Consider the following 144,179-nt stretch of genomic DNA (forward strand, 5'->3'; position numbering starts at 1 on the left):
TGTAAGTAGGGTTTTAATTTTAGCCCCACTGGATGCCATTGCTTTATAAGTGTTTCTTGCCCAACAATCAAGTGTTTGTTGTTTTTATATTTATTTTTATTCATTGTATTAAACTGCTATCTTATTTTGCATACCTTATCAGTGATCTTTTGTTTTTAGTTGCACTATGATCTTTTTCTCTTTTTTTCTTCTATGTTGTCGTCTTTTATGTTTGTTTGTTTGAGACTACATTGAAGATACTTCCTTGGAACTCATCCCAGCTTTTTTTGGACTATATTCGGTCAGACTATTATTTAATTCTTTGAGGCGCCGGTTTACAGTATGTGTTTTTACTGTGTATATTGGTTTGTGTGACCTATTTTTTTCCTGGCTGCCTCCACTTCAACATTTGAAGGTGTATTCCTAATATGTTAGTTGCTTAATTGTCACTAATTTTTTTATATTAATTGTATTAGCGCTGTTCCCACTGCCCTTCCCCTTTATCTAAGTGACTGTGCTTGTCACAGACTCCCTGTTTGGCCTGCTAGGCCTCCTTGTGCCTGGTATCCTGCTTCCAGTCCCCTGCTTCACAAGGCCTTCTTGCTTAGCAGCCCCGGCCCTGCTTCCCTTGTTCCTGGCAGACTTCGCCGCCGCGCTGAAGCGGCTATGCTGGTGTCCTCAGTGTTTCCTGTGGCATGTCTGCACCCCTGGTTCCTGTGGCCTTCCTGTTGGCAGTTCCTGTTCCCATGGTCTCCACCACTCTCGGCTGTACCCGGCTAGGGGGTGCCGTTCTGTGCTGTAGCACTGGATTCTGCAGTTCCTGTTCCCAGTGGTTTCCACCAATCTCGGCTGTACCCGGCTAGGGGGTGCCATTCTGTGCTGTACCACTGGATTCTGCAGTTCCTGTTCCCAGTGGTCTCCACCACTCTCGTCTGTACCCGGCTAGGGGGTGCCGGTCTGTGCTGTAGCACTGGATTTCCAGTTCCTGTTCCTATCCCTGAAGTACCTTCACCCAAGATTTCCTGTTGATGACCTCGGCTTGTTTCCTCGACCACCGCTCCTGTGCCTCCTGCCTTGACCCCTGCCTGGATAACGTTAACCCTACTTTCTCCAATCCTGACCTGGCTATGTCTGATTACGGAATCCGCACTCCGGACCTGACTCCGTGGCTTAAGGTCGGTGCTTATACATCCCCACCTCAGCCCCGCGGTCCGGTACCAGTTTGAGGCAAGCACGTACGTTACATCGTGGGAGTGATTGTGATGCTGTTGCCAAACGGAGGACTCCCTCTGCCAGAACCCTACCTGCGAGTGATACCTGATCGGTGTGGACGGGTGGGACTCCCACAGATACCACTCTTAGTCCCCGTACTTTCACTAAGCCGTGTAAGTATTGTGGACTTCATTTTATATATCCCCATTCACCCTATTCCCTTTAGGAGGCTTCATCCTCCTTTTGGAAGCCCAATTCTTTTTAGAGTTTGGGATTTGATTGTGTTAACCCCTTGCTCCCCGTTTCCTGTTATTAACAAGGAATACCACAATATATTCCACCATATATGTAACAGGTTTTAATAATTATTCAATAATTTGGGTGATAAGTAATCTTACAGATTGTTGCTAACAGCAGTCCCTTTCTAGGTTTTCCATTGGCAAACCGAGGAAGGTGAGCGACTTGACCTCTGTGGCGGTAGAGAAAAGGATTGTCAGGAATAGCCCTAACATAGTTTCCTAAGTCTCCACCTCTCGCATTTCATTTATGTGTCCATCGGGAGTTCTGCTGCTTCTGTCTGCTCTGGGTTTTCCTCTGTCTGTCTCCTCTTGGTTCTCCTGTGTTTCCCTGTCTTCTGTCCTTGCCTGACTTTATAGTTTCCTGTCTTCTGTCCCTCCTTGCCTTTGTTTTGTGTTCCCAGAACTTATCTGCCACCGTCTATTCCTGATCCCTGATCCTGTACTTGTCCAATCCTTTTTAATAAACATCCTTAAACAATTGTAAAGAAGAAGACCCCCAAATACATAGCACTCTATCACTGAGATGGATGATAAATGTAAAAATTAAAATACATTTTACTAGAACCAACCTGTTAAAATACAGGGTTTAAAAACAATTAAATAGTGCATTAACCCTGGGGTTCCAATACTCCAATTGGATATTTAATGCGCTATTTAATTGTTTTTTTAAAGCCCTGTATTTTAACAGTTGGTTCTAATAAAATTTATTTTAATTTGTACATTTATCATCCATCTCAGTGATAGAGTGCTATATATTTGGGGTTCTTCTTCTTTACAGTTTTTTCCAGTATCTACCTCCCCAAACAGCACCATCACCTCTGTACTACTACTATTAAGCTGAAGCGGGGATCTCTCTCTAGTGTATCCTAATAAACATCCTTGCCTGCAATTATGCTTGCCCCAGTCTGTTCCTTGCCTACTACAGTACCTTCTCCAAGTTTTACTCCCTTGTCCCAGTCCTGCCCCCTTGCCCCAGTCCTGTTCCTGCCTCCTCACTGCCGAGGACCCTGTGACCCCGACTACACTACACAACCGCCTGCCTCTGACTTCTACCTGTGACCCCGACTATGAGTATTGCCACCTGCCCTGGACCCCTGCCTGTGACCCCGATGAGCCTTGCCAGCCTCCTGCTTTTCCGTCCACTCAGGTCCAACCTGCACTTGAAGTTCCTGACAAGGATACTTGTCGTGGTTAAGAGCCTTCAGGGGATTTCTCCCCAACGTAGAATGTTGATAAGTGTCCTGATCAATATGTCTGAAAGGACCAGGGATCAGGGTTGGGAAATGAATAGGGCAGATAGGGGTTTTGGGCTTTGACAGAAAATGGGCAATGAGGACAGCACTAGTACATCCTTGACACAACCTATAACCTTAAAACACATATGTATTCACAATTCCCTTAATGGAATAATGTAAACCAGACATTGAGAACAGTAACAGGTAGTTTACTGGATAAAAGGGTAAGGAAAAAATACACAAACAATATATTGAACCCCACTACCCCCCAAAATACCTTTTCCCAACATAGTCCATTCCGTTGGAGCTCATAGTGGTTTAGTGCACAGGTGTTGCTTGATTAGTACCACGTGGAGAGGGTCCACCTAGCTATCCCTGACTAATAAGAACAGTGGTACTCACAAACTGCATCCAGACTGGTCAGAAAGGTACTGGGTGGGTGGGTGACTGACTGACTGCCTGGGTGGGTGGCTCACTGACAACCTAGGTGGGTGACTGACTGCGTGGGTCGGCGACTGACTGCCTGGGGGGGGTGACTGAGTGACCTTGGGTGAGTGACTGGGTTGGTTGGTGACTGAGTGGGTGGGTGGGTGACTGAGTGTGTGGGTGGGTGACTGAGTGGGTGACTGAGTGGGTGACTGGGTGGGTGGGTGGGTGAGTGGCTGGGTGACTGAGTAACTGAATGACTGGGTGAGTGGGTGACTAAGTGACTGGGCTTGACAGAGTGACTGGGCGGGTGACTGGGTGGATGAGTGACTTGAGTAAGTGCATGACTTGGTGGGTGGGTGAGTGTCTGGGTGGGTGAGTGAGTGACTGGGTGGTTGAGTGAGTGACTGGGTGGGTAAGTGACTGGGTGGGTAAGTGACTGGGTGGGTAAGTGACTGGGTGTGTGAGTGACAGGGTGGGTGAGTAGGTGACTGGGTGGGTGAGTGACTGGATGACTGGGTGGGTAAGTGACTGGGTGAGTGAGTGACTGGGTGGGTGAGTGACAGGGTGGGTGAGTGAGTGACTGGGTGAGTGACAGGGTGGGTGAGTGAGTGACTGGGTGGGTGAGTGAGTGACTGTGTGAGTGACACTTGAGTAAGTGACTGGGTGAGTGAGTGACTTGGTGGGTGAGTGAGTGACTGAGTGCGTGACTGGGTGAGTGAGTGACTGGGTGGGTGAGTGAGTGACTGGGTGAGTGAGTGGGTGAGTGACAGGGTGGGTGAGTGAGTGACTGGGTGGGTGAGTGGGTGAGTGACAGGGTGGGTGAGTGAGTGACTGGGTGGGTGAGTGAGTGACTGTGTGAGTGACACTTGAGTAAGTGACTGGGTGAGTGAGTGACTTGGTGGGTGAGTGAGTGACTGAGTGCGTGACTGGGTGAGTGAGTGACTGGGTGGGTGAGTGACAGGGTGTGTGAGTGACTGGGTGGGTGGGTGAGTGACTGTGTGAGTGATACTTGAGTAAGTGACTGGGTGAGTGAGTGACTTGGTGGGTGAGTGAGTGACTGAGTGGGTGACTGGGTGAGTGAGTGACTGGGTGGGTGAGTGACAGGGTGTGTGAGTGAGTGGGTGGGTGGGTGAGTGGGTGACTGGGTGGGTGAGTGACTGGATGACTGGGTGGGTAAGTGACTGGGTGAGTGAGTGAGTGATTGGGTGGGTGAGTGACAGGGTGGGTGAGTGAGTGACTGGGTGGGTGAGTGGGTGAGTGAGTGAGTGGGTGAGTGAGTGGGTGGGTGAGAGTGACTGGGTGGGTGAGTGAGTGACTGGTGGGTGAGTGACTGGATGACTGGGTGGGTAAGTGACTGGGTGGGTGAGTGACTGCTTCCTTGCCCGCCAGACGTAAGGTAGGCTCGGGGGCGTGGGCGGGATGAGAGGTAGGCGTCTGGGGGGAGTGGGTGAGACTGGCAGGCTAATTCCGCTGCTGGAAGGTGGGCACGAGGGAAGCTGGGTTTGCACTCGCGGGGGAAGCTGTGTTGGCAGGCGCGCGGGGGATGCTGGGTTAGCGCTCACAGGATAGTGTGCTCCTCCCCAGCCGTTCTCCTGAGATGAGGAGGAGAGGTGTGAGCTGAGGAGGAGGGGGTGAGATGATGAGGACTGGGGTGAAAGAGAATGAGGGGGGGTGAGATATAGAGGATGAGGAGGGTGGATGAGAGAGAAAAAAATTGCAGTCCGTATTATCTTATACTACTACACTGATTCATTTTAAAAACCCATAAAACATGTGTTATGTGCTGCTGATTTAAAAATGTAGAAAAATTGAAGTATTTTTACGTATTTGTATTAACATTTATATTGTATACCGATTAATAAAGTTTTTTTCATGTAATTAGGATTACTTCGGGCGGGGGGGGGGGCGACTACAGTAGTATCATGTCTATGAATATGTGATTACATTTCTTAAAATTGAATTATAAAAAGTCTCTGTGTTAGCATTCAACAGAAGGTGACAACCCTGACCCCATTACATTAACACACCAGAGGGGACAATGAAGCTGTATAGCGGTGTTTTTACAAATTAATATTGATGAATTTTATATAAATCTATATTATTTTAATTTACAGTGCACAATCTCTATTAAAAAGAAAGAAATACACAATAATATCTATACATAGAAAACTTTTATTTGGTACATAGACTTTATAATTATACTGAAGTTTCATGAATGAAAAACATTTTTTATTAAATTGAATATGTAACACACATGTCATAGTCGCCAGGATTCAGAGTAAGGATGACTGAAACATCTCATTAAATAGTGGAAAATATAATTTAAAGGTTAAAAAGCCATTACTCTCCTTTCAGAGAAACAGCATATGATTTAAACATGGATTACGAGCATGGATTCACTGCCTGCTGATAAATTGTTCTTGTAAGAGGTCTTCTCGTGAGTAGTTTTTTCTGCAAAGAAAAGTAAGAGAAAACATTAGGACAGAAAATTGTGTGTATGTATGTGTATATATTGATATATGTGGCATACTTAGCAACAACTGTATGTAATGTATTTTTAATTGCATTAAAGTACACTGCAATAGAGCATGCATCTACCTGCCGTGAATACAGATAATCTATGGGATTCTATGTTTAGTTTAAAATGATGAAAGTATAATGTTAAAGCAGCAGCCCTCTTGAAACCTTTGTGTGTCTGTACCTGAAGTGGGAATGCCCCAGAGTAGGACAATACCACTCAGAAAGCCCTAGTTCAGCAATATAGCGCCATATTCACTAACCAGTCTTCTGACACATTCTGATACTGCAATGCTGGTTAGAGCCTATTCAGGTCAATGGGCTGTAAGGAGCCTTCCAGTGTCAGAATTAGACATGGGGGAAATGTTTGCCAAAATTTGAATCCGCCATGGATCGCTTAGTTTCTTTCGGCTGCAGATTTCCATGGATCAGTCTCAAAAAGGCAGATTTGTTTGTTTATTTATTTCTATCACTGAAAAGCCACACAACGGAGTCCAGATTTGTAAATCTGGAATTCTCCAGGCGGATTCACGAATTCTCTCAAATATGGCTTTTGCTGGAGTACAGTAGAGTGAGACATATCCTAATAGAGTCTGAAGCTCACACATATCCCCTTAAACCTCCCTACAAATAACATAGGGAGAGACACCTTTGCTAAATAAGGAACACACCTTGGATACCTGGGATATATGCACAGTATATTTACAGTAAATGACCCGCAGCACACACTTCCTAAAAAGATTTCCATAAGAACTATATTGAGTTGACAAGTCTAAGGCACCTTGTGAAGAATGGGGTACTGGTGTCAGGACCAACAGCATTAGAACCCACAACCTCTGCTATTCTGGACAGCAACTCTAAAAGTATGAGATAAACCAGCTGCAGTGTCGCACCACAGCATACTTTGTGCTGCTCACTGCTCACTCCTGTAGTGTGATAATCAGATGTGTATCTGCTGTACTGGGGGCCTTCTGGCGACAAGACCAGTGGTTTAATTAGATTGAAAAACATATATATATTTAAAGCCTATTGTTGTCTTCTCTGTGATTCCTTTACTTTGTAAAGCCTGGTGCTGTACTATGCAATGAATCGCCTCCATTGAATCCTTATTTGATGTGCATGGCTCCTGTCCTTTGCCTACGTTTTTCAGTCAGGAGACTTTGATCAATATTACCCTTATAGGAACATCCCTTCCTAGAGTCACTTTTTTGCTCCAAAAATGGTTATGAAGCAGGGGGTCCCCAAGAGGCACTCGGAGTCCAGGAGGCAGCCGCGGCTTTTACTGTACTCTGCGTCCCGGAGGCAGCCGCGGCTTTTACTGTACTCTGCGTCCAGGAGGCAGCCGCGGCTTTTACTGTACTCAGGGTCCAGGAGGCAGCCGCGGCTTTTACTGTACTCAGGGTCCAGGAGGCATCAGCGGCTTTTACTGTACTCAGGGTCCAGGAGGCAGCCGCGGCTTTTACTGTACTCAGAGTCCCGGAGGCAGCCGCGGCTTTTACTGTACTCAGGGTCCCGGAGGCAGCCGCAGCTTTTACTGTACTCAGGGTCCAGGAGGCAGCCGCGGCTTTTACTGTACTCAGGGTCCAGGAGGCAGCCGCGGCTTTTACTGTACTCAGGGTCCAGGAGGAAGCCGCGGCTTTTACTGTACTCAGGGTCCAGGAGGAAGCCGCGGCTTTTACTGTACTCTGCGTCCAGGAGGCAGCCGCGGCTTTTACTGTACTCAGAGTCCAGGAGGAAGCCGCGGCTTTTACTGTACTCAGGGTCCAGGAGGCAGCCGCGGCTTTTACTGTACTCAGGGTCCAGGAGGAAGCCGCGGCTTTTACTGTACTCAGGGTCCAGGAGGCAGCCGCGGCTTTTACTGTACTCTGCGTCCAGGAGGCAGCCACGGCTTTTACTGTACTCAGAGTCCAGGAGGAAGCCGCGGCTTTTACTGTACTCAGGGTCCAGGAGGCAGCCGCGGCTTTTACTGTACTCAGGGTCCAGGAGGAAGCCGCGGCTTTTACTGTACTCAGGGTCCCGGAGGCAGCCGCAGCTTTTACTGTACTCAGGGTCCAGGAGGCAGCCGCGGCTTTTACTGTACTCAGGGTCCAGGAGGAAGCCGCGGCTTTTACTGTACTCAGGGTCCCGGAGGCAGCCGCAGCTTTTACTGTACTCAGGGTCCAGGAGGCAGCCGCGGCTTTTACTGTACTCAGGGTCCAGGAGGCAGCCGCGGCTTTTACTGTACTCAGTGTCCAGGAGGCAGCCGCGGCTTTTACTGTACTCAGGGTCCCGGAGGCAGCCGCGGCTTTTACTGTACTCAGGGTCCAGGAGGCAGCAGCGGCTTTTACTGTACTCAGAGTCCAGGAGGCAGCCGCGGCTTTTACTGTACTCAGGGTCCAGGAGGCAGCCGCGGCTTTTACTGTACTCAGAGGCCAGGAGGCAGCCGCGGCTTTTACTGTACTCAGGGTCCAGGAGACAGCCGCGGCTTTTACTGTACTCAGGGTCCAGGAGGAAGCCGCGGCTTTTACTGTACTCAGGGTCCAGGAGGAAGCCGCGGCTTTTACTGTACTCTGCGTCCAGGAGGCAGCCGCGGCTTTTACTGTACTCTGCGTCCCGGAGGCAGCCGCGGCTTTTACTGTACTCAGGGTCCAGGAGGAAGCCGCGGCTTTTACTGTACTCAGGGTCCAGGAGGCAGCCTCGGCTTTTACTGTACTCTGCGTCCAGGAGGCAGCCGCGGCTTTTACTGTACTCAGGGTCCAGGAGACAGCCGCGGCTTTTACTGTACTCTGCGTCCAGGAGGAAGCCGCGGCTTTTACTGTACTCAGGGTCCAGGAGGAAGCCGCGGCTTTTACTGTACTCAGGGTCCAGGAGGAAGCCGCAGCTTTTACTGTACTCAGGGTCCAGGAGGCAGCCGCGGCTTTTACTGTACTCAGAGTCCAGGAGGCAGCCGCGGCTTTTACTGTACTCTGCGTCCAGGAGGCAGCCGTGGCTTTTACTGTACTCAGGGTCCAGGAGACAGCCGCGGCTTTTACTGTACTCAGGGTCCAGGAGGCAGCCGCGGCTTTTACTGTACAAAGAGTCCAGGAGGCAGCCGCGGCTTTTACTGTACTCAGGGTCCAGGAGGAAGCCGCGGCTTTTACTGTACTCAGGGTCCAGGAGGCAGCCGCGGCTTTTACTGTACTCAGAGTCCAGGAGGCAGCCGCGGCTTTTACTGTACTCAGGGTCCAGGAGGCAGCCGCGGCTTTTACTGTACTCAGAGTCCAGGAGGCAGCCGCGGCTTTTACTGTACTCAGGGTCCAGGAGACAGCCGCGGCTTTTACTGTACTCAGGGTCCAGGAGGAAGCCGCGGCTTTTACTGTACTCAGGGCCCAGGAGGCAGCCGCGGCTTTTACTGTACTCAGGGTCCAGGAGGAAGCCGCGGCTTTTACTGTACTCAGGGTCCAGGAGGAAGCCGCGGCTTTTACTGTACTCAGGGTCCAGGAGGAAGCCGCGGCTTTTACTGTACTCTGCGTCCAGGAGGCAGCCGCGGCTTTTACTGTACTCTGCGTCCCGGAGGCAGCCGCGGCTTTTACTGTACTCAGGGTCCAGGAGGAAGCCGCGGCTTTTACTGTACTCAGGGTCCAGGAGGCAGCCGCGGCTTTTACTGTACTCAGGGTCCAGGAGGCATCAGCGGCTTTTACTGTACTCAGGGTCTAGGAGGCAGCCGCGGCTTTTACTGTACTCAGAGTCCCGGAGGCAGCCGCGGCTTTTACTGTACTCTGCGTCCAGGAGGCAGCCGCGGCTTTTACTGTACTCTGCGTCCCGGAGGCAGCCGCGGCTTTTACTGTACTCAGGGTCCAGGAGGCAGCCGCGGCTTTTACTGTACTCAGGGTCCAGGAGGCAGCCGCGGCTTTTACTGTACTCAGGGTCCAGGAGGCATCAGCGGCTTTTACTGTACTCAGGGTCCAGGAGGCAGCCGCGGCTTTTACTGTACTCAGAGTCCCGGAGGCAGCCGCGGCTTTTACTGTACTCAGGGTCCCGGAGGCAGCCGCAGCTTTTACTGTACTCAGGGTCCAGGAGGCAGCCGCGGCTTTTACTGTACTCAGGGTCCAGGAGGCAGCCGCGGCTTTTACTGTACTCAGGGTCCAGGAGGAAGCCGCGGCTTTTACTGTACTCAGGGTCCAGGAGGAAGCCGCGGCTTTTACTGTACTCAGAGTCCAGGAGGCAGCCGCGGCTTTTACTGTACTCTGCGTCCAGGAGGCAGCCGCGGCTTTTACTGTACTCAGAGTCCAGGAGGAAGCCGCGGCTTTTACTGTACTCAGGGTCCCGGAGGAAGCCGCAGCTTTTACTGTACTCAGGGTCCAGGAGGCAGCCGCAGCTTTTACTGTACTCAGGGTCCAGGAGGCAGCCGCGGCTTTTACTGTACTCAGGGTCCAGGAGGAAGCCGCGGCTTTTACTGTACTCAGGGTCCCGGAGGCAGCCGCAGCTTTTACTGTACTCAGGGTCCAGGAGGCAGCCGCAGCTTTTACTGTACTCAGGGTCCCGGAGGCAGCCGCAGCTTTTACTGTACTCAGGGTCCAGGAGGCAGCCGCGGCTTTTACTGTACTCAGGGTCCAGGAGGAAGCCGCGGCTTTTACTGTACTCAGGGTCCCGGAGGCAGCCGCAGCTTTTACTGTACTCAGGGTCCAGGAGGCAGCCGCGGCTTTTACTGTACTCAGGGTCCAGGAGGCAGCCGCGGCTTTTACTGTACTCAGTGTCCAGGAGGCAGCCGCGGCTTTTACTGTACTCAGGGTCCAGGAGGCAGCCGCGGCTTTTACTGTACTCAGGGTCCAGGAGGCAGCCGCGGCTTTTACTGTACTCAGGGTCCAGGAGGCAGCAGCGGCTTTTACTGTACTCAGAGTCCAGGAGGCAGCCGCGGCTTTTACTGTACTCAGAGTCCAGGAGGCAGCCGCGGCTTTTACTGTACTCAGGGTCCAGGAGGCAGCCGCGGCTTTTACTGTACTCAGAGTCCAGGAGGAAGCCGCAGCTTTTACTGTACTCAGGGTCCCGGAGGCAGCCGCAGCTTTTACTGTACTCAGGGTCCAGGAGGCAGCCGCAGCTTTTACTGTACTCAGGGTCCAGGAGGCAGCCGCGGCTTTTACTGTACTCAGGGTCCAGGAGACAGCCGCGGCTTTTACTGTACTCAGGGTCCAGGAGGAAGCCGCGGCTTTTACTGTACTCAGGGTCCAGGAGGAAGCCGCGGCTTTTACTGTACTCTGCGTCCAGGAGGCAGCCGCGGCTTTTACTGTACTCTGCGTCCCGGAGGCAGCCGCGGCTTTTACTGTACTCAGGGTCCAGGAGGAAGCCGCGGCTTTTACTGTACTCAGGGTCCAGGAGGCAGCCGCGGCTTTTACTGTACTCTGCGTCCAGGAGGCAGCCGCGGCTTTTACTGTACTCAGGGTCCAGGAGACAGCCGCGGCTTTTACTGTACTCTGCGTCCAGGAGGAAGCCGCGGCTTTTACTGTACTCAGGGTCCAGGAGGAAGCCGCGGCTTTTACTGTACTCAGGGTCCAGGAGGAAGCCGCGGCTTTTACTGTACTCAGGGTCCAGGAGGCAGCCGCGGCTTTTACTGTACTCAGAGTCCAGGAGGCAGCCGCGGCTTTTACTGTACTCTGCGTCCAGGAGGCAGCCGCGGCTTTTACTGTACTCAGGGTCCAGGATACAGCCGCGGCTTTTACTGTACTCTGCGTCCAGGAGGAAGCCGCGGCTTTTACTGTACTCAGGGTCCAGGAGGCAGCCGCGGCTTTTACTGTACTCAGGGTCCAGGAGGCAGCCGCGGCTTTTACTGTACTCAGGGTCCAGGAGGCAGCCGCGGCTTTTACTGTACTCGGAGTCCAGGAGGCAGCCGCGGCTTTTACTGTACTCAGAGTCCAGGAGACAGCCGCGGCTTTTACTGTACTCAGAGTCCAGGAGGCAGCCGCGGCTTTTACTGTACTCAGGGTCCAGGAGGCAGCTGCGGCGTTTACTGTACTCAGGGTCCAGGAGGCAGCCGCGGCTTTTACTGTACTCGGAGTCCAGGAGGCAGCCGCGGCTTTTACTGTTCTCAGGGTCCAGGAGGCAGCCGCGGCTTTTACTGTACTCAGAGTCCAGGAGGCAGCCGCGGCTTTTACTGTACTCAGGGTCCAGGAGACAGCCGCGGCTTTTACTGTACTCTGCGTCCAGGAGGCAGCCGCGGCTTTTACTGTACTCAGGGCCCAGGAGGCAGTCGCGGCTTTTACTGTACTCGGGGTCCAGGAGGAAGCCGCGGCTTTTACAGTACTCTGCGTCCAGGAGACAGCCGCGGCTTTTACTGTACTCAGAGTCCAGAAGGCAGCCGCGGCTTTTACTGTACTCAGGGTCCAGGAGACAGCCGCGGCTTTTACTGTACTCAGGGTCCAGGAGGAAGCCGCGGCTTTTACTGTACTCAGGGTCCAGGAGGAAGCCGCGGCTTTTACTGTACTCTGCGTCCAGGAGGCAGCCGCGGCTTTTACTGTACTCTGCGTCCCGGAGGCAGCCGCGGCTTTTACTGTACTCAGGGTCCAGGAGGAAGCCGCGGCTTTTACTGTACTCAGGGTCCAGGAGACAGCCGCGGCTTTTACTGTACTCTGCGTCCAGGAGGAAGTCGCGGCTTTTACTGTACTCAGGGTCCAGGAGGAAGCCGCGGCTTTTACTGTACTCAGGGTCCAGGAGGCAGCCGCGGCTTTTACTGTACTCTGCGTCCAGGAGGCAGCCTCGGCTTTTACGGTACTCTGCGTCCAGGAGGCAGCCGCGGCTTTTACTGTACTCTGCGTCCTGGAGGCAGCCGCGGCTTTTACTGTACTCAGGGTCCAGGAGGCAGCCGCGGCTTTTACTGTACTCAGGGTCCAGGAGGCAGCCGCGGCTTTTACTGTACTCAGGGTCCAGGAGGCATCAGCGGCTTTTACTGTACTCAGGGTCCAGGAGGTAGCCGCGGCTTTTACTGTACTCAGAGTCCAGGAGGAAGCCGCGGCTTTAACTGTACTCAGGGTCCCGGAGGCAGCCGCAGCTTTTACTGTACTCAGGGTCCAGGAGGCAGCCGCGGCTTTTACTGTACTCAGAGTCCAGGAGGCAGCCGTGGCTTTTACTGTACTCAGGGTCCAGGAGGAAGCCGCGGCTTTTACTGTACTCAGGGTCCAGGAGGCAGCCGCGGCTTTTACTGTACTCAGAGTCCAGGAGGCAGCCGCGGCTTTTACTGTACTCAGGGTCCCGGAGGCAGCCGCAGCTTTTACTGTACTCAGAGTCCAGGAGGCAGCCGCGGCTTTTACTGTACTCAGGGTCCAGGAGGCAGCCGCGGCTTTTACTGTACTCAGGGTCCAGGAGGAAGCCGCGGCTTTTACTGTACTCAGAGTCCAGGAGGCAGCCGCGGCTTTTACTGTACTCAGAGTCCAGGAGGCAGCCGCGGCTTTTACTGTACTCAGGGTCCAGGAGACAGCCGCGGCTTTTACTGTACTCTGCGTCCAGGAGGCAGCCGCGGCTTTTACTGTACTCAGGGCCCAGGAGGCAGCCGCGGCTTTTACTGTACTCAGGGTCCAGGAGGAAGCCGCGGCTTTTACTGTACTCTGCGTCCAGGAGACAGCCGCGGCTTTTACTGTACTCAGAGTCCAGGAGGCAGCCGCGGCTTTTACTGTACTCAGGGTCTAGGAGACAGCCGCGGCTTTTACTGTACTCAGGGTCCAGGAGGAAGCCGCGGCTTTTACTGTACTCAGGGTCCAGGAGGAAGCCGCGGCTTTTACTGTACTCAGGGTCCCGGAGGCAGCCGCGGCTTTTACTGTACTCAGGGTCCCGGAGGCAGCTGCGGCTTTTACTGTACTCAGGGTCCAGGAGGAAGCCGCGGCTTTTACTGTACTCAGGGTCCAGGAGACAGCCGCGGCTTTTACTGTACTCTGCGTCCAGGAGGAAGCCGCGGCTTTTACTGTACTCAGGGTCCAGGAGGAAGCCGCGGCTTTTACTGTACTCTGCGTCCAGGAGGAAGCCGCGGCTTTTACTGTACTCAGGGTCCAGGAGGAAGCCGCGGCTTTTACTGTACTCAGGGTCCAGGAGGCAGCCGCGGCTTTTACTGTACTCTGCGTCCAGGAGGCAGCCGCGGCTTTTACGGTACTCTGCGTCCAGGAGGCAGCCGCGGCTTTTACTGTACTCTGCGTCCTGGAGGAAGCCGCGGCTTTTACTGTACTCAGGGTCCAGGAGGCAGCCGCGGCTTTTACTGTACTCAGGGTCCAGGAGGCAGCCGTGGCTTTTACTGTACTCAGGGTCCAGGAGGCAGCCGCGGCTTTTACTGTACTCAGAGTCCAGGAGGAAGCCGCGGCTTTAACTGTACTCAGGGTCCCGGAGGCAGCCGCAGCTTTTACTGTACTCAGGGTCCAGGAGGCAGCCGCGGCTTTTACTGTACTCAGGGTCCAGGAGGAAGCCGCGGCTTTTACTGTACTCTGCGTCCAGGAGGCAGCCGCGGCTTTTACTGTACTCTGCGTCCAGGAGGCAGCCGCGGCTTTTACTGTACTCTGCGTCCCGGAGGCAGCCGCGGCTTTTACTGTACTCAGGGTCCAGGAGGAAGCCGCGGCTTTTACTGTACTCAGGGTCCAGGAGGCAGCCGCGGCTTTTACTGTACTCTGCGTCCAGGAGGCAGCCGCGGCTTTTACTGTACTCAGGGTCCAGGAGACAGCCGCGGCTTTTACTGTACTCTGCGTCCAGGAGGAAGCCGCGGCTTTTACTGTACTCAGGGTCCAGGAGGAAGCCGCGGCTTTTACTGTACTCAGGGTCCAGGAGGAAGCCGCGGCTTTTACTGTACTCAGGGTCCAGGAGGCAGCCGCGGCTTTTACTGTACTCAGAGTCCAGGAGGCAGCCGCGGCTTTTACTGTACTCTGCGTCCAGGAGGCAGCCGCGGCTTTTACTGTACTCAGGGTCCAGGATACAGCCGCGGCTTTTACTGTACTCTGCGTCCAGGAGGAAGCCGCGGCTTTTACTGTACTCAGGGTCCAGGAGGCAGCCGCGGCTTTTACTGTACTCAGGGTCCAGGAGGCAGCCGCGGCTTTTACTGTACTCAGGGTCCAGGAGGCAGCCGCGGCTTTTACTGTACTCGGAGTCCAGGAGGCAGCCGCGGCTTTTACTGTACTCAGAGTCCAGGAGACAGCCGCGGCTTTTACTGTACTCAGAGTCCAGGAGGCAGCCGCGGCTTTTACTGTACTCAGGGTCCAGGAGGCAGCTGCGGCGTTTACTGTACTCAGGGTCCAGGAGGCAGCCGCGGCTTTTACTGTACTCGGAGTCCAGGAGGCAGCCGCGGCTTTTACTGTACTCAGGGTCCAGGAGGCAGCCGCGGCTTTTACTGTACTCAGAGTCCAGGAGGCAGCCGCGGCTTTTACTGTACTCAGGGTCCAGGAGACAGCCGCGGCTTTTACTGTACTCTGCGTCCAGGAGGGAGCCGCGGCTTTTACTGTACTCAGGGCCCAGGAGGCAGTCGCGGCTTTTACTGTACTCGGGGTCCAGGAGGAAGCCGCGGCTTTTACAGTACTCTGCGTCCAGGAGACAGCCGCGGCTTTTACTGTACTCAGAGTCCAGGAGGCAGCCGCGGCTTTTACTGTACTCAGGGTCCAGGAGACAGCCGCGGCTTTTACTGTACTCAGGGTCCAGGAGGAAGCCGCGGCTTTTACTGTACTCAGGGTCCAGGAGGAAGCCGCGGCTTTTACTGTACTCTGCGTCCAGGAGGCAGCCGCGGCTTTTACTGTACTCTGCGTCCCGGAGGCAGCCGCGGCTTTTACTGTACTCAGGGTCCAGGAGGAAGCCGCGGCTTTTACTGTACTCAGGGTCCAGGAGACAGCCGCGGCTTTTACTGTACTCTGCGTCCAGGAGGAAGTCGCGGCTTTTACTGTACTCAGGGTCCAGGAGGAAGCCGCGGCTTTTACTGTACTCAGGGTCCAGGAGGCAGCCGCGGCTTTTACTGTACTCTGCGTCCAGGAGGCAGCCTCGGCTTTTACGGTACTCTGCGTCCAGGAGGCAGCCGCGGCTTTTACTGTACTCTGCGTCCTGGAGGCAGCCGCGGCTTTTACTGTACTCAGGGTCCAGGAGGCAGCCGCGGCTTTTACTGTACTCAGGGTCCAGGAGGCAGCCGCGGCTTTTACTGTACTCAGGGTCCAGGAGGCATCAGCGGCTTTTACTGTACTCAGGGTCCAGGAGGCAGCCGCGGCTTTTACTGTACTCAGAGTCCAGGAGGAAGCCGCGGCTTTAACTGTACTCAGGGTCCCGGAGGCAGCCGCAGCTTTTACTGTACTCAGGGTCCAGGAGGCAGCCGCGGCTTTTACTGTACTCAGAGTCCAGGAGGCAGCCGCGGCTTTTACTGTACTCAGAGTCCAGGAGGCAGCCGTGGCTTTTACTGTACTCAGGGTCCAGGAGGAAGCCGCGGCTTTTACTGTACTCAGGGTCCAGGAGGCAGCCGCGGCTTTTACTGTACTCAGAGTCCAGGAGGCAGCCGCGGCTTTTACTGTACTCAGGGTCCAGGAGGCAGCCGCGGCTTTTACTGTACTCAGAGTCCAGGAGGCAGCCGCGGCTTTTACTGTACTCAGGGTCCAGGAGACAGCCGCGGCTTTTACTGTACTCTGCGTCCAGGAGGAAGCCGCGGCTTTTACTGTACTCAGGGCCCAGGAGGCAGCCGCGGCTTTTACTGTACTCAGGGTCCAGGAGGAAGCCGCGGCTTTTACTGTACTCTGCGTCCAGGAGGCAGCCGCGGCTTTTACTGTACTCAGGGTCCAGGAGACAGCCGCGGCTTTTACTGTACTCAGGGTCCAGGAGGAAGCCGCGGCTTTTACTGTACTCAGGGTCCAGGAGGAAGCCGCGGCTTTTACTGTACTCAGGGTCCCGGAGGCAGCCGCGACTTTTACTGTACTCTGCGTCCCGGAGGCAGCCGCGGCTTTTACTGTACTCAGGGTCCAGGAGGAAGCCGCGGCTTTTACTGTACTCAGGGTCCAGGAGACAGCCGCGGCTTTTACTGTACTCTGCGTCCAGGAGGAAGCCGCGGCTTTTACTGTACTCAGGGTCCAGGAGGAAGCCGCGGCTTTTACTGTACTCAGGGTCCAGGAGGAAGCCGCGGCTTTTACTGTACTCAGGGTCCAGGAGGCAGCCGCGGCTTTTACTGTACTCTGCGTCCAGGAGGCAGCCGCGGCTTTTACGGTACTCTGCGTCCAGGAGGCAGCCGCGGCTTTTACTGTACTCTGCGTCCTGGAGGCAGCCGCGGCTTTTACTGTACTCAGGGTCCAGGAGGCAGCCGCGGCTTTTACTGTACTCAGGGTCCAGGAGGCAGCCGTGGCTTTTACTGTACTCAGGGTCCAGGAGGCATCAGCGGCTTTTACTGTACTCAGGGTCCAGGAGGCAGCCGCGGCTTTTACTGTACTCAGAGTCCAGGAGGAAGCCGCGGCTTTAACTGTACTCAGGGTCCCGGAGGCAGCCGCAGCTTTTACTGTACTCAGGGTCCAGGAGGCAGCCGCGGCTTTTACTGTACTCAGGGTCCAGGAGGAAGCCGCGGCTTTTACTGTACTCTGCGTCCAGGAGGCAGCCGCGGCTTTTACTGTACTCAGAGTCCAGGAGGCAGCCGCGGCTTTTACTGTACTCAGGGTCCAGGAGACAGCCGCGGCTTTTACTGTACTCAGGGTCCAGGAGGCAGCCGCGGCTTTTACTGTACTCAGGGTCCAGGAGGAAGCCGCGGCTTTTACTGTACTCTGCGTCCAGGAGGCAGCCGCGGCTTTTACTGTACTCTGCGTCCCGGAGGCAGCCGCGGCTTTTACTGTACTCAGGGTCCAGGAGGAAGCCGCGGCTTTTACTGTACTCAGGGTCCAGGAGGCAGCCGCGGCTTTTACTGTACTCTGCGTCCAGGAGGCAGCCGCGGCTTTTACTGTACTCAGGGTCCAGGAGAAAGCCGCGGCTTTTACTGTACTCTGCGTCCAGGAGGAAGCCGCGGCTTTTACTGTACTCAGGGTCCAGGAGGAAGCCGCGGCTTTTACTGTACTCTGCGTCCAGGAGGAAGCCGCGGCTTTTACTGTACTCAGGGTCCAGGAGGCAGCCGCGGCTTTTACTGTACTCTGCGTCCAGGAGGCAGCCGCGGCTTTTACTGTACTCAGGGTCCAGGAGGCAGCCGCGGCTTTTACTGTACTCAGAGTCCAGGAGGCAGCCGCGGCTTTTACTGTAATCAGAGTCCAGGAGGCAGCCGCGGCTTTTACTGTACTCAGAGTCCAGGAGACAGCCGCGGCTTTTACTGTACTCAGAGTCCAGGAGGCAGCCGCGGCTTTTACTGTACTCAGGGTCCAGGAGACAGCCGCGGCTTTTACTGTACTCTGCGTCCAGGAGGAAGCCGCGGCTTTTACTGTACTCAGGGCCCAGGAGGCAGCCGCGGCTTTTACTGTACTCTGCGTCCAGGAGGAAGTCGCGGCTTTTACTGTACTCAGGGTCCAGGAGGAAGCCGCGGCTTTTACTGTACTCAGGGTCCAGGAGGCAGCCGCGGCTTTTACTGTACTCTGCGTCCAGGAGGCAGCCTCGGCTTTTACGGTACTCTGCGTCCAGGAGGCAGCCGCGGCTTTTACTGTACTCTGCGTCCTGGAGGCAGCCGCGGCTTTTACTGTACTCAGGGTCCAGGAGGCAGCCGCGGCTTTTACTGTACTCAGGGTCCAGGAGGCAGCCGCGGCTTTTACTGTACTCAGGGTCCAGGAGGCATCAGCGGCTTTTACTGTACTCAGGGTCCAGGAGGCAGCCGCGGCTTTTACTGTACTCAGAGTCCAGGAGGAAGCCGCGGCTTTAACTGTACTCAGGGTCCCGGAGGCAGCCGCAGCTTTTACTGTACTCAGGGTCCAGGAGGCAGCCGCGGCTTTTACTGTACTCAGAGTCCAGGAGGCAGCCGTGGCTTTTACTGTACTCAGGGTCCAGGAGGAAGCCGCGGCTTTTACTGTACTCAGGGTCCAGGAGGCAGCCGCGGCTTTTACTGTACTCAGAGTCCAGGAGGCAGCCGCGGCTTTTACTGTACTCAGGGTCCAGGAGGCAGCCGCGGCTTTTACTGTACTCAGAGTCCAGGAGGCAGCCGCGGCTTTTACTGTACTCAGGGTCCAGGAGACAGCCGCGGCTTTTACTGTACTCTGCGTCCAGGAGGAAGCCGCGGCTTTTACTGTACTCAGGGCCCAGGAGGCAGCCGCGGCTTTTACTGTACTCAGGGTCCAGGAGGAAGCCGCGGCTTTTACTGTACTCTGCGTCCAGGAGACAGCCGCGGCTTTTACTGTACTCAGAGTCCAGGAGGCAGCCGCGGCTTTTACTGTACTCAGGGTCCAGGAGACAGCCGCGGCTTTTACTGTACTCAGGGTCCAGGAGGAAGCCGCGGCTTTTACTGTACTCAGGGTCCAGGAGGAAGCCGCGGCTTTTACTGTACTCAGGGTCCCGGAGGCAGCCGCGGCTTTTACTGTACTCTGCGTCCCGGAGGCAGCCGCGGCTTTTACTGTACTCAGGGTCCAGGAGGAAGCCGCGGCTTTTACTGTACTCAGGGTCCAGGAGACAGCCGCGGCTTTTACTGTACTCTGCGTCCAGGAGGAAGCCGCGGCTTTTACTGTACTCAGGGTCCAGGAGGAAGCCGCGGCTTTTACTGTACTCAGGGTCCAGGAGGAAGCCGCGGCTTTTACTGTACTCAGGGTCCAGGAGGCAGCCGCGGCTTTTACTGTACTCTGCGTCCAGGAGGCAGCCGCGGCTTTTACGGTACTCTGCGTCCAGGAGGCAGCCGCGGCTTTTACTGTACTCTGCGTCCTGGAGGCAGCCGCGGCTTTTACTGTACTCAGGGTCCAGGAGGCAGCCGCGGCTTTTACTGTACTCAGGGTCCAGGAGGCAGCCGTGGCTTTTACTGTACTCAGGGTCCAGGAGGCATCAGCGGCTTTTACTGTACTCAGGGTCCAGGAGGCAGCCGCGGCTTTTACTGTACTCAGAGTCCAGGAGGAAGCCGCGGCTTTAACTGTACTCAGGGTCCCGGAGGCAGCCGCAGATTTTACTGTACTCAGGGTCCAGGAGGCAGCCGCGGCTTTTACTGTACTCAGGGTCCAGGAGGAAGCCGCGGCTTTTACTGTACTCTGCGTCCAGGAGGCAGCCGCGGCTTTTACTGTACTCAGAGTCCAGGAGGCAGCCGCGGCTTTTACTGTACTCAGGGTCCAGGAGACAGCCGCGGCTTTTACTGTACTCAGGGTCCAGGAGGAAGCCGCGGCTTTTACTGTTCTCAGGGTCCAGGAGACAGCCGCGGCTTTTACTGTACTCAGGGTCCAGGAGGCAGCCGCGGCTTTTACTGTACTCAGGGTCCAGGAGGCAGCCGCGGCTTTTACTGTACTCAGAGTCCAGGAGGCAGCCGCGGCTTTTACTGTACTCAGAGTCCAGGAGGAAACCGCGGCTTTTACTTTACTCAGGGTCCAGGAGGCAGCCGCGGCTTTTACTGTACTCAGTGTCCAGGAGGCAGCCGCGGCTTTAACTGTACTCAGGGTCCAGGAGGCAGCCGCGGCTTTTACTGTACTCAGGGTCCAGGAGGCAGCCGCGGCTTTTACTGTACTCAGGGTCCAGGAGGCAGCCGCGGCTTTTACTGTACTCAGGGTCCAGGAGGAAGCCGCGGCTTTTACTGTACTCAGGGTCCAGGAGGCAGCCGCGGCTTTTACTGTACTCAGGGTCCAGGAGGCAGCCGCGGCTTTTACTGTACTCAGGGTCCAGGAGACAGCCGCGGCTTTTACTGTACTCAGGGTCCAGGAGGCAGCCGCGGCTTTTACTGTACTCAGAGTCCAGGAGGCAGCCGCGGCTTTTACTGTACTCAGGGTCCAGGAGGCAGCCGCGGCTTTTACTGTACTCAGGGTCCAGGAGACAGCAGCGGCTTTTACTGTACTCAGGGTCCAGGAGGCAGCCGCGGCTTTTACTGTACTCAGGGTCCAGGAGGCAGCCGCGGCTTTTACTGTACTGAGAGTCCAGGAGGCAGCCGCGGCTTTTACTGTACTCAGGGTCCAGGAGGCAGCCGCGGCTTTTACTGTACTCAGGGTCCCGGAGGCAGCCGCGGCTTTTACTGTACTCAGAGTCCAGGAGGTAGCCGCGGCTTTTACTGTACTCAGAGTCCAGGAGGCAGCCGCGGCTTTTACTGTACTCGGAGTCCAGGAGGCAGCCGCGGCTTTTACTGTACTCAGGGTCCAGGAGGCAGCCGCGGCTTTTACTGTACTCAGGGTCCAGGAGGCAGCCGCGGCTTTTACTGTACTCAGGGTCCAGGAGGCAGCCGCGGCTTTTACTGTACTCTGCGTCCAGGAGGCAGCCGCGGCTTTTACTGTACTCTGCGTCCCGGAGGCAGCCGCAGCTTTTACTGTACTCTGCGTCCAGGAGGCAGCCGCGGCTTTTACTGTACTCAGGGTCCAGGAGGCAGCCGCGGCTTTTACTGTACTCGGAGTCCAGGAGGCAGCCGCGGCTTTTACTGTACTCAGGGTCCAGGAGGAAGCCGCGGCTCTTACTGTACTCAGGGTCCAGGAGGCAGCCGCGGCTTTTACTGTACTCAGGGTCCAGGAGACAGCCGCGGCTTTTACTGTACTCAGGGTCCAGGAGGCAGCCGCGGCTTTTACTGTACTCAGGGTCCAGGAGGCAGCCGCGGCTTTTACTGTACTCAGGGTCCAGGAGGCAGCCGCGGCTTTTACTGTACTCAGAGTCCAGGAGGCAGCCACGGCTTTTACTGTACTCAGAGTCCAGGAGGCAGCCGCGGCTTTTACTGTACTCAGAGTCCAGGAGGCAGCCGCGGCTTTTACTTTACTCAGGGTCCAGGAGGCAGCCGCGGCTTTTACTGTACTCAGGGTCCAGGAGGCAGCCGCGGCTTTTACTGTACTCAGGGTCCAGGAGGAAGCCGCGGCTTTTACTGTACTCAGGGTCCAGGAGGCAGCCGCGGCTTTTACTGTACTCAGGGTCCAGGAGGCAGCCGCGGCTTTTACTGTACTCAGGGTCCCGGAGGCAGCCGCAGCTTTTACTGTACTCAGAGTCCAGGAGGCAGCCGCGGCTTTTACTGTACTCAGAGTCGCTGCGTTTTGCTTTTTTTCCCATGGCTCTGGGGACAGTAAGTCTGTACTTGTACTTTACTTGTAAAGATGGGGCAAAATTGGTATTGTACAATAAAACACCATATTTGTAAAAATGAGCATGCGTTACACCACAACATGTCTGTTGCATCAAAAATGTAGCTCTAGTGAAAGTGCTGAGCTGAGTTAAGCGGATTTTACAAGCCCAAAGAACAGAACATTCTCACTTCAATCAAAAAGATTTTTAAAAAATCACTTAATACTGTACATTTATATTGGGAAAATTACTTGTTCTTGTTTTTATCACAGTGTAATCTTTTATGCATCCAATCTTCTTATCAGTACATACAGTACAATAATCCTTGCTTTGGTCAGCAATTTTTCAGCTTAGTTTTATCTGTTTGTTGCAGAATTTTTTCCTTAAAAGAATCAGGCCCTGACAGTCACATTTGTCATATTTTGCAATCATAATTTATTTGAATAGGAATTCAAGCTTCTCTGACATGGAGAACACATCTTCACAGCACACTGAATAACTGGCACAGCTACCAAGATTGTTTTAACCATCTGCTTATCTAGTACTGAAAGTACTAATGTACTAGGAGAAAGGGAAGAACAAGGGAAAGAAGCACTGTGCATGTTGAAGGTCTTTCTCAATTGACCATGAGATCAAAGAAAGGGAGAAGATAAACTCACATGCTTACACTACATATAGTATGCCAGGTTAAAATGCATTAACCTTTAGTGTCCGGGTCCCAGAAGTGATCATTTTGTGGGTGGGTGTGTATATATATATATATATATATATATATATATATATATATATATATATATATATATATATATATATATATATATATATATATATATATATATATATATATATATATATATATATATATATATATATATATATATATATATATATATATATATATATATATATATATATATATATATATATATATATATATATATATATATTCCCTGCACTTCTCTCTTTGGGATAGCAATAATTGGGGAATATATATATAGTGTAAAAATCTATATGATAAAGGAGACTTTTGGTTTACATCCTTTGATCAAATAATGCCAGGCCTGCTAACCACGTCAAAGTAAGTCTCTATAGCAGGTCCCTACGCTAAATGCATTCTAATGTTATGTGAAATAAACCCAGAAGGGGTTAATATATCCAAGCATATGATTATACAGTATAACATAGTGCAGTTAAAAACTGGTATATACCAGTGAAGATACTCATATGTCTGCAAGTAAAGTGAATAGTGAAATACAGGGAACATGCTGGGAGATTATCACCTAGAAGAAGGAAGGGCTGGCCTCCCACAAGCTGCCCAATAAGCAGTTGCAGGTGATTGGCTAAAGGGAGAAGCGCAGGGATTCACTGTCTGTTTTTCACATTTGTATGGCCAAACCCTTCGTCAGCTGCATGCTCCTTACATGGAGAAGTGTGGCGATTTATATATTTGATATATATGTATAGCAAATATATATTGGTACCAATACATTAGCTTCATAAGGTCGCAAATGCATATTCAGTACAGCGCAGTGTATATTGACCTGACATATATTAGCAAGGATATATGTTACACTGTAACCTAATTTTGTAAGCTTATTTTGTAAGGTGTTTTTCTAGCTTAAGCTACCAGAGGTGAGAAGCCACAAAGTACTTACTGCTGCGGCACAGTTTATTCGAGCATTTGCCCGTTCTGTGCCGCAGCAGTAGCCTGGCGCGCGCCCGAGTGTGACGGGCGCGCGCCGAAGCAGCGGAAGAGCGCCCTCCGATCGGGGCGCTCTCCCTACCGCTGCCGGGTCCGCCGGGTCCCCCGGAACCCCCTGCCGCTGTCCCATGATCGCGGGACACCAGGGCTCCCTCGGGGAGCCCCTGGACACGCGTGCAGGGGGCGCACGCTCCCGATGACTCGTGACCGCGCGTCTATGACGCGCGGCACGCCGAGGGGCGGCCACTAGCAAGCCGGGAGATTTCCCGGCTTGCGGTACCGACCACACTTCAATAAAGTGTGTCGGTAGTGTATTAGCTGAGTTTGTAGGTAAGCAGGAATAGCTCTGAGCTACAGGATGCATGCGGCTTACTCACAATATCCACACGGAATGTACAGAGGTAATATGCAGGCCAAGGTTTTTTGTCTAACAGAACAGGAAATATAGATATTCTGCTTGGCAACAGATGACATGTACAGACAAAATGTAAGTCAGTGTATAAGAAATGACAGGCAGAAGAGAACAAACACAGAGAGATACGTTAGCGAGACTGGCCTTGGTAACCAATTTTGGTGGTATGTATAAGCAAGCATATAACTGATAATTTTACTCAGCATATTATGTATTTGTTATTATCGATTATCGATATTATTCGTTTATTATTCTTTTGTTACTGATTATTGGTGTATGCAATAAATCAGAGATATTACTTTATATTATTCTCGGACTTCCTTATTATTATTGTACTTACTAAATCCTAATAAAGATGTAAGGCCTTTTTACTACAGAAACGAATTTGTAACAGGATGCTTTTTATTTAGCGTAAGGATATAATCCTGCTACAAGACGGTATTCTGGGCCAAAAGGTGTACCCCCATTACAATCACATGACACAACTGGCGCCCAGATGCTGGAAATGGAGGAGAAGTACCCTCCACATCAATTTCCAGCATCCGGGCGCCAGTTGTGTCATGTGGAAGTGGAGGTGCTCCTCTTCCATTTCAATGGGTTTGGTAAGGCAATCCCTACCTAGAATTAAGCAAGTACTGTACCTGGTCTTCCATAAGGGCTTCCAGTGTGCCATGCCCCATGCAGTACCGGGTACTGTATAAGGGTACTGTAAACGTTAATCAGAATATTTAACCACATAGACATGTCACGGTTATTGGTTTACATACTTCTGTGAGGAGGAAGTGCGCCTTTTTATAACGCAAGAGAAATATTAAAATACCCTCTGGTGGTGCTAAATCTACAGAAATTTGGATAGGGTGAATAACCACATACATGTCATTTAATTGTCTGTGGCTGGTTTCTGCTACTCAATATTGTCATCTCTTAGAAGTGCTTTTCAATGTATCACTTTCATTTATTGCGTACTTATAAAATCATTAGCGCAGTTACCACTGATAAAAATATTAGTTACTGTGAACTGTAGATTAGGACAGTTTTAAATGACACTCCTCAATAATAGTCTTTATGTGTATGAACCATCAGAGTAGCCGTATATTCTAATTTAATGCTGCTCTTAATTCATAAATAACCACCTACGCTATATCAGCTTCTGTCATTAGTTTGTATATATAAATGTTAAGAAAACACATAGTTTTATAATTGTGAATCAGGGCCATTTGATCAAACTAGTTGCGCGTGTATGTTTATATGTCTATTTCTATTTATGTATTCTAAATCATGTACACGTCACTTTACAGAATAAGTATTAAAATATATATCATAAAACAGGATTGCTGTCCTATTGTGGTAAACCCTCAGCCAGACCAAGTTTTAATCACATGTGTATGCACACATTTAGCATCTATTAGTGTGCGTGTGCGTGTGCGTGTGATCCAAAACATGAGAGGCGCCTTCACACATAAGTATGGAACATGGGGGTCTATCAGTAAACTTCGATAAGTGACTTACAGTGGCGGCCGCTTTCATTCTCCTGCGGCCGCCACCGCAATGTGCGGGCAGACGCGGCTGATTTTTTTTTTTTCGACGCGTGCCGCGCGTCACGCGTGCCAGGGTGCGTGCGTGCGTGCCAGGAACCCGGAGAAGGGGTGGCGGGGTTGAAGGTGTGGCGGGGTAAGGGGGGATGCGTGTTTGCGCCCCCGGAACCCGGAGAAGCAGAGGCGGAGCAGCCAGGGGGTCGCGAGGGGAGGGGAAGATGCGGGGAAGATGCGGCTGGCGCGCGGCCAAGTTCAGCGCCAGCCGAAAAAAGCCACGGGAAGACACGGGTAAGTCTTAGAATGAAGCTGGCCGCAGCTGTAACACTTGTTAAAGCTGCAGTTCAGGCAATATCCTGCATGTGGGTTTTTTTAATAAATCAGTTCTGTAGTAAGAAAAAATACTTTTAGCATTTTCTGTTTTAAAAAAACAACTTTGAAAGACCAATTTTCTTGTATTCTATTTTAACACGCATGTTTGTTTCTATAGCAACGATTTACATTCCCCAGATCTAAAGATGTTGGCAAACTTCGCCGATCAATAGATGGAGAACGAATTGACCGGCAGCTATACAGTTCTTTAGGTAAGTAGAGATTGCCCACATGAAACTACTGAAGTAAAAAAAAAAACTAAAAAAAAAAATGGGAGCTTGAACTGAAGCTTTAAGTGCACTTCACAAGTGATTTTGCATGTGTAGCTATACACAAAACTTCAATAACATGGCACAATCTGCCTTTTTACCCAGCGTTAGCACTCTTGCTATTACAAGCTATGCAGTAGCTCAAAAACTGCCCCAACTCAAATTTTTTGGCAGCAACTGCTATTCTCAAAGCTCCGATATACAAATCACAGGCTAAATACTCAGATTTTTTTCTCTTTCGCTAGCTAAAGGGTGGCGAGATCGGAATCGCGATGTGCATATGACGGAGTATAAATTATTTTTACTAACTAGGATGGAATTCGGGGGTCTCCAGAGCTGACGCACTTTCATTTCTGCTTCGGAGAACCCCTGCATCAATTCTGGGTAATAAAAATAAAATTACAGTCAAGCTTCATTACCTTAGTGGCTAATCGCTAAGGTAATTAAGGGGTTAAATAGCAGGAAATGCTGTGTTGGGGGTAGAGGAGGTGGGTGAAGCTACTAGTTGCCCCAGGGTGGGTGGTTAGGCCTCCAGAGAGGGTTGCAGGAGGAGTTAATCCCTTCATTACCTTAGCAGTTACTATCGGTAAGTTAATGAACCCTCCCTCTTTACTACCAACAAACAGGATAAAGCTAATTAACACCTTTATTACCTCGATGGTTCTTCCACATCACGTGACAGGACATTGAAACTTACCAGATATACCGGCATCCCATATTGGGGAATGTACCTCAGGAAGCAGGGGGTTCCCAGACCTGAAATTAATGCGGTTCAGCTCTGGAGACTCCCTGATTCAATACTGTGTTATTAAAATTAAAATAAAAACTGCGCGGTCGCCTGTAAGTGCTGTGCAGGGAGATGCAGCTTATATCTATGCAGTTCTCTCTGTGCAGTTCTTCCAGTCAGCTGGAGCCAAATGGAACTTTGTGTTTATTTTGCTCATTAAGCAAATACAAACTAGTGAGGTATGGCATTTTTTTTACCAAACGCTACAAAAATTGCGATTTTTCTTAGTGAATACCGTTTTTACACAAATTTCATAGTGCCCGGTAGGAACATGCCAACCTAATCGATGTTGCAATGAATTTATCGAAGTTTAGTGAATAGACCCCGTAGTTTGTTCTTTGACACATAGCGTCATGTTGAATACCTCACTGATACATATGGAATTTTAAAACTGAATGATGAATATTTTTGTTTTTATAACTAGTATTAGTTAATAACAATTAGTAGTATCATATTATTTATAATAGCCATACAGTGAAAATAATACATTTTGTTAACATACTGTATTGTAATCAAACATCCATGCCGGATCAAATACATTTTTTGTTAATACATACCAACTTAATTCAGCGCTAACCGTATAAATAGATATTTTAATATTTACACCAGATCCGACTTAGAGGATAATTTTGATGCAGGTTCAACTATATTTTTGGGGAATCTGTTCATTCTGAAGCAATTTACAGCTGTCATGTGCTTTTGATCACCACACAATGTTTTTTTTCTATGTTTTTTGGAGCACAGATACAGTTTTTTTTAGTACATACCCTTTACATCTGTGCTTCATATGCATCCAATTTCTGTGCGCCAATGTACTTGACTAAAAACATTTTTGATGCCTAAGGCACAAATTGAGAAAAAAAAATGGTTAGTACATAGGCGCACACAAGCACAGTACAATATTTTATTTATGTGCGTCAAATGTACGTCAAAAATGCAATTTGTGAAGCTTAGTACGTAGGTCCCATGGTCTGGCTGGGGGAACCAAGGATTGGTTTGTGAACCTGCCATAGCCCTTTACCTATATATTTATTACCTTTATACACTATATGATCATTGGTTTATCCCCACACTATTTTCTATTATTAAATCAGTGTCAGTTGGAGTATAGCAGAAGAAAGTCAGATTGGAAAAGTTTCCATTTAATAAAAAGTTAGGCCTTGAAGGTGCCATCCAACACACAGTAGTCAGGCATTTAATTTTTTTAGGGGCTTCTGAATAGGGAAGTGTTTGTCAATCATGTGTTTTCTTTACCCTTATCGCACCCTGTCCTTACCAGAGAGTCAACAAAGTGAAGGGGTAGTGTAGAAGGGGGACAGTAATGTCACACAAAAGGGAGTTGCCAGAAGTGATAAAAACCCATCCAAATTCTAATTTAAGAAAATAAATTACAATTGTCTGATTTGGGTAAAAAGGATATCCATTACCCAGATGAGACCCCTTAATAATGTCTCTGGACGGATTGCCCCTTCTACTAAAGCCTTAAGCATACTGAATGTTATCTGTTTTGTTAAGCGAGTGAGGTCTCAGAGAATCAGAAGCAGTGCTGAGTTCTGTGTGTGACGTTAGTGTAATGCTGAGAAGAAGTAGGTGTGAGAGGTAAACCCTGATGGATGTGTGAATGTTATTTCAGGAGTTCATCTGAGTAGATCTGAGTGAGTTTAGAGAAGCCTGTGAAGCTATTCAGCTCAACAGCAGCCAGGTATTTAGGAGAGTGTTTCATCTGTACGTAATTCTGCATTTGATCAGCTTTTTAAAAAGACAAAGAAAAACATCTGAAACTAGGCACTATACTGTATTTCAAACTGTTGAGTCGTTACATCAGATTCCTTACAACCAATGCAAACCAACCAAAAAGTGACATAAAGATAAAAGGAGCAGGTTAGTTGTAAAATCAAAGCCTTTGAAGAGGGTTCATCCAGTTCGAATCCCAGTGTCTGGTCTTTGTCATCTGAAGCACCACACTTTATCCCTCTGTGTGTCAGCCACCAACAATCACTCTATGGAATTGGGAGTTGTGCCTGAAAAAACCCATATGTATTCTGATGCGTGCACTGTGTAGCTCTATGTATAAGCATATAAATTGTAGAGAGGATTAGTTAAAATGCAGATTCCCTTATGTCTATCCTAAAATGTTTGAATCCTTCTCTATGAAGGTATTCATACATGTTTAGCTGTTTTGTCACATGCCCATCCTGTCATTTGGAGAATGATGTATAGTCTGGAGGACCAACACAATGGCCTACAGTCATCAAAGTCCGTTAGGCAAAAGATGTGGTTTTATAGGCAAAAAAAGCATTATATTTATGGTGTAAGTCCTCAACTTGGTACTGCTAAAAATAGCATATTGTGTACAGTGTAAAATATCAGGACCGGCAGCAAGATTTTGGTGCTAGTCACCAAGTCCCGATGTTTATCATAACTGGACAAATGAAAAAAAAAAAAAAACACACATTTTTCATTCACCTACTCCAGACAGGGGTTTAATCTTACCTTGCCTATATATATATATATATATATATATATATATATATATATATATATATATATATATATATATATATATATATATATATATATATATATATATATATATATATATATATATATATATATATATATATATATATATATATATATATATATATATATATATATATATATATATATATAAAATTAATAAACACACAGATACCCAGGAAGCTCTAAAAAAATAAATTAAAAAAAATTACCACATAATGTGTGTGTATATATATATATATATATATATATATATATAGTCAGTTGGAGTGCTATTGGGCGTGGCTAAATGTATATAACAAAAAACAAAAAAGCCCAAAGCTACATCCAATATGACAAAAATATACAGTGAAATACCTATATATCACTTGAAAAAAGGGGTAATTTAGTTAAACCCTTTGGCCAAAGCATTAAAATGCAATGTATATCCTTGCCATTACATGCAGTACATAGGTAGGACAAGCTAAACCATCATGAATAGGTAATAACACATAACATACAACGCATTTTACTACACATTCACTCCTATGTAGGCCAAGTGATCAGCTAGTCATGGTTTCCATGACTAGCTGACCACTAAGGGCTATAAAGGGGTTAATACAAAAGTTAAACTACACTAACTACCCCCCTTGGCTAACGGGAGCCAAACCAACCTGCCCAGGGCAACTACCCCCAACACCCACCCCCTCGCTGTTGAGTAATGGCCAAAACCAGTATTAGACAAATGTGACTAAAATGATTTTTACCACTAAAAATAGAACACATTACCATTAAAAATGTAAATTTACAAAATTATTATAAAATACATTTAAACATAAATGTTTGCTTGTTACTGCAGCTATCTAGGCCCTCTCAGTAGGTGTCTATATAGCCGCAATGGCAAGCTGTAACAAAATTGAGTAATTTACCCCAAGCTGGATGAAGATTGTCCTAATCTTCAGGGATGTAACCAATTCCAAAAAGGGCCACTGCTAAACCATACAAAAAAAACATAAAAAACAATCCAAGGCCCGATGGCCCCAAAAAAGAGAAAAAATCATAATCCCACACAAAATCAATCCAAGCCCACTGGCCTATTTGTAATCCAGGTCAATGACTCATTTGTAATCCATGGACATCCAATGGCCCGTGGCAGACCTGATCATGAGTTGATTGTAGAATCTTCTTTCTTTTCTTCTTTAAATATATCTATCTTCTTATGTATTCTTCTGCCACCGGATGTGGCCTCCACAATGAGTTCCATTCTTCTACAAGGGCCCTGGCTTTTTATAGTGGAAAACATGTCAAGCAGATTACTTGATGTAAAATGTGCTTCCCTCCATTTAGGTTTTATTTCACTGATTTTGCCAACCAGGGGGAGCTTAGTTGGTCCTCGCAGATCACTGGAAGTCATTGTGAAGGCCACATCCGAGGGCAGAAGTAATACAGAAGATAGAAGATGTGTTTTAAGAAAAAAAGAGAGAGGAAATACTTACAGATGAAGATTCATCAATAAACTGAGGATCCAGGGTTTCATATTAAATTGAGGAGTACTGTCGCAGGCCCATTAATGACCTTGGATTACAAATAGGCCATTGGGCCTGGATTGATTTTTTTAATGGAATTTAGATATTTTTTAATTTTTGGGCCATCGGGCCTTGGATTGCTTTGTTATGGTTGGGCATCTGCCCTTTTAGGGATTGGTTCCAAAATTATTAAATAAACCTATGATAGAAATATGACCTTACCACTCCCATGTGATTGTGATGGTGTAATTAAAGCATAATTATGGGTTGGGTTAATTACCACATCGCGACTAGTCTAAAAATTTCGCATCCAGTGACGGGTCATAAAATTGCGGTTTTGCCACCTGGTATTTTTTTTCTCTGGGTGAGATATTAACTCAGTTTTAACGGTGTTTGATGACTCCCGGTCAATGTACACATTGGGAGATGTATCCAATTACATTTTATGCCTCTTTATCCATTGTTTTTCGTTTTGGTATTAACTCATCTGACTAATAGTTTGTATCAAACATAAGAAACAGAGGATTCTATTTATCAAAGTCTCTCAGCAACAAAACTGTGACAAAACCAGTGGGGGGAATAAAACTTCACTAGATTTTTCAAACAAATACAATTGCCTTCAATGTTTTCCCTTTTTTGGATAAATGTTTGGTGAGCTTTTCCTCTACTCTTAAATCTTTTGCAGCTGGGAGAATTTGTTAAATAAACCCCTACACTCAGGGGCAGATTGGGCAGCTGGGGCACCGGCCGTCTCGCCACAACCAAGTCCTCGCCTACGCTTTGCCGCAGTGGGACCGTCCACCCTCTCCGCTCCACCGCTGGACCCTCCGCCGCCAGCTGCTTCGATGAGAAGGTAAGTTTTAGGGTAGGGAGTTTACTTTAAGGGATTTAGCCGTTAGGGCAAGGGCTTAGGATAAGGGGTTTTAGGGTAACAGGTAAATGTTTTTAGGGTAGGGGTAGCGTTAGTATTAGTGGTTAACATTAGGGGTATTTTGGGTAAGGGATGTTAGGGACTTACCTTGGCTGTGAAGCTGCCGGCGGCTGAGTGTCCCTAACCTAAAATCTGGCAACCATTCTTTACTAGATTGGATTCTATCCTCTTGTCCCAACAGAATCCAACCCTCTGGTATCTTACTTGACATCATCAATGGAAACTTTGTGGGGTGTGCTACTTCCCTACTATCAAGGTGCAGCCATTACTACAATCAAGAAGCTCAACCTGTGATTAACTCTATAGCTCCACCCTCTCCCAACAATGTTTACAATTTTCAATTTGTCCCAGTATCTGAAGAGGAGATTACACAGGCACTCTTAACATAAAACCAACCAGCAAATGTGGACCTGACCTACAGCAACCAAAGTTACTACAACTTTGTGCCCCAGCCATTGCCATACTGCTTACCTCCCTAATCAACTCTATTTTGTCTTCAGACCATATACCACAGACCGGGAAAACTGACAGAGTTGTCTACAAATGTGAGGACAAAAACAGTGTCTCCAACAACAGACCAATCTCCATTCTCCCAATACTATCCAAAGTCTTGGGGAAATGTGTCAACTCCCAATGAAGTGATTACTATGCCAAGACAAATTTCCTTAGCCAACTCCAATCTGGCTTTCGTCCAAACCACTCCACGGTAACTACCCTCTTAAAAGTTTGCAATGACATTCAGTGTGGAATGGAACTGGGACAACTCACTGGTCCAATATTCCTACATTTTGCAATAGTTTTTGATACTGTGGATCATGTTATCTTGTTAAACAAGCTTCAGTGCTCTGGAATAGGGGAACATGTTTAAAATTGGATTCACTCATTCCTATCGGGTAGATCCCAATTTGTGTCTATCTTGGATACCTTCAACCCCTTGGATATCACCTGTGGGGTCCCGCAAGGCTCTGTTATGGGGCTCCTACTCTTCTCAGTCTTTATTAATGATCTATCTACAGCTTGTAAGGCAGCTTCAATTCACATGTAGTTGGATGACACAATCTTATATGCACACAGCCCTAGGCTCACTGACCTTAGGCATATACTTCAATCTAAATTTTCAAGACTTGAATACTGCATTTCCCAAAACAAATTGTTTTTAAATTGTATTGATGGTATTTGGGACTAGGGCTACATTTCTAAAGCTTCCAAAGACAGAGCTACAGATCAAAATCAACTCTAACCAGATGAGAATCAACTAACCCTTTCACTAGTTTTTAGTATCTGGGAATTTGACTTGACTCTCACTTAACATTCAGGCTGCATATTGATACTCTGACATCCAAAACCTATGCCAAACTAGATGTACTTTATAGAAATAAATCTTTCCTAAGCCCACTGGTTATAAAGTGCATCGCCCAGCAGATGCTAATGCCAATTATAGACTATGGGGACACAGTATATGGCACAGCACCCTAAACTCACTTTAACAAACTAGAAACCCTTTATAACTCAAATAATGCTTTGTACTACAATGTAATTCCAACACACATCACTGTAAAATCCTCCAAGAACTAGAACAGCTATCCCTTGAGTCCAGATGAAAAATCAATTTTTCCTGTCTTGCCGTCAAGCTCCTCAGTCCTACTACACAGAGCACTTATCTCATTAGATCAGATTCCAAAAGATTGTTCACGGTCCCAAGGTTCAAAAAGTAATCCAGTTGCTCCTTCTCTTACCGTGCACCTCATGACTGGAACAACCTACCAGTCTCTCAAAACCGCCTCCATTATAAGTCATTTAAAGACTACAGCGGACTCTCATTTTAATCTGGTCTGTAACTGTTATATACTGTACACCCATAATCATATTATCTCTAACTGTCCATGAGATATCTGTAACTGTTACATGCTGTACACCCATAATCATATTATTTCTAACTGTCCATGAGATGTCTGTGAATTGAATGTATAACCTCTGTTAATTTAATGTAACCACGTACAGTCACCATAACTCTGTGCCCAGGACATACTTGAAAACAAGAGGTAACTTTCAATGTATTACTTCCTGGTAAATGATAAAAGGAACACAGGGCACAACGGATTTAGAATATCTAAACTCATTTATTGAGCCAACACAACGTTTCGACCATAGTGGTCTTTATCAAGTGACATAGTGGCATAGTAACATAGTGACATAGTGACATAGTGGCACTTGATAAAGACCACTATGGTCGAAACGTTGTGTTGGCTCAATAAATGAGTTTGGATATTCTAAATCCGTTGTGCCCTGTGTTCCTTTTATCATTTACCCAGGACTGATTACAGGCTTTCGTTCAAGCGCTGGAGCACCGGTGATTGTATCACTTTTTGTTCATATTTTGAGGTGTGCAGCATTTATCTCATTTGTCTGGATTACTTCCTGGTAAAACATTTTTATAAATAAACCCCGGTGGTCACTTGGTCACGGCGGCACAGCCACGGCCGAATGTCCTGGACCGATGGGTATGTGCCGCCTTGGCTATTAAATTTGCTGCCCATAATAACGAAGAATCATAAAATTGTTGTAAACACAACCAAAAATAACCGAACTGTCTATAATTAATGTTAGAATGGGTTTAATGTTTAATAAATATAAGCATTCATGTATATTAATTAATATAAATAATTAATATATGCATGCAGTACATACTGTTTCTTTTGAAACATATAGGGGGCTATGCACTAAGCTCTGTGCTATTGCGCTGGCCTGAAAAAAAATAACACGTCCGCTAAAAAATGAAGCCGGAGGCGCAATTCACTAAGGAGATCAGCCCATTTTGTATCGTACGTGCTCAAATTTGCCATATGTGTAGCGGGCACGTCGCGTCTTGGACGCTATAAAGATGGCAGCAACACTGGCCTCTGATGCCCCATACCACGGGGCCTGTAACTCGGGAAGAAGGGGGTCTCTGAGGCAGAAATCAATGCGGTTCAGCTCAGGGGACCCCCTGCTCCCGCACACTATTATTAAAATTTACATTAATGCAGCTTCATTACCATAGCGGATAGCTGCTACGGTAATGAATTATTGGTTATTGTTGTGTGTGTTTTGACAGTAGTGTAGATGTGTAGGGGGTCTCCTGAGCTGAACCGCATTGGTTTCAGCCTCGGGGACCTCCTACTTAGGAGATACAGGCCCCGTTATGGGGTGCCGGTATCCCCTGCAGAATTTAAATGTCCCGGTCACGTGACGCGGAAGCTTTAAAAGTGTAGGGGATACTGGCACCCCATAACGGGGCCTGTATCTCCTGAAGTAGGGGGTCCCCGGACCTGAAACCAATGCGGTTCAGCTCCGGAGGCCGCCTGCTCGAGTACACTATTACTAAAATGAATATTGTTAATGCACGATCGCCTGTAACAGCCGTGCATGGAGATGCAGAATCTCCATGCAAATGTTATAGGCGGCTTTTTTTTTCCTATCAGCTATCGTATGTGAAGTTTAAGCACGATAGCAGGTGGAAAAAATACAACATGCACGATATGGCAAATTTGAGCACGTACGATACAAAATGGGCTAATCTCCTTAGTGAATCACGCCTCTGGCATCCGTTTTTAGCGGACGTGTTATTTTTTTTCAGCCCAGCGCAATAGCACGAAGCTTAGTGCATAGCCCCCTTAGAAAAATTTCTGGGAAAAAAAGCCAGTTTAAGAGTGTAAAGTGCCTGTTAGCGCTGCTCTGTGAATCGCATTGAGCGCAATATCACGTTCTAAAAGCACTTTGCGCTTTTAAAGCCACTTAACGGAGCTTAGTGCATAGCCACCATAATTTGTAATGTGCTTAGATGTATATAAAAATCAAACAATCCACATGTATTCTGTGTCAAGTGCTGTTCTAAATCTCACAAAAACACGAATGTGTGGGTAACTATATATGTAAATGCTGCAATGTATTGCCATTTCTGGTACAAAATGAGTGTAATACTTTCCAAAGTTTATGGAACCTCATATGTCATGTCACTGAGGCTTTCAATAAATCGGCTGACACAGCTGTGACGGTGAAGCGGTCGCCAGGCTCACTAATAAAGGTTAAGCCCGTTTGGTTACCTCTGATCCATGTGTTGGGGTTCAGGAGTGTCAGCTCTTGGACCCAACTGTTGTAAAAGCATTACCTGTAATTATGAGACAATAAATATTTTTTGTGTTTTTACCTTCCCAGGGATGCCAGCAAGCACAGATAGCTGTGGTATGAGTTTCAGGAGGGGGGGGAGGGGAGGTTGCGGAGAAAGTGTTGTCAGATTGTGTCTATCTAGTCAGGGCCCAGAGTTGCTGGTTCCCATAAAAATGTACCCAGGAATCAGGTCGGATTCCTGGATGCATGTAGACACAATGTCTCAGTAATATCTCCCCTTGAACGCTTGTGCCACTCACCACTAGGGTTCCCTGCTTCAGCACAGCCCAGAAAGGTAAATGGTGCAAATGGTGCAAAGGGATGTAAAGAATCCCTGTAACTATAAGGTTAGGGGGATACCCAGTTACTGTACAGGTAACCCAGAACCTGCTTAGAGGTTCTGGGACTACTCCAAACATCTATAATGTTGTGAGGGGGCTTGTAAACTCCAGTCCTAAGTCTATTTTATAGTGTGTGGGAAATATGGCTAGTAAGAAATAAAGTGCAGTTTTTTTATTCTATTCCTCATACCAGCAAAACAGGATATTTTAAAGTGTATATTTTATTAAATTGTGTGTTTTAAAATATATATGATTGTGCACAGAAATGAGCTGGGACGTTCAGAACCAATGCTCTGACAGGCCACTAGTATTTTTGGAATGAAACTCAGAAGTATTCAAAACCCTACGCCCATCAGATAGTTAGTTCTCCAGTCCTCTAAGATTCTCAGATTCTAAGTGTCCAGTTACAAGTCTCCAGCAAGAAAGGGCTGCTTCCGCGAAAGCTGCCTGGAATATTTCCTGTCCTGTTTTTGCAACTTTTATCTGGGTTAGGATTCCCTGCACCTAGGAGAGTCTAGGTTGTTGCCCCAATTCCCAAGTAAGTGTGTCTTTTGCTGTAGTTTGTATATCATTGTGTGTATGCCTTTTCTTGTGAATAAATTTACAATTTATTTAATTAACTTGTTTTGCTCAATGCATGACCCTGGTAAAAAGGTGTAAATTGCCTGGTCTCCCGTGACAACAACATCCTTCATTTGTAAATTACAATACACTGCACACTGTCTAAAACTACAATTATTAAACTTCCCATGGAACTAGACTTCTTCTCTCACTGCTCAGATAGCCACACTTGAGACACCAGCACAGATTTGTACACTTTCATTCTCAATGCCTGATACTTGTGTAGCCAGGTCACCTGATAGCTACTAGTCTGCCCTTGAGCTGGCAGAAAACCCTGGTACAATCAGGTTGCCAGTAGTTGATATGGGTTTTTCCCCCTCCACTTTGGTACTGCACTTGAGTGACAGCAGGGGGTGGTACATCCTGTTGTAGCTAGGACAAAGCGGGGTCCGCCTCCTGACTGTACTTAAGGGCAGGACCGCCCTAAAGTTAGTAGTTCCTTCCCCCTCTGAGAATGACAGGTCACACAACTGGGAGCCTGAGATTGGGGCCTTCCCATGTGCTCTTCCCTCCGGGAGAGAGCGAGTGTGGACATCTTCCTCCACTAGGGAGGTGGGGAAGAGCTAGGACGGTTGCTGGTACCCTTGGCCTGTAGTGACGGTTCGGGGACCATCGTTCAGTGAGAGCTGAGAGTACTGCATCGGGCAGAAGCCTGCTGTGTAACTGTGCTGTACAGAGTGAATAAACCATTCCTGTTATTATATACCTCCTGCCTGGTGCGTGACCTTACTGGGGGGGAGAGGTAATAAGTTCTACCGTGGGAGATCACCTTCAGCTCCTGGAGCCTACGGCAGATGGAGGCGCTGCACTGCTAAAGAGACATGTGGGGTATGAACCCCAGAAGCCTGATCCTCTTTCCCCACTACCATCGGCAGACGACTCGGCCCTCCTGTTGCCAGCAGGTATATGCACCACACACCGTAGTAATGGACAAATCTCCCACCGGGTGGGGGAAACACCGTTACACGTATGAAGTTATTACATTTTTATAAGGTAACTGGAAAAATGTGTATGAGAGGCTGGAAGTGAAAACATTTACATCAGTAAAAATGAATAATGCAGCAATAACACACAGGAAAGAGAAATGGTATTTCTCAAAGATTACTACGTAATATATATTGTTGGTGTTCCTTAATCAGCCAACAATACAATAGATAAAACATTTGAATCCCTTTGCTTCTCTTCGCCATACTTCTAATATACGTACATGTGCCATTTATGTTTGTCCAGGTACAAGCTGGAACTGTAGATAAATTCCTCCAAGTAATGAGTCAATTGAATGTTTTACAGGTTACATGGCTACATACACGTTACAGCAGAGTACATTTGCAATTATTGTAACTGGTTTTTTTTAATGTATGGTAACTGTACTAGTCATATGTTCATTGTAGGTTGTGATACGAACCAATATAAGAGTTCTTAATGAAATTAAAGTATATCGAGCTTTTAAAACCTCACAGGGTATTATATTATATCACAGCTCATAACTAGTGCTATGAACATTTGATATTTGACAAAAATTACAAAGTAGCCCCTAGTTTTAGGAACTGATTGAGGCAATTGTTTGACAAACCTTATAGTAAGCCAGGGAACAAGTCCCCAAATTGCTTTGAGAAAACCATTCTCAAGCCATGTGGTTTTATTACTATAACTATAACATACGATTTCCAGCATTCAGCAGAGCTAATGTTTTTAAATCTCTGATATAGTGTATCTTTACATAAAGACTGTGTTTATTACGTTTGGATATTATCCAGGAGCCAGCCGCCACAAAAATAATTTTCTTCATTATAAAAAAAAAGCCATATTTTCAGTAACAGGAAAGTAGACTAGGATTAAAGAATAAATGCAGCACCATTTACGACAAATAACAGTAGGTAGGTGTTTACTGTTAAATCTTAGTGACTGACACATTTAAAAAAATGTTTTACAAGTATAAGAATTTTCAATTATTTTGAGCGTTTGGAGGTATTTCTTTACGCAATGGACTGTTTATTTAGTTTTTTTTCACTTCACTGATTATATATGTCTCCTTTACTGGTGTATTCACGTCCCCTCTTTGTGCAACAGCCAGCAATCCCCTTTTCTCACTACAGTGAGTATGTGAGAATGATGTACCACACCGTGAATGATCCATTCACCTGAATTGAAGCAGCTACATTGTTAATTCTGCTTAAAATAAACCATTTGCTGTAACTGTAAAGCGTTTTTTTACAAAAGCCATTGAATTGCTGGCTTAATAGAAATACAGGTGTAGCTCAATTTACACTCCCTGGAGACCACTGGATTAAAAGCAAAACGCAGCAGAGAAACGCAGCAAAAAGCCACGGTTGCAGGGGGGGGGTCCATTCTTCCAAATGGACCCCACCTCAGATAGGTTTGCCGCCGCCAGGTAATGCCGCGGCCGCCAGGAGTCTGCGGTAACAGCGATAACATTGCCTGGCTACATGGTTACATGGTTACAATCATTGCTTATATTTGCACAATGATTTGAAATGGTGGCTGATTAAATGTGTACCGTATGTATACATTAAGTTAGCCATCAGATTCAACAAGTGACTGATTTTTATGGACTAGATGAGAATCCCTTGCTGTATAGGACCATAGCACCCAAAACTGGAACAACCTACCGGAGACTCTCACATCCACCAGCAGTTTAAGTTATTTCAAAACTAAGGCTGTCTCACACTTTAATCTGGTCTGTAACTGTTACATAAGCCTATAATATACATCTTCTCTAACTGTGCATGAAATCTCTTGTATATAATGTATACCCTGTTCATTTATGTAACTGTATTTTTAACCATGTATAATTTGTCATATTATCTATGTCCAGGACATACTTGAAAACGAGAGGTAACTCTCAATGTATTACTTCCCGGGAAAACATTTTATAAATAAATAATAAATAAATAAAATAGTGTATAACGGTAAAACAAATTAAACATGTGGTTGTTATTAGCAATACTTATTTTAAGAGGAAGAGGCAAGAAAAATGTAAATACAGATGCAATGGAAACTGCTTTGCTAAAAAGCAAAAAATACAAATGAATCTGAATAAAAATGTGATTTGTGCAGTGTAAATAGACATAGTTAGGGAGTAGTTAAATAATGCACAGATTATAATGTGATATATCAAACTACATCTCCGTGCATCACTTTTTAATCCAGTATTTATCTTTACAAAAATGTACCAGGTCGGAAGTGGCCCACAATTTGTATCAAATGTAATTAAATAGAAATAGCCATGTTAGTTCAGTTGTGATAGCGCAGAGTAAATGAGTACTTAAACCAGCAATACTACATTTTCCCTTTCTTTTTTTCTTATTTGTATATGTAAAGCATGTGACAATGTATAATTCTACATTGTTACCTAAGCTGGCAATCATTTGGTGCTGCTGTAAAAAATCAGTAAAAATCCTGATTGTGTGCCTAACTAAATGGCCGCCTTTCAGTTCCAATCAATCCTTCAGTCAGTGTAACTCAGCAGCTACAATGTATTATTATATTACTACGGTAACATTATCTATTGTTACAGTTTGCAGCTCAAATTGGCAACAAATGATCACAAACAGGAAAGTGTTACAAATATCTTGCACTGCAGGGGAGGTGGGCTGAAGCCTGCTATAGAAATCAAAGGCTGCTCAGTGAATTGAAACTCATAAAAAATAGCATTAAGAGTTTTTTTTTTTTAAACAGTCACTATTATCTAATACTACAGAACTAATTTATTTAAAAAAACACTTAAGATGTCACATGTTTTGCTGCTTTAAGTGTCACCTGATACCGAAGTACTCATTTACTCAAACAGAAAATTGACTTTCTTTACATTGATACCTTTTTTCCGATATTGCCCAAAATAAAAACCTAAGGATTAAAATATCAGTAATTTTTGCCACATTGATTATACAGTTCATTGCAAAGAATATAAGTGATGTTCTTACAGGAGAACATCTGGCCTTTCTGCAAGTCTCAAAGCCTCGTGCATCCCTGCCGCTGACAGCTTGCGGTTGATATTCCTGTATCGGCATTGTAACAGATTTCGATAGGTTGTCCTCAGATCTCGGTTAAAGAAGGCATAAATAAAAGGGTTTATGAGTGAGTTGGCATATCCCAACCATAAAAATGTTCTCTCCATCCACAATGGAATACAACTGCACGCAGTTCCGCAGATAAATGGTCTTGCAGTAGAAAGTATAAAAAACGGTAGCCAACAAACAGCAAACGCTCCAACAATAATCCCAAGTGTAGTAGCAGCCTTCTGCTCCCTTTTAAAGATGGAAATATTTTTCCTGTCATTTTTAAGTAACTTAGAAAGATTTGAACATTCGTCTGATTCTTTGTGGAGTTTTACCATTCCGTTTGCACAGATCATCCCTTCACTCTCTTCCGGACGCGGGAAGCCAGCAAACTTGTGTTTCGCCGCACTCCGTTTAGCAGCTTTATAAATTCGGTAGTACATGAAAAGCATCACTGACATCGGAATGTAAAAGGCAACGGCTGTGGAATAAATGGTGTAGCCAAAATCTTGGCTAATTAGGCAAACTTTGTTGTCATTTAAGTTCTGGGCCCAGCCAAAGAGAGGTGGCAAGGTTATGGATGCAGAAAGTAGCCAGACACAAAGAATCATTTTGGCCATGCATTTCCCGTTCTGTCTCACAGGATATGTCAGAGGCCGGGTAATTCCAAGGTACCTGGAAGAAAACACAGAAGTATTGTAACATAACAGAACACTTATTTTGGCAGCATACTGTATACACCTTGCACAGGTAAAATGATGACCAGTTAACACCACAGCAAACCCCTTACATTAAATAACAGGCTCTGTGAACTAAATACAAATATAAATAGTGAAATTAGAAAGCTATTTTTAAACGGAACAATTACAATGCAAATGTGTTTCTCACCAGGTACACTCATGTAGACAATGGCCTTTAAGGAACAGTAGTTCATCAAAGACTTTAATTAAAAATCGTAAAATCCTTAATTGAAAAGTTTTAGCTAAATAGCTGAGCAAATGTTGTTATTTCCAGCGACTACGTTTAATGGAAGTTGGATGCTTGCACACTGGTGTACAGCAACGAATACTTAAAATAAGGAATACATGGAATGCCAATGCTGTTCTTAATCTCAAATGAAAAGCCTTTTCTTTTTTTTACCAGTATGAGGCTCACAAGTACTATAATTGTAAGATCCCTACAAATTTTCCCTCAAAATCAGTGACCTAACTGTGATATTATCTGAGCAAATATAATTACACTAATAAATGAAGCAGAAACAGATGTAACCAGGCTTAATTTTCCCTGCTGCTGTAGAGAGCAACAGGAAGGCAACAGTGGCTTCCCCCAGTAGCTGGCATTAAGGTGTGGGGGGTCCGAGAGTGAAGTTTAAACCCCCGCAACAAGGGGGTAGGGGGGTCAAAAGCCACCGCTTTGGAACAAGTAAGTCTAGCTACATCTGTACATGACCTCTGCAGGCCCTAGACAAGTGGTTTCCAACCTTTTTTTGATGAAGGAAACCTCTCTAATAGCGCGTCTGAGATAAGATGCATTGTAAGGAACCCCAACCTTCTCCAATATTGTGTCTGAGATCAGATTCATTGTACGGAACCCCAACCCTCTCTAATAGCGTGTCTGAGATCAGATGCATTGTAAGGAACCCCAACCATCTCTAATAGCGTGTCTGAGATCAGATGAATTGTTAATTCTTCTGTATTTAGTCAAATTTTCAAAAACCTGAAAATTGTAGGGAACCCTTCAGGGATGCCCAGAGAACCTAAGGGTTCCTAGGAACCCCTGTGGGAAAATACTGCCCTAAACCCCCTTGTTTGCCTGGACATGAGAGGGCATGGGTAATATGAGGTGAAGTGGGCAACATGGGGTGGAGGGCATGACATGGAGGGAGTGGGTGATGGGGGGGGAATTGACAATGGTGGTAGTAGGTGACAAGGGTGGGGTTGGTAACATGGGGGGAGAGATTTCTACCTCCAGAACAGCTGTAGAGTCTGCAGTGGCTAACTGTAAATCAGACCCAGTTTCCTGTTGTTTGATGGCCCCACCTCCTCTAGTCCAGAGATGGGGAGCCAGCTGTAATCTGCAGTTAACCCCCTGCAAATCTTACAGCTGCACCGGAGGAGGTAGGTACCCATGGGGAAATATCTAAGTGGCCCTTTTTTAAGGGGTGTTTATCCCCCTGATCTCCAATCCCCTCTCCAAAACAAAGGTAAGGGGTGAAAAGATGGTACCCAAGTCAAAACAGAGGCTGAACTGGTTTCGGTTCATTACAGCCTTGGATTCAAACCCATAGATCAGAGTCACGGTCTGGATTAAACCAAACACGAAAACACCAAATTATCAGACTCAGCAATCCAACACCTCTTAATTTTGAGCAGTTTGGGATTCCAGCACTGCCAAACCGCCTACAGTTATTTGTAATATGGTATTAACTGAAGGGATTAAAACATTAATTTTAAATAATATTTAAAATCTCATCCAATGAATATTGTTTTGCATTTAGTGAATTACAGTACCAATGATCTTAATTATCTACAATTGTTCTATATCTTAATCACAAGGCAATTTTGTTTAAATGTAATAAGTGATATATTATTTTTCTCCGTGCAAACTATCAGGCACATTGTTAAGCGAAAGGGAATTTCTGTCATATTGTATTCATACCGAACAACTAATCTAAACAAGAGAGATTTCACTCTTGGCAATCTCATTCAGTTCCTGCTATTCCATCAACATATTTGCTAATCAATTTTGCTTTAAGTCTATAAGTAGAAGTGCAGAGACATTCTGTTTATTTGAAGCAGATAAAGCTGATTCAAGGAAATAAGCATGAAAGTAAAATGCTGTTTTTGTATTCTTACACAGAAAGAATTGCACAAAATAATGCATAGAATAAATACGTGCTCTGAAATGGAAAAAAATAAATGTATATAGTTAAAATTAATTGCACTATAACAGGCAGAAACCAAGAAACCAAGTAGTCTAAAACTGGAAAAAAAAATCCATTAGCTTTGAAAAATATGCAGAACAAAAGTTTATTACAGAATTGGAGTGCTTCTGAACGCTTAACAGAAAATCAATTGCTGACAGTTTTGAAACATTGAATTATTTACCAGCCAACTGAAGATTATGGTTAAAAATTGAATTCTACACAGTCACAAAGCATAAGATATAATAATAACCTAATTTTACACAACAATATTGGGTTTATCACAATTATTGATGGTGCTTTTGTAAATGGAGGAAGTTGTATTCAATTTTTAAGGTTTCTCAATTATCTTTCAATAGCTTAAAATACCTATTAAATAGCTTTCTTATCATGACTGAGTAACTCTGGAGCATTCTTAAACAACTTCAAACTTTCCAGCATAATGGAATAAAACTGTTACAACAACGTAACCCAGGTCTTATTTATTTTATGTATGGTCTTTAGGCAGGCAAGATAGAACCTGTTTTTTAGATAAGGCCTAGTGGTTAAATGGTGTCCTCAATCTTGAATAGGTTTACTGGCCATTCACTTCTTCATCTCAGGCTTTGCCCTAAAAGCTATGTAAAACAGCAAGGCACAAGATTATAAGTATCCCTGTTAAAGTGGATATGAAGCACATAGTGACACTCTGTCAGTGCTCATTTGCATGTCATTACCCAGAATCCTTTGCGGCAGTGGAAGCACATTATGTTGTGCTGCACTAATGGCGTAAGGCAGATTTATTGACCTATCTCAGACATTTAAACGTGCTCATAAGTGTTCTTTTGTAATCCATTGTCATGGATCTTGAAAATGAATAGAATCTCACAACATTGTTCTCACTAAGTAATCAACAAGATGTGGGCTCTACAGCATTTAAAAGAAAGAAAATAACATCCTTATGCTGACTTTAAGAATGCGTTCTTAAATATACTTCTTATGACCGCTCCATATTAGGCTCATGTGCAATATGAAGCTTACAAATAGACAGCACAAATTCAGAGAATCCCAGCTGTCAGAAACAAAAAATGTAAGAAAAAGGTAAGAATGCATGCAGATGTAGCACGCCTCACTGTCTCCAGAATCACGGCAGAAAAAGCAAAAATCTGCAGCTCCAGAGACACGCCAGTGCTCGCCGTGTCATCTCTGGGGGGGGCCCATGGATCTGATCGCCAAAGCGATAATCCTCTGGCGCCGCGGCAACCGTGGTCACGTCACGCAGCTTTTCCTGGTGCCGGAGACAGTGAGACAAGCTACATCTGTACTGTAGTAGCTCTACAAAAATGGCAAATTATCAATGGAAAACAAAAACCTCACTTTGTATCTATAGCAAATTGGCACATCAGGAGTCCACCCCCCACTACCTGCACAGAGCCAGGCTAGAGTCAGACAGCACAGCGGGACACATAGCTTATACATAATAGTATTAGGGAATACAGGTATCACAGGCTGTTCCCGGGGTAACAGGAAGCTCACGTACCTTGAAGGCCTCCAACAGTATCCGATGCCATCCGCCATGAAGATCCGGCTCAGGTACAAAATCTTCTTTTTTCTTTCTTTAATCACCTTCTTCTATCTTCATCTGTAACCATTTATTGTTCTTCTTTGTCTTCTTTCTTCATCTGTCAATCCAAAATACCCCATGGTAAATCCCAACCGATGTTGTCTAGTCGGCTTCTTGGGCTCAAATGAGGCGTCACGGCCTTAAATATGGCTTGTGACGTCACATTTAGCCTCAAAATGGTTAACAGCCACCTGATTGGCTGTTCAAACCATGTTCCGACTTTAATTTTTTTTTTGACATGACGTCACTTAAAGGGAATGATGCCAGCCAATCAGAATGGCTGTGCTTCATTTGTCTTTAAGATGACGTCACGAAGTCAGCGTCACATGGTATTTCAGCCAATCAGATTTTGGGAACCAATTCCACACTCTGATTGGCTGAAATACCATGTGACACCGGCCATCTTGGATTTTGTGACGTCATCTTAAAGGCAAATGAAGCACAGCCATTCTGATTGGCTGGCATCATTCCCTATAAGTGATGTCATGTAAAAAAAAAAATTAAAGTCGGAACATGGTTTTAACAGCCAATCAGGTGGCTGTTAACCATTTTGAGGCTAAATGTGACGTCACAAGCCATGTTTAAGGCCGTGACGCCTCATTTGAGCCCAAGAAGCCGACGAGGCAGCATCGTCTGGGATTTAACATGGGGTATTTTTGGATTGACAGATGAAGAAAGAAGATAAAGAAGAACAAGAAATAGTTACAGATGAAGATAGAAGAAGGTGATTAAAGAAAGAAAAAAGAAGATTGGTGTACCTGAGCCAGATCTTCATGGGGGATGGCATCGGATGCTGTTGGAGGCCTTCAAGGTACGTGAGGTTCCTGTTTCCCCGGGAGTCGGAGGGCCATCGCTTCTAATGGTAAGTAATATATTCAATGTTTGTAAAAGTCTCTTTTTACAGGTTTTTTCATTGGATGTGATTGTTGATTTTTTGGGGGAGGCACATTGACTGATAATATATTAATCTGTACCACTTTAGGGTACAGATTAATACATTATTATGACAATATTTTGGGGGCATTTCTGGCTTGTTATTGCTGTTGGTTTTTTAATGTCAGTTTCTTATGTGGATGTCATTGGTTTTTTTCATGCTTTATGTAATAAAATGTTTGCGATTGGTGTTCGTTTGTAGTTAATGTTGTATTATGTTGGCTAATGTGTTTTATGGTTCTTTCAGAGATTGATTGAATGTATTTCTTTGTCTTTTAATGTTACATTTATTAATGTTATTGTAATTAATTGGTTTGATTGGTTAGTGTTACTATTCATTTTGAGTTGGTTAAGGAATTAATTGGTTTCATTGGTTAATGGTTTCATTAATTCATTGTTGGTGTTGTTACTGCTTGTATTCATTGGATTAGCTGGCTACTGTTGTTATTGACTTTATTTAGGTATGCTAATGCAGTGTTTAATAATGGGCAAATAATCTATTATCCATATATTTTGGAGCAGTTCCATTCGCTGGTTATTTTGTGAGAGACAAGCCTCTACTTCTTTGAATAAGCCATCCTGTTTGTGTAAGCGTCAACCCACCTCGGCGGAGTCCAGGTCTGTTGGGATGAGCATAAGGCTGAGTCCATAGAGACTTCAGCCGTACGGAGGCGCGTGGAGGCTGAGGGAAAGCCGGTGCTTTCCCTGGCCTTAGCCCACGCGCTGTCCGGGGGCGTGTCAGGGGGGGGGCTGTGATGTCAATGAGCTTGTTCGCCCTCATTGGGCGAACCGCTCACATGACCGGCCCTGCGCTCCAGTGAGCACAGAAACTAAAATTTTCCTAAGACACACGCTTCCGCAAGCGTGCGGAAGCGTGCGCGAGCCCCTGCTAAAGCCTCTCTCATTGCGGCTGCAGGGGCTCACTGCCGAGCTGCAGCGTGCCTCAGCACGGGTCAGCGCCTAAGCGCTGACCATGCCCGAGGCCTAATGCAGGGCAGGTGTGGGAGAAACAAGATCATTGGTGGCAGTGGAGGTGGACATACTTGCGAGCGACACCCGCGGATTAAGAGGGGGCGGAAACACGCCGCGAAGGTAACCAGAAGACATCAGCGTGCACAGGTTGTCTGCCCCGACGGCACGCACATCCGGAAGCAGATGGAGGAAGGGAGGAGGTGATGCGAGGCCGGACGCCGCGCACCCCGATGGCGGAGGAGACAAGCGCCGGAGCCGAGGAGCGGAGGAGACAAGCGCCAGAGCCGAGGAGCGGGACACCGCGGGAGGTAGGAGATGCGGCATCCTTACAGTATGAGCTTCTGTGGGTAAGATTTTGTCAGAGCAAAGTCTGACATACTGTGGAGATAAGGCCTTTATACAGATAGATGGAAGCATAACGAGATTCATACCCTGTGATAGAGGAGGGCTGTAGCGCCATATGTAACTGAGCAGTAAAGTGTTTCAGGTATAAATATCTGACATATTCAGAGTTCGGTAATTCCTTTTTATCCTTATTCCACAAATTGTACCTCATCTAACTCCTCACTGGTGATTACCCTTGCCTGGTTTTAGCCTAGGGAAACTGCATTCCTTTAAGTATGAGACAACCCTTATATTAAATAGTGGAGCAGTTCTGTGCCCCTCTGCTGTATAATGTTTTTGGTAGAACGCTCTGAACTCCTCCAATTTTGTGGTAGGATGGTGTGATATGGTCCCTCTTAATTCGTATAACTTGAATCTGTTTAGCTGTGATGGTTGTGGCGATAGAAGGGTTAATCAGGCCATTAATAAAGGCATTATACCCGGCCTATTAACTCTAAATTGCATTGGGACTGAAGGGGTTAAATGTGTGTGCACCATACTGATATATTTGCCCCTGCCCCATCCTTCTTGTCCCCATTTTGCAGTCTGTTCCCTGACAGTAGTAATAAGAATGAATACAAACTGTGCCAATTGGTTTTCAGACACAAGATGGCACTGTGAGCGCCGAACCAAGCACTGATTGAAGACGCATAGCAGTGTATGTATGCTTTGAAGTATAGGTATCGCTTTTCAAACACTAGACCTCGCAACCGCAAGGTTAATTGAATAAGTGGTTTGCGGTTTAAACTGAAGTGGGTCCTGTCAAAATGTATCCCTTGCCTTGTTAGCTTCTTAACTTGAAAGGGGGAAAATATATTGACGTGGGAACTAGGTTAACCACAGACCACACACATCATAGCCCTTTCAATTAAGTAAGCTAACTTGCGAACGGAGTGGGCTAGCACTCTAATTTATGGAGTGCAGCTCAGAATAAAGAAACCATGCACCCACATATAAAGTTTATTCCAGTGGCACAAGCAGAACATACTTTATTAATAAAATGTATTTTACTGTTGGTTTTAAATGGACAGGCAGGTAAGGTTTTTTCTGTAAGCCCGGGAAAAATCCTTTAGCATGCAAATATGCTAAAGCTGAATGAGCTGAGAGTATTTTCCTCTCCGTACTTCAAAGAGCTCCTGCTGTGGGAGCCTCTGAGTCTAGTGAAGTCCGGAGTTGAAAAGCCTCAGAGATCCAAAGTGTGAAAGTGGCCGGGATGTTGCTAAGTGCTAGATTACTCAGCATGGGCCATTCACACTTTGTGACCAAACCCCAGACTGAGAGTCGCCAGGTAAGGGGTGGACCGCGGTATGGTAAACCGCCTAGGTGTCAAGCAAACCGGAAAGCCCTTTTTGCCCGGTCCGCACACTCCGGGCAAGTCGGGGATAGGTGGGTTAACTGTTCCCACAGAGGGGATTGGGCACGCATGTTAGGGATAGGACTGTAAACCCTATAAACCTGCCTGCCGAGCTATCCCTGGTGTGATTCATGACTTATCCAAGCGTTGTTCAAGATTTCGCACAAGTGCAGCGGCAGCGGTTTCGGAATGCAAGGGGTTAAAAACATCGTAACCAAGGATTTACCCCTACTTCAGGAATTCGCTAGCGCTGGGGATTCCAGAACGAATCCCAACGAACCAGAATGTACTTTTTACATTTGGCGGAAATATCGGGAAGGAAAGTTGTGCCCTAGCCAAAAGGATTGTAACCCAGAGACTTTGTTTCTTAATTTTTGTTCAATGGACAATTTATTTAGTTTCCCCATCCCAGTAAGTGATTATTAATTGTATTCTGAGGTTGTCGTGTGTTTGTCTATAAAGGAAATAAATGACAATTTATTTTGCCCGCCTTGTTATGCTCAATCAAGAATCCCCACACTGTTTGTGTGAGGTGTCTTGGGATCCGCTTGTCTCGAAGAAGAACTCAAGTTCCTCTCTGACTTCATCAAGGACCTCGGGTACACATAAAAAGGACTCACTTAGTCTAGACTGGTGAGCTGAGGTGAAAGGGTTAGGTTTCGAAAAGGAGATACTCATCATTGCATGATCTGACCATGTTATATTGTGAATAGCAGCTCTAGTGACCTTTGAGATTGCCTGCACCTCAACCCCAGATCTATTTGTGAATAAGACTTGTGAGGGATGGAATAAAGGGTATAGTCTCTTCTCGTGGGTTTATTTATTTATTTATTTATAAAATATTTTACCAGGAAGTAATACATTGAGAGTTACCTCTCGTTTTCAAGTATGTCCTGGGCACAGAGTAAAATAAATAGAACATGGTTACAAGTACAGTTACATAAATGAACAGGGTATACATTATATACAAGACATTGCGTGCACAGTTAAAGAAAATATATATTATGAGCGTATGAAACAGTTACAGACCAGGTTAAAATGTGAGACAGCCTTAGATTTGAAAGAACTTAAACTGGTGGTGGATGTGAGAGTCTCTGGTAGGTTGTTCCAGTTGTGGGGTGCACGGAAGGAGAAGGAGGAACGTCCGGATACTTTGTTGAGCCTTGGGACCATGAATAGTCTTTTGGAGTCTGATCTCAGGTGATAAGTGCTGCAAGTGGTAGGGGTGAGGAGCTTGTTCAGGTAGCTGGGTAGCTTGCCCATGAAGAATTTAAAGGTTGCAGTTGTCTCCAGGCATCTAACACCTGAAGATCCTTTAAAAAAAAATTGATCAGAGCCCACGGTTCCCATGTGGCTGCATGTTTTTCTCCCCATCTCTGTTTTTATATCTGTCCATTTCTGGTTCATGACCTCATTCATTGAGGTCGCCTCCCACAATTAGTAGACCCTTTCTGATGTTATGAAGTGCATCCAGCACCTTCAAAAAAGGGCATAAATATTTGCTGGGGTGACCTGTACCCCACCCAGGGATCTCACCAGAAACTGATATATGCCGTCCTCATTTGCTTGGACCTGATCTAGTTGTTAGGAAAGTTTCCCTCTTATAGATGTCGCTACCTCCACCCTCCCCAATCCCCCCCCTCCACCTCCCCTTGGCCAAGGATAGAAATACCTGTGGGTATTGTTTGTGAAAGTATGAGGGAGGTGCTAAAATGGGTTTCTTGTAGATAAACAATATCTGCAGCTTAAGGTTTTTAGTTAGAAACAGCTCACCTGCATTTATGGGACTGATAAACTCCTTAACGTATGGGAGATTATTTTAAGGAGCGTCATTTTCATTGTGACAAAACGGAAAAGCCAAAATCTATATTTGGGAATAAAACACCCGTCCAAAAAGAGCAGCACAAAAAAAGAACTATGCTCCTAGAAGTCAAGCATGCCGTTTCCATTTGCAAACATGGGGGAGACATAAAACCATTGGGAAAACACATTGTGGGGTGCATGACACACAGTCACCTACACACCTATACCCCAGGATCCGTTTGAGGTGCAAATATTTTATTATCTTACTAAAACAGAACTACTAATCTACAATCGTTTTTACACGGGTCTACACGGGAAGAGCGATCCCTCCTCAGATCCGTCATTTGATGGTTTCAATGACTCCCTCTGGGGGGAGGCGTTTGTTGTGAGAAACCCTGTTACATTTATACATAAAAAACTTAATATAAAAGACCTTGTGGGTGCTATTTGGGGGAAAGGATTGTAACATAATACAGTGCTGCTCTCCCCATTTCTCCACCCTGTCTCGGGTCTAGTCTTTACTACATGCGGGACAAAAAGATCAGCATGCATTCAGGCTAAACTGGGATGGAGGGAGGGTTTACGCTACCCAAAGCTCTCTTCGAGGTCAGTAGGATCCGGTAATTGGCAGTGGGAAACATGTTCAAAAGCTGGCAACAGATAATTAGCGTTCTAATAAAACGGTTGCAGCTGATGCCAGGGGTGTCTGGAGGATACTAATCCAAAGTTCTGTAGCAATCTGGTTCAGTCACAGCCTCTACCGGGAAACCGCTAAGCAAACTACGTCAGTTCCATCTCTCTGTTAACATACATTCAGGACAATACATAAATGACCCATTCTCAGGCATCCCTTCGTTCTGGTCGGGAAGATCTGCTCGGGGTCCCCACCTTAGTCCATGTGGGCCCACCGTTTGCTCCAGCTGCAAGTCTTGGTCACCATGCATCTTGGATCTCAGGCTTCAGGCCTAGCTTTGCGAGAAATCGCAGTGCCTTTGATGGGTCCTTGATCGACACTAGGGTAACCTTATTTCATTACAATGATCCAGAAAGAAAATCCCCATCTGTACATTATACCGGCACTGCGGATTACCTCCGTGACCTCCCTCATGTTACAACGTTTTAGTAGAATGATGGGAGACAAGTCGGAAAAGATATGTAGCCTGGTTCCATCGTGTTGAATCACTTCACTTTTCCGTAGGATAACGTCATGCGGCCTGTCTACGATACCTATCTCGGTCCCAGTGCCCAGTGCCATGTGAGCACGGTTGAGCAGGAGCTGTTTTTTGGAGAGGGAGCATTAGTCCCCCTTTGGTCATATCGGGCGGAGCATTAGGAACAGATGATATAGATTGTCCTCCAGATCTTCTGTTGCCTCTGATATTCACCTCACCTGGATATTGTTCCTTTGTTATCTATTTTCTTGATCTACTTGTCCCTCCGACAGCTCCTTTATTTTGGCCAGGAGACTTTGAATGTCCTCTCCCTGGCTATACTGCTTTTCAGATATGCCTGCGATCATGGCCTCCACTTCTAACTCTCTCCTCCACGTGGCCTGAATCCCCCTCGGGCCCTTTACAGCCTGCTGTTTTATCTCCTTCAGGTTAGCACATAGGTCGTTAATGTCTTTTTTTTGTGCTTGGTTTTGGAGGGAGTAATCCTCTGGGCCTGAGTGAGAGTCACTGAAACACCATCTTGGGAGTGTTTCATTCCTGCAGGCCTTTTACTAAAGAAGTTAGGCATTGGAAGGATCCAGAGAGGTTAATGAATAATGTGATACGTTTTTTATGTCATTAGTTGCGTTTTATATTATATTACTGTTATTTTAAGGAATGTGCTTCCTAGGGATGGAGCAGATTTAGAGCCCGTCCATGTAGGCAAGCTGCTAGCCCGCCCCTTTCTTTTTTGTTTGTTTAACACTGTTCCATATAATCACTCAGTTTTGTATTGTTCACATTATTTCACACAATTTAATATGCTAATTATTTTTTCACACAATTGGGTTTCATCAGGTTAAATTGTCCTCTCCTTTTGTTTTATTCATATTTAATATGCTGTGAAGCTGTCTTCCCCTGAAAGATTACTGCATCATCCTTTTGTATTTATTCATTCAGTAGATGAAGCTGAAATCTCCCCGAGCAAAGGGGTTCCCTGCATACGGAAAATGGTCCTAAGATGCAAGAGCACCTTTAGGTTCTAAATGAAAGAGCAGCCCAAAGGCAGGTGTTCAATAGAAAAGAATAAATACTGGTGGTTATTTATCCACCAGTGAGGGATTTTAAGTAGGCTGAAGTCCTTACGACAAGGTGACATTTGGAAAATATTCTGTCTGCCCCCTAACCCTTTTTTAGGAGAATGCCTGTACACTTGTGTCGCACCCCTTAGCATTCTGAGATTTATAGGTATAGTTCTGTTCTTGCTATAATAATAATTACATAATAATTTTGAAGGCATAATGAGTCCCTGCCTTATGGAGCTTAAAACTCATTGTAATGCCCGAGACACAGGGAGATAAAGTAACTTGCCCATGGTCATCAAGAGCTGAATCCCAGAATGCTTAGCAGTAGGTGCTAAGGACTGGACCAAACTAAAATTGAGTTAGTTGAAAGATATGACACGAGGGATAGCCAGAAAGAGCGCTAAGATTGCGATGAAGGAAAAAAGATTTTCAAAGGGTGAAGTTGAGAGATGGAGCAGATGGGAGAGTGAGGGGGATGAAAGGGAAAGTTGAGAGAGGCTGGGTGAATAATTAAAGTAAAAGCGGGAGGAATTGAGACGTGGGAGTATGTAGGGAAATAGAGGGATGAAAGTGAAAGGTGGGGAAATGGTGCAAAGGCATAATAGGGAACCTGCTGGGATGATGGGAGGAAAGCTTGAGGAATGAGAATCTCAGTGATAGGACGGCGATTCCATTTCCTTCCCCAATCCTGAAATTCAACTTGCACTTATTGTCCTTTATGAAAGGCTTTTGGCCTGGGCATCTTTCCTCAGTTCTTGGACAGCTGACCTCTCCTCATCCGCCTCATATTTAAACTGAAAAAGAAACTACTGTTCAATTCGTCCCAGAGCTATGTTTGGAAGTAGTCATTTAAAAAGTAAGTAATCTACAAATAGTAATACAGTATATAGTCATATTGTACAGGATAATCAATATCAAGCAATTACTAGCTATGAGTAGTTTGGTACTTGGTTATCTTGTCTGGGAAACAGTGACATTATATTGTTATTTATCAATATATATAGAGAACAAACATGTGATACACTCAAATATCATACACACCCACATATAGAGTATATGTAACCCTCCCTGCCTGGCTTCCTAGGGAGATTCCATTGGTGTGATATGTATATGGCTACTCCGCGTGAGTTACCTTGACTCAGGGTGCTGAGATTCAGGCGGCTGGGTGATGATGTAGCAAGGTTGTATAATAATGGGCACCAGGAACGTTAATAGTAGAACTGTCATTTATTCGTGTGCCCAAGCACAAGGGACCGCTCATGCATATATTGACAATGTTGCACTGTATTTTATATCAGACAGACATGAATACGGTTCTTCCATCAGTGCCCACTCTTAACACTCAAATGGAGGTACATATCTTGTTTCTTCACTGTGACCCGGGCCCCCCTCCTCATTGGATTAGGACATCTCTCCTCATTATCTCGGTAATACTAGGGACATTGGGGATCGTAGCAGATCCTGTATACGTAACATAATACCTTGGCCTTTATGGTAACTGCCAATTCCACTTCAGCTTGAGAGGAATTTCAATGCAGATCCGCGGTTAGAGACGATCTGCCGGCATCTGGGAATCTGATGCTCTCTGTCGCATGCCGTTTCATTTAGCAACTATCCAGAACTCCCTTAGTTGTCTCTAGGGAACCTAACTAACAAGGTTACTATCCCTGTCCATAACATAATAAAGTAGGGGGGGGGCTCCTCTCCTCTCTTGTCCTCCTGGAACCTGACATTCTAGAATAGTTCCTTTTCCTTAAATATCCCAGTGTGACATCTGGCATATCATAGCAACCCAGCCATGTCAGTAACACTTTAGGAGGGGGTTACATATATATACTACTGAGTATATATATGTACTGAGTTAGTGACTCTGTCACAATATATATATATATATATATATATATATATATATATATATATATATATATATATATATATATATATATAGTGACAGAGTCACTAACTCAGTAGGCTGGAATAGTGAATGGAGAGACGCTGCAGCCAGTTCACCGAGTATTAATCTCCTCAGACAGAAAGAAGCACACCTGCAGCCTGATTAAACAGGGGCTGAACTATCAGTGAAACAAGTGCTTTAAAAAGCAGGAAGTTACTCACACAAGGTGAGCTTGTTTTTCCATAGGAAGGTGGAGAGAACTCTCCTGGCTGGGAAGCCGTTACTGTTGCTCTGGTCCCCCAGTCCTGTGAGGAGCTAGGCTGCTGGGACCAGCTGGGACCCCAACCCAGGATAAAGATCAAGATCGCTGCGAGGCTGGACATAGCCTGCTCCCCGGAACCGTGTTCCTGTTTGCTACTGGAGCGGCAAAACAGATAAGACTTTATTCTTATACGTATCGTTATCCTTTGTGTAGCATGTTTTGGGCATTACCAGATTAGCTGACTGTCCTGTTAGTAAGGGCTCAAGAAGTGAGTTAGTGTCCCTAACGGGACTAGGCTTTAATTTTCAAGAAAGTAGTTTCTTAAAGGGACAGTGCACCCCTACTTATTTTAGTTGTGGCTAATAAACCACTAGTGTTTAAAGTTTCCCATCGTGTCTAGCATCTTACTGACCCTGCCGCGAGGCCGTCCTGCCACAATATATATATATATATTGTGACATAGTCCAAAGATGTTAGGCAGCTTTCTGCCCCATTTTAGAGCAGAAAGTGCAGGAATAGTTAATGATCCGTTCCACAGCTTCCCATTAACTCAGGCAGCTGGATGGAAAATCCAGACCACAGATTACAATGGCTCTAGTTCTCCCTCACCTGCTCTTCTAATCACATGCACAGGTATTTAGAGCAGAGAGGTTTTGCATTTCTCTCTCTCTCCTTGGAGCCTGGGGGCTGGGGGTGTCGCTACTCTCCTGCATCCAGTATCGAGGTTGACGGCCTCTCCACGTATCACAGTACCAGAGGAATTGCCTGGACACCCCAAACAGATAAGACAAACAAATGGTTACTGCTGTTGCTAAAAGACTGTGCTGTATCTTGTGACCCTAAATGAGAGAGCATTGTTTTAAGCTGGGGAACCAGTTTAGTTGGCCAGCAGCTGTTAGAGAGACTGATTTTGATGTGTAGTTAGATCCCTGAAAGGGATAGGATTTTGTTTATATAATTTGGTTTCTTTTTACTTGAAATAACAGTGTGGGAAATACTGTAACAATGAAATGAGTGAACTGCTGAATGAAAGTATCTGAGTACCTCTAACCTACACATGTTAAAGCTGCAGTACCTTACTTGGATGAAAATAAAGCAGGCAGAAGCCTGAGTTAAGCAGCTTAATACTTTGCATGATCCTGTTTTTGTATTAAATAACCCTAGAAGACTGTGTCGGGAAGAACCCAGACAGACGTCAGCACTACAAAAGAGGGGCGTTTGTCACATATGGTGGAGAATGCGGGCAGACACTAAAAGTCTGTGGGTTTGCAAATAAATGCGGGGGTTTAAAATGGCCGCCCAGCTGAACTAAAGTACAGATGCTATGAGTGAAGTCTGTCCCACTGTGTATATCAGTTGTGCTTCTAGCATACACAGAGAATGTGCGAAGTGTGGATGCAATAGCACCCTGAACCCAAACAGAAAACCAAAATGTTTTGCTGAAGAGAAAAAAAAATTGCATCTAGCAAGTGCTGTTTGTAAAGCTAATGCCTTTTGCTGAAGTGAGTGAATTTGCAGCTAGCAAGTGCTGTATGCAAGTTGCTGAAGTGAGTGAAATTGCAGCTAGCAAATTGTCCCTGCCGGGCTTCTAAAATGGCCGACGTGAAATGTTTGTTTTGTAATGTACATAATCATGAAAAACAGTGTCCCTTCAGGCCATACGATGATGATGATAATGATGATGACTCGTATGTGGCCCCTGGAGGAGAGCCGTACCAACAGATGAATTTAGTATGCTGGGCCTGTCATAAAGTAGGTCACATGGAAGATATGTGCCCCAAAATTTTCAAAGACAAACAGCTGCAAAAGCAAGCAACGCCCTGTGAGTGCAAGCAAGATGTGGAAGCTGATACCAGTGAGCGTGTGCCCAGTACCACTGATATCTCTGGAGCTAATAAAGCAAAAAGAAAGAAGAAGAAAAAGAAAACTGTTCCTCAAGTCACAGGGGAAGTGACCGAGCCACTTGAACCTGCGCTGTCAGGACATGCGTCAGAAAGGCGCCGAGATGTGCTGCAGACCGGAGTGACCGGCAGAATTGTCACGGGAACAGTGGCAAAGGAAAAGGAGGAGCAAAGGGAAGCTGAATCCTTGAACCAGGATAAAGAGGCTTTGGTTTCTGCACTCCAAGCTGCCCGCCATGATTATGAAGTCCTGCGGCAGGGATTGATGAAGGAGCGAGAATGTTGGAAGAAGGAGCAAGAATCTAACAATAAGGTGCGAGAAGCGAACGCCGAGTTACAGAGGTGTATACTTCCAGCTTTACAGGAGTACGAGGCTTTGAAGAAAACAGAGTCTCTCTTACGGAGTGAGCTGGAAGAGGTGACGACTAGGCTGGAAAAGGCCAACACCGTAATTGCCACCATGGATGAAAAACAGATTAAGTCTGACAAATTGATTGCTATCCTAAAACAGAAATACGGGAAGGCTCTACAAGAGGTGCACACGCTCAGCACAGAGGTGCAAAACTCATGCCTGGAGGGCCACGGTCTGAACACAGAGCTGGGAATGTTGAAGCAAACCTATGAGATTGCCCTAAGTGAGTTAGAGACTGTAAAGCAAGAAAATGAGACTCTGAAATTGGAAAATTCAGATTTGACTGACCAAGCAGAAAAAGTAAAGAAACAGTTGACTCAGGAAAAATTAGAAGTGCAGGAAGCACTACAGAATGCATTGATGCACACCCAGAGCAAGCACCAGAAAGAGGTGAAGACCCTGAGGGAGGTCTGGCACGATCAGGTTGAAGAGCTGCAGAAGCAGATGGCTGAGCGCGAGAGAGAGGAGGTGTCCGTCCGTCAGGTGGTTTGCCTGACACTGCGCTATAAAAGCGAGATGGCCGATATCTACAAGCAGCTGGACCACACGGCAAATGAGGGGGCCCGGCTGCAGCTGGAGCTGGACAAGACCCGGAAGGAGCACCTGCAGCTGCAGGTCAAGAATAGAGAAAATGAAACAGAGTTAAACCTCGCTCTGAAACAGATGACGGACATGGGAGAAGCGGCTAAAGTGGTTCAGTCGGGCTATCAATCCTACCTCCTAACCAAGCAAGCTGTACGTTCCTATACGTGTATCTTCAATGCTGTTGCAATATTACGATTTGCTATAAAGATGAAGTTGGAGAAAGAGATTCCAAGGCTAAAAGAGACACGGTCACAAAAGGAGACCAGGGAAAGTAAACTCAATGCCCTCACTGATGACAAAGAGGAAGGAGAAAGAATTGACTTTGATTGTGCTGCTGTTATTCCAGAAACAGATAGGCACCCTCCTGAGAATATACTCCCTGATCTGGAATTCAAAAATCCAGATCCTCAATTTCATTTACGTTGTCCAGAAGATTATCAAACTAGTGGACACACCCAGGACACCACAGAAGATGTTTTAGCCAAGTGGGTGGCAGTTCCTGAAAACACAAACTTGTTGACAGATCCTGATGACGTGGTTAATATGGACTACGTTTGTACAGAGGCAACTAGGTCTCCAAAACCCAAAGGCCTGGTAATGGCCACAAAAGGGAAATCAAAGATTGAAAAGAAAAAACAATGAAGGTTAACACGGCGCCTGAATAGTTCCATATCTCACCAATCTGGACCACACTGTGGAGCCAAGGAGAATCTGGTCCAAGGGTCTCATCAGAAGCTAAAGAAACAGTCCAGTCATTTGCAGGTTGCAGCGGGCTATGAAATAAAGTCAAAGGATGCAATAGACTGGAAGTCAAAAAAAAAAAAAAAAAAAAAGTTTGGGGAATTGACCGATATTTTTTTTGTTATTACACGTGTGGACTATGTCACGGACACTTAACTATGCAAATAAGCATTTTGTCAATATTACAATGTTATATTGGTTCTCTGTGTTGAAAATGTAGCTAAACTACAAATTAATATACAGGGTTGATGGCCCTTTCAGTTGGTAAATTATATAATGAGGTTCATATTCTAGAGTAGAACAACCCAGGGAGGTAATAGAAATTGTCTGGTTTTCTGAATATATTTAGCATATCCTGGGTTGTAAGAATGTGTGCTAGACACTTATTTTTCAAAATAGTTCCCTAATAGAGAGCAACAAAATATGTTTGCCAAATATAGTCTCTTATGACGAAACCTATTGTCCATAATTGCCGTGGGAAAAGTTCATATTCGTGTCATGTAAATACTTATTGTTGTACTGAGGAGTTAGCTCAAGTATTTCAGGTAGGACGCTCACCCCAGTGAGGTCCATGGCCGCTCACCCCAGTAGGTGTGAGCTGGGGAGGGGGATATGTGACATAGTCCAAAGATGTTAGGCAGCTTTCTGCCCCGTTTCATTTAGCAACTATCCAGAACTCCCTTAGTTGTCTCTAGGGAACCTAACTAACAAGGTTACTATCCCTGTCCATAACATAATAAAGTAGGGGGGGGCTCCTCTCCTCTCTTGTCCTCCTGGAACCTGACATTCTAGAATAGTTCCTTTTCCTTAAATATCCCAGTGTGACATCTGGCATATCATAGCAACCCAGCCATGTCAGTAACACTTTAGGAGGGGGTTACATATATATACTACTGAGTATATATATGTACTGAGTTAGTGACTCTGTCACAATATATATATATATATATATATATATATATATATATATATATATATATATATATATATATATAGTGACAGAGTCACTAACTCAGTAGGCTGGAATAGTGAATGGAGAGACGCTGCAGCCAGTTCACCGAGTATTAATCTCCTCAGACAGAAAGAAGCACACCTGCAGCCTGATTAAACAGGGGCTGAACTATCAGTGAAACAAGTGCTTTAAAAAGCAGGAAGTTGCTCACACAAGGTGAGCTTGTTTTTCCATAGGAAGGTGGAGAGAACTCTCCTGGCTGGGAAGCCGTTACTGTTGCTCTGGTCCCCCAGTCCTGTGAGGAGCTAGGCTGCTGGGACCAGCTGGGACCCCAACCCAGGATAAAGATCAAGATCGCTGCGAGGCTGGACATAGCCTGCTCCCCGGAACCGTGTTCCTGTTTGCTACTGGAGCGGCAAAACAGATAAGACTTTATTCTTATACGTATTGTTATCCTTTGTGTAGCATGTTTTGGGCATTACCAGATTAGCTGACTGTCCTGTTAGTAAGGGCTCAAGAAGTGAGTTAGTGTCCCTAACGGGACTAGGCTTTAATTTTCAAGAAAGTAGTTTCTTAAAGGGACAGTGCACCCCTACTTATTTTAGTTGTGGCTAATAAACCACTAGTGTTTAAAGTTTCCCATCGTGTCTAGCATCTTACTGACCCTGCCGCGAGGCCGTCCTGCCACAATATATATATATATATTGTGACATAGTCCAAAGATGTTAGGCAGCTTTCTGCCCCATTTTAGAGCAGAAAGTGCAGGAATAGTTAATGATCCGTTCCACAGCTTCCCATTAACTCAGGCAGCTGGATGGAAAATCCAGACCACAGATTACAATGGCTCTAGTTCTCCCTCACCTGCTCTTCTAATCACATGCACAGGTATTTAGAGCAGAGAGGTTTTGCATTTCTCTCTCTCTCCTTGGAGCCTGGGGGCTGGGGGTGTCGCTACTCTCCTGCATCCAGTATCGAGGTTGACGGCCTCTCCACGTATCACAGTACCAGAGGATTTGCCTGGACACCCCAAACAGATAAGACAAACAAATGGTTACTGCTGTTGCTAAAAGACTGTGCTGTATCTTGTGACCCTAAATGAGAGAGCATTGTTTTAAGCTGGGGAACCAGTTTAGTTGGCCAGCAGCTGTTAGAGAGACTGATTTTGATGTGTAGTTAGATCCCTGAAAGGGATAGGATTTTGTTTATATAATTTGGTTTCTTTTTACTTGAAATAACAGTGAGGGAAATACTGTAACAATGAAATGAGTGAACTGCTGAATGAAAGTATCTGAGTACCTCTAACCTACACATGTTAAAGCTGCAGTACCTTACTTGGATGAAAATAAAGCAGGCAGAAGCCTGAGTTAAGCAGCTTAATACTTTGCATTATCCTGTTTTTGTATTAAATAACCCTAGAAGACTGTGTCGGGAAGAACCCAGACAGACGTCAGCACTACAAAAGAGGGGCGTTTGTCACATAATATATATATATATATATATATATATATATATATATATATATATATATATATATATATAGATATATATTCAGTGGTTGACAAATCCCCAAAAAATCTACTCGCCACACAAAAAAATCTACTCGCCACCTAGTACCAAACGTGTGCTGCTTATATACACACTAGCTGAGAGACCCGGCATTGCCCGGGATGTAATGTTCCTGCAATCCTCTCTCTCTCTTTCCCTGTCTCCCCCCCTCTCTCTTCCCCTGTCTCCCCCTCTCTCTCTCTCTTCCCCCCTCTCTCTCTCTTCTCTTGTCTACCCCCTCTCTCTTCCCCTGTCTCCCCCCTCTCTGTTTGTCCCCCATTCCCATCAATCCAGCTCCCCCCCACCTTTACAGGTCCGGTCCCTCACCCCCCCCCCCCATTTACCAGTCCGGTCCCCCGACCCCTTTCCAGCTCCGTTCCCCCCTCCTTTACAGCTTCATGTGTTGTGGTGTGTGTGTGTCCCTCCTTTCCCCACCCCCTCTGCTTTTTCCTCTGCCCTGTCGCGAAGGGGGGTGGGGGGTGGTTGTTGATACCTGCTCGCCGGCCTGGGGGGGTCGATACCTGCTGGCGCTGCCGCAGGTGGGGGTGGTGGTTGCGGTGACAGCTGCTGGCGCTACCCGTCTTCCCGGCCGCGGGGAGTGAGGGGGGTTTGATGAGGTACCTGTCAATTTGTGTGAGGCGGTGGCGTCGGTTACGTCTTCCTGGCCCGGCCGCGGGGGGGGGGAGTGGAGGAGTAGAGGAGGGATGATGCGGTACCTGGCAACGTGTGAGAGGCGTCGGTCAGTGTGTCGGCGTCGGTTACTCGGCGGGATTCGGTGTGTCGAGAGGTGAGGTGGAGGAGGGGGGGCGTTTGAGGTGATGCTGTGGCGCCGAGGGGCGTGCAGCGTTGCTGAGTGTGACCAATGAGGCATGCGGTCTGTGTGTGGGAGGGTGGGGGGGGGTGAGCGGGTGGGGGGTGAGGGAGAGCGCCGGGTGAAGGAGTGGCCTATGGGTGGTGAGAGCCGTGGTGAGGTGAGAGTCCCCCGCTGTGTCCCGGGCGCTCGCTCCGCTCCCCCGCTGACTGTAGCGGCGCCAAGGGGGGGGTGTGTTGGGGGTGATGTGGTGTGTGTGGTGTGTGTGTGTGTGTGTGTGGCCCGTCACTCCGCCTCAGGCAAATGAGAGGTGTGCTGGGGCGGGCGGGCCAAGGGAGCAATCTCATTGGCCTGAGGGACACAGGCCATGCAGACATACAGTGCTTTCAGAAATATATAGTAGATATATTACATATTACATATGTTTCATATGCCTATTATATATATTATCTTTAACTGTGTTATGCGTTAACATGCAATGTCTTGTATATAATGTATACCATGTTCACTTATGTAACTATTTATTTGAAACCATGTATTATTTCTCATGACCAAGGAGGCGCGAGCTTCCCCCCCCCCCCCCTATGAACCTTCTACATAAAGACATACAAATAACAAGAGGACACATATATGGAGGTAAAAGGCCGCGGCTTATTTATTAACACCAATGGGGATAGCGTACCACCTGTCCGCGCCAGAATGCTCAGAGCTGTGCAACGCAAAGGGGGCACCCGGAAGTACGTCCCGGTGACCTGCCCCCTCGCTTCAAAACCCCCCGATAACCAGCCCCGAGCCACTTCTGGGGGACAAGCACCTACCCCCCCCCCCAACTGCCGCCGCGACAAAGCAATTGGTCCACTGACCCCTCCATCGTTATCTTTTCTTTCTTTACTTGAATATATACTCTTATTTATCTGCAAAATAAAGAAATGTTAACACGGAAACAAAAATATATATATTTTTTTTTTTTTAAACTTAAGTCAAAAGGGATGGGTGGGTGGGAAACAGTTGAAACGCCAAGGAACAAGTGACAGTTGCTTGTTCCTTGGCTCTATTTGAAAAACTAACTGCCCCAACTGCCTTCTCCGATCGCGCACGCGACCAACAGCCTAGCTGGGGGGGGGGGGGCCGCACCCCCCGGTCAATAGCTGTAGCCACCCATGCGGGCTAGGCCAGCTCTATCATAACTCTATGCCCATGACATACATGAAAATGAGAAGTAACTCTCAATGTATTACTTCCTGGTAAAACATTTTTTTTGTTTCAATCTTTTTTATTGCGTGTAGAAGGATGTACAAATTTTCACAGATCATAGTCCACCGGGAAATTGAGACAGAATACAGTTAATAGTGACGTCATAGACTTATAATCATAATTTTCCTTCTTTGCGTTTAAATTCTAACTTAATTCAATGGTTTGACATTTTCTACTTGAATATTTATGAACTGTGCCCTTAGAATCATATATCTTGTAACAATTTTGGGTTCCTTATACAGAGCTTAGGGTAGACAGAAAGAGATAGGAAAGAGAGAAGAAAGGGGAGAGTAAGGGAGGTGGGTACGGAGAGGGGGAAAGGGGCAGGGAGGGTTGGGGGGCGAGGAGATGGAGATGAAAGGAAGATCCGTTCTCAGTAGGTGAGGTAGAAGAGCGGGGGAGAGGAGAACGGGAACAGCTAGCTCCATCCACCCCACCTCCCCCCCCCCTCGCCCAGCCCGCTTATAATAATAATAGCATGTTCTTGTATAGCGCTGCTAATTGTACGCAGCGCTTTACAGAGACATTTTGCAGGCACAGGTCCCTGCCCTGTAGAGCTTACAATCTATGTTTTTGGTGCCTGAGGCACAGGGAGATAAAGTGACTTATCTCTTATCTCTCGCTTATCTCTAGTTTATACTCCCCTGCCTATTGCCTATACTATTGGGATGGGATTTTTATCTTACTTAGTTTCTAATATTTGTTTTATTTTTTTTTTAGGTTTGGAGCCATGGTTCCCATATTTTGTAAAATTGTTCTGTGTTTTGTTTCAATTGGGCCGTTAGTTTTTCCATGGCATAACCTCGTTTATTCTTTAGGAGATAGTTCTTCTGGAGGGAGCATTGATTCTTTTCTAGGCCACAGCTATGGAGCATCTCGCAGCCGTTAGAATGTGTGATACAAGCCGCGCCATGGGGCCTGAGAGGTTCTCTATTGGCTTTGCCAGCAGAAAGTTCAACAGGTCCAACGGTACCCTCAGTTCTGATACTTCTTGAATCATTTTCTGGACCATAATCCAGAAGTTCTGGATCCGTGGACATGTTCCCAGACCCGGTGGCGCAGTGGCACCCCCACACAGGACTTATCTGGCATCTGCATCAGCTCTCTCTTCTCCCTGCTTCTGCCTTCAGCTCCCGGCAAACAGGGAGAGAGAGGAAAATCACAGTCAGCTCCCTTAAAGAGACTGTGTGTGTGTGTGTGTGTGTGTGTGTGTGTGTGTGTGTGTGTGTGTGTCTGTGTGTGTGTCTGTGACTGTGTGAGTGACTGTGACTGTGACTGTGAGTGTGACTGTGAGTGTGTGTAAAACCAGACTAAAAATATAGAAACAATGTACAATTGTATTGTTACAAACTTTTATTGATGCATTGTACAATAAAGTATTTAAGACACCAATAATCATATTGGACAGTGTTCATAAATACTGTACGATAAACAACATTTTGCTCCACACATAAAAACACATACTGTAGATACAGTACTGTACTCACAACTGTTTTTATACATGTTACATTCGTGTTTTAACATTAACTATGGGGCTATAATTCTGAAGAAAAGGGAAAACAGTGTAATGCACTCCGTGCTCATTCAACTACAGTATTGTATTGTATGTCTTTATTTATATAGCGCCATTAATGTACATAGCGCTTCACAGTAGTAATACATGTGGTAATCGAATAAATAACAGATAATATAAATAACAGATCATGGGAATAAGTGCTTTAGACAAACATAACATTAAGGAAGAGGAGTCCCTGCCCCGAGGAGCTTACAATCTAATTGGTAGGTAGGGAGAACGTACAGAGACAGGAGGAGGGAGTTCTGGTAAGTGCGTCTGCAGGGGGCCAAGCTTTATGTATCATGTGTTCAGAATGTTCACAGTACTACGGAAAGCATACATTAACAAACGAACTTAAGAGTAAACTTTAAAGTGCTTCATTTCATCTCTTTGCTTCTTTTTAATGATTTCAATCAAGCGTTTTAACTGTAAAACTGAAATGGAATCTATGTTTTCTGTTTCAAGAAATTTAAGTCCAGTTTGCAAACCTGCGAGTGCCTCTGCGATCTTAGGTGGCGGCTCTGGTTCCTCGTCCTCATCGTCTTCGGTTGCATCCAAATCTTGATTTTCGCAACTAATGTTTTGGATTATTTCTGAGTCAGTCATATGCTCATTGGTAGGACAGCTGTTGTCCCCATCTACCCAAGATTCTATCATGGCCCCACTTTCCCTATCAACGAATGGTTACAGTACTCTTTCTGCATTGGCCATGTCATTTTCTGTGAGGCCTTCATTAATGTAGCTTTCAAAGAATAGATTTGCGTCGGTGACTTCTTCCTCTGTAAAGCCCTCAATGTCATTCTCTTCATCCCTGTCACTGGCTACTTGAAAGTTAGCCGTACCAGACTTGCACCAGTTACGTTTCTCCAACATTTAGAAATGCACATTTTTGTGATTGCTTCCCATGCTTCACCCCCAATGTAAAACACTTATTTTAGGTTTAGCTTCTTTAAAAATGCAGTAATAGAATCCTCACTCGTAATTATTCGCTGTATCAGCGTCTTTCGGAAGTTCATCTTGAACGTTGCTATAATGCCTTGATCCAGTGGCTGTATTTTTGATGTGGTGTTTTTGGTCAAGTAGCTGACTCGTATTTTGCCATCTCTGCTTATCAGGCTATCAGCAGACAGATGGGTAGGGCAGTTATCGAGCAACAACAAAACGTTGGTATCCGACCTTTGTTGCCGTAAGTGTTTACGTGCCTTGGGTACGAACTGATGATGAAACCAGTTTTCTAAAATGCTGAAAGTCATCCATGCATTTTTACTAAAGTCATAAGAAAAAGGCATAGAGGCCATATTCACATTGTGGAAGCACCATGGTAATTTAAACTTGCCTATACAAAGTGACTTCAGTTTGTGATTTCCTGTTTTCATTTCATTTGTTTAAAGCTTTGTTTTCGCTGATCGTCATTCTTACAGGCCAGAGTGGTATTCGGTAACATTTTGTAACACAGTTATAAACCGCACTTATAAACCTGCTCTGCGGTATAGCCACCATCTTCAATTATCTTCTGAAGCTGGGCAGGGTGCGAACATGCATCTTCATCTTCAGCTGAACGTATCTCTCCTGATATAGGGGCCTATGCAGAGAGCAGCGCTATTTCGACATTCGCCATTTTTTGGAGAAAATCGCGCAGAAAGCAGCAGAAAATGGCGAGTTCCGAAAAACGCGCCAATTTTTCTTTTCTGTTTGTAAAACTCGCCTCGCGGCTGGCGAGAACCTCAATCTCGCCAGTTTTAAATATATCCTAATGCAGAGAGGCGCGAACGGCATCTAGCGGCTGTTCGCGCCAATAAAATGGCGCGATTGTCTCCTTTTTGCCTCGCCAGAAAAAATTGGCAAGAAGCTGCCGCTCGCGGCCATTGCAATGGGAAAAAAAAGGCGCGAATTTGTTTTTACACGTTTCTGAAGCGCGCATCTCGCCAATTTAAACTCGCCACACGCATCCATGTTAAACATAGCAGAATTCGCACTTTTCTGCATATGGAGAATAAAACTCTCCAAAAAAGCTACTTTTTAATAAATTCGCCAATTTTTAAATTCGCTGCTCTCTGCATAGGCCCCATAGCGTTTTTGGTTATTCCATGTCGCCTTTTAAAGCAATTTAGCCATCCACTATTTGCCATGAATGAGGTTGACTCCTTTCCGTGAAGTTGGTTGTGAAACTTTTTGGCTTGCGTTTGCAGATGGGGTCCAGACAGAGGCGAGCCTTCGATCTTCCTTGGACAAACCACTGAAACACAGCTTTATCCAACTGGCTGTCTTGAGGTTGACGCAAACGATTCAGTTTCAGTCCATCGTCTGTTTCTATGGACAAGCTGCATCACAAAGTTACTGTAATCCTCCTTTTTCCATCCACGAACTGTAGACTCGTTCACTCCTAGGTCTCTAGCCACTTTGGTTTGCTGGACTCCAGTTTTGATTCTATCAAGCGCAACAATTTTTTCTTCTTAAGTAAACTTCTTCCGTTTGTTTGAAGGTTCCACGATTTCTATCTGGCAGGGGTCTTCCCTATGCCTTTTCCTGGGGTTAAAAACCTGAGGCTGGGGGGGGGGGTTTAACAACGGAACTGTAGGGGTTAAATATCTGAGGCTTTTCCTACTGTAGCTCTTTGACAGCACAGTGGGTGGTAGGATCAGACTGACTGAGGTCCCCTGAACAGAGAGCGTCCGAGCTTTTTTTATGTCTCACTTTCTGGCAATGTTGTTTTATATTTTATTATTGTATTATACTCCCGTGTGTTGCTTATTTTATAAATTCACTGCGTCGCCCTGGTAACCGGCGTCAAATGACGTTGCGGGGTCATGTGACGCCACGGCCACGGACGCCACGGCGGGGTCATGTGACGCCATGTGACGCCATGTGACGTGACGTCACATGACCCTGCGGCATATTTGACGCCGGAGCAGAGGAGGAGGGGTGGGGGCGCAGTCAGCAAGCTCCCTAATACCTGGCACATGAAAAACACGGAAGATAGAAAAAAGCATGGTAGGAGATCTGCTGCTTATTTTATTGGGAGCCACGCTCACACCGCGTTATAAGCGGATCCGCGTTGTATCAGATCCCGCTATAATGGGGTTGAGCTGTATCATGTATTTCCATTAAAAGATACAACATTCAATGAATCTGTAGATGTTTAAAGGGAAATTGACAGCACATCTTGAAAAATGCCAAACATTCTCAGTATCAATCTTTCCTGTAACACACTCATAGGATTGCAGCAGGTTCCACTGACAGCCAACCTGAGCTTGGGGTTGCTTTATTCTGATATTTCAGTACTTTTCAGGCCTGCCAATTGTATATGGCAGGAAATATATTTTAAAGAGATTAAAAAATATAAATCTTAGTTTTGATGCCATCATTATGTTAACCAGTTATGAATTCAAAGGAGGTGACTGTGAAAGTAATTTTTGCATCTGCATTCTACACACCTCACACAATAAACAGCTTGTGATGAAATGTGAGTAGATTAACATTTCTTGCCAATTATCTGAGTCAGGCAGGTTTAAAACAAGAAGGTGGCAGGATACTATCAAAATTCCAATCATTCATTTAAATAATAATACCTCAACAATTGAAAAAGATGTTTAAATACACGTTTTATTTGGAGGCATATTAATACACAATGTGTACATTCCATACAGACTGCAAATCAGTATGAGTATTGTAATTGTTTCACATCTGTTTTTGCAACGGTTTCATCATAATCCCCATTCGTTTCTGAAAGCTAGAACATTCTCATTGTGCTGTAGACAAAACTGATTTAACGCACGAAAAATGTTCAACCTGAGACAATAGTATTTTGAAAGATTGCAATTAATACCATTAATGAAGCTGTTCATTCAAAATCAGGTTACTGCAGATACAAAGAACAAGATAAATTACTTCCTCTGCAGGAAATAAATGCATAGTTTGAAATTGAATGGGATTGTATTGTTTGCAGCAATTAAAGGTTACTTTGCCTCTGTAGAAAAAAAAACAGAATAATGCTAGCAGCTGTGGCAATTCAGGCATAAGTGAGTATTTTTGTACAGATGCATAACCCGTGATTCTGTTTATGGATCATTTGTCTAACCAACAACTCAGCATTTCTCAAATCATTCCTATTTCTCATATATTTTCAAATGTCAATTTCTAATTATTGTGCTTTACAAAGAGAAATGCTGCCTCAGAAATGTAACTACATTTTATTATTGTGTATATGTAGTATACAGAGGCGAAACTGGGGGGGGGGGGGGGAGTGGGAGGGGTGTGCGAGAGGGCAGCTCCCCCAGGCGCAGCCTGATAAGGGGAGCAGTAATCTCCCTGGTGGTGACTTAACCTCAGACAGTGCTGCAACAGGTCACAGCATGACATCAAAGCAGGATTGGACGCTGCGAGCCACTGTAGCGCAGGTCAGTGAGTAGCAAGGGAACATTTTAATCTAGTCTGTAGCAAAAAGATCCAAGAAGAACGAAGCGGTGCAACTCCCATGCAGTAGGGACACAGACCAGGATAAAGTCACTCAAGTGTAAGCTTTATTGACACCCGACAGCCCCCAAACCACTCTGACGCGTTTTGCACGGTACAACGTGCTTTGTCAAAGAGAATACTAACACAGAACAAACATCGGCATAAAATACCCATCAGACCCCGCGTTCTAACCAATGGTAACTCGGCACACACCCAGTAACTCCCACCTGCTGAATAGTTAATCCCCATGCCAGTTGATCAAGGGGTGGGGAGTGTATACCGAGCATCACAGGGTGTAGAAAGGTAACATAAAAACAACAAAGAAGTTAAAGGGATATCAAACATGAATTTGAAATATCAAAAAATTGAAACATCAAAAACGTTATTTTAACCATAACACCCCTGTAACTAATTGTAAAAATAGATATGAACAAAGAATATGAATATAAAAAAACAAGGATCAGAGGCTGTCTAATCCTGACAGATATTTTTAAAATGAAACCAAAATCCTAACTCTAAATAAACATTTAAAGATTACAAAATTATATCAACACAAAAATATTCGCAAAAACAAAAAACCCTCTTCTATGTATATATAATCTCACAATTATCACCAAGGGCAAAGATAGGAATATAAATCCAACAATAAATGGATATATATTAATAAACCCTGAAATTGTGTTTCCAATGTAAACACCAATATAAATGTAATGGGTTTTCTGGACTGGCCTGACCCACCCAATCTCATATTGGCCCCTGTGGTCTAACCAGTCCCCATTACAGTGTGATGTCTGGTGGTGCACCTGTTGGCAACAGGACTCCTGAGTCTCCCGCATGATGGTGTGTGGGGATTTGCCAACCCAGACAGGCAGCTGAGGTAGTGTGCTGAGTCCTACCTATATCCAGTGCAGCGCCTCCACCTCATCAGGATCCCTTCTGTCGCTTGGGGATGGTCCTGTTGAGGAACTCCTCCGTGGTGCCCCTCTCGGTGTAATGACTCCACACTTACACACGAGAGTATCTTTAATCAGGAACATCTTTGACGGTTGTGGGCCAACTGCCCCTCACAGTGATCTTCTAGCCACACATAATGATTCAGCTGCTTCCCTATGAAAGGCATGTCTCTGTCTTTGATTTGGGGATTCCCTATCCCCGCAGGGATGTCTTTCCTGTGCCAGGTCCCTGGTCACAGTCTCATCACTTTTCAGTGTCTAACTACACCACTACTTTTACTCCTTGCATAACATTGCAGACCCGAACCTTCCAACAGCTTAGCAACAACTAACTTTTGATCAGTGCTGTGCCTTATGTATCCTCTGGGGGCTGACACAACTCTGACATCACTAATTATGGATTCAGAGCATGTGACCACTCCCACCCATACATAGGGCACCTCACCAGGGTGTGAGGGCAAACCTCCATGATTACTACTGGCATGCCCACAACTTACCAGGCCTTACTGTCAGTAGGAGAGATGACTGTTAGCCATTTTACAGCATGGCTACATTCTCCCCCTGGTGAATCCCACCGTCCCCGGCTGGGACCTAAATTTGAAATACCTTTCCTCAGGAAGCACTGTAAAATGGAACATACACACATTTTTATTAGAACATGTAGATGTATGAAACAACCCACATCGCGCCAAGCACGCCCTGACCAGCAGCCACGAACTCGCGCAATGCTACCCAGTACCTCCTAATAATAGTGCCAGGGATCAGGTTTCTTAACCTCCCGACCCCCCATGTCCAGGACAGTCACACTGTAAATGCCCTGCAAACCCCTCTCAGCCCGGCACACCACCTTGTGTTTATAAACACTCCGCCCTATGCTCCACACCCTTTTTAGGTGTTCTATTCCTTCCTCCGCCTTACTGACAGTAATGGCACCCCCCTTATTGACCATGTATTCTTCTATGGTCTCCCTTAACCATTGGTCCCTGTTATCCTCAATCTCCTGCATGAGGGGTTCTGGAACGTATGGATACTCCAAGCCATGGGAGTACTTGTATTTGGCTGTAATGGCCCTTTCAGCCCGACTACACCTAGTTAAATTGGCGTTCCCCGCTCTCCCTGGTAATACCCAGGACAAGGGCTCATCTGGGTCCACAGGGTCTGATAACATATCAGGACCCATTGGTTCGATCTCGTTCCGGCCTATCAGGAACCACCTAAATTGCAATTCTTTCTTCCTCTTGGTGGGCGTGAACTCCCCTTTAGCCCACCAGTAGTCCACCACATCATCCCTTTCTAACAGAAACCGCGTGCGGTCCATCCACCCCACATATCCCTCAAATAATGGCGCTCACCAACGGGTCTCCCTAGGCCTCTCGGGCCCAGACTCGAGAGTCTCCCTCTTCGGTACCCCCCCAAGAGCATACCCCGGAGGTCCCTGCTGAACGGGGTCTGGACCACCTTTCGTGTTTCAGCGTCTCCTCCAATTGCACATCAGCCTCTTCAGGCACCCATCGGGACTTCGACACGTGCCCCAATTGTCCTCCACCCCTTGAACCACCCTCGGAGGCAAAGCTGCCTAGTCTCTCCCCAGTCCATTCCTCACCAATCCCCAAGCTGGACGAGGATCCCCGGGAACAGGTGACTGGGGCAGGGGCATTATCTAGGGCGTGGGGTTGGGCATAGGGGTAGGTGGTTGGCAGACGCGGGGTTCCGACCCGCTCTTCGTTATCGGACTGTCCCATACCACTGAGCGGAGGTTCCGCTGGCTGAGCCTCACCCTTCTCGATCCGCCTCTCGGCCTGCCAGCTCTTTGTCTTCCGGGGTGATCGGGAACCTCTGCCCGATCGCTGAGACGCGTGTACTCGACTTCCGCTTGCTCCGCCACCTCCGGCGGAACCGACGTCATCGCCGGATTCGGATATGCCGCCATCTTGGGATGGACCCCCATGCGGGATCTCTTCCTCCACGATGACATCCGGAAGTCCACCTGCTGCCATGTGCGCCGTCCTGGCCTGGCACGGCCCCTCCGCTAGTGTCAGCACCGGAGCCTGGCAAGAACAAGGACTATTCTTACCAGTCCGCAGGGTGGGCGTGGATCGCCCGTTGCCACTGGACCCGCCGGTCCCCGGAATGGAAGGGATCCGTCTCTCAGGCTTCCGCTCCACCGGCGACGCCCGACTCCTCCCACTGTCACTTCCGGTAAGTGGCCTTTTCACCCTGTTCCCTCCACAGGACACTGCCACCGGCCAGAACAGGGTACTGGATAGTTCTTTGGGTCCCTCGTCCGAGGAATCCACGTTAAGGGTACTTGGGGTCGCCGATCGTGGCGACCGCCTTCTCTTCTCTCGGTCAGTCGCACGACCGATCGCTCCATTCTCTTCGGACCCAGACGTATTAACCGGCTCCGATCCCCATTCTCCGGGATCTGCACCCTTTGTCCACAGTGCACCAGGGGACTCGGTGGACAGCCTAGCCATATCCCCCAGGGGGTCAATAGGTTGGATCGGTACAAAGGTGGGCATAGGCCACAGGTACTGCAGCGCGCCGCTGTACCCATGGTACCGCCGGGCAGTCTGCATTGCAGGCAGAGGCCCACCACTGTCTTAGTGCCCGCTACTCGTATCACCAGTACCCCCCCTGGTACTGCATAGGGCTGAGTAGACACCATCGTATTCACGTCTGGGGATCAGGCCATTGTCCTGGTGGGAGCCACTTTCAACAATGGTCTGTTCTGGAAGCTGGTTCCGCGTGAGTGACCCACAGGGGTTGGATTGTCAGCCACTCCTTTGTTCAGCTCCGCCCCTATCTGACACAATTGGAACCCGCCCCCAGTAGTAGCGATTATGGGCGGGTCCCACAATGGGATAGGATGTCCTTTAATTGAGGCCGCACCTCTTTCAGTCCTAGAGGGTGTGGTCACAGCTTTCGCGCCCTTATCCCCCACTGGGTGGGGTTCTTCCTTTGGCGCCAATCCCAGCCAATTTCTTGCAGCTGCCTTGCTTGCAAAATACCCTTCCATTCCGCACACAACACCAGCTGCAGGGACTACTTTTGATAGCACCGCTGTCGCTTCACCAGCGCTTTGCTTCGCTGGATTCATACCCACGGGGCATAGTATGAAACCACTCCCCCTGGTTGAGATTAGGGGAGGGTCCCACAGGCTAATCGGTTGACTCAATCGTCAAAGAGTCTGTCGTGCGCTTCCGTGTGCAGAGCAGCAATCTGATTGTATCAGACACTGGGGCAATACACGAGGGAGCTCCGCTTGGCCACAGAATCGACCGGTGCAGGGGGATGTTAGTAGCTTACCTCACCTGCATCTCCGGTCTGGGACCCGCTCACCTCGGCTGCTCCTGCGTGCCACCGTCTTGGAATGGTCAGGATACAATGGTGGATTCGGCGCAACTGCGCATGCCTGAGTCAGAAAGGCTCCCGGAGTTCTTCAATAAACTTTATTAGCAAAAACACACTCCAGATGTCATCTAGGTAAGCCCTGATGAAGAAACCGTGTGGTTTCGAAACGCGTTGGAAGGTTTTTAGGCAATACTTTCATTTGAACTGTTCATCCTACTACGGCGGACACGGTTTCCCACATTGGAGAGGAGATCATAGCGCGAGTTGCAGCGTCGCTGTTTTGTGACGTAAAAGGTCCGGAAGTCAAGGATCGGAGGGCTGCGAGTGTGTACCATACTACTGCAGGAGATTACTCCCTACAGCGGTTCTCTCCCTCACTCACCACGAGTTTGCTGGACTTTCTACCCCAAGGAGTGGGATTATCCAGGATTTGGCTCGTGACTGAGAGATCCAAAGACGGGAAGCTACACTTACCTAGATGACATCTTATCTGGAGATCTGTCTGGTGCATGGGTAACATTAACCCCTGACATGCTGGTTTTTATCTACCCTGATGTATGCATAATACTTACCTGTACTATTTGATTTAATAATATTTCTTTTAATGCACTATGAGCGTTGTGCGTTGTGTTTTTGTGTATTTTGTCTAAACGTGTAGGGGGTGTTTTGAGCCATCCCTGGTCTCACGGCTGCAGACGCTCCAATATTTGTGTCCAAAGGTCACGTAATAATTTATTTTATCATCACTAAACACTTCACTTTATGTGATTGATTGTAGTTGCGCACTTCCTTTCACTTTGTATCTGAGGAAGGGTGCCAGAACATCTGTTTCAGGAGCTGCAGACATACACAATGCAGCCGCCAAAAGGGAGCTGCATCAGGACTGTTGCTACTCAAAATGGCGGTTCCTGCCAAAAAGGGGGAACGCATGCTCATGTACTTTCACAAAATGGTGCTTCCCGTCGAACCAGGGACCGCACGGTTGCTTGCAAAAGTTTCAGAATATTTAGCAAGTTTCACTTCTTCCAGCCTCCAGAATGAGTGCAAAATGCTAAGACCGCGCCTCATTCTCTCTCCTGGATTGGACACCTGGGTCCACAAGGTGGAGGAGCTGGGCGTGACTAGCCCAACACTGCCGAATGCGAGGAGCTCAAACCCACATGTACCTTGTGACTAACAGATGTTTGTGTGGAGCTGCTCCATCACTAAAGACAAAATGGTCACCGATTTTGGCACAATTTAGGAACTATTCTATCCAGAGCCACAAGCGCCCTTCTACGGTTTCTGTGCTGTATCGAGTGGGGTGAGTCACGAATCTGAGATAGACTCTCTATCCAGAGAAGAGTGTGGATTGAGGCCCACAGCCACGTACCTGCTGCCCTGCTGTGGCCGGAGTCCTCTGCTGCCCCGTCTGGAGTGATGTCAGAGCCACCCAACACTCTGCTCGAGATCCGCGGTGAAGGCTCACCTGCCTACTGTGAGGTAATTAGCCTATCTTCAACACCCACCTACTCTACGAGGGAGGACCGTGAAGAAGGTCTATATCCTATATATTCTACAGATGGCAAGGGTGCAACTATTTCCAAGCTGTGGTTCGGGGCCTCCCACGCTCCCAAGTCGGAGATCGTCCTGCCCGCTCCTGAGCCTGAGGCCTGCCAAACGCAAGAGATCCGGGACTCCAATCCATACAGGGCCCAAGCCCAGAAGGGGGCCACTCTATACCTCCTCCGGAGCCAGGAGATGCGCGAGGCCCGCGACCCGCATCCACACTGCCATGGGCGTCCGCAGAAAAAATTTCAGGGGGGGGGGGCATAATGTTAGCGTCCAGTGCCCGGCGTAAAAGTGGTGGTGAGTGCACTGTAGTAAGCGAGCCCGACCAGCATAAGGGGGGTTCTCCCCCCCAAGAAAATTTTGAAAAAAAGAGTGGGCAAATGGTGCATTTTCAAGCAAATTTGAGAAAGCTTGAAGGTTAATAAAGCAATTGTGAAAGTGTAGTTATGATATCAAAAAAGAGCAGCTACTCAGGGTTGCAGGATCTGGTGGGTGCCTGGAGTACTTGACATGTCACTCTGGCGCTAAAGTGCAGAAATTCCAGCCGTCAAACTACTTTTTAAGGCTGCTTCTCTGCGCAGGATCCTCCGACATGATGTGTGCCAGGTGGGGCACAAGAAAAAGAAATTGGGATCATTAGATACTCTGCTCATCACCGGGCTGGCGGTATTGAATAAACAGTGGGTTGTAGATGAGCTGCAGGGAGTTGAAAAATCCCTTTAAAGTTCATTGCATAATGCATAGTTATATTGGTAAGATGAGATTTGTGAACTTCAAATAACTCACCTACAATGCACTATTTACTGAAAACAGCCCTGTATGCAGTAATAGAAACTTGAAAAAGGAAAAGTGTATGTGTGTGGCACACAGTGTGGGTGGGTATATATACTTCTAATCAAAAAAAGACCCTTCAGTACTGCAAAACCAACTCTTTTTCAAAAAAGCAAGGAAAACAGGATGTTTTCTTTAGGATGTTTCACCCAATAGGGTTTCCCCTTGGTGGCATGCTTCATCAGGGTCCATCCCGTTCCACTGCGGAACGGGGCGTGCTGCGACCTATGAGCTATATGGGAGCACTTATTAGTATGACTGTACACACACACAATATATACAGTATATATATACTGTAGTGCCAGATTTCACTTGCCACAGCACTAGATTGCACCCACAGCAGCAGATTGCACGCAGAGCAGCAGATTGCACCCAAAACACTTGCCACACAGCACCAGTTATAACCCCACAGCACTTGCCTTAGCATTGGATGGCATCCACATCATTCATCAGATATAATCCCACATCTTCCGCTCCCCCGTTTTTCTGAGTGCTTGCTTGCTTTCCCTCGTTTTTCACTGTCTGCTTCTCCTTGTTTTTTCAACAACACACAAGACACCGTGCAGGGTTTTTTCTATCATGTGCTCCCTCTCTCTCCCCACCTTTCTTTTTCCATCCATAGTAGCATCATGCTCCTTTGTCTCCCTTTTGCTGTATCTATTTTACTTTTACTCTCTCTCGCTGCTCTCTCACTCTCACCCTGCCCCTGTCTTGCTTTTTCCATAATATTCCTCCATTCTCTCAGAATCTCTCACACACTCTATTCAGCTCAGCTTAATAAATAGCCACCATGATGCATGTGGTGGCACTGGCACCCAGCGAAACGTTGTGTTGTCTTTGTACCCTAATTTTCAAATTATTGCCAATTCCAAATGCTACCTCCTGCCCCCTGAGGCAGCAAAACTACTGTGGTCTGTGGATTATTGGATTCAGATTTCAGAACTAAGAGTGCCGGTGCCTATTGCGCAGAGAGAGTGCTGCTGCCTGCATCTTCACTCTTCAGCAGACTCTCTGAACTGTGAGCCTGCGCAAATTGATGACGAGTCAGAGGAGGTGGGAGCATGGTGGGTGGGAGGCCGCGTGATGAGTGTGGAGGTCAGAGTCGGACCATGATTGGTCCGACTCAGGGACTGGGTCATCAAGGGACGGCGGCGGCTCTCTCATTGGTAGTGCTCAGCTACCAATGATAAGTGGACTTGTTGGCACCGGCGCCGTAGCAGCGCAATAGCGGGCCCGGCCGCGGCACAGATTGGACCCGACTTGGGAGTGAGGCGGCTCTCATTGGTAGGTAGTGCTACCAATGAGAGCCACCCCAGTACTGATTCCACCTCCACAATCCGAGGGAGTTGAGCGGGTGGAGCGGTCCAGCCGGACGGACTCCCAGGCTGCTGCTACCTCCCCGATAAGTGATATGTCATCGGACTAATTTCTCCTGCAGTGTCGGGGGAGAAAAGAAGAAAGAGACCGACGAGAGGCTGCAGCCATTACTGCACGTAGGTACCTTACTGCTAAGGGCCGTGGTCAATTGAGCATTGCCGGGACTGTGAACACTTTTATAGCTCCACCTGGGGAGGTCTCAATAGTCTCCCGGTCTAAGGACTCTAATGTGCCCGCCCAGCTTCACACTGCCAGCGTACCCCTTCTGATCCCAACCCTAGCTTTAAACCCTTTTCACCCTGGCCCTTATCACCGGTAATGTCCATGGCCCCCATGAACGATGATGTTATTATGCCTGACTTGCATGTTACACCTATAGTGGGCGCCTTACCATGGTGGGACCCGATGCATAGGGGGTACGTGCCCCATTTGAACAGGACATGCTTTGTCCTAGAGGAGGGTGAGAAGGTGCAATGTTGGTGGGAGGAAGGTCAGCTCACAATCAAAGAACAGGCTGAAATATTGCGTTTGATAAAAGTATGGGTTTTGGGCCGTAATATCCATCTTATCAGGGTGGAGTACATATCGGAGTCAGGTAGGAGGCGCTGTTACTCTGTCACTGTGCCTGATAGTCAGGGCAGGCTGGTAAAGAAGCCTGACCCTGAGTATTACTACTGCCCTAGCTTAGCGAGTTCAGCTGCAGGGTACCCCGGGTTCTCCAACAAGGGAGGTACCAGTGTGTATGGTTCATATATACACTGTTGTATTGGGATGTTACAAGAGAAATTGGGAGAAATGAACCCCCTGCGACGCTAACCAGATATATCCATGTGAATTGCATGCAAAGTGTAGCACCTTGAAACTTGATCCCACTCAAAAGACAGCTTGATTAACCCTTTCGTGTGTTGTCCCACGTAGTCAACCACTAATTATTCACCACTTCCTATGCATGTTCAATAGCCTAACACATAGGTAAATCGTATATGAACTTTTGAAAAGGTGTTCTGTGACCAGTGACTTGATTGTAGCAAACAAATGTCTAAAAGTATAACAATGAATTGGTTACTCACTTGTTTGAACTGTGGGTCTCCCGGCGCTGTCGCCGTGCTCCTACCAGGTAGATGCAGCATAGAGAAAGAGGTTGGAACGGCGGTGCAACTGCCACGAATGGAAAAATGGAGACCGGACTGCTGGTTTCACGGTACACAAAAATGTATTGTAGGCCCATAAAATGTAGCAAGAGAAACCTCTTACGCGTTTCGTGCGGGTGACCGCACTTTATCACGAAATGCGTAAGAGGTTTCTCTTGCTACATTTTATGGGCCTACAATACATTTTTGTGTAGTCTGCTAAGCGATCCAGTATGGCGGCTTTTACTTGTTGGTAGTCCATTGCCTGATCTGCTGGGAGGCCCTGATATGAGGCCTGGGCTTCTTCTATGAGGAGCGGGGCCATAGCAGTTGCCCAGCGATCTGTAGCTTAGCCCTGAGCTTCGGCAACTCTTTCAAATGTCAGTAAAAAAGCCTCTGGATCCTCATTCTGAGCCATTTTCCTCAGGAGTATCGGGGGTTCTGCTTGCAAGTTCTGGACTGGCAGACCCTTGGAATTGGGTCAGCAGCTTGGCAATCCGCTCATCCTGTGCTGCCTGTAGTCTTTCATCTCTCTCCACTTGCAGCCGGGCCTGCTCCTGCATTAACAGTCCCTTCTGTTTGGTCTGCTCCTGCATTAACTGTCCCTGCTGTCTGGTCTGCTCGCACAGAAACTCTTAAAAAAATTCTTCCATTCGTGTGTGTGTGTGTGTGTGTGTGTGTGTGTGTGGCCCTTTAACTGCAGGAGCCTTTTGAAAATTCCAGCACCTCTGACACCATATGTTGCAGGGTACATGCAACTATACACGCGGGGTTTTCTTGATAAGGCTTATTTATTTAGCCTTAAATTATACAGCACACAAAACAAAAATTGCTTTTCTTTAGCAGACAAAACAAAATTCCTTGTCTTCAGGATGGCAAACAAAATAGCTTCGCTTCAGCATAGTAAACACAACAGTCCATAAAACATGTACTTTGCAAAACAGACCTTAAATCAAGCTGTTCTCTCTCCAGAGTTTCAGGGGATTTCCCTGCTTCAGACAGCATACAAAAAGACAGACCTTCTATCAGTAATCACCTCTCTCCTGAACAGCTAGGCAGCATGTGTCTACAGCCTGGGGTTTTTAACACACCTTGATTAGGCAGCTGGGATCCAACTAATTGTCCTGAGGTTCCCAGCTGAAGTTAACCTAGTCACTGCTGCACTGCAGACTAGACATAGTCAGGCATATAGCTGGTAGCTTTTATTTACCCTGTCACACTGACAATTGCATCTTTAGAGAAATCTTTGATAAAAAAAATATAAGTTTAAAAAAAATGTGAATGTTTAATTAACAACATTTAAGATCTGCTAGATCAGCGTACGTTACGCTTGGTACAGCTAGTATATATATATATATATATATATATATATATATATATATATATATATATATATATACACTGTACACACATAAATGTATATATGTATATAGAAGCACTAGTGCATCAATTTTGCTCACAAATTGCCTTCGTCCATAATCCCCTTTTGTACAGGTAATATATGTATGTATATCTTTATTTATATTGTGCCACAGTGTACTCAGCACAGCTGTAACACAAACAGACACAGTAAGGAGCAGTATAGGTGTGCAAACTTTACACAAAAGTTTGCAAACGCAGCAAAATCTGACTTTTTTTGGCAAACAAAATTGTGCAATAAATGTCCTAGTTTATTTTTTATGCAATTAACAAAACAAATGGCATCGTTTTTCTGATATACTATTCTAATTGCAGCACTATTGAACATCTGAGTGTATGGCATAGCAATCATATATTACTTATGAAATATATAACTTTCTGAAATGCAGTAGTTGTATGCCATAACATAAACCTTTGACATTCATTACGTTATTTCAAAGTACACACCTGGAATAAACATCGTTCTGGCTATATTACTAGACCATATACACAGTAGGAATAAGTTTAAAAAATAGTGGTACAGTGTGTAACATCATAAGCAATAATGTGTAGCTTTGTAAATCTGTATTCCATTGTGCCTTTTTTTTTGTGGCATGGTACATTTTATGAAATAAAATATAAATATAGACATAACCAGGAATTTGTTTACACGTTAATACTACGTAGCACGTTATGTTTACAGGGTTGGACAATAGTCAAAGTTAATGCCTAGTAGTAACCATGTGAGTCCATTATTTTCCCCGCTAGTTGGCACGCATTTCAGGCCCAAAATCCATTACTCCAATGCTTAGGGATAGGTGAATGTATTTTGTAACAGTTAAAATCCAATGAATGCTATTAATTTTATCATTCTGAAAATGGATTCCTGCAGCAGTAGGTCCAAACACTAATAGACGTCTTTGCAGAAAGCTATAAATAAATCCTGTTTGCCTAAGGCTCTGATTTAGTTCTGGGGAAAGAGGTGGGAATATTGATGAGGACTAAATGACCTCTGAGGTCACTTCAAGCTTTGCTATCTACAGAAACATTTCCGCCTCAGATGAGTTTGAGATTGCAACACATCCCTCAGCCAGCAGCAGGATATGGGGAAGTAGATGCACTACTGTAGTTGTAATAATGAAAACACAGTACAAATAACACTAACAGTGGTGCCATCTTTAACACAGTTTTGTATGCTGCCAGTACTGTCTACTGTGGTGATTTGGCAAAGATAGGAAAGGATTCCAAAAATCAATGCTCAGCTGTAGAGAATCATTGTAATATAATAATGTCTTAAATGATACAAGGGTTAAAAGGGTATTGAATGAACCACTTAAATCCACCCTTTGGAGTGAATCAAAATCCTGTGTGTCTGTATGAATCTCCTAAAATGTGGGGGACTTGTAGTGTATGATGTCCAATCTTTTACAAAGGGCGACGGCCCGAAACGCGTTAGAGTTTTACACACCCCTGTACCATGATGTCAACCATGGATTAAAGGACTTTTAACATCTCATTAACTGGTGTCTAGCCCCCAACTTCAATGCTGTGCTCCACTTCACTCCTTCGTGGAAACTCTTCACTGCTATGGTGATTTGTTGCCATTTGTGCTTAACCTTTAAAACACAGCGTTTGCCAATATGTTCTCCCTTAAGTAATGCTCTGAAGCTTGTAAGTGCTAGACTGAGGGAAACGTGACAAAAGAGGTCATTGATACAAGTGTAGTGGGACAGGAACATCACAGTATGGATGGGGATGGCTGATTCAGTAAGAGAATGAAAACATGTCTTCGAATTGATCCAAGATAAGGATAAACAGGGAAATAGCTCCAAATCAAGTAGAATCACACGTTTGACAGCAAATGCCAAGGAAATAATTATAATACTAAGTAGATTGGAGAAAAGTGTATATTTTATGTCATTCATTAGGGAGTGTGGTAGTTAATTCTAGAAAGGTGTCTGATTATATCAGTCTTCAAGACATGTGTATAAAGAAGTTTCCATTTTGAACAAAGATAAATGCTAATATGTACTGTATTATATAAGGTGTATAATATAAAACACTGCACTGTACAGTACATCTGATGAAGAGTCTTTGACCTGAGATGTTATGCTCACTTCTTTGACATTGGAGTAACCATTTATGCCCTAACTGCATGGATTGGGCTTGTGTTTATGATAAAACATGCAGTGACGCTTTCTACAATTTTCCCATGCCTGGCAAAAAGCTTTCTTGGGCTGAATAGAATTCTGAGTTTTTATATCTCAGAATGCCTGGTAATTATTTTCAATTATAAATATTCAATGAGGGATGGACGATATATTAAGAATCCCTGTACATTTTTCCATTGGACGCCAAGCAAGACTTGCCATTGGGAATAAAAAAAAAATATCATTATATTTACACCTTTATAATATTAGCTTTAACATAAATGTTTGAATTGGAACTTATACATAATGAATTGAGCAGTGCACACATCAGTAATGATTAATCATAGAGAGATAACTACAATTCCACACCAAAGATATGTAGTTATCTTTGTTCCTTTAAATGTCATTTTCTTCTTTCCATTTCATTTGAACATCAGGTTGATCAAATATTGAACATTGGCAATGAAATACAGTAGATAATTATTTTTGTAACATGTTGATTGGGATTGGAAGCAACAAACTCAATGATACAAGACAGAATCAAAAGCAAGGCAGATTTTCCTTGGCAGAATCTAGAGGTATTTGGAAATTCTTACAAATGCATTGAGATAAATTCTTACAAATGCATTGAGATGTTGACTGCTTTAGAAACGGGTTGCAAATTATACCCAAAGCTGGTGAAACAGGGGAATGTTGAAAATATAGAGACCATTTTAAGACTCTGTTCCATCGAAGTACACAGAGACCTGTTACATAATGTAATTCATTGTCAAAGGCCCAATTAAAGCTTTGATAAAAAAAAGTTGATCCACAGAGCCCAAGCTTTCGATCTACACCTTGTTACAAATCTCTCAAAATGGGTCATACTAAAGCAGCGGGATTAGCTGCTAAAGCAATTCTAGAGTAGTGATGATAGAAAAAAATAATGCTGTCTCAATGACTACCATAACAGCGGTGCCATATCTGAACCAGCATCAGGGCAGCATAAGGATCATGAATATCCCAAACACTTACCCTCTGCAGACAGGTGTCCCCAACTCCTCCTCTTCTCTTATGTTTTTGGAATTCTTTTAGAATGTATGCACCCTCGAGGAAAGGCCCATAGATAGATGGATTTAGTGCAATGCTATAAATTAATTCTGAAATTCATTATGCTGAGGCAAGTGTGTCCCTTTATTCAGATAGCACATAGTTAGCAATGCAGTCATATCTACTTATATATAAGTGTCCAATGTTCCTTAACATTGCACGATACAAACAAGCAGGAATCCATCACCACTATGTCACTCGGGGGCTGGGTGGGGGTTTGGGAAGAAAATATTCTAGTAGCTGCGAGTTGTCCAAACTATGTGGGAATGCTTTTTTGGAAGCAGTCTCATCCGGGTCTGCATATCCGAGCAGAATAACTAAACTCGAATTTTTTGCAAGCTAATCGAATTCTAGTATAGTACAGTCGCTCCGAAAAGTGCAAAAAGCTAAACCACTTCAAACAAGCCACATTGTTTTTTTTCTTACCACCTGATGGTGGATGATGTGACTAATATAAATATACTTTGCACAAACATTAGCATATCTCCCAGGGTACCTCAGTTGTGCTCCTTTATGAGTGCAAAAGTCTCTCCCTATGTTATTTGAAATGAGGTTTGAGGGGATATATTGCGTCATTGTGTCATTCTCCTGGATTTATTAATAGCCACGTACACTTTGCCATACCTTATTTGACATTTTACTGACAGAGACTCACACCAACATATGATTAAGTGAATAAAGCAAATCATAGTCACTTCTGTTTTGTTGCATGGTTTCTATTAGCTTTAGCTGAAGAAGATGATACACATCTGATTGTCTAATTAGTTCAATTACATACCTAAATTGCTATTAAAATCTTTGGGAATAAGTTATGTTTTTTAACATAGTTTTTAAACGCTTTAAAATGCAGAAGATAAATGTTCCTTCGGCTATTTTCCATTTTAACTGATGGGCAATTCCAGGACTGCAGACCTAGACGAGAAAGGCCAGGCCTTTCGATTCCTCTATATTATTTATATATTTCCATCTATGATTACTGAACCTGCCCAAACCAATTTGTGCAGCCTTGAAAACGTGTCCTTTTCGCTTCAATCCAAAAGCTAAACATTACAAACATGTCTGCAGTCGCCCACTGTATTACCCTACGAGAGAAAATGGGAAAGGATCTGGCTTCTTTGAAGTATATTATTGAGTAGGCGAAGTGTCTGATTAGACATCTACTGTAGGTTTGCAGGACTTGTTTGCAAAGCATAATGGGCCTAAACAATATCTATAGCATTTAAAAAAAAATCTTAATTAATACTGTGGGTCAAAGTCTGAAGCGTAACTCATTAAAGCTTGTGTCCCTGGATCAAAGATTGTACTCAATTGTATGCAGCAACACTTCTGTTCCTTGATAAGAATGCATCATCACCACAGTATATATATCTTCTACACATTAAGTTGTTATATATATATATATATATATATATATATATATATATATATATATATATATATATATATACAGTGTTCGACAAACCTATACATTTGCTCGCCCCGGGCGAGTGGATTTAACCCCCGGGCGAGTAAATATTGGCCCAAGCAGCACACGTTTGGTACTAGGTGGCGAGTAGATTTTTTTGTGTGGCGAGTAGATTTTTTGGTGATTTGTCAACCACTGTATATATATATATTTATATATATATACGATCTGTAAATATTTGAAGTTCTTGTAATCTTTTCTCATTGCACTGTTTTCAATATAATGCCCAGCATATGATCGATTTATTACATGTTACTATTTTGACTGAAAAATGTGTATAATGGTGATACCCTCTGATCCAATCTTGTACTTTAATGTATAATTTCATATGAAAAAAATAGATACATTTTTGTTTGATGCAGAACATTTGAGCAGCGATTGCTTTGATCGAAAAAAAGCGCATACTGTATTAATACCTTTGAGCAAAACACTACAGTTTATGCCTGCCTACCCACAAACACTATAATTGTCCACACTGCAGCACATAACATTTAATTATATGTTTTTTCAAACCTTACTGAACAAAATTCCAAGTTGACATTTGCGTAAACAGTAACTGCACTGTAACATTTTTGCAGGTGCAAGAACAAAAGTAATAAAACATAGGAGAATTATGCTTTTGTCATGGTTATTTTAATTGTTGGCATCACCATTGAAAGACATTAAAATCTTCCTGTCACTTGCAGATTGTTTTAATATCTGGTTTGGGGTTATTCAGGATTTTGCAGGAGTATCATGTCGAAAAAAAAGGAATAGCATGTTACAAACAATGAATCCTTTCATTGAGATTTGGACTGTACTTTTTTATTCAAGTGCAAATTTCTCTTTCCGATGTGGATTTCAGCTAAACTGCTATTTGAAACTTTTCAATTAGCGTTTATTTTAGTAACACGTTATCACATATTGTATACAAATAAATGTGTCGATGGCAATGCAATAGAAGAAGATTATCTGGGTTACAGACCAGCTAAATCATCAAAACATGTAGCTCTACACAATAAAATAAAAGTGTTATTGCAGGATTGAAGCAGGGGCTCTCCGGAGCTGAACGGTGTTAATTTCAGCTATGGGACCGCTGCCTCCCGATACACTTAGCTTCATAAGGGGTGCCGGTATCTGCAGCCAGGGAACTTGTGTGCCTAATGAAATGGCGGCTTAAATATCCCACGTCATGCGGCCCAAATAGGAAGCCGTGACGTCATCACTTGCTGCTTCCTTTTGGCCCCACGTGAGCTAGACATTTAAAATCCACAGATACCAGCACCCCCTACGGAGGTAAGTATCTCTGAAATTAACACTATTCAGCTCCGGAGACCCCCCGCTTCAATTCTGTTATTTAAATTTGTTTTTAAAAAAACGTGCAGTTACATGTTTTGCGGCTTTAACACATTGAGTAAAGAAGATAGTAAGATCACTCTCCATGTATTATTTATAAATATTATTTATATTTATATACTGTCACCCACTCTACGGTAGAAGTATTTAGTCCATGCAAAATACGGGGAGTTGTATATACAACCCGAGTTACTGTAAGACCATTAAATGTGAATGTAACCAAATAGGGCAGGGGATCCCTGCCCCAAAAAACAGTCTAAGTCAGTATATGATGGGAGACTTACAGAAACAATAAAAATACTAGAAATGCAATAGACATCTTAATTCATGGCACAATGTGGTTGCATTTGTTGAGAAGCAGGTATATGTATCTATAAAAGGTGGCATTTTAGCTGAGCCTTAAAGATGAGGAAGAAAGTGAGCTTGCCAAAGTTTGATGGTAAGCAGTTGACAGATATGGGGCATTGAGTGAAGGCCAGTGTTTTCCGGCAGTGTGGAGCTTCAAGAGCGGTGCTTCCCAGCGGTGTGGAGCTTCAAGAGGTAGAGCTGTGCCATCTCTCTCCCAGGCTTCAGAGTGAAAAGTGACATTGTGCTACAGGCTCACGTTTATCAGCCTTGCTGTAAGTAGGGTTTAAATTTTAGCCCCACTGGATGCCATTGCTTTATAAGTGTCTCTTGCCCAACAATCAAGTGTTTGTTGTTTTTATATTTATTTTTATTCATTGTATTAAACTGCTATCATTTCTTGCATACCTTATCAGTGATCTTTTGTTGTTAGTTGCACTATGATCTTTTTCTCTTTTTTTCTTCTATGTTGTCATCTTTTATGTTTGTTTGTTTGAGACTTCATTGAAGATACTTCCTTGGAACTCATCCCAGCTATATTGGACTATATTCGGTCAGACTATTATTTTTATTTCTTTGAGGCGCCGGTTTATGTGTTTTTACTGCTAACTACACTGCAAATGTTCACGAGTGCACATTTTTCCTTCATTTTTTTTTTTCAGGTCCTATTATGCTGCTGGAAGTCCGAAAGCACCAGATTGCCCTGCACTCCTGCAACTGCAATTGAATCATCACTTGGATAGTTATCCCATGGTCACATGGCTGTCCCCTGATGACACAAACAGCAAAGGTCACCTCTCCAGGGTAGCAGTGAACATGATCAACAGAAAAATTAGCAAACACCTCTAAACTTTCTTAGGACTTCATAAAACCCCCCTGGCTTAACAACTTGTGGTGTCCTGAGGACGTTGCAAGAGCAATAGAGCAATTGCAACTCCCTTTTTGTTTTAAATATGCACGTTTAAAAATGAGTTACTCTATGCGAGGGTTAGATGGTGGTTTTCAACCTTTTTTTGTTTAAGTAGCCCTATAATTATATTTTAAAATTCTGAGATCAGTCTGAGAACAGATGCATTGTAAGGAACCCCAACCCTCTCTACGAGCGCGTCTGAGATCAGCTGCATTGTAAGGAACCCCAACCCTCTCTAATAGCGGGTCTGAGATCGGATGCATTGTAAGGAACCCCAACCCTCTCTAATAGCACATCCGAGATCAGGTGAATTTTAAATTCTTCTGTGTTTGGTACAATTTCCAAATGACATGACAATTGCAGGGAACCCTTTAGGGATGATCGGGGAACCCCAGGGTTCCTATGAACCCTTGTGGAAAAACACTGGGTTAACTCATTTTTACTCTGAACTACAGGCATTAAATTGAGAAAGGAAATTCCTCCGGATTAATATAAATAAAAATATACAGTAGGATGAGTTTTGACTACATTTAATATAGGTTAAGATTGATCGACATATATCTTTTTTCAACCCATCTTTTATGTAACTATGGAATTCCTTGATACGTTACAGCTATGTTCACATCCTATAGAGTAAACAAAGAATCCACCAAAGTCCATGTAAAATATAGAAGTTATGTTGAAATGTTATGTTGAAAAGTATTGTTTTTATATTGCACTAAAGTGGATTTACAAAGACTAATTAAAATTTGATTTACTATGATATACTGTTTGAAATATGAGGGATTTACGAAATAAGATTAAAAGTATAAGAATGAACATAATGTAATTAAAAGCACCACTTCTGTGACATTCTGTAGGTCATAGAATAGTAATCATATACGTCTACTTTTCAATATATCTGAGCATAAAAATTCAGGTTGTGTTGTACATGACAGTTGATTCCACTCATTAAACTTTTTACAACCCACATTAAAACATATTTAAATGGACCTTATGCTAAGAAGTATTCTTGCAAAGCGATTTATAAAAATCCCAACCAGCAGAGTCTAAATCTAATCTTAGTTTGTTGGTTGTTTTGGCATCACCAACGCATTGTGTTATAATTTAGCATAGGGATATATATTGCAAACAAAATCCTGCATGTACTGTATATGTAAATGGAAATTGAGGGAAAGCTTCATGAAGGTTGGGAAGGAAACATTACGACAGGTTCGATCCTAAGACAGTTTATGAAAGTTCAGATACGCTAACATTTATTTTTCTAGAAAGTGCTTATCACATGATTTTGATGTCCTTTGATACTTATCATTCACATTCCAATCTCCCTCCTTATCTGTATTTTTTTCTCCTAACACTTTATTATTTTCAGTCCCTGTATTATCATTTGCATATCAGTGATTGAATTCTCAGTTATCTAAACTCTGTATTAAGTATAAAAAATGTGAGAAATGTTTGCATTAGTTCTTCAGTCAAGGTTACGACAGCCTAAACTTGGCATCCTACAGATGCAGGGTGATGGTTGGTTGCTGAGTCCTCACGTATTCCTTGAGGGTGCCTCCCGCGCATTCAATGTTAGCTCGGGTTTGGCTTGCGAAGTGACAGTGGGCTGACAATGGAATTTTATCGTTGTTTGAAATACTCAAAATGCAATGTAACCCGTCCCTTATTACCATTCATTTTCACACGATCCAATATCACACAGTATCATGCTGTATGTAATGGTATTGAAATTAAATGTAAAAACTTGAGAAGGCTAAAATGTAGTTTAAAATAAGAAATATTTTTATTTGATTACATTAGGCTTTATGAATAATGCAATAATACAAATGTCTTCGCTCTTCTTCAAAATGTGCAATGTTCTTCTTTATTCATATTCTTCGGCCTGGCTGGCACGTAGATGTTGTGGCCTGTAAATAACGAATATTCAATATTAATAATCGTGCATAAATACAGTAGTGTACAGCCTGGATGTCTCTATGGAACCTGCTGGAAAAGCATATGCATGTCATTGAATATCTGCTCATGCATGTCTCTATGGAATCTAGTTGAAATGCATATGCGTGTCATTTTCTGCGCATGCGTGTCTCTATGGAACCTAGTTGAGAAGCATCTGCATATCATTGAATTTCTGCGCATGCGTGTCACTATGGAACCTGGTTGAAACGCTTATGCATGTCATTGAATTTCTGTGCATGCGTTTCACTATGAAACCTAGTTGAAAAGCATTTGCATATCATTGAATTTCTGCGCATGCGTGTCACTATGGAACCTGGTTGAAACGCATATCTGTGTCATTGAATTTCTGCACATGCGTGCCTCTATGGAACTTGGTTGAAAATAAAACTACTATACTGTACGAGATGCATGAATTACAGTACTATACATTACCTGACAGTGTTGCTGGATGTCTTTCCTGCACGAATAAGGTGTTTGCTTCGGCCCACCGCTAATGCTGCAAAACATTAATTAACAGAAGAATTAAACAATGACTACATTATGAATGTTTGCATTTTCTAGAGACAGTACTACAGTCGAATAAGACTATAATAAAATCTTCAACCGCCAACTAACATCTTATTATTGTATCTGGTACATGTTCAAATAATACATACTGTGATTGAGAGATTGTTTTTTTTAGAGAGAATACAGTACAGTGGATGCATGAATTAAAGTACAATACATTACCTGGCAGTATTGATGGATGGGTTTCCTGAACAAACACAGTGTTTTCATCAGCCCGCCAAACCTGAAAAAATAGAATGAGGGGAAGTATGAAACAATAACAACAAGAGGGCTTAATTAAAAACATTTTTTTTCACAACGTTATTTATATTAAAAACCTTTAAGTTGAAGCTTTAATTTTTAAATAAGATACACACCCAGCTTCCCAACTGTGAGAGGTGTCTGTACATGACCCCAACACTTTAGCATATCAAACCTGATCCCTGCTAGCCAAAGTGGCGATGGGGCAGGCTTATGATCTCAGAGGAACTGTAGGCCACAAAGGAATACAGAATATGCATCTTAAATAAGTGGGAATAATTTCGGGCAGAGAAAATCATGTAAAATCATGTACACATTTGAGGGGGTTCTGAACCTATTCCCGGCTTGGTGTACCAGAGGCTTTGATGGGCACCCTGCACAAGTGTGGTGGGTGAAGGACAAGTCTGTGGGAACAACGGGTGAAATAAAATGACTTTTTACAAAGTGTGTTTGTCTTGCATCTGACCATTGGTAGAAAAATCACTGCATTATTGTAAGAGAATTAGGCGAGAGGCAGGAGATCAGCCTAGTCATCCTTGAGGTGGCAGAAATATCAGCACAGATACAGCTCCAGGGTCTGTTTAGTCTTCTCCATCTGGCCGTTGGATTGGTGTGATAGCTGGAGGACGGATTTAGGCAAACTCTCAGGGTGGAATAAAAAGAATTTGAGGTGAACTGCACTCCCTGTCTGTCAGATATAATCTTGTGAAGAAGGAACCTCTTGGAACTAGGACCTTGTGAAGAAGGAAAATCTGCTGAATAACCAGTTTGGGCATCTGATCTACTGTAGTTAGGTTCTGGGCAGCATTAAAATGATAAAATGAGCCATCTTTGTAAGGCGATCCATGACTACCAAGATGGTATTGTGTCCCTTGAATGGGGGCAACTCCAGAAGGAAATCCATGGATATGGATCCCTATGGGCATGTATGCACTGAAAGTGGTTGCAGAAACCACAGAGGGGAGGCGCGAAGGGTCTTGCATGAAGATTCAAACTTATGAATGTCCTGTGGAAGTTTGGGCTACCAAAACAAATGGGACCAAAGTTCCTGTTTCTTATGGATACCTAGATGGCCGGCAGGGTTCCAATCATGCATCATTTGAAGGGCCTCCCACCTCCTTTCTTCTGGTACGAACAGGCGTTCCTGGAAGATCGAAAGCCATCCTCTAGGACCAATATGACTTCCCGTTGGGGTTGTTTTAGAAATTGTTCATTGAAGTAGGCTCTCTTAATCTGTGAGAGAAGACCTGAGGAATAGGGGGCGCCAAGACAATGTTTTCTAGGTAAAATTATTTCTTCACTTTTAAAACTGGGTGCAGAGTTAGGAGATACTCTGCATAGGGTGTCTGCTTTCCCATTCCTAGAACCGGGGCAGCATGAAATTAGGAGGTTGAATCATGAAAAGAACAAAGCCCACTGAGCTTGTTTGGTGGATAGTCTCTTTGTAGATCGAATTAATTCCAAATGTTGATGGTCAGTGAGAACGGTGACTAGATGGATGGTTCCTTCCAGAAGGTGTTGCCATTCAAAGAAGGCAGACTTGATGGCTAAGTGTGCCTTGTTCCCAATGTCAGTTTTTCTCTGCCAATGACATTTGATGGAAATAAAATGCAAAAAGGTGAAGGAGCATTTTGGTCCAATATTTGAGAGAGGATAGCTCCGACGGCAGAATCGGAAGCATCAACTTCCACTATGAAATGAAGTTCAGGGGTCGAAAGGATATGAACGGGAGCAGAAGTAAAGAGGGATTTTAGTCTGTCAAAAACTGAATTAGCTTCCGTTGTTCTATCGAACGGGACATCTTTTCAGGTGAGTTGCAATTAGCACAGAGAGGTTCTTAATGAAGCATCTATAAAAGTTAGCAAAGCCCAAAAACTTCTGAACATCTTTCTTGTTTTTTTTAAACATGAGGGAGAATATAGTGTGAAAACTTCAAATACCAGATGAGACAAAGTGTAACAATGGGGTAAATGCACTCACATTCTTTCCCTAGAGAAACAGCATTTTCACAATGGGTTGGGGAAGTGAAGGGTCCCTTCTTTAGCTTGGCAGATGATACCTCAAAGATATGGAGGAAACAAAAGATCCACAAATGGTGTAGGAAATGTAGGTTCTTTATCATATGGAAGTAACAAAAAAAGAACAGCGCAAAAAAAACCATAGTGTAGTATATTTAAATAGTTTTATAAAAAATAAAGGTGAGTATTGCACGTACATCAAAAAGAAGGGTTAATAGCAAGACATGTTAGGGACATGTTACCACTCGGCAGGCATAACGGGATACAGGCACCGGGAATTGGACGTCCTCCCTCAAGATGCTGGTATCTGGATGCAGAGTATACAGCTCAGCTCGGTTCACAGCATTGGGGAACCTTCCCGCGCCTTCACGGAGCTCACAGCAGTTGTTCTCAGGGGTGGATCACCGCGTCTCTTCCTGGTTAGTCCACGTTGGCGTGTGACGTCATCCGGCAGCGTCTCTCGGCCGGTCGCGTCTTTAGTGCGTCACTCCTTGGCGATATGCAGTCGAGCAGTGTACAGAGTCCCTTGCAGGTCCCGCAATGAAACAAATGTCCCAATATAATGCCGCAATGGGGGTATATGTAAAGAATAAAGGAATTTTTCCTTAGTCGTGTTAGATATGAAAGATTTGCGGCAAAATGTTAAGTTCTAACCGCAAATCTTTCATATCTAACACGACTAAGGAAAAATTCACAGTGAAAGATTGCATATCTTGTAAATCCACATATGTGGTTTATTTATTGCAGTGTCCCTGTGGAAACCAATATGTTGGGCGAACTAAAAGATTTTTAAGAGTCAGGATTTTAGAACACGCTAGAAACATTAGATTAGGATTAGAACAACATAGCGTGTCCAGACATTTTAAAATCAAACATGACTGTGACTCTTCGCTCTTGACATATGTGGGAATTCAGATTGCACAATCAGGTAGACGTGGTGGTGACAGAGACAAGAAATTGTCCAAACAAGAAAGTCTGTGGATTTATAAACTCCAGACTCTGTCTCCACTAGGTCTAAATGAGGAGATTGACGTATGGTCTCTTTTTTAATTAGAAATTTTTCAATTAAACATGAACTGCACCAGTGTTTTAAGAAATATTTAATTAATTATTTTAAATATATTTTAAGTTATATAGAATTAATACCTTTAAGGATTATCAGAATACCTTCTCTCTTTGAAATAACTCTAACAAACTTTAACCCCTAAGATCTATTCCTAGACCATTACATTATCCTATAGATTTCCATATGTATTTATATATTTACTAGAAATCATATGCTAATCTATGTTACTCTTAACTATTGGGAGTTAGCACTTTACATCTCTAAATGTGATTTTTATTATGTGACTAATTTTTTGTTTCTTTACTTTTAGAGTCTTGATTTGATATATATATATTTTTAAAAGCCTTGATTCGAATTATTAAAGTTTATTATATTTTTTTAAGTGTGCTTTATCCCATGTATGTTTATATATAAAAAATGTCTTTGTAACTTGAGTCCCTCCACGGGATGAGTGAATGTCTCTCCAGGTGGGGGGAGTTGAATACAATTACCCTGAACCAATAGCAATAATGCTGAGTGTATAAGAACCGCCCCTGGAACCTCCTCCATCATTCCCTGACGAAGTACGAAAGTACGAAACGCGTAGGAGAGGGCGCGTTCCTTTATTCTTTACATATACCCCCATTGCGGCATTATATTGGGACATTTGTTTCATTGCGGGACCTGCAAGGGACTCTGTACACTGCTCGACTGCATATCGCCAAGGAGTGACGCACTAAAGACGCGACCGGCCGAGAGACGCTGCCGGATGACGTCACACGCCAACGTGGACTAACCAGGAAGAGACGCGGTGATCCACCCCTGAGAACAACTGCTGTGAGCTCCGTGAAGGCGCGGGAAGGTTCCCCAACGCTGTGAACCGAGCTGAGCTGTATACTCTGCATCCAGATACCAGCATCTTGAGGGAGGACGTCCAATTCCCGGTGCCTGTATCCCGTTATGCCTGCCGAGTGGTAACATGTCCCTAACATGTCTTGCTATTAACCCTTCTTTTTGATGTACGTGCAATACTCACCTTTATTTTTTATAAAACTATTTAAATATACTACACTATGGTTTTTTTGCGCTGTTCTTTTTTTGTTTCTATCTAGCTTGGTGTTTGAACCATTCCCACTGATCAGCAGCACAAAACATCACCTATCAGGTTGTATTATTAATTTATATATAAGTCACTATTCTCTAGCACAGACCACATTGAGCGCAACATTTTTCTGTTTTCATATGGAAGTATAAACAATAGAATGCAGCATGAGGGCAAGAGCCCACTTCACATCAGTCAATCACAGCAGGTTAATGCAAAAACTATTATTAAGTAAATAGTATTATTTAGACATAGGGGGCCTGGTCTGCGACCCCTTTCTCCCTGAAAGCCATGCCCCCAGATGGACAATTGATTTCCCTGGGCTGGGGGTTGTTGGACGCCCATGGAAGGGTACATAGGCCTCCATGTCCAGTCAGTTTTCCAGAACATGGGAGGGTCAAGAGGAAAGGGCAGAGTCTGGGGAAGGTTGTGACGAAAGGACTTTCAATCCATGTACAAAATCCGCGGAAGCAGAGTGATCTTCTTGACCACCAAATCGTCGCCTTCATGGAACTCCAGCTCAGATCTTCTCATCTGGAAATGGCGGCCGTAGACACTTCTCTGATTAGCCGATACATATCTCCTGCTCTACCTAACAACACGATCGGCAAACAGCCAGACCTGGAGCCTCGCCCCCTCCACCCCCTCTCCTGTGATTGGCCTATTTGTCTTTCCCACCGTGCTGTAGCTCAATCTCTGCTTGTAGCTCCATCCCCAGCTTAAAGTTAGAAGGGACCGGGGAGAGAGGAGGTTGGGTTCCCCACCAGTGCACTATGGGATATCTCTAGTATGCTACACCACACCCCTCTATCTGATTGTCTAGTGGGCTGCGATTCCCTGCTGAATGTGACATCAGACTAGCTCCTGCAATGTGAATCAAACTGCCTTGAGACAGATGTCCGTGTTGACTGCAGAACTGACAGAACACTGTTCTGCTGCTAAAATAAGTACCAGAACAGCGTTCCGACATGTTTCTGCTCCCAATACTAATTCTCACAGGAGTCCAGGACTCATACCAGGGATCAGTATCGCCGAACAGAAACACAAGAGTTTATAAAAATGTATTTATTGGAAAAAGTATCCACAACTGACATATAAACAGTCAACACATATACTCACAACCGAGGAAAACTGGGAATACCCTGCAGGCCTAGTTGCAGGGGTCTCCTTGCAGAGATTTTCCCTGTTAACTTCCTTCTTCTTGAACAGTGCCTACAGGGACTGGTTTTCAGGCCTGGACGAGCATTGGACCTTTGTATCTGCAGCTGGAAATCACCACCAGAACTAGAGCTTGAGCTAACTAGGGGTTCCCCTCCCTACATTTTTATACACTTCAAACATTACTTAGAAACATTCAGGGCCAGGTGCTGTCTACGTGCCCAGGCCCTGCTTGGTGGGTAGAAACACAACATTAAAAAGCGCAACATACAAGCTGCAAAAGGCAATTTTGCAACATTTCTCCTGCAACCACATTAACCCCTGGTCCCTGAGGTGCTGGAATCAGGTTTACAATACAGATATACATACATGTATAACCTAATGTACAGTAATACACTGTATTATTGACAGGTAGGGGTAATGGCAGGCTTGACCTGTATTAACAGCAGTTATATTTTCCCTACCATCACACTGATCAGTTAGCATTCCTTCAAAAAGTCTCAGAACGCCATACCGCAGCTCTGCTACCCTGCGGGGACTTCATCCTAGTGATGAACCCATCTCTGGACAAATCTAGCAAACCATCAAAAGGGTGCATTAAATTAGACACAGATATATCCAAATCTAGCAAGAATATTATTAAAACTTGTCTGTATTAGATGCCTGGAGGTGCCAGAATACCAATGGGAAAGATTATACTTTCTATTCTGCCTCCCACTCTTTAGACTCTAGGATTGATTTTTTTTTTATTTGTTACAGATATTAGGTTAACTCACTCTACAGTATCCACTAAGTTTGGTTTGATCTCATAGTCGGATCACGCTCCCATAGAATTTACCCTACAAGATCCTCATCTGCACTTTAACTACCGCTTTGAAGATTAAACGACTCAATTCTAGTCTTTCCTAGCAAGGCAGAGCACTTGAAAAAATGTTTACATAGCGATATCTCACTTAATGAGTCCCCTACAATTAGTGCATTTACCTTTTGGCTCACACAAAAATCTGTTAAGAGAGGACATATAATGAGCCTTGCCTCTTTTCTTAAGAGAAAACAGGAGGAGAAAAATCTGCAAATTACAAAAGAAATTGACCAGACTAGAAACATTAAACAAGTGTATTACTACAAGGAAACCAGTAAATCAAATAACCTTTATCGGCTTTAAACTCACTTCTCTTCTTTTAGTAAGAGTGGAGAAATCACTAAAGTGGACAAAGCAAACATTCTAAAGTTAAGGTAATAAGGCAGGCGGGCTATTGGCAAATAAACTAAGAAAATAAATAAATAAGAATAGATTGACCTCAATTAAAAACCAAAACAATGATCCAGTTTACAACCCGATTGAAATTAATAAAATGTTTAAATAATATTATTAGAATCTTTACAATTTAAATATAAAAGGGAGCACTGACAAGGTAAAAACGTATAGTACTGACCCATTTTTGAATAATGTCTCTATTGACCAAGATTAATTAAACAGTTTTAGCAAAACAATGTTCTCCTATAAAGCTGGAGAAATCACCTCTGTCATTTAAAACTTGCCAAAAAATCAGATCCAGACGACTTTTCAAATAAATATTATAAGACTTTTGCAGATATATTATCCCCTCATCTTGCCCTTGTCTTTAATAAGTACATTTCTTTGTCTAAACTTCCCTCAGATACTCCAGGTGACCACAGTCACTATTCCTAAGGAAGGAAAAGATCATAATACTTGCTCAAACTATAGACCCATATCTTTACTTAATACTGTACAGATACAGAATTATATGCTAAAATACTGGCAAAACGGTTGGGAGAAGTCCTCCCTACTATGATTCACCCTGAACAGGTGGGTTTCATACCCAGGAGGCAATCAACAGACAACACTAGAAGAAATATCAGTCTTATACATTATATGAGGCCTAAAAAAATTCCCCTAGTTCTTCTTTCTTTAGACGCAGAGAAGGCCTTTGCAGGTTAAACTGGCAGTACATGTTTAAAGTATTAAGGGCGTTTGGCATTGATGGGAATTTTTTGGGAGCTGTTTCGTCTGTCTATGGATCCCAACCTGCGAGGATGAATGCAGCGGGCATTGTCTCTGAACGCTTTCCATTAACCAATGCCCTCTCTCCCTACTGATTTTCGCATTGGCTATCAAACACTTGTCTATTAGTATATGGAGTAGTCCATAAGGACAGATGTAAGGAGAATAAAGCTTGTCCTGTTTCTGATGGCCTACACGTATAATCTAAGCGTATAATTCCAGGCATATATGGGTTCCTTTTTGTCTTTTAGTATAAAATGTCTATTGTTGCTGTAATTATGCTTATGAAGCACCTGTTCCCTCCCTGCCACGGAAGATCTGGCCACTATATGGGTGTTTTCCCTGGGTACCATAGCTCACCTGCTGGCGGTCTGAGTGGCTCCGCAGTTGAAATTTGGGAGCAGCAACAGGGCCGGCTTTCTCCATCTCTTTACTGTGCAGCACCTCCATCCCATGAGGATTCTGCTGGATGCAGGATGGTCCCCACAGACAATACTCCTTCCCAATAAGCACACACCATAGTTGGTCCAACGGTACTTTTATTGTATAACAGCATGATTGTCCTCCAGCCCGGCAGCAGACCCAAGGGGTTTGAGGCCGCCAGAGCCCCTCCCAATCTCCTTGACCATCTGGTAGGGAAAAGGGTATCACACTGTCCCATAATCAACCATCTCAATTTGGTGGAGTGTCAGCTTTTATATCAGGGGGAAGGGCTTGTAACCCCGCCCCATAACAGGGCAGGTACAGGTACTGAAAGGCATCACACCATATACATGTGACCCAGTCTGTACCCTCCCCAGGTATGACACTCCAACTGCCGGTTTAGGCCTGTCTATGGATAAGGCAACATAGTACCCACCCAGGCTGCAACTGCAAGTTTTATAAATAGGGATCTTCTTGTTCTTCATGTTGGAAGAATATTGTTTGTTTCATCATTGTAATCAGAGGAGGACCCTGTAATATCATGTCTACTATACCGTGACAGTGGTTACTAACTATGTGATCTGTATGTAAACTTGTATTGTATTTCAGGCTCCAGGTTGACGGATGGTACCCCAAATTCGGTCCCAGTGAGGTCATAGGATTTTTCACCTAGGGGACAGTGTAGCCATGGCTGGTTCTGGCTATACTTCTGTCTCCCCTCCCCGCTCCCCCCCCCCGTTCTCCCTCCCCCATCACCCTGTCAGTTCTGAGCTGCAGGCTGTGGCAGGCTATCATCTTGGGTTTCCCCCATCCTCAGGCAGCCACCCTGAGTGACAAGGGTGGAGGTGGAACTTGGTCTGTGTGCAGCCAATCCGGATGCTGACCTTGTGCCATCCCCCTCTGTGCTAGGGAGGAAGCATAACAAATTATAGTCAGTCTGAGTTTCTCCCCCTTGGGATTGAGATGTGCCCTTGAGCCCCTTAAAAGGGCTGGCTGAAGATAAAGAAGATTCAGGTCAGGTACCATCCAGAGGTTTGGCCTGACTCTGAAGAGAATGTATTTGCTGTACTAAGATCTGCAGTGGATGCTAATAAAAATGTTTTATATACCCCTGCCTGAGTATACAGGCTATTGAGTAGGGGCATGCTTGATGACTTTCACAGTGGGGACTGTCTCTGAGAAGAACACAGCCTGATGACATCCCAAAAGCCTGTCCTGTTTCCCTATACCAACGCAGACCCTCCGCATCTCCTGGACCCTTACAGGTACTAAGCACTACACCACCGGTAGGTAGCAAAGGCCAGATCTCCCAGATGGTGGGTGGGGGGGTTGCCAGGTGTCCGGTTTTCACCCGGACAGGCCGGTATTTCCGATGCCTGTCCGGTAAAAAATTGGAGGTAATACCGGACAACTATGTGTCCGGTATTACCATTGTTAAGGCGGCGGAGGCAGCGCAAGTGCGGCAAGTGAGAGGGCGGCAACAAGCGTGAGGGCGGAGGCAATGAGAGGGCAGCGGCAGTAAGCGCGAGGGCTGGTGCTGAGAGGGCGGAGGCAGTGAGGCAAGCGCTGGTGGCTGTTAGTGAGAGGGCGGGCCGGGACGGTGGCAGGGCAGAGCAAGGAGGACTGGTGTGCTGTCCCTGATTGGAGGAGAGGACAGTCAACCAGAGGACAGCGGGGGCGGAGCCCACACCCCGGCGGCCCAGAGACATTTTCCAGTGCTGTCTGCATCTTGCAGGAGATAAGGTAAGGTACAATGTGGGGGTGGGGATATATTCAATATGTATATGGGAGGTGGAAGTATTTTATATGTATATGGGTGGTGTTATAGGTATATTTAATATGTAGATGGGAGGTGTAGGTATATTTAATAAGTATATGGGTGGTGTTATAGGTATATTTAATATGTATATGGGAGGTGTAGGTATATTTAATAAGTATATGGGTGGTGTTATAGGTATATTTAATATGTATATGGGAGGTGTAGGTATATTTAATAAGTATATGGGTGGTGAGGGAATATTTAATATGTATATGTGTGGTGAGGGTATATTTTAGATGTATATGGGTGGTGGGGTTATATCTAATATGTATATGGGTGTTGGGGGTATATTTTATATGTACAGTATATGGGTGGTGGGGGTATATTTATATGTATATGGGTGGTGGGGGTATATTTTATATATATTGGTGTGGTGGGGTTATATATTTATTGGGATGGTGGGGGTATATTTTATATTTATTGGGGTGGTGGGGGCATTTTTTATATGTATTCAGGGGGCATGGGGTTATGTTTTATATGTATTCGGGGGGCATGGGGTTTTGTTTTATATGTATTTGGGGGGTGGGGGTATGTTTTATATGTATTGGGGTTAGTGGGGGCATTTTTTATATGTATTCGGGGGCATGGGGTTATGTTTTATATGTATTTGGGGGGTGGGGGTATGTTTTATATGTATTGGGGTTAGTGGGGGCATTTTTTATATGTATTCGGGGGGCATGGGGTTATGTTTTATATGTATTTGGGGGTGGGGGTATGTTTTATATGTATTGGGGTTAGTGGGGGCATTTTTTATATGTTTTCGGGGGCATGGGGTTATGTTTTATATGTATTTGGGGGTGGGGGTATGTTTTATATGTATTCGCGGGGCGTGGGGTTATGTTTTATATGTATTTGGGGGTGGGGGTATGTTTTATATGTATTCGGGGGGCGTGGGGTTATGTTTTATATGTATTCGGGGGCATGGGGTTATGTTTTATATGTATTTGGGGGTGGGGGTATGTTTTATATGTATTCGGGGGGCGTGGGGTTATGTTTTATATGTATTCGGGGGTGTGGGGGTATGTTTTATATGTATTGGGGTTAGTGGGGGCATTTTTTATATGTATTCGGGGGCATGGGGTTATGTTTTATATGTATTTGGGGGTGGGGGTATGTTTTATATGTATTCGGGGGGCGTGGGGTTATGTTTTATATGTATTCGGGGGTGTGGGGGTATGTTTTATATGTATTCGGGGGCATGGGGTTATGTTTTATATGTATTCGGGGGTGTGGGGGTATGTTTTTAAAAGTATTCGGGGGGCGTGGGGTTATGTTTTATATGTATTCGGGGGTGTGGGGGTATGTTTTATATGTATTCGGGGGTGGGGTTATGTTTTATATGTATTCGGGGGTGTGGGGGTATGTTTTATATGTATTGGGGGGGTCGCATTTTTTACCATTGTGTCCACTATTTTTGGACATGCCACCTGGAAACCCTAAGCGCTACATGTGGTTCCAACGAGACTCCACAAAATGTTACCCATTTCTTCCAATAAATGCTGGAGAGGCTGTGGAGAGACTAGGACAATGTGCCACATCTGATGGTCATATCCTAAAATCTCCAACACCTGCTCTTGGACTTTTGGCACTATGAAATCTCTAACTGGATTTGACAAGGACTCTGTTTATTGCGCTTATGCATAAGAAAGTCCAGGGAATTCCCAAACCTTTCCAGTTTCTGATCTCTCATGTAGGTGTGTAACTGCTAAATATTTAGTAAACAAAAAAACCCTGCTTTTAATATAATTCTTCACAAGCTGCAAGCGGTTACCTTGATTGAGCGGCTCACTAGCCTACTAGACTAAACCTTTGAAACATTTTGTAATGTGTGGCATCCATATGAGACAACATTACAACATCCAAAAGCACATTTCAAATTCACCAAGGAGATCTACCTTCTGTTTGTTCTTTTCAGGAAGTGTTCAACACACGTGTGATTAAGTACAGATGCAGGCACCGGTATTAGAACACTTACCTGGGAAATTCTGGGAGATCCTGGGGCAGTCTCACAGTAAATTCATCAACTGCCTCAGCATTTCGGTGAGATTCTTAATTACCCATCGGATTAACACAGCAAGGGTCCCTGCAGTCCCATTCAAACATGTTGAGGCATTTACTGTGAGACTGCCCCAGAATTTCCCAGGCAAGAGTTCTAATACTGGTGGCTGCATCTGTAAGTCATTAACACACAAAACCCCTGCAAGCTCAGAACCCGAACCCACCACACCATATACTGTATATTGTTGTCTTTTCTTAAGTAAGTAATTATATAGATATGCGCACTGTTCTTTAATACCAGAGAAAGTTTTACTGTACTTAGAATTGAATTGTAAAATGTATATGATATGTACCATCTCTCTCCCTTTCCCCTCAACCCTTTTTCTGTTCTGTGACCCCCTTCCCATCCCATCTTCTATGTGTTTCTTTATTTTTTAACTCATCACCTTTTCAATAATGAAAGAGGTTTTTTTTTTCTCTAAAAATGGCAGTTTCCTATGTTAGGGATTTTCCATTTTTTATTAACATGAACTATTTGTTTTTCGAAAATAAAATTGAATAGTTTGGTAAGAATCATAAATACCTAAAGTTGAGGTTTTTGTGCTAGCTGAAATCCCAAAACATCCATTCTGGATAGAAGTTCTCTTGGTGGGGAACTCACAGTTTATTAATTCTATAGAGCACTGCTTATTTTCCAGTATGAGAAGGCAGATTAACAGACACAGGGGCCTATTCTCGTAGCTCCGAAGTGTGTCAATCCGCTTCCAAAAGAGCCCTTTCTGATCAGATTGGCGTGTTTTGTAATCCCCGTATGTCCCGTCTGTGCAGAAAAGGCTGTATTAGAAGCAGGTTCACTCTGGCTCTGGCAATCCGATCGGTTTGTCAAAAAAGCCTCCAACTCGCATTTTTTTTTACGACAAGTACAATCCTTGTAGCCCAGTTATGCCGCTTCTAAAAACGCACATTTATTTCACACCACCTCAAGGGTGGCGAGATCGGTCTTGCGAGTTACATCCTGAGAGAGCAAAACCCATAAATCAGACCGGGGATGGAGTTAGCACCATCTCTGGTCACTCCGCCTCTAAAGCACGTACAATCCAGGTGTTGCGACTGTTACACCGGGCGACTTGGCGGAAAAGTGAATCAGGGCACTACAGATTTGCTTAAAGATAAATCTATTTATTTAAGCCATAAATACGACGTTTTGACCTATATTCAGGCCTTTCTCAAGTGAAATGGGCAAAATTACTATACTATTACTAAAGTGGGACCAGGGAGGGTGGTTAGGCCTCCCGGGTGTGTAGCGGGTGAGGGTGAGTTAACCCCTTAATTACTATAGCAGCTATTAATCGCTAAGGTGATTAAGGGGTTAGGGGCCATTAGATTGTATTTTTGATTGTACTCTTGCTGCCAACAGGGAACATGGACCAGGAGTATGCTGACGAGGACGCCCTTCATGATGGCAGGGGTAAGTACAAAGTTGTATTTACTTCATTTCTGCTGACTAATGTTTGCTTTATTGGAAGGAAGAGTAGGGGAGCGCAAAACAAAAGAAAAGAAAACAGTAATAAATAAAACCACAATGAATAACAATTAGTACACAGACCAATTGACTTGGTATCACAGGAAACTGTCCACCCAAAAATAAGGCAAGGGCCAGAAGAGGTGGGGGAATACACCAAATGGAAATTTAAATAAAGACTCACACGGCCATGTGTGAATCTATGCCGCACATGGTATCTTTATCACCGGAGTACTGGCATGGCGTCTCTCTGGTGAAGCTGTGTTCTATAGTGCTGGGAGTGAACTCCTCTGGATGCACCCGGTAGTAATAGGATGAGAAGTGCCCAGATGTGATGGTTAAAAATCAACTTTAATAAAATGGCAATAACAAACAGCAAAGCACTCACATATAAGAAAACAGCAGTGCTCCTGAGCTGGTCCGGGCTACGCCTCACTAAGAAACTCCTCTGTAGACCGCGTCCGGTCCGCAGAGCTGGAGAGTAGTGACGACGTCGCTCTACGGTAGTCAGCAGGAGCCAAACAAGTGAACGTTGCCCGAACAACACGTTTCATATCAAAGGATACTTCGTCAGGTTCGGCCGAACCTGGAAAATGCAGGAAAAATGCATTTTTTTTCTAAGTCCCTCTCTCGCTGCCGCCTCTGAAGCTTCTTGACAGCTTCACGCCAACTTTTTCTGGCGATAGAAACTACGTAGTAAATCTCCATTCTTGAGCCTTGATTAGCCTCGATAACCTTATCGAGGCTACTAGAATTGCACGAGTTTTAAATCCTGCCGATAAATGGCTTATCGCCGCTCACTTTGAGATGTGTTTTTGACGGCAGCAAAAATTGGCGATTCAGCCCATTTATCGTGACTTCATGAATCGCTGTATGCATTTTTGACCGATAACCGCTAAAAAGCCTCGATAAGTGGGTTATGACGGCTACTAGCATAGGCCCCTACAGTATATTGTAATTGTGAAGTGCTTTGAGTCCCATTGGGAGGAAAGCATTATATGAAATAAAGTTATTATTATTTTATAATATAAAAAAAAGCAAATTCTACTTATTTAATCAATGTAAAATTCTAATTGTATCTGTAGTACTTTGATCTATAAGTAAATGCACCTTGGAAAATGTGGGCACTTTTGAACCCTTTTCCATTGTAGTCACAAAGAAATCCATTAAGGAACATGAGCAAGACGTACTTGTGTGGTCAAAATCACCTGAATAGGAATGAATTCAGATTCCTTCTCAAATGTGAAGGTTAACTTTAAGGCTCCTTCAAAATCTAGACTCCCTAGAGCATGATTTAGAAAGAAGATTGAAGCCCTCAAGCAGGAACTTTGATAACCCAACAATGGCCAGTTGTCAACGGGCCTAGAGGTCACGCTGTGATATTATCTGTACCACCAAATGTATTACATTCAGAGTCTGATCACTATGTATCACTTTCTAAAGACAAAGGAACCTGGTGATGGAATATAATCTATAGTACCATGTATCTTGTGAGTGATTAGCCGTGTAAGAGCTGTAGACATGGCTGTTCAGTAGACACAAAATGGTCCCTTTTTAATAGGCTGCAAACCTTTTTACCCCACGCTTGGGAAGGTTTCCACGCTCTTCATTTCAATGGAGATAAAATCTTTCTGAGAATATTGAATAACAGCCAATAAGTAGAGAAAAATCATGTTAAGAAAAGATTGTAATGTATGTATCAAATATCTCTTCCGGTAATCCTTCTTTTGCTCCATATGGCCATTCATCGTTAACTCACGCAGCCAATGCCAAATTGAAGCAAAATATCTTTAATTTGTGGTGAGGCTCGTGGTTTGTAATTTGTGGTGAGGCTGGGTGGAGCATTAAGGTCCAGAGCTCAGTTAAGTAACTTAACGTGACATTAACCTAACTTAATGTCATGTGAAGCCTGACCTCATATTTTCACAGACTTATAATGTAACATTAAGTAAAGTAAGAGTATTGCATTAACTAGAACGTCTGTTAGTGGAAAGGGGTCGTTCCCCCATACAATGCATATCTACAGAAGTCTATTAAGGTTAACGAAGGGACTTAACAGTATGTTACCTAAACTTGGAGTTTCTGCCACCCAGATCCCAAAAATGGAGAAGACAAAAATATATCTACATAATTATCTATATCAAATATTTATTGACTTATGTGCTTCCCAAAAAACTCATCTATGCAACATGTGGATACAGGTGAGATGCCTGGGAAATATGCTAATTTAAATATGCAAAGTCTTCTCCACCACCACTGTTTTTCTGTATTAGAGTAATGCTAACACAAACTTAAAATTATTGAAAGCTAACGCAACATTGTGCTACAATAAGGTGACATTAAGCCTATTCTAATGAGATATACAATGGTCGTTGTTTTTGCCAATAATTAGCTTTGAAGAGGTTCCCGTCTCGATTGTGAAAACCCGGAAGTCAGGCCCAGCTTCCGGTATCAGCCACCTGGGTGGGTCCACTCAGTAGGTATAGCCAGAGCAGCGGGGAGAGAGATAGCAGGCATAGTGATTGTAGCCGAGCTCCCCCTCTTACCTCCGTGCCGGGATGGAGAGGCTGCGGGCTGTCAGCTGGAGCACCAGAGCTCTGGAACTCTGCGGCAGATCGCCGATGCAGGGCGCCGCCATTTTGATATTCGTGCATGCGCAGTGAGGAGCAAGTGCGGCAGCCATTACAGGTGGCTCCGCATGGGACTTCAGCCCCAGGGGCTGCTTACCACATGGGGGACCACAGCCAATAGGGCTCCCAGATTCACGGCAGGGGAGATATACAGTTTGGCGTGAACGGAGGGACCACGCCAGTCGGGAGCAAGACGACAAGGGGTAAGGTAGTGTTCCAGGTGCCAGTAGCCCTGGGGCTAGGCCAGATCTCCCCACAGTCCCAGCTAGGCCCTGACTCACTGTAGCTTGGGATTGCTGCAGGGAAGGCCCATAGATAGGGACGCTTCCGCTTTATCTGCTTAGTGTTAGTGCACCGGTGACGGGCGCCACGCGGTGTGCACGGCCAGCGGTCTGCGATCAGACGACATGCACATTATCATAGACTTTAAGGAACACCCTCCAGTGGGAGCTCCCTCAAGAGGCAGACGCCTCTAGACCAGAGAGAGAGGATCCAGTTGGCCATGTCGTGGGACCACGTTGCGATTCTGCGGGTCCACCATCCAAGTCGGCCTGGTCTGGCCTAAGACTAGGAAGGTACCCAACGTGCACCAACAGCCACACACAAGGGGTAGCGCTACATCATACACTTTGGGTGGGCCTGACTCTGTGGACACCGGGGTGGTTAGGTGCACAGGGCACCCTCAGTACTTTGGGGGTTCCACCGGGGTGGTGTTTATGGTGTGGGTATTGTATTGTGGGGCCTTGTATTGTATTGTGTTGATAGTTATATGTCAGTAAAGATAACTCAGTTATACCAGTGTGTATACTTATTCGCTGACTGTGTTGGTTCCTGTGAGGGGTTATCCTGCCGTGCTAGGATACCTCCCAGGTGGAGGCGCGGTATCCAGAGAGAACGTGATGACCCCAGGCTCCCAGTGGTGGAGGATTAGGCTTGTTGTACGCTAGACAGGTACTCAGCACGCGTCGTTCCCTTAGACACGGGAAAAGGGCTACATGAGTAAGAGAGGGGCATGGTGCGAGAGAAGAAGTGAGCGAGAGAGAAAAAGAGACGGGAGTGAGAAAAAGGGAGGGAGAAAAAGTGGAGGGAGAGAAAAAAAGAGAGATGGGAGAGAGAGAGAAAGAGTGAGAGAAAGGGGGAGAGGGAGAGAGTGTTGGGTAGAGAGACAGAGTGGGGAGAGAGAGGTGAGAAAGAGAGAGAGAGGGGAAAGAGAGAGAAAGAGAGAGAGAGGGGGGAGAGAGAGAGACAGAGAGAGAGAGACAGAGAGAGAGGAGAATAAGAGGGTAGAGAGAGGAAAGTTAGAGAGAGAGACAGAGAGATGGGGAGAGAGAGAGTGAGAGAAAGGGGGAGAGGGAGAGAGTGTTGGGTAGAGGGACAGAGTGGGGACAGAGTGGGGACAGAGAGGTGAGAAAGAGAGAGAGAGGGGGGGGGGGGGAAGAGAGAGAAAGAGAGAGAGAGGGGGGAGAGAGAGAGAGAGGTAAAGAGAGAGAGGAGAATACTGTAAGAGGGTAGAGAGAGGGAAGTTAGAGCGGGAGACAGAGAGATGGGGAAGGGATGACTTACAGGGCTGCCGACAGGTTGGGAGCGGACACCTATCCCCCACTCAACAACCCAAGACCCAGCTAGAGACTAGTCCTGGGCCCGGGGAATGCTGTCGTGGGCCTAACATCAGGATAAAATATGACAGGTTAAAGGAGAAGACAAGTACGTTTAGCGGTTTCTACTCTTATCACTGTATGTTTAAAGCTAAATGTCAGGGTACGTAACTGTTATAATAAATCCTCTCTATTAGTAGTGACTTTTTAACAAAGAATCCCAAGCTCTTTACAGTAAATATTGGTCCAATATATTCAGATTTTGTTGCAAGGCATAAAAAATAACTATATAGCATGATATTTTTTTCCCCATCTGCATTGACGTTGGCTCTCTGTTCCATTGTTTGCATCTCAGTCATCGGTCTGTGCTTTTGAGAGGCTTCTCCCTCCTTTGCTCTCTCTCGGATTCCTTCCCCCTCCTTTCCTTTCCTTACCTCCCTCCCCCCCCCCATCCCCTTCCCTCTTCCCCTCCCCTCATCCCCTCCCCTTTCCCTCTTCCGCTCCCCCACTTTTGTCCCCCTTTCCCAGTCTCCTTCCCCCCCCTTTTCCCTTGTGATTTTTCACACAAATCTATATACACTTGAACGTTGTTTATTGTTTTTTATCCTATTTACACACACTTATACACATACACGTTAGTCACACTTATCACTTTTTATTCATCACATTAATTACATAACACTATATATATATATAAATATTTACACACACTTATTTAGTCATGCATTACACCAGTATTTCACTTAAATTTCACATTTAAATGTGTATTAATGTACACATATTCTTATCTTATGTACAGATATACACATTTTGTTCCGCTATTAATACTTCCATTACAACCATAATGTTTGTTTACATTCATATCTCTTATTTTATATATTTTTTATACATAAATATCTTTTTAAATATTTTTTATTCGCTCCCAGTGAATTTCATTTACTCACAATTTTATTTAACTCATGGTCCTTTCCTCACTTTAGACAGTCATCTGCATTGTGTCCTTTTAGTGTTTGGACCTTATCTAACATTCATGTTTTTATTCATGTTTGTATAACCTATTGTTATTATATGGTTTTCATTGACATACAGTATATACAGTATGTGTATGTCGGAGTGACCATTGATGAATATTCATTATGTCTGTTTTTACAGCTTAGAATTATTTCTTTGGATAAGATATTGTCATCTTGAGATATACAGATATATTTTTCCATTTCTATATATTTTACATGTATGTTTTACATATCCTCCTTTTTAGCATGGTTACAGTACATGTCAGCACATGGCATTTCATTGTTCATTTGTTGTTTAATTTATCATGTTGTGTATATATATTTTCTCCTTTCCCCTCCTATTTATTTCGTTGTGTGTTTATTAATTTTATGAGTCTTTGTGAATTATTTGTTTGTTTACTACTCACTTTAATAACCCTTATCCCTGAAGTACCCACTTTGAAGGGTTAACCCCAAGTGTGCTACAGTATAGATTAGCATATTTACCAGGTATATATGGAAGTAAAGTGCCTCCATGTTTCATCCCCTAATGAAGTCGGAACCCTGCCGATGAAACCGGTAGGGTGTTTGGACATTCCTAAGCGTCATTACGCTTTTGTTACTGGGGGAACCAGAGAGCCTAGGAACTTTGAGCCATGCACTCCATTCCTGGAGGAAGAGTTTTGTTGGCCCACCACCGGAAGCGGATACGGGTCATCAGCCCAGCTAGGAAGCAGTGTTCCTGACACTGGCCTCACCTTGTACCCGAGGAATGATCCTATTCTGTTCCATGCTTATGTACCAGCTACACTTGTGAGCAGTTGGATTACTTTGGTGCCAATAAATGGTTTTTATTTACAGAATCACGCTGTGGAGCCTGCGCTCTCCTCCTTCGTTTTATAATATCCATGTAGCGTTACATTTCTTTTCATATACTTATGGAGATGCTGCATCATTTCTTAATGGGATCTGGAAACTGTGGAAACTTTTCAAACTACAGTGGTCAAAGTGTGATGGAATTAGGTGGTAGGAAGCACCAATACTTTTTACTTTACTACTACTACTAGTAGTTATTTACAAGCCTACAATTCCCCACCAATGGCAGTGACATGTTACTGGGTAATCCTTATCTTGCAAAACTCAGATATCGATATATTTTTTTAATAATAAACAATCTTTTAAAGTGAGTTTTTAAAGAGTATGAGCAGAGACATTGGAGTGGTCTGATTTCCTGCAGTTACTTCCCTTTGTGCGATAGTTTGACGTGCTGCTGAGCAGTGTCTGGCATAGGCAAAGTCCACGTTCTTCCTCCTCCCTCTAACAGGGCTAGAGCACGAGTAAACACTTACATTGACAAACATGCCCCCATTCACCAGCCCTGATAATAAATACGTCTGAATTTCCAAAGAAAGCTAACAGACCAATATTATTTAAGTATGATTACATTTATCTGGGGAAGGCAATTACATTATTGAGCTTGAAAAATGTGGGCATTTCTTTGTAACTTAACAGAGATTGCACTTTTAGTGTAATTCTGTTTTAATACAGTGCAACGAGCTTTGCCACAATGTTTAATAGATGTCCGTCTTTTAAAAGAAGGCACATTAACCACATTCAAACTAGTTTTTATGTCAACAGTTTTATGTATCTCATTTGTTGGGGTTCACACCATATAGCATGTCTTTGGGGAGATAAGCTATAGTGCATTGATACCCTGACATCCAAAACCTATGCCAAACTAGGTGTACTTTATAGGAACAAATCCTCCCTAAATCTGCTGGTCAGAAAGCGTAACGCACAGCAGATGCTAATACCAATTATCGACTATGGGGACAAAGTATATGGCTTGGCACCCCAAATCCACCATAGCAAACTTGAAACCCTCTACAATTCAATATGCCGTTTTGTTCTCAAATGCAACTACAACACACATCACTGCAAAATGCTCAAAGAGCTAGATTGGTCATCACTTGAGTCTAGGTGCAAAGTTCACTTTTCCTGTCTTGCCTTCAAATAGTTTCTGGGCAAGCTACCCATCTATCTGAACAAGCTCCTCACCCCTACTACATGCAGCACCTATCATCTGAGATCTGACTCCAAAAGATTGTTCATGGTCCCAAGGTTCAGCAAAGTATCCGGCCGCTCCTCCTTCTCTTACCGTGCACCCCACAACTGGAACAATCTACCAGAGACTCTCACAGCCACCACCAGTCTAAGTTCTTTCAAAACTAAAGCTGTCTCACATTTTAATCTGGTCTGGAACTGTTACATACGCCTATAATATACAGTATATTATCTCTAACTGTGCATGCAATGTCTTGTATATAATGTATACCCTGTTCACTTATGTAACTATGTATTGTAACCATGTATTATTTGTCAGCATAACTCTATGCCAAGGACATACTTGAAAATGAGAGGTAACTCTCAATGTATTACTCCCTGGTAAAACATTTTATAAATAAATAAATACTGTATGTAAATGAATTCATGTTTGGATGGGTAAAGTATGGGTCATGAGACAAGCTATGAAGTACAGGCACAGAATGTAGACAAAGGCATTCATTAAACTACCACAGTGTTGATTGGGCACTATCTCTTGGAAACTCCCATTGGCTTCAATGTGAGTTTCCGTGTTTTCATAAAAACCCTCCAAAGGGCCTTTGTGTTAAGCCAATTTTGACAAAAAATTACATTTTTATATAGCGTCTCTTACAGTTCGTATTTCAAGGAACCTTCCACCTATTGTGTCCCATTTATGTCAGCTTGCTGTCATAGTGAGGTGTGACAATAGGAGGCGTGAGCGAGGCTCTACATGGTGTATACATTATATTGAGAGGAATTCATTCCTGGTCTTTCTTCATCATTTTATTTTCCTTACTTTTGAATCAAAAACGCTACCAAAGCAAAGCACATTTTTCTTATTGTGTTACATATTGTACAGTAGACTAAAATTAAAAAAGGTCCAGAAATAAAAAGGTAATAAAAAGTTAATAGTTGGTGTATACAACACCTCAGTTTCCCAGTTGCTGTTACAATGTGCATCCATATACAGCTGTAGCCAAAGTTATTGCACTTTGTGGTGTTTTCCCGCAGGTGAAATGGTGTGGTAGCCCCACCATCTTTTCACACTGAAAACAAAGAACAATCTTCTTCCACTGGCACCCTGTGTATGTCCTGCTGCAGCGCGCCACGCGTTGCAATAACACTGGCACCCTGTGTATGTCCCGCTGCAGCGCGCCACGCGTTGCAATAACACTGGCACCCTGTGTATGTCCCGCTGCAGCGCGCCACGCGTTGCAATAACACTGGCACCCTGTGTATGTCCCGCTGCAGCGCGCCACGTGCTGCAATAACACTGGCACCCTGTGTATGTCCCGCTGCAGCGCGCCACACGTTGCAATAACACTGGCACACTGTATATGTCCCGCTGCAGCGCGCCACGCGTTGCAATAACACTGGCACACTGTGTATGTCCCGCTGCAGCGCGCCACGCGTTGCAATAACACTGGCACACTGTGTATGTCCCGCTGCAGCGCGCCACACGTTGCAATAACACTGGCACCCTGTGTATGTCCCGCTGCAGCGCGCTACACGTTGCAATAACACTGGCACCCTGTGTATGTCCCGCTGCAGCGCGCTACACGTTGCAATAACACTGGCACCCTGTGTATGTCCCGCTGCAGTGCGCCACGCATTGCAATAACACTGGCACCCTGTGTATGTCCCGCTGCAGCGCGCTACACGTTGCAATAACACTGGCACCCTGTGTATGTCCCGCTGCAGCGCGCTACACGTTGCAATAACACTGGCACACTGTGTATGTCCCGCTGCAGCGCGCCACGCGTTGCAATAACACTGGCACCCTGTGTATGTCCCGCTGCAGCGCGCCACGCATTGCAATAACACTGGCACACTGTGTATGTCCCGCTGCAGCGCGCCACGGGTTGCAATAACACTGGCACCCTGTGTATGTCCCGCTGCAGCGCGCCACTGGTTGCAATAACACTGGCACACTGTGTATGTCCCGCTGCAGCGCGCCATGCGTTGCAATAACACTGGCACACTGTGTATGTCCCGCTGCAGCGCGCCACGCATTGCAATAACACTGGCTACATCTGTGTATGTCCCGCTGCAGCGCGCCACGTGTTGCAATAACACTGGCACCCTGTGTATGTCCCGCTGCAGCGTGCCACGCGTTGCAATATCACTGGCACACTGTGTATGTCCCGCTGCAGCGCGCCATGCGTTGCAATAACACTGGCACCCTGTGTATGTCCCGCTGCAGCGCGCCACGTGCTGCAATAACACTGGCACACTGTGTATGTCCGCTGCAGCGCGCCACACGTTGCAATAACACTGGCACACTGTGTATGTCCGCTGCAGCGCGCCACGCGTTGCAATAACACTGGCACCCTGTGTACGTCCCGCTGCAGCACGCCACGCGTTGCAATAACATTGGCACCCTGTGTATGTCCGCTGCAGTGCGCCACGCATTGCAATAACACTGGCACCCTGTGTATGTCCCGCTGCAGCGTGCCACGCGTTGCAATAACACTGGCACCCTGTGTATGTCCCGCTGCAGCGCGCCACACGTTGCAATAACACTGGCTACATCTGTGTATACAATGGGCTAAATATTTTTGGTGTCTGCAGCTGCAGCAACATACTGCATGATCCAGATTTCTTAGGCAGAGCTGTTTAGAACCACTGATGTTTTTGGATATACAAAAAGTGGAGAATCACTGCCGCAAGAGATATAGAAATTGATGGATCTCAATATAATATCGGTGCCAAATATATTCCTCAATAGCGCCATATACAAATTCAAGGGCAAAGTAGGTGCAAAATACATTGACATGCTGTCACTTTCATAGCCCTAGTCACAATGGTTAGAGGTAGTTTGCATTACAAGGAAATCAAACAGACTTTAACCTGTACATTTCCATGAGATTTTATTATTCTCTCTGGCGCATTATAGTGGGGTATGCTGTGATATTCCGCACTGCTACTTTGATAAACTGCTTCTGAATCATATGGAAACTCGTGTGATATTCTGCATTGTAACAGAATGTGTTGTCTAATCTGGGGAAGTTGCAAAGTGGGGGAACAGTTTCAGGCGAGGAGCATCCTTCTTGTTCAGCCAAGACAACATAGACAAACAGATCCTTCAGAATATGGGTCTCCGCTAGGACAGAGGCACAAAGTAGAGCTCTACACACAAGTTCATAATGCAATTCTCCATTTAATGTGACAGCCAAGAACCGAGGAGGAGGAACGTTTCAGGTCCCGGACCATTCATCCAGATGAAAGGTCCATATGGGACCTGAAACGTTGCTCCTCCCCTGTTCTTGGCTGTCACATTAAATGGAGAATTGCATTATGAACTTGTGAGTAGATATGTACTTTGTACCTCTGTCCTACTGTCATGTTAACCAGTATGTTTTACCCTTTCATCCTAAAATAAATGTAACCCTGGATAGAAAAGTAATATGCAAAAACCTAAGTGAGGAAAAAAGTGAAAATATAATATAAATAATCCAACACTGTTATAGTTACAATTCTGGTTATTAATTTAAAAAAAAAAAACAGTTTTATTATTTGCTGCTTAATTATGGGTTTGATTTGCAAAACTGTAAAACAAATTATGGGAAACGAATACACAGATCTCAATATCACTAGTACCCAATCCTACTAAAAGCAGAAACAACCACTACAAATTCTCCATTCGGATAATAAAACATAATATAGGTTTAAAATACATGACTAAATATGCAAATGCTTTTTCCAAACTTTCCTTTGTAAGTTTTTTTTATTAATATTTGGAGAAAAAAAAATGGTAAAAATAAGCCATACAAATAAATGTCACTACCGGGTTAACAACGTGCTGTTTCAGTGCATATTATATATTTTATGAATAATTTATCATCAATGATTAAGAACTGAGAATCTACACAGTTATTGAAAATGTGCTATTTTGGTTGCAATAAGTAGGTGTAAAGATATTCACGAAGATATTCTTGACATGTGTTATGTAGTAAGTGGTTTGAAAAGTCAATGAAGTTAAAAACTAAACAATGTAATTGGCCTAACACGGTATGTGCCCAGTACAGTATGTAGGAAACGCTCTCTTTGTTTTATGTAATAACTGATCCTGAGAACTATAAAGTGTCCGATCCTGTAATAGTAGAGATAAGAGGACAGCAAAAATAGCCAAGTCCGCTCCAAAGAATCGAATACACAATATACGTGTGTCTAGTATGTGAGCACATACAGTAACAGCATACAGTACATAGGGCAACCACAAAAAAAGGTTATGCTACATACTTTGGACTGGTAACATTCCCTTCATACTGCAGATTAGTGAGTAGGGTTTACCAAATGTGGTGTATTAATTAAAGGGAGCAGTTAATTCCTTTATAATACAGATGTCACTGGTGGGCTAAATTTAGAAACCAAATCCTCCTGTAATATGACTCATCAGCATAAAAGATTATATGCTCCTGCATAATTTACATGTACCTTTCATTTTAGCTGGTGCATTGACAATTCATTTTCTATATAATGAAAAAGTGTGCCTCTGGCATTCTTTCAAATACGAATAATATGTGAGTTTTGTTTGCCCCAAATCATGGAATGATATATTATCTGTTTGAACAGGCTTTTTTTACCCACAAAAGACACGTAAAATGCAAAAGTGACCCCTGGTGGAAAATTCTCAATTACAGTGCTTCTTTTTGGAGGTTGTGGTTTCCTAAATAACGCAACCGGTGCAAAAGGAAAGGCTTCCATCACTTACTATGCAGAATGCCATTCTCCTGCTCAGGGAATGTCACTGTCTCAAATGCTTTCCCAATATTAACCTTCCTGGAGGGTTAATGTATACACCGTACAAGGTGGATCTGTGGAAAATTAATTGTATGTGAAATTAAAACATTGTCTTACCTGTCAATGCTAATAACGCATAATGTCATAATTGAAGCAGTGCAACACATCACGTCCATAGCAATAAAAACATTGCAAAAAAACTGGCCAAAGATCCATTGTCCCCCAATGAGGTCAGTTACACTGACGAAAGGCATAACAGCTATGGCCACGGAAAGATCAGCCAAAGCCAGGGAGACAATCAAATAGTTAGAAGGCTGTCGTAGTTTCTTGACAAAGCAAACTGATATCACAACCAGGCAATTCCCTGCGATGGTTAATAAAGTGATTAGGGAAAGCATGGCCCCAATCACCAGTTTCTCCAGGTGGCCATAATTTAGGATCTGTCCACACTGGGTGTCATTCTGGTTGGCAAAGGTAGACGTTGGTATGGGGCTTGCGGTGACATCTTCAATGATCTGCAGTAGACGTGGATTGAAAGAGCCAGAAAGCATAATAGTGGTGCTGAGATCCCGGAGATCCTCTATAACAAGGGACCTGATGTCACTGTACATGTGGCTGCTGTTGTTGACATCGATGACCATTGTGATTCGCGAAGGCCATGTGTAGAGACCCCCAACACATTCCTGAAGTCACCATGCAATGTCAACGAGCAGACCCTCTGAAAGTCCCTTTCTCTCTGCCACCCGTGTGCTCCTGCACAGCTCAGTAGACTCAATTAACACATGACATTTGAAGAAACCTTTCAAGCAAAATAATTGACCTTCATTCTTCTTTTATGGTTATTCTGTATGGCATGAACTTTCCCAACTTCCTTGCTGGTGCATTTCTGTGCACATTCTTCAACAGTGTCCAGTGTATGATACAGAAGAACAATTTCAATGTGACAGACTTGGTGATATTCCTCATAGATATTTATAAATAATATATATATACATATATATTGCATAAGCCAGTAACCCAAATAACATAGTAAGCTTTCGGAGAGGGAAATCACAGTTTCCTACTCTTACTTCCAGCACATGACATCCTTGTTCTGTTTGCTCTTCTAAACAAATCTGTGCTGGGATGGCCCGTCATAAGGCTGGTTGAAGAGGGATGACTTTGACCCCCGGCTGCCCTGTGATGTTAGTGTTTCCCAGGGTCCTTTTTTTCCTCGCAGCAACTCGCAGGCAGTGTGTGTAGTTTTCTGTACTGAAGGCAAACAGCAGCAATCCATCCTTTTCATCATGCTGTAAGGTGGCCGGGAGATTCTGTCATCTTGTTGTGAGCACCATCTGGTGGACATTCTGTGCTGTGCAGATTACCAAACCACTGTAGATAGTGGAACAAACTGCCTCATTAGGATGGATCATAGTGTACATGCTGTACCAGGATTACTTGATATAAAAGTACAATCCCAATTAGGACCAGGTGTCAAAGGTGTCAAAGGTGTCAAAAATCAAATTTTATATATATATATATTTTTTTTTATTTTTTTTCATTGTATGACACCTGTTACACTATCTATATATTTAGTTCATCATTGCACATGTATTTAATCTTATGGAACTGACAGGGAGTCTATTATATATTATTATACATTTATACTTATATATTACCTGCAACACACATAATATGAATTCATGGACAGATTACTAAAGTGTTAGTCACTTAGTCTATATATATATATATATATTCCTCAGATTGATTGCCTCCTCGCATGGACTACATATTAACTCTATATTTTCTTTATTTTATTTATTTATTTAAGTGTTTCCTTTCCTAGGAAAGTTTGTTCTGCCATGTATCCAAAATTGAACGTTTCTATGCACAATAATGCTAACAGTGTTGTGCAATTTTATTAGTTATGGTGCTCAACTTGTTTGGAGCTTCAATCATTTACCCCGCATATTGATAATGTGTATTTTCTGGTTGCCATGCTCCTTTGTCTTTATTGATACGCAGAGAATTTGTAGGTATTATATTCCTGTTTGTTCTATTGGGCTTGATAAAAACGGCATGTCTTGCCTTAATAAATACCAATATATAGATGATTTAATCTCTACGTATAGTAATATGTCTTTACTACTCTCTCTATTCAAATTAAACCAATTACACTAATATTCTACAGCCCTAACGAATGCGCATGACACTAGGTGTTCAGTGTTTCAATTAATTAATTGATGTGTGTCAGATGTTTCTGATTTTTAAGGCGAGGTATAAATTAAACACACCTCTCATTACCTCCATACTCCTTGAGAAAGCACCTTTGGTGTAAATCGTGTGGGATGAGATTTTTGTCAGTTTTGTCTACTGTTTTTTATTATGTCATTTAATAAATCTTTTTTATTTTTGTTATTGCTTGTGAGTTCCAATTATTGTTTACGGCTCCGCTGCTGTCCCACCGGTTTTTTTTGTTCTTATTACAGATGCAGCAGTCGTTATCTGACCATTTCTTGAATTGGTTTTTCAAGAACTCCCTGAAATCCTTTCAGCATTTGCCGCGGCAGACTAATGGCCCATCAGATTAACACAGGCGGGGGTCCCTGCTGCGATAATCCTACGGGGTCTGCCAGTCTGTAAGAGACGCGCAATAAGAGATAGGCTGAATCAGTCACTCTAACTGCGCGCCTCTACCAGGTGATCGCGGGGAGGTTATTTAATTTTAAACATTACAGTATTGTAGCAGGGGGTCTCCGGAGCTGAACCGCATTGCTTTCAGGACTGGGAACCCCCTACTTCCTGAGTTACAGGCCCCATTATGGGGTGCCGGTATACCCACTATGTTAAAATCCTGTGGGTCACGTGACCGTGGGATCTAAACAAAGCAGAGGGATACCGGCACCCCATAACGGGGCCTGTAATCAACTTTGTTCAGCTCAGAAGACCCCCTGCACACTAGTACCAACCACCACCCTCTCTCCTCCCCCCCCCCCCCCCCCCCGCCCCAAAGAAAAAATCATTACCTTAGCGGATAGCTGCTAAGGAAGCTGCTTATATTTTATCTTTATTCATAGTGTTTGTGAGCAGGGGTCTCCTGAGCTGAGTTGATTTCAGAAAAACAATTGACAGACAGGCGCACTAAGGGGCAAAATTACTTTAATATTAAAAGGTGAACATGTATACAATATGGATGGGGCAATTAGCAACCAAAACCATCTCAAATAAACAATTAAACGGATGTTAAACAAGTATTAGAATAGCTGGCTATACACCAACAAGGGCGGAGGAGTGGGACAGGTCAATGCCAATTCACATAAGCACTAAAGACGGGGTCTGGAACCGATCTCAGTACATACCCAGCTGAACAATGGGAAGTGAAGTGTAGGGACCTGCAGAACCTCCGACTGCAAAACTCCACAGGAACAGTCACAAGTGACCTCTACGCGTTTCGCACGTAGTGCTTCGTCAGGAGGTCACGTGATGACGCTGTCCCCGGAGTTAAGTAGAGAACCGCAGCCAATGACTCTAATACTTAGCAGATGAACATATTCAGCTGCGATCATGTAGTCATGTAATTGGATCTCCCAAAGCATACATAGATAGTTAAAGCCACAATTCAGAATGAAATTAAACACTAATTAAAGTAACTGTGTCCTGTGTGTATGACATAATAGAGATTAACTGTTTAAACATCTCAAAGTAAAATACATATCATAAAACACTCTAAAAACACATACTGTACTAAAAACTATCATATACATATCACATTAAAAAGGTAAAAACATGTATATAAAACCCAATTATAAAACATAATAGTCAACTAATAATTTATACTTTAAGGAAGGGAACCAATTCTATATAATAATTTAATCCATGAGGGTGTCTAGTTTGCGTGGTATATATCTAATATTGTTCCCTTCTACTTAAACGAAGTTCCCTATTGCCTAAACGCTTGTCTATAGTGATAACTTCAATGCCCATAAAGGAAATTCCACCTGGGTCACACTGATGACAATCTTTAAAATGTTTTAAAAGGTGGGTTAAAGGCATATTTTTATCAATTAATTTTTGCATATTTTTGATATTTCTCATACTGTATGTTCCATAACCCGAATTTTCATACATCTTTTGGTTTTGCCAATGTATTGTAACCCACATTTACATTGGAGCAAATAAACCACATGGGTGGTGGAACAATTTATGAATTGATTAATTTTAAAACATCGCTTAGTGGCAAATGAAACAAACTCTTTTTTATTTAACAAATTGGGACATATCTTGCATTTACTGCATTTATAATTACCCTTTAGTTCTAAATACGATCTCATCGTACCCTCTTGGCTAGAACCAGACCGTACTTGGCTGGGAGCTATTATTCCTTTAAGGTTTTGGGCTTTTTTTATAAACGATTTTTGGTTTACACGAAATTTGTGCGCCCAACACTGGATCCAAGGATAAAACTTTCCAGTGTTTAACAATGGCTTGTTGTATGGCCTTGTGTTGGTCATTGAATTGAGTAATAAACACTGGAAATTTCCCCCTTTGTGTTTGACTAACACGTGTGATCACTTCTGTTTTAGATACAGATTCGGTCACAACATGTGCGGTCTGAACTTCCTTCCTAAAGTCATATCTCAGCCTCGGGGATCCCCTGCTTCCCAAGATACCGGCCCCGGTATAGGGTGCCGGTATTCCCGCAGTGTTAAAGGCCTCCTCCGGTCACGTGACGCAACAGATGTTAACATGGCAGGGATACCGGCCCCCCGTAACGGGGCCTCTATCTCGGGAAGCAGGGGGTCCTCGAGGCTGAAATCAATGCGGTTCAGCTCAGTAGATCCCCTGCTCGCGCACACTATGAATAAAAATAAAAAGTAAGAAGCTTCATTACCTTAGCTGCTAGTCGCTAAGGCAATGAAGGGGTTAAGGCACAATAGCAGGTTTATTGGGGGCAGAGGGGGTGAGTGAAGGGGGTACTTGGCCCTTGACTCACCCCCTCTGCCTCCAATAAACATTACAATATGTACTACCCACCCACTAATACACAACCCACCCCGTGTCCCCACATAAAAACATTTTTTATTTTTTGTGCACATGATTGATGCCAGAGGCCAGCGGGGGTCCTCAGGTGGTCCCCACGGGTGTCTGGGGGCCCAACGGTTTCGGGGGTTCTCGGGTGGTTCCTACGGGTGTCTGGGAGTAATCGGGTGGTTCCCGTGGGTGTCGGGGGGCCTCCAGGTGGTCCCTGTGGGGAGTCACTCCTCCACCCCATGATGAAGCGTTCCGTGTAACGCGAAACGTGCTCAGGGATTGATGACGTCATGATGGCAACATCCTAAAGTGAGGCGACGCCATCTTGGTGCAGCAGCAGCAGATTAACTACACAGCTTGTATCTTGGACGCTATTTGTAGATACCTTGGAGACAATCTAGCACTGGGTTATTTTCCGTTATATCTCTATTACTAGCTACAGAATGATCTGGACTTAGCCCATCTAGCAGCCACTATGTATATCACGCATAGGTTCATGTCTTTTACTATCTACTCATAGGGACCACGAAATTGTGGCTTGCTCACTACACCCTACACCTATGCATTAGATCTTATTCAGTAGTTCCTATTATACTGATTTGGATTGTAGTCAGTTGTGGCGGTGTCCCCATTGTTTTTACGGGGATCACCCAGCCAGGATATGTGAGAGATACTCTCCTTGGGTATATACACACATGCCGCTTTGACCTATTACTACTGAAATAGCATATATATCTCTACTGTGGTAAATTATATCTATTACTAACATGATCTAAATTGAGATATCTGCTCTATATAGTAGGCTTTGCTTAAATGATGTGTTTTTTTTCCTATGCTACATATATACCTCATATTAGGATTATTAGCCTATTGTGCTATTAACTGTGCTGCTGCTGCACCTTTCTATTAGTGTTGGTGTGTTCTATATACATATCATACCGCTGTACCTCCTACCATACCATATATACCGTACTTGGTGGTTTAACTATATGGAATAGAGGTATATGTGATTTTCCATTCAATATACACACCTAGACGTCGACCTCCTATGAGGATTGTAGTTACACTTAGTATTATATGTTTACTTGTTAATATGTATATTATTATTAAAATGTTATTGTTTTGAATTTTAGTCCTATGTGGACATATATTACATATGTCAATATATGGGCAGCCTCTGGTCAATTGACCCCCCCTGTGGAGATATCTGTTATCTCACGGACTATCAGTCAACCTACCTTTTTCCACAGAGTTCTAAATATAGGATCTTCTCAGGTTCCTGTTGGAACCTACCTTGTTTAAGTAATAATCCCCGAAGAAAAGGGCATTACTGGCCAATAATGCCCTGGCTGGAAGAGTTGAAGGCCTGAGGCGAAGCCGAGGGGCTTTAAACCAGCCAGGGCATTATTGGCCAGTAATGCCGTGTTCTGAGGGGATTATTACTATTATAGGCTAAATGTAGGCTTATTTCATAAATAATAGACACTTTTGTATACAGTAGGGCCCCGCTTCTTGGCGCTTCGCTTTTCGGCGATCCGCCGATACGGCGGCACCGAGAAGGGGGCCGCCATGTTGGATAATACGCCGCGCATGCGCAGAATGGGTGGGTGCGCCTGGCGCTCATGCGCAGACCGTAGTCTGCGCGTGCATACCGTAGCCTGCACGCGCAGACCATAGGCCGCGCATGTGTAGAACGGCGAAAACGCCGGTCTGCGCATGCACATAACTGAATATCGCCGGATTCGCTTTCCGGCGATTTTCACTATACGGCGGGCCCCTGGAATGGAACCCGCCATATACCCGGGGCCCGCCTGTAGTTAAATAGATTTTTTTATTAAAACACACACAAACTGCTGCTACACACACACACACACACAGAAATACAGCACCTCTACACACAAAAGCACACCACACACACACACACACACACACACACACACACACACACACACACACACACACACACACACTGGAGCTCTAGACACACAACACAGCACCTCCTCTACACTCACAACACAGCACCTCTACACACACAACACAGCACCTCTACACACACAACACAGCAGCTCTACACACACACACACACACACACACACACACACAACACAGCAGCTCTACACACACAAACTCTGCTGCTACACACACATGCTACACCCATAAACACTGCTGCTGACACTGACACACACACACACACACACACACACACACTGGAGCGCTATACAACACACAGTAGCTCTATACACACACACATCAGCTCTACACACACACACAAACTGCTGCTACACATACAACAGCACAACACACACACACACACACACACACACACTGCAGCCACAATAAAAAATGCAGCCACTTACTAAACTTTGCACTCCCCCCCCCCTTACACACAACACAGCACCTCTACACACACCTCAATACACAACACAGGACCTCTACACACACAACACTACACCTCTATACACAGCACCTCTACACACAACACAGCACCTCTACACACACACACACACAAACTGCTGCCTCACACACATGCTACACCCATAAACACTGCTGCTGACACTGACACACACACACTACACACTGAGCTCTATACACACACAGCACCTCTACACAGATATACAACAGCACAGCACACACACACACTGCTACTGACACACTCACACACAAACTGCAGCCACAAAGAAACTGCAGACAGCCACTTACTTATTTGCAGACTCCCCCCTCCATTTCAACTGAATCTGCTCAGAAAATCTCAGTCAGCTCGGGAGGGGGAGGTGTCAACCTGTGGCTGATACGTCCTGACCAATCCCCTGCCCTGTGTTAGAGCTGTTACTTCATTCTAACCAATCCCCTGCCCTATCTCAGCTGTTATGAAAGCTGATTGGCTGGAAATAAACACATTGAAAACTGCACTTTGCAAGCCGCTAAAATTCCGGGCATTACTGATTGGATAATGCCCGGAATTTTAACCAATCAGGGAGCAGGGTTTTCAATAATGCCCTGAATTTTACTGCTTTAGCCTAAAATAAACGATATTATTATTTTTCCTATTGCACCCTGCTATATATATTAAATACAATACCCAAGTATTAGGCTGAGCAGTATGGTCACCACCATTGTTTATTATTAGGAATAAATTACAACATGAATCACTTTATTAACTGTGATTCCCCCAATATAGTTTATCTAATACAGTGCCCCTGTAAGAAGCAATACATAGTGCGCACCACTAGAAAGCTTAAATTACGCTTTGCAGAGCATATCACGACATACAGAAGGCATTCCTTCAGCACAACCTGTCCAACATTTCTCTGAACATCATAATCTGTCACGCTGCGCTCACCACAAACAGGACTAGACCGCAGGGCTGAGGTGGGGATGTATATAACCGCCGCCCTACAACCACGAAGCCAGGTCCGGAATGCGTCGTCGGAGTCGTGGAGCTGGGTCGGGGTAGGAGATTTCGGGGAAGCCGTGGTACTTGCCGTGATCCGGGGTTGGAGAGAGAAGAATGGTCATTATCCGAAGCCGTGATCGAGGAGAGGAGAGAGCAGGGGTCCAATAACAAGCTGAAGTCCAGGGGTAGAGAAGAGACAGGTCCAGGTACGAGCAGAAGTCACAACACGAGTCAGGCAAGGCACAGGAACAGGCAAAATCCAGGAAGCAGCGAGCACAGCACATAACAGTAGTTTATGCTCAGCAAGTGAAAGTGAAACAGGAAGGCATTTAAAGGGGAAAGGACCAATCAGGAACAAGCAGATGATGACCTCACACATAAGCCACCAGCCGATAGGGTAGTGCGGGACTTGGCTGCAGGTGTAACACAGCTGATGCTGCTAGTGTTTGTTGCCGCGCGGCGTGCGCAGCGTGCGCGCATACGAGGAGCGCGGCACAGAGTGGGTGTGCCGCCAGAGAGAGTGTGTGCCGTGGTGATACTGCGGGAGCGCGCCTCCACGGATGAAGCATTGCGCAGCTGCGTGCGCACAGATAGCGGTCTGTGAGTGCCAGAGGTACAGCCGCGTGACGTGTGCTGGGGGCTGAGCCTGGCGGCGATCCTGACATAATCAAAATCCTGCAGGTATTGTTTGTATGGGAATAGAAATATAATTGGAGAGAAGGAGCTATATCTAAACTTGAGACTAGATGGATTCATACCCTCAAAACTCTCGTTCCTTATGGCTTAAATGTAGACATTGATCTGGGTGCATTTTTAACAAAATGACACAATTTCTGGTTGTATACCCTGGAAGATCTGTATACACTCTGAGACTTTCTCTAGCTCCATGTATGTGTTGCTGTCTCAACATACATTACCGTTATTGCACTTATTGATGCCTTGTGTTTATGATTTTTTAACAATTGATTTGGATATCAGATTAATCTATCTGTTTCCAATTCTTTATTACTGTTTATATATTTTATATTACGTTTTTTTTTATACTTGTGCTGTATTAAAAATGTGTTATTATTTTGTGTTATACATGGGTTCTGAAGTACATTCATATATTCTAATCTGCTTCTGTAACAGCCGCTGCAACCCCTGCCGGAACCCACCCGGCTGACGCGTCACACGGCAGACCCACGCGCCCATGCACTGCCAAGTCGGTGCGCGCACGCTCTGAAGGGAGCCAATCAGACGCATTCTGATTGGCTGGCATCATTCCCTTTAAGTGACGTCATGTCAAACAAAAAAATTAAAGTCGGAACATGGTTTGAACAGCCAATCAGATGGCTGTTAAACCAGTTTGAGGCTAAATGTGACGTCACAAGCCCTATTTAAGGCCGTGACGCCTCATTTGAGCCCAAGAAGACGACGAGACAACATCGGTTGGGATTTACCATGGGGTTTTTTGGATTGACAGATGAAGATAGAAGATAAAGAAATGGTTACAGATAAAGATAGGTGATTAAAGAAAGAAAAAAGAAGATTGGGGTACCTGAGCTGGATCCTGATGGCGGATGGCATCGGAGGCTGTTGGAGGCCTTCAAGGTACGTGAGCTTCCTGTTTCCCCGGGAGTCGGAGGGCCACCGCTTCTAATGGTAAGTAATATATTCAATGTTTGTAAATGTCTCTTTTTACAGGTTTTTTCATTGGATGTGATTTTTGATTTTTTTGGGGGGAGGCACATTGACTGATAATATATTAATCTGTACCACTTTAGGGTACAGATTAATACATTATTATTGCAATATTTGGGGGGCATTTCTGGCTTGGTATTGCTGTTGGTATTTTTAATGTCAGTTTCTTATGTGGATGTCATTGTTTGTTTTTTTCATGCTTAATGTAATAAAATGTTTGCGATTGGTGTTCGTTTGTAGTTAATGTTGTATTATGTTAGCTAATGCGTTTTATGGTTCTTTCAGAGATTGTTTGAATGTATTTCTGTCTTTTAATGTTTACATTTATTAATGTTGTTGTAATTGATTGGTTTGATTGGTTAGTGTTACTATTCATTTTGAGTTGGTTTAGGAATTAATTGGTTTCATTGGTTAATGGTTTAATTAAATAATTATTGATGTTGTTACTGCTTGTATTCATTGGATTAGCTGGCTGCTGTTTTTATTGACTTTATTTAGGTATGCTAATGCAGTGTTTAATAATGGGCAAATAATCTATTATCCATATCTGGATAATAGTTATGTTGCACATTATTGTACTGTATGTGTTAGGGGGGTATATTTAGTTAGAAATATTGTTTAGTATTTTTGTTGGCACAACATTGGTACCGCAGGCCCGCGGGTACCCCGGGACTCCCGCAGGGACCTCGGGACGGCCGCGGGGTCAGCCGGGGACACCCGCGCGACCCCCGGCCTCCCTCAGGGACCCCTGCGGGGTCAGCCGGGGACACCCACCGGCCTGTTGTATTGGTTTTGCGCCTGCAAAAAGGTAAACAAAGAATTTTTTCTAAGTCCAGCTTTTTTTATCACCTGCCTTTAGCTGGTGAGCTTTATTCAGCGCAACTTTCACGTACGATCAGTTTGCGTTGCTTAGTGAACCCCGCAGAAGGGCAGGATTCAGCGCAAACAGCTGATTGTACGAGCAAAGGGGGGATACTGTAACAGCCGCCGCAACCCGCCCGGCTGACGCGTCACACGGCAGACTGCCAAGTCGGTGCGCGCACGCTCTGAAGGGAGCCGTCTGCTCCTCCCACGGGGAGGAATCTCGGTCGCATGTCCACGTGACGTCAGCGCTCCGCAACGCACATCGCGCATCGCGCATGCGCGCGGGTTGCCCGGCACCCATATAGTTACCAGGGAAGCCTGACCTGTAGGCTGTTTCAGCTAATTACCTCCCTGATGCCATTGGAGGACCGGATCACACCCCTGCAAGGTAATTGGATCCTTCCTCCATATATACCTACTCCTGTCTGTCCTTCCTTGCTGAGCATAAACCCCTGTTTATGCATTGTGCTCACTGCTGCTGTTTCGTTGTGTCTTGATCCCTGCTTGGCCTTTTCCTGTCTGTTCTCTCCTGTCCTGACCTTTGGCTATTCTTCAGATTCCTACACTCTCCTACGCTTTGACCCCAGCTTCGTCCCTTGACCATTCTACCTTCTCTGACCCTGGACCTTGGCTATGAAAATCTACCATCCTCCACTCTCCAACCCAGAACTACGGCAAGTACCCTGATTACCCTGGCCTCTTCAACCCTACTACGCTGTGCGACTTGGACTACGCATTCCGGACCGGACTGCGTGGTTGTGGGTCGGTGTATTTCCATCCCCACCTCAGCCTCGCGGTCTTCAGTCCTTGAGTCACCCACCCCAGTCAGTCAGTCACCCACCCCAGTCAGTCAGTCACCCACCCCAGTCAGTCAGTCACCCACCCCAGTCAGTCACCCACCCCAGTCAGTCAGTCACCCACCCCAGTCAGTCAGTCACCCACCCCAGTCAGTCAGTCACCCACCCCAGTCAGTCAGTCACCCACCCCAGTCAGTCAGTCACCCACCCCAGTCAGTCAGTCACCCACCCCAGTCAGTCAGTCACCCACCCCAGTCAGTCAGTCACCCACCCCAGTCAGTCACCCACCCCAGTCAGTCAGTCACCCACCCCAGTCAGTCAGTCAGTCCCCCACCCCAGTCAGTCAGTCAGTCCCCCACCCCAGTCAGTCAGTGACCCACCCACCCCAGTCAGTCAGTCACCCACCCACTCCAGTCAGTCAGTCAGTCACCCACCCCAGTCAGTCAGTCAGTCAGTCACTCACCCCAGTCAGTCAGCCACCCACCCCAGTCCGTCAGTCACCCACCCCAGTAAGTCACCCACCCCACCCCAGTCAGTCACCTACCCCACCCCAGTCAGTCAGTCACCACCCCACCCCAGTCAGTAAGTCACCACCCCACCCCAGTCAGTCACCCACCTCACCCCAGTCAGTCACCCACCCCAGTCAGTCTCCCACCCAGTCAGTCACTCAGTAACCCAGTCAGTCACTCAGTAACCCAGTCAGTCACTCAGTAACCCAGTCAGTCACTCAGTAACCCAGTCAGTCACTCACCCACCCAGTCAGTCAGTCACCCACCCAGTCAGTCAGTCACCCAGTCAGTCAGTCACCCACCCACCCAGTCAGTCAGTCACCCAGTCAGTCAGTCACCCACCCAGTCAGTCACCCACCCACCCAGTCAGTCAGTCACCCACCCAGTCAGTCAGTCACCCACCCAGTCAGTCAGTCAGTCACCCAGTCAGTCACCCACCCAGTCAGTCAGTCACCCACCCAGTCAGTCAGTCAGTCACCCAGTCAGTCAGTCAGTCACCCACCCAGTCAGTCAGTCACCCACCCAGTCAGTCACCCACCCAGTCAGTCAGTCACCCATCCAGTCAGTCAGTCACCCACCCAGTCAGTCAGTCACCCACCCAGTCAGTCAGTCAGTCACCCAGTCAGTCAGTCAGTCACCCACCCAGTCAGTCACCCACTCAGTCAGTCAGTCAGTCAGTCAGTCACCCAGTCAGTCAGTCAGTCAGTCACCCACCCAGTCAGTCAGTCACCCACCCAGTCAGTCAGTCACCCACCCAGTCAGTCAGTCACCCAGTCAGTCAGTCAGTCACCCACCCAGTCAGTCACCCACTCAGTCAGTCAGTCACCCACCCAGTCAGTCAGTCACCCACCCAGTCAGTCACCCTCTCTCTCTCTCTCTCCCTCCCACACTCTCTCTCTCTCCCACACTCTCTCTCTCTCCCACACTCTCTCTCTCTCCCACACTCACTCTCTCTCTCTCTCCCACACTCTCTCTCTCTCTCTCCCACACTCTCTTTCTCTCCCACACTCTCTCTCTCTCCCACACTCTCTCTCTCTCCCACACTCTCTCTCTCCCACAGTCTCTCTCTCCCACACTCTCTCTCTCTCCCACACTCTCTCTCTCTCCCACACTCTCTCTCTCTCACACACTCTCTCTCTCTCTCTCACACTCTCTCTCTCTCTCTCACACTCTCTCTCTCCCACACTCTCTCTCTCCCACACTCTCTCTCCCACACACTCTCTCTCTCTCTCTCACTCTCTCTCTCTCTCTCTCTCTCTCTCTCTCTCTCTCTCTCTCTCTCTCTCTCTCTCTCCCACTCTCTCTCTCTCTCCCACACTCTCTCTCTCCCACACTCTCTCTCTCTCCCACACTCTCTCTCTCTCCCACACACTCTCTCTCTCTCTCCCACACTCACTCTCTCTCTCTCTCTCCCACACTCACTCGCTCTCTCTCTCCCACACTCACTCTCTCTCTCTCTCCCACACTCACTCTCTCTCTCCCACACTCACTCTCCCACACTCTCTCTCTCCCACACTCTCTCTCCCACACTCTCTCTCTCCCACACTCTCTCTCCCAATCTCTCTCTCCCACACTCTCTCTCCCACTCTCTCTCTCTCTCCCACACTCTCTCACACTCTCAATCTGGATATCTTATTTACCCTATATATCTTATCTGCCCTATACTACACCAAAATAACCTATACTGCTTTCTTCTAGATCTGACTCAAGCTTCACACGGAAGACATCAGCATCCCCCCTAACCCAGAAGACAGGTAATGAACACATCCCCTCCAATGTATAACATTGCGGGAATGAGGGTACCTGGAGATTGAGGGACTGCGGATCAGGTAAGATCCCAGGCGGGATTGCTGCTTTAGATATTGTGAAGTGGGGACGTCCAGACACTGGTTAAGGGGTTCAGGAAATTAGTCATTCACACCTGGCTTTTATTTCTAGATCCGACATTTAAACACACACTCGTAACAAGGACTAATTGTAGTATAATGTAATACAATAAATACATTTATGTCAAAAACGAATGTTCTGACTAGGAATTTATTAAATGTATTTTATTAATATATTTTATTTTAAAGCGGGGTTGGGGGCGGGACTAGGGGCGGGGTTGGGGGCAGGACTAGGGGAGGGGTTGGGGGCGGGACTAAGGGCGAGTAGATTTTTTGGTTGGGCGAGTAGATTTTTGGGTGATTTGTCGAACACTATATATATATATATATATATATAAATAGAAATAATATACAATGGTATGCATTGTACAATAAAGTATTTAAGATACCAATAATCGTGTTGTAAAGTATTCCTAATTACAAAAACTGGGAGCCACGCTTGCACCGCGTTATAAGCTGATTCGCGTTGTAACGGATCGTGTTATAACGGGGTTGAGCTGTATACATATATATATATATATATATATATATATATATATATATTATTATATTAGAAAAAAGGAAGAATAAAGAACAGAGAGATGTATATATGAGGTGGCGGGGATATATATATATACCCACCCCACCTCATATACATCTCTCTGTTCTTTATTCTTCCTTTTTTTCTAATCCCTGTCTGTCTTATAAACCTTTGTATATCAGTATTGCTTGACCTGAGGAAGAGAGGAAAACCCTCCTGTACCGTGTTAGCTGAGATTAATAATCAAAAACAAATAGTCAATACCGTTCTGTGGCTAACAAAATGCTTTTATTTGTGCGAGCTTTCGAGATACCCTGATCTCTTCATAGGGCGATGTTACAATTAATTAAGTCAATAAATTTACTTTCAAACAGGACTGCTAGAAATGTTATCTCTGTGGGTGAAGCTTAACCCTCCCCCTGTGCAGTATGCAATTTATACCATTATGTTAAATGGTCCCTGAATGTTTGTGATGTTACAGTAAGCATGTGGGTGTGTGTGTGTGTGTGTGTGTGTGTGTGTGTGTGTGTGTGTGTGTGTGTGTGTGTGTGTGTGTGTGTGTGTGTGTGTGTGTGCGTGCGTGTGTGTAAATCTTAATTTATAACGTGTGCACAATGTATACAGGGCTTTACAAAGGTGTATGTAGAGGGTGGGGTGTATAACAATGGTATGGGTAGGTGTTGAAATGTAAGAGGGTGTTGCATTTCTGGCATGTGTGTGGGTACTATGTGGTCCCTATTGGTATAAAGGGATAGAATTACATTGTACATTTGTATGTGTAAGAGGCAGGTGTGTGCATTCATACAGTGCAGTATACATAGACATGGGCCTTAGCACTCGTGGGAAGAGAGTTCTCTTGTGTAGTGGCTCATGAAGCTGCGATCTCGGTTTAGGCCACCGGTGAGTGTCCCAAATAATTTAATACATTTGTATTCATGCAACATCTCTCTTTCGGTGTTCTAAGATTACCTTTGAGTATGGCCACTTTCAGATCGTTCATTTTATGGCCAGAGTCAGAGAAATGTTCGCCGACAGGACTGTGTCTTGTTCCGCGTGTGATGCTGTGGCGATGCAGATTCATTCTCTTGTTTAGCCCCTGTCCCGTCTCACCTATGTAATAGCAGCCCCCCGGACATTTCATGCACATGATGAGGTACACGACATTGCTTGAGGAAAAGGTGAACCTTACTTTGACTTTGTACTCCAGATTCATGTGTGGTATTTGTATTGTGCCCGCTGTATGGAGCATTGCGCAGGTTTTGCATCTTGCGTCCTGGCATGGTCTTGTTCCGCATTCAGTTGTACTATTGAATACTTTACTCCTCACCATAATTTTCTTGAGATTATGAGGTTGTCTGTATGATAATAAGGATGTTTCAAGGAAGACCTGTGTCGGTCTTGTATCTTCCTGGAGAATGGGTGTAGTTCCCTGGTGATCTTGCGTAGGGCTTCTAGGTGTGGGTTATATGTAACCACCAAAGGTACCCTGTCGCTTCTCTCTTTCTTTCTGTATTCAAGGAGATCACTTCTTGGTATTCTGGTGGTTTTGTGGATTTGCTGGTCTACAATTCTGTGGTTGTATCCACGGTTTATGAAATCCGATCTCAAGGCTGTAGTCTACAGTGTCGGAGTATATCCAGTTGTATCATTTGGCTTGACGATGGTTTCATGCTTAGTGTATGCGGGGTGGAAGCTGTTGTCCCTCAAAGAGTTGGCTCTGTCTGTAGATTTGCGGTATATAGGAGGTCTGTAGTTAGTTGTTCTTTATAGTAATGGTGGTGTATAGGAAATGTACTTCATCCGGGGAATGGGTGAGTTTGAGGCTGATTGTCGGGTGGAACGTATTGAAGTTCTCATGGAACTGTATGAGGTCCTGTTCACTTGAGGTCCAAATCAAGAAGATGTCATTGATGTACAGAAGGTATGTAAGGGGTTTCAAGTGACAGGTAGAAAAAAATTACTTTCCAGTTATGCGCAGAACAGATTGGCATACTATGGCATCATTCGAGTGTCCATAGCAGTCCCGGTTGTCTGGAGGTGTGTGTCATTTCCAAAGGTGTAGATTGTTTGTTTATTTTTATATGTATATAGAGACAAATTGCAGCGCCTTGCTTGCATGAGGATGAAACCATGTGTACCTGATCGTGTGCAGGGTGTGCAAGGTACGGGGGTGTGGGAGAGAGTGAGAAAGGTGTGGTGAGAGAGAGAGAGGTGGGAGAGAGATGCGGGTGTGGAAGAGAGAGAGGTGGGGGTGTGGGAGAGAGTTGGGGGTGTGGGAGAGAGAGAGAGGTGTGGGAGAGAGAAAGGTGGGGGTGTGGGAGAGAGGCGGGGTTGTGGGAGAGAGACGGGGGTATGGTAGAGAGAGAGAGGTGTGGGTGCGGGAGAGAGGTTGGAGTGGAAGAGGGGTGGGGGTATGGGAGAGAGGTGGGGGTGTGGAAGAGAGACAGAGGTGGGGGTTTGAGAAAGAAAGAGAGATGGGGGTGTGGGAGAGTGAGAGAGAGAGTGAGAGAGAAGGTGGAGGTGTGGGAAAGAGAGAGAGTTGGAGGTGTGGAGAGAGAGAGAGAGAGAGAGAGAGAGAGAGAGAGAGAGAGAGAGAGAGAGAGAGAGAGAGAGAGAGAGAGAGAGAGAGAGAGAGAAGGTGGGAGTGTGGGAAAGAGGTGGGGGTGTTAAAGAGAGAGGGGGCTGTGGGAGGACAGATGGGGCTGTGGGAGAGAGGTTGGGGTGTGGGGGAAGAGAGGTTTGGAAAAGAGAAAGTGGTGTGTGTGTGGAGGGGAGAGAGGTGGGTGTGGGTGGAAGAGAGGTGGGGGTGTGAGGGTAGAAGTGGGGTTATAGGGGAGAGAGAGAGAGAGATGGGGTGTGGGAGGGAAAGAGTGAGAGGTGTGGGGTGAGCGATAAAGGGGTGGTCTCACAAGGCCACCAACAATGGGGGGAGGGGGCTGCTACAGACCAGCGGTCACTCTAGTCCTGGACCCGGGAAGCTGTCTGCGGCCCTGATTACCGCCACCAGTTTTTTAACAAAAAAAGCACTGTCCAATGCACACACAACATTATAGAATGTAACAGAGAGTTCTGTGACAGATCCATGTAATCAGTATGGAAAATAAGTCTGGGAGAAATACATGTGCTTAATATTTGCTGAACGTTAAATCGTAAAATATATCATAGCCTTTGATTTCTTTAAAACAACATAAAACAATGTTGAATAAGAGGCAGTGACCGGGCATATATGTGAGAAAGGAATTTTCTTCACATCAACCAGGAACAGGATGTTAATATTGCAAGAAGATATAAATTACTACTTTTCAGCAGCTTCTGGTGAATTGTAAATATTATTTAAAGATCATCATTACATTAGGGTTATAGTTTATGCCTTCCTGGACATCACCGCAGATGCTACCCAAGGAAGCAATTATAAGAAATCTGTATTTGACAGTCGAAATAAAAAGAAATTCAGCATGACTCACCATGTAAATATGTGACTTTGCTCCACTACTAGCAGTGACGGGGGACATGAGAATTGCATTACAGTTTTGTCCTCTAATCCTCCCATCAGCACCATGCCTTTTACTGATAGGCATCTGAAACATGCCTATAGTGTCATTAAGAATTAGGGGTTACATGTCCGCTTTTCATTATGGAAAAGCTTGAACATGTGGGAGAAATGTCAGCACTACTTATTGTAACTGTGCTATGCTTTAAAGCATACAAAAGAAATAAAAAGTGTAATTTATTATGATGATGTGTTTCATTGTGAAACTTTGGCATTAACTGAATGCTAACATAAATTAAAAAACGGATTTAACGTTTTGCAGTTTTGCTTCTAAACTTCTGAGTTAAATCTTATAATGTCCTAATATAGTAAAAATATACAAAAATATACCTTTAGATACTGTATAAAAATAAAACATAAAACACATCTCAGTGTATATTATTAAACACAGTGTTTACTGTCTTAGACCCTGATGAAGTGACGAAAGCCCTCATGAAATGTGTTGGAAGGAACGGTGGAATGCAACGTATGTGTCAGACGCAGTGCAGTGACGTCACACAGGTCGTCTCAGAAGCTGATGGGGCTGGAACCATCACAAGGCCAGGAGACAATGAGCGGCAAGAAGGCGAGGGGCCACCATCTTTTGACCTTACCCAAGCTCCTTGGAGGACAGAAGTTGCAACTTTGTAATGTGCTTGGATACATCATTGCAAGTGCATTTTACATCTACCATTGGAGGGTGGTCTGTGTCTGCTTTTATTTTGTAGATTGGATATTGCACTGTATGTGGAATTTGGGAGACACTTCTTAAAGTAGCAGCACCTATAAACACCCCTGGTCTGATTTCATATTTTACATTGAAAATGTCAAATGTTTTATTCTCATTTCAGGAGAATTTCCTGTTAATCATTATATTATGTACTGTATCTCATCCTTTAGCGCCTGCTCATCTTGATGTCTAAACAAAGTTTGATGGCTGATGTTTCAGTTTTTTACATCAGCAAGGACTAGTTAGGTTAGACAAGAATAAAAATTGGTGGCAGATAAGAACTCACTTATTCTGCCCATTGTGCAACCTGCTGTATATCCCTGGACCAAATTTCAGAGCAACAATATTTTCAAATCTATTGGTTACCTAGCTGACACTGATAAGTCTCAAAGAGACAAATCCGGGAGATTCCGGGAATCGGATTTGGAACGGTTCACCCATCTCTACTAATTACGCTTAAATCAGTAATGCAAATACCCCATAAAGCTGTATTTTGAAAAATTCCTTTTACAATAAAGAATAAAAATAAGGGAATAAATTTGTCTACGATTTACCGTCATTCCATTAAATTTCCATGGCAACCAGATATTTCAATATTATTACGTTTTCAAAAATATTCATATTTCAAATAGAGTACAAACCTTTTTTTCTGCCAAAGAAAAATGTACCTTGCATTTCTCATCTAAGTGTGTTATTTGCTTGGTCTCCAGTTGAGTTCAGATGGCTTTGGTTCAATTTGCATTGATACAGTATTATTCAGTTCACTGTGTTCCGCCAGATTAGTCATAGCCAAGAATCATACAGATCAAGTGAAATAGAGGTCCTTAAAAATAACTAAAGGAAAAATATATGAATAAACTGAAACTAAATTGAGATGTGTTATGCCCTCTGAAGTTAGAATAAAAACTACTGTGAACTTTTTCCTACTGATGATTGTCGGAGATGCATATTTGCTTATTAATAAGTTGCTTCCTGGAATGCCGACTCATTCACTAATCCACTAGGGGTATAGTAGAGATTGCCCACTGCTGTATAAGTAAAGGCTCGGCGATAAATGCACAAAGTATATTTGCAGCATTGTAGAACTTTATTTCTGTACTTAAAGCACAGAGATACGAGCAAGATGGAAGCTGCTACATGTTCACTCTCTCAACAAGTCACTGACCAACATTACCTGGTATACACTGTATACAGACTGACCACTGCATACTTATTAACCACTTCACTTAATGGCTAACAAGACTAAAACTTGTCTTTCTGGTATTTTCTATTCTATACTGCTTTCCTTTACAAAGGCTTTCATGTGTTAATCTGTGTTTTATTGTACATTTCCTTTCTATTGATCAACCAAGGCTTTCATGTGTAATTTGTGTTGTTGGCACCCAGCCCTTTGGTCAACTGTGGTGTCATACATGAGTTAAAAGGCACATATAGTATGTGTGTGTGTGTGTGTGTGTGTGTGTGTGTGTGTGTGTGTGTGTGTGTGTGTGTGTGTGTGTGTGTGTGTGTGTGTATATGTGTGTGTGTATATGTGTGTGTGTATATATATAGGCGAGTGGATTTAACCCCCGGGCGAGTAAATATTGGCCCAAGCAGCACACGTTTGGTACTAGGTGGCGAGTAGATTTTTTTGTGTGGCGGGTAGATTTTTTGCTGATTTGTCAACCACTGTATATATATATAACCTAATAAATATTACACTGCATGCTGAATCAATGCACTCCTATCCACAATGATGATTTTTTTAAAGCTCTTTTGTTATGTTATTGCTTGAAGAATGCCTACTTGTGGTCGAGAAAAGCTACAAGTATGGGGAAAAGTCACAAAACAAATTGCTATTGTGCTTCTAAAAATAAAAAGAGTAGACTTTTCCTAGGAGCACCAGGGGGACCACTCAAGAGCTGGTGTAGGACATTTGTTCACCAATGTTTTGTCAGTATGAGGTTTGGCAAAATCAGTTCCGGGTTTTCAGGTTCCAAATCGGGATTTTGCTCTTGCTCACCCTTTGTGGCTGGATCTTCCATCTTTGCTTCTGGCAGCTTCCTTTAAAAGAACAGCCCTGTGAGCAGGTAGTTGCCGAGCAAAGTTCCAGTTTCCTACTGAGTTCATGCAACGCCTTTATGCCTATTGTCTTTCACGTTACCAGATCCGGCTCACGTAACTTGACTATCCTTGTCTTCATCCCGCCCGACCACTTGAAGTATATCCTTGATTTAAGCCTGTCTCGACCTCTGCATCCACACTTACTTTGCAACTCTTCTGCCAGCCCTGACCTTCGGCCTACTATGCACTACTCTATCAGGACTCTGTCCCTCGGCTCAGGTCGGTTCTTTCACCTTCCTACCTCAGCCCTGCGGGTCCTCTTCCTGCTTGAGACGAGAATCGTTATAGTCGAGACCAAATCGCCACTGACATTTAACCACCACTCACCTCGCCGACGAGACATCTCTCCAGCGTCCACTTCATCATCAGGTTAAGGCCCCTTACCACTTACCCTTAGAACCCCTAATCTTAACCCCTAATACTAATGCTACTCCCTCCCATAAAAACCTAAGCCCTCTACCCTAAAACCCCTTACCCTAAAACCCCTTACAATAATCCCCTTCCCTTACCCTAATCCCCTACCCTAAAAACCTTAACCCTTACACTAATCCCCTACCCTAAAAACCTTCACCCCTTAGCTAATCCCCTACTCTAAAAACCTAACCTCTTACCCTAAAACCCCAATCCTTAACCCCCCACCATAACCGCTAAAACCCCTTAAAATAACTTACATTCTTGGGGAGTGTCCAGTGGTGGAGCTGCTATGGTGAAGGGTCCCTCAGCAGCCATACGCTAGCGTCAACGTTTTCGCAGCAAAACATCTGCGACCTAATGTCTGATTCCGTCAAGAGCTGTACTCATATCTGGGCTTTACTAGAGCCTGCAGCCACAAGAAGTAGTGCACTCAGGGCCGACGACAGCGGGGGAGAGCTGGAGCAACTATCCTAGTCCTGGTGGCTGCAGGGGGTGTGGCCAGAGCTGGAAGTTGGGTCGGGCCCAACATCCACGTCCGGCTGTCAGGTCTCTGTTGGCTGCTTTATCACTAAAGCAGAGAGCACTTTTTTGTTTATTAGACACCCTAGAACACCAGTTTTTTATCATTTGCCCAAATTGCACAAAGACACTGTACACCCCCCTGGTAGACCTATTATATCGGGGGTGGGGTGAATGACCTCTAACGTGTCCCAATATGGTGATTATTTTTTACAACCTTATGTAAACTCATTACCATCTCACATTAGGGACACGTTGCACGTCATTGACTCCACCTCCGATGTTATTTGGAAAGACACATTTTGTTGGGCTACTTGTGATGTATGCTCACTTTACACTTGCATAGATCACACTAAGGGTTTAGATGCTGTCAGTCACTTTTTACAATTGGATTCAAATTTGCATGTGTCACAAAAAGATTTTATTTTATCTTGTATTGAGTTTATTTTGACACATAATTATTTTACTTTTGACAGCACTTTTTATTTACAAACATGTGGAACGTCCATGGGAAACAGATTCGCCCCCAGCTATGCTAACCTCTTCATGGGCTTGTGGGAGAACATCCATGTATGGGGCAATGCACAGCTGGTGGCGGGTCTGTTTTTTTATGGTCGTTTCATCGATGATATTATTATAATTTGGGACGGTGATAGGGACCAATTGAAAGATATATTAGATTCATTAAATGTGAATGATATGGGTTTAAAATGTACCCATTCCATACATCCAGATATGATGGGTTTTTTTAGATCTTGAACTGTTCATTGATAAGGCTGACATGCGGATACATAGTAAAACACATTTCAAACCTGTCTCTACAAATAGCTACCTGCAATACAGTAGCAACCGCTATAAGAAATGGCTTAATAACATCCCAAGAAGCCAATTCTTTAGGATTCGTCAAAATTGCTCCCTAAACTCAGATTTCTGTGCCCAAGGAGAGGCTTTAACCAATAAGTTTCTCCAAAAGGGTTATGATAGAACGGTGGTACAGAGGGCATTTGATGATGCAAAATCTATTGATAGGAGTGCCTTGCTTGAGAGGTCCAAGACCAGATTTGATCATGATGAACTCGATTCACTGAGGGACAAAGCTAGTGGGAATCACACATATTCATTTCCAAAGTTTATCACACAGTATAATAAATTGGCCTATCAGGTTAAACATATCATTAATAGACATTGGAGCATCATTCAAAATTACCCTATTATAGGCTCTAAAGTACCAACGCGAGCTCCAATTGTCTTTAAAAAAGCAAGATGTCTGAAGACCATTGTAGCTCCAAGCAGACTAAAACCTGTCACTGACTCACATTTTGGTGCATCTAAGAATTTCCTAACAAGGGGTAATTTCCCTTGTGGTAGAAATAGATGCATCACCTGTGGACATATAAAGAAGATCAATTCTTTTAAATCTTTTTCTAACGGCTCTCTTTATGAGATTAAGAACTACATAAATTGTCTTAGTACATATGTTATCTATCTCATAACTTGTCAGTGCGGCCTACAATATGTGGACCGCACTTCGAGAACTCTAAGCACTAGATTTCTCGAACACCGTAGAAATGTCAAACATGGTCTTCAGTCACATTGCTTATCACGTCATTTTGACACTGTACATAATAAGGATTCCTGCTCTTTGTCCATCTTTGGAATCGAGTCCATCTCACCTTCCCTTTCGGAGGGTGATAGGTTTAAGAAATTATGTGTCAGAGAGACATACTGGATATATGTACTTGGTACATTGTGTCCGGGGGGTCTCAATGACACTATTGATATTAGTACAGTAGTATAGTGACCAATTTTGTACCCGATATTGGAATGCAGGTCCTCACGGAGGTCTGGTTTGAACGATGTACTTCGTTCCCTTCGTGGTGACTTACGTATACCATACTGGCTCATGTGGTCACTTTGATAATCCATTTAATATCTGAATTTGATATGGTGCTATTAATTTTAGCACCAATTTTCTATTTTTTATTTTTCATTCTTATTTCAATTTTTATTTTTATACACGATTATATTTATTCATATGTGGGTATATCTGCTTCGCTTGTGTGGCCATCACTGGTCACGATAATTTCATGTCTTTTTCTTTCAGTTATTAGGTACACATTCATTTTTATACACCTGTATATACACCTACATTGGTTTTTGGTTATTCACTCTTTTCCCCTTCCTTTCCCCCCCCCCCCCCCAGTTACCTCATCTCCTTTCCCTTTCTTATTCTTATTCTTTTCCTTTGTTTTCCCTGTCCCCCTTTTCATTTCACATATTCAGCATGGTATCATCATTGTTCATCCTCTGTTCTAGAAGAAAAAAATGTGTGATGCTCTCAAGACAATTGTGTAGTTTAAAAAAATATGCAATAAATTGGAAGACAACCTGTTCATATAAATATGTCCTATTGGATCAGGTAATCAGCTATCCCACAAGGCAATGAGGTAAGGATAGTTACCAGTTGATGATCCCTGGATATTGATTGAGGCAAAGCTGGAATGGACTCACTTGGGAAAGCAGATTCCACGATGAAGATACTTAAGTTCTGTTTGCCCACTGGAGGAGTACCCCTCTTTCAAACATATTTTGTGTTTGAATATTTGTTAGCAGCACGTGCACAGATTATGTAGCTCAGTTAGTTACAAACCCTGGATAGCGTAATTACATATACAATATAGAATATATAGCCTTAAAAGATTTCATCTCTATATGTGTATTTAAATAATCATTCGCTATGTAATTGGTTTGCAATCCTAAATTCAGTCTCATTCTCTCATAGGTTCAGAACTTACCTGTACTATGGTAATATTAAGTTGTTTATGCCAAGACATACTATTATCCATAAAAGTTTCTGACACCTACACTACAAACATTACACAAATTCATTAAGATCGAATTGAAATTATATTCTCCAAGGTTGTCACTCAATCATGGATTGATCACATATTGATCAATTGCCTTCATGATATGTTGTTTTTAAAAAATTACCATTATGTTTTAATCATTTTTTTTATTGTTTTTTCTTGTTTTTATTTTCACTGTTGATTGGAGAGTGTTATTGTCTATGTTAATAAAGTTTTTTCTATTGTATTGTGCCTCCCCAGAGCCGAGTTGACCTAGTTGCCTAGCAATGGGAGGCATTGTGACGTGCTTACGTCACGCGCGCGGCGTGGTGACGTCACACGCACTGTAACATCCAGGCCGAGGGAGGAGGAGCACTGGCAGTTCTTGTGGACAGTTACACAGACGCCATGCTCCCCCCACACGAGCCTATGCGTAGTGACGTCACGCGCCTGGTGCGGCTATGCACCCCCACTGCAGCAACCGACGGGATGACGTCGCAGGTCGCGGGGTCAGCACCCGAGACACGTGACGCACCCGGAAGTCTTCGCGACTGGTCCGCGCGGCTTTGGGGTAAGTATAAATCACACTCTTTTTAGAAATTGTGTATTCACCTTGATAAAGGACCACTAAGGTCTGAAACGCGTTGGTGTGCTTTGTAACTGATTTTTTGACCCATTAAATAGCTTTATTTTGGGAACGCATACCCTGTGGTATATTGGCTGTTTTTTACAGCATTGGAGATAGTGCTCCGTTCTTTTCCCTCTCCCTTTCATCCTCTGTTCTCTCTGAATCTCTCTGTTATAATTTTTAGGTACATTTTATAGTACTTATAACATCTGTTTATTATGAATTTATCTATTTTATTTATATATCTGTTTTTATTTATTTAGCCTATGTGTATATTTGTTGTATTTTATACATATATTGTGTTTTTTTATTTTTATTATGTCTTGTACATGTATCTTTGTATTCTATATTGTCATTCATATCAGCATTTTCTTATGTTGATATATATAAAAAAAAATTATTATGAATGAACATATATATGTGTATATGAGATTGATACTGTATATTAGACTTATATGTTGTATTCTCAATATTTTATATATATATTCCAGCCTTTATATTCCAGTTAACATATGGGTTAATCTAACTCCCATTTAGATATCTGGTATCCACTTTGCAATTAGTTCCTCTGTGTTTTGATTGGTCTAATCTACTATAAAATTATGCTTCACGTCTATGTTGTTATCCCGACGAAGTCTTTCGAGATGAAACGCGTAGGGAGTGTTTTGTGGACGTGATACTGTCCAGTTCATATACAGACTCACTATTTCATATACAGGACTGTTTTTATTGTGTTATATACACTTATCTGAGCCAGCCACTTGATATTCCTGCGGGGGCTGTTACATCTGTCTGGTGATTCCGGTGACGTAATTGAGTTGTCGCGGGATTTGGATCAGAGACTCACTGCAGTGACGATGGATTTGCATTAGGGCGGCGTCCCTTACCTTCTCCTGTACACGGAGTACATTGTGGAAGTTGCTGCAATCCCCTTATATCGGACGATTTCACCGGAGCTACCTGGTTCCTGCATCTGGCTGGCGATTGAGTATTACTCATAACTGCTTTTATTTCCGTTTTGTTTGTGAGTGTGTTTTTTTTAAACCATCTACTCCATAAATATTTTGTTATACTTTTTTATGCTATGAGTGCGCCTGTTTTTTGTCTGTCTTTTTAGATATCTTCAAGGAAGTGGTGTTCCCTATATTCGGGCTGCAGAGACTCTATTGGATAGCATGTGGAATGTGATTTGGATTTGGATTTGATCTGGACATTATTTTTTCTATTTTGTTTATTATTTTATTGCATACATATTTTTTATTTTTTACACTTTTACTTTAATATTTATTTTATATTTTTGTGCAATAGGCCTGTACAATATAGTTTTCATCATTGTTTGTCTATTATACACATAGTGGGTTTGGGTTGGCGCCATATCTTTTTTCCTTTGTGTGTGTGTGTATATATATATATATATATATATATATATATATATATATATATATATATATATATATAGAATCCAATGCACAGCCGGCACACCATATGCAAGTAAATAAGTTTTGGTGCTTATCCCATAAAGCAATAACAGACCATACGATACCGGTTGCAACACGACATCAAGGGACAGCACGCAGGTAAGTAAATCAAAAATGTTTTATATTTGATAGAAGACACAAAAAGCGACGTTTCGGTCCCCCAGTGGGACCTTTCTCAAGGCGCTGCACCACCTTGAGAAAGGTCCCACTGGGGGACCGAAACGTCGGGTTTTGTGTCTTCTATCAAATATAGAACATTTTTGATTTACTTACCTGCGTGCTGTCCCTTGATGTCGTGTTGCAACCGGTATCGTATGGTCTATATATACATACATATATATACATATATATACTTATACATATATACTTATACATATATACATAACCTAATAAATATTACACAGCATGCTGAATCAATGCACTCCTATCCACAATGATGATTTTTTAAAGCTCTTTTGTTATGTTATTGCTTGAAGAATGCCTACTTATGGTCGAGAAAAGCTACAAGTATGGGGAAAAATCACAAAACAAATTGCTATTGTGCTTCTAAAAATAAAAAGATTAGACTTTTCCTAGGAGCACCAGGGGGACCACTCAAAAGCTGGTGTAGGACATTTGTTCACCAATGTTTTGTCAGTATGAGGTTTGGCAAAATCAGTTCCGGGTTTTCAGGTTCCAGATCGGGATTTAGCTTCCTTTAAAAGAACAGCCCTGTGAGCAGGTAGTTGCCGAGCAAAGTTCCAGTTTCCTACTGAGTTCATGCAACGCCTTTATGCCTATTGTCTTTCACGTTACCAGATCCGGCTCCTGTAACTTGACTATCCTTGTCTTCAGCCCGCCCAACCACTTCAAGTATATCCTTGACTTAAGCCTGCCTCGACCTCTGCATCCACACTTACTTTGCAACTCTTCTGTCAGCCCTGACCTTCGGCCTACTATGCACTACTCTATCAGGGCTCTGTCCCTCGGCTCAGGTCGGTTCTTTCACCTTCCTACCTCAGCCCTGCGGGTCCGCTTCCTGCTTGAGACGAGAATCGTTATAGTCGAGACCAAATCGCCACTGACGTTTAACCACCACTCACCTCGCCGACGAGACATCTCTCCAGCGGCCACTTCATCATCAGGTTAAGGCCCCTTACCACTTACCCTTAAAACCCCTAATCTTAACCCCTAATACTAATGCTACTCCCTCCCATAAAAACCTAAGACCTCTACCCTAAAACCCCTTACCCTAAAACCCCTTACAATAATCCCCTTCCCTTACCCTAATCCCCTACCCTAAAAACCTTAACCCTTACACTAATCCCCTACCCTAAAAACCTTCACCTCTTACCTAATCCCCTACTCTAAAAACCTAACCTCTTACCCTAAAACCCCAATACTTAACCCCCCACCATAACCACTAAAACCCCTTAAAATAACTAACATTATTGGGGAGTGTCTAGTGGTGGAGCTGCTACGGTGAATGGTCCCTCAGCAGCCATACGCTAGCGTCAACGTTTTCGCAGCAAAACATCTGCGACCTAATGTCTGATTCCGTCAAGAGCTGTACTCATATCTGGGCTTTACTAGAGCCTGCAGCCACAAGAAGTAGTGTCCTCAGGGACGACGACAGCGGGGGAGAGCTGGAGCAACTATCCTAGTCCCGTTGGCTGCAGGGGGTGTGGGCAGAGCTGGAAGTTGGGTCGGGCCCAACATCCACGTCCGGCTGTCAGGTCTCTGTTGGCTGCCAGGCCCCATCTCTCCCCATCTGTGGCCCAAACCTTCACCCAAGCCCCACACCACATCTGTCGGTGGCATCGGTGCGGCACTAGAGGCCTTCTCCCTCAAAGGTAAAGTGTGTGTGTGTGCGTGTGCGTGTGCGTGTGTTTGTGCATGTTATTCAGTGTGTGGGGGAGAGTTATTGAATCTGGTGTGGGAGGGAGGATTATTGAGTGTGGGAAGGGAAGGGGACTAAGGTTATTTAGTGTGGGGAGTGGAGGGTTATTGAGTTTTTGGAG

General features: G+C 44.5%; 1 protein-coding gene and 1 long non-coding RNA gene across 3 annotated transcripts; both read right to left on the reverse strand.

Moving 5' to 3' along the window:
• Nucleotides 1-5,411: 5,411 nt before the first annotated feature.
• HTR7 (5-hydroxytryptamine receptor 7) lies at nucleotides 5,412-116,626 on the reverse strand. 2 transcript variants are annotated; one of them, XR_012803632.1, is made up of 4 exons: nucleotides 115,387-116,626; nucleotides 40,810-41,559; nucleotides 27,569-27,640; nucleotides 5,412-5,605 (listed from the first exon to the last, which is right to left on the reverse strand). XR_012803632.1 is itself a non-coding variant. In XM_075612847.1 (3 exons), the coding sequence occupies exons 1-3, from the start codon at nucleotides 115,908-115,910 to the stop codon at nucleotides 5,551-5,553; spliced, it is 1,329 nt and encodes a 442-aa protein (XP_075468962.1). In that variant the 5' UTR covers nucleotides 115,911-116,626; the 3' UTR covers nucleotides 5,412-5,550. The 2 variants fall into 2 exon arrangements, 1 of the variants encoding a protein (XP_075468962.1); XM_075612847.1 differs by lacking the exon at nucleotides 27,569-27,640.
• LOC142502053 (uncharacterized) lies at nucleotides 89,157-90,095 on the reverse strand. Its single transcript, XR_012803633.1, has 3 exons — nucleotides 90,036-90,095; nucleotides 89,739-89,802; nucleotides 89,157-89,257 (listed from the first exon to the last, which is right to left on the reverse strand). It is a non-coding gene; the product is annotated as an uncharacterized LOC142502053 (long non-coding RNA).
• Nucleotides 116,627-144,179: the final 27,553 nt, after the last annotated feature.

The sequence above is a fragment of the Ascaphus truei genome, chromosome 8 (genome assembly GCF_040206685.1).
Source record: "Ascaphus truei isolate aAscTru1 chromosome 8, aAscTru1.hap1, whole genome shotgun sequence".
Classification (NCBI taxonomy): domain Eukaryota; kingdom Metazoa; phylum Chordata; class Amphibia; order Anura; family Ascaphidae; genus Ascaphus; species Ascaphus truei.

Bases quoted from the DNA above. Each gene is read 5' to 3' on its own strand.
- HTR7 (XM_075612847.1), bottom strand. From the start codon at position 115,910: ATGGTCATCGATGTCAACAACAGCAGCCACATGTACAGTGACATCAGG. The intron at 41,560-115,386 runs GTAAGACAATGT...GTTTTCTTCCAG, and splicing joins TGCGTTATTAGCATTGACAG to GTACCTTGGAATTACCCGGC. The intron at 5,606-40,809 runs GTAAGAACATCA...TTTTCTTTGCAG, and splicing joins GAAAGGCCAGATGTTCTCCT to AAAAAACTACTCACGAGAAG.